The sequence below is a fragment of the Leucoraja erinacea genome, chromosome 16 (assembly GCF_028641065.1).
Source record: "Leucoraja erinacea ecotype New England chromosome 16, Leri_hhj_1, whole genome shotgun sequence".
NCBI classification, from domain to species: Eukaryota; Metazoa; Chordata; class Chondrichthyes; order Rajiformes; family Rajidae; genus Leucoraja; species Leucoraja erinaceus.
This window is the reverse complement of record NC_073392.1, coordinates 25330915-25466482: the sequence shown is the minus strand read 5'-3', so window position 1 is coordinate 25466482 and position 135568 is coordinate 25330915. Positions and strand designations below refer to the sequence as shown.

General features: G+C 44.7%; 2 protein-coding genes and 1 long non-coding RNA gene across 3 annotated transcripts; 2 read left to right on the top strand and 1 right to left on the bottom strand.

Moving 5' to 3' along the window:
• Nucleotides 1-21373: 21373 nt before the first annotated feature.
• On the top strand, nucleotides 21374-53891 carry rpn1 (ribophorin I). Its single transcript, XM_055647955.1, has 10 exons — nucleotides 21374-21734; nucleotides 41576-41640; nucleotides 42821-43127; nucleotides 43697-43906; nucleotides 44612-44804; nucleotides 45495-45594; nucleotides 49579-49717; nucleotides 50866-50985; nucleotides 51885-52130; nucleotides 53138-53891. Exons 1-10 carry the CDS (start codon nucleotides 21408-21410, stop codon nucleotides 53318-53320), a joined length of 1890 nt encoding a protein of 629 aa, XP_055503930.1. The 5' UTR covers nucleotides 21374-21407; the 3' UTR covers nucleotides 53321-53891.
• An 845-nt stretch (nucleotides 53892-54736) lies between these two features.
• LOC129704672 (uncharacterized) lies at nucleotides 54737-61529 on the bottom strand. The gene is made up of 3 exons (XR_008724756.1): nucleotides 60878-61529; nucleotides 55320-55416; nucleotides 54737-55174 (listed from the first exon to the last, which is right to left on the bottom strand). It is a non-coding gene; the product is annotated as an uncharacterized LOC129704672 (long non-coding RNA).
• A 14-nt stretch (nucleotides 61530-61543) lies between these two features.
• On the top strand, nucleotides 61544-129210 carry LOC129704671 (host cell factor 1-like). The gene is given in 28 exon segments (XM_055647956.1): nucleotides 61544-61703; nucleotides 69542-69690; nucleotides 71686-71846; nucleotides 75734-75942; nucleotides 78044-78128; nucleotides 78228-78334; nucleotides 79493-79672; nucleotides 82583-82945; nucleotides 83759-83823; nucleotides 83825-83911; nucleotides 85761-85958; nucleotides 87168-87395; nucleotides 89275-89376; nucleotides 92026-92245; nucleotides 93222-93352; nucleotides 94178-94264; nucleotides 94267-94327; nucleotides 96852-97048; nucleotides 98958-99216; nucleotides 101759-101919; nucleotides 105053-105446; nucleotides 110470-110772; nucleotides 113871-113989; nucleotides 116682-116822; nucleotides 118527-118715; nucleotides 119262-119559; nucleotides 122423-122480; nucleotides 123207-129210. Coding segments are annotated over 28 exon segments (4758 nt in total). The 3' UTR covers nucleotides 123253-129210.
• Nucleotides 129211-135568: the final 6358 nt, after the last annotated feature.

Below are 135568 nucleotides of genomic sequence, written 5' to 3'. Positions count from 1 at the left end.
TCTTACAAAGTCTAAAAAAAGATATTAGTCTGAAGGAGGATCCCGACTCGAGACGGATCTGCCCATTTCCCTCTGATGCTGCCTGACCTGCTGAGTTCCTCCAACACTTTATGTTTTGATCAAGGTTTTAGCATCTGCCGTTCCATGTGTCTCCTTCATATTTATCTATTATATCGCTACGTTTATTGTGTCTCTAAAGCTGCAGCAGATGAGAATTGCCGTCTTCCAGTGCCAGGGTATATGACAATTAAACACTCCTGACTCTGGTGATTTCTGGAGTTGGGGTCTGAACCCCATTTCAACTTGTGGGTCTCACAGCAACAATAGTGGAACAATTGTCTCCATGAGCCTAAACTGTAACCATGTTTTGCACGCTCCAAATGTGGACCATACTTTTCAGTCCTGCCTGTAGATGCAGCATTGGCCCCCTGCCACCAATTTGCGGCCCGTTTTGCCGCACTTTATTGATGTATTCTGTCTTCTAATAATATCGCGGCTGCGGTGCCTGATGAAGTTTGTAAAATTCCGTTTGCAGAAGGATTGAGACTGTGGCTGGGGACGGGCTTGTACGTTCCTCTTATCCTGATGTGGTAATGACACCTTGGTATGAGGCAGGCTTCCGCGGGTCGGGGAGAGCGAGATAATATCCAGAGCTGAGGCACAGTGGTCACCATGAGCTTCAGTCCGGAAGGCACCATGACATGAAGGGAACTGTGATAAAAATGAACCTGACTAGGATGTGAAAGCAGAGAGATTAATGATTAAACTGTCACAATACTTTAATAAGCTGTGGCTTCAATATGTGAAGAGGGGGTGCAAAAACAGTGTGTGAAACTTCCAGCAAGGCTCTGGTCGTGTTTAGTTTTCGAGGGTAAATGCCGTCTCGGTCTGAGGCAGGAGTTGAGGGTGATTGGTTTGTCAGAGGCAGTTACACCATTCATTCCACATACCACGCCTTTAATGGCTAACAGATATTCAGCATCCAAAGTACCAGGGTTTACCAGGGGTGAGCAGAGCAAGCAGTACATGCCAAGTGTGTGTGAAACAGGTCTGGCAGAATGACAGGACTAGCTGAAGGGGCTGAATGGCCTCTTACTGGTCACTGGTTCTTGTTAACAGATAATGGACAGGTATGAAGGCAGGTCCTTGTGATGCCCAACATTGTGCTGCCAGGGGGTTCAATTCTGCTCTCAGCCCTGTTGATCGGCACGAATTACCTGTGCGGATTAACCCTTTAATGGCCAAAGTGGCCCATTTGCAAACCCCTTACATAGATTCACCTTTCACACCAGATACATAGACAAACAATGTGCCAACATCGAGGGTGCTACACTGCCAAAGTGGCATAGCTGAGGACATTGAAACACGGACTGAGGGAACAGAGTGAGCTGTGTTGTTACACAGGGAGCGTCACACTGTGAGTGGGGGGGTACTGAGGGAGCACCGCACTGTGGGAGGGGCAGTACTGAGAGATCTCCAGTTAAATAAAGAGAACCTATATCCTTTGGCAGGGGAATGGAGGCAGAAAGAACTGCAGATGCTGAAATCCCGAGTAAAATACAAAGTGCTGGAGTAACTCAGCGGGTCAGGCATCATCTGTGGAGCATCAAGAGTTAAGGATGTCAAGAGTGTTTTATTGTCATATGTCTCAAAACAGAACAATGAAATTCTTGGTCCGAGGGAGGGTCCGGACCTTAAACGTCACTTATCCATGTTCTCCGGAGATGCTGCCTGACCCGCTGAGTTACTCCACTTTGTGTTTTATTCCCGTGTCGGGGGTTTGTAGAGGACTCAGATGCAAGAATGTCTTTATACACCGTGTTGTGATTTGGAACATTGGGAGGTTCAGGTCACCCAAAGGATTGAGGAACAGAGTGTGTTATTGATTGACAAAGGAATGGGAGAACGCCCTCACATAAAACACAAACGACACGGACGATGCGGCGAGGCATGTTTCGGCAACAACGGAAAATAGGCTGTTGCCACATGGTCGCGGCGTGACGCGGGGTGATGCCCTACATTGTCGTGAGTGATCTCAAGTTACTTATTTCTTGTCGCCGCTGGATTTTGAAATGTTCAAAACCTCTCGGTGATGGTGGGCTTGACGTTGCCTGTCTTCTCCTGTCGTAGGTGCTGTCATAGGTGACGCCAGGTGACGTTGGTTGTCGCCGGGTCATGACCACGGTGAATTCCATTGGTGACAACCTACATCATCCTACGTCAACCGGCAACAGTTCCGGCATCAAGATAAGTATTCAGTTGTCTTCATTTGTTGCCAACAGGGTCTTGAAACATAAGATTATTAAGGGTTTGGACACGCTAGAGGCAGGAAACATGTTCCCGATGTTGGGGGAGTCCAGAACCAGGGGCCACAGTTTAGGAATAAGGGGCAAGCCATTTAGAACGGAGACAAGGAAACACTTCTTCACACAGAGTTGTGAGTCTGTGGAATTCTCTGCCTCAGAGGGCGGTGGGGGCCGGTTCTCTGGATACGTTCAAGAGAGAGCTAGATAGGGCTCTTAAAGATAGCGGAGTCAGGGGATATGGGGAGAAGGCAAGAATGGGGTACTGAATTGGGATGATCAGCCATGATCACATTGAATGGCGGTGTTGGCTCAAAGGGCCGAATGGCCTACTCCTGCACCTATTGTCTATTGTACCGTCGTAGCTTGTCGCTGGTGGAGGTAGGTTGACTTCGGATGTCGTAGGTTGTCGTCTGTATGGTCGTAGGTTGTCGTAGCTGTGGTCGTAGGTGGACGTCCCAAGTCGTGAAGAATGATGTCGCCTGTTGGCGTAGCTTGTCGTAGCTTGACGTCGACTAGGTGGTAGCTTGTTGTGGACATTGTCGCGGGGTGGCATTTCCGGCGTCACTCTACAACAATGACTGTCGCCATAGCTGCCTAAAAAATGGCCTAAGTGGGACAGGCCCTTAAAGCAGACAAGATCTGAATATGAGCCACCCCAAAATACTCTCCCTCTCTCTCTCGCTCTCTATTTCATTCTCCCTCTTGCTCTGTTATCCTCTCTTTCCCTCTCCCATTTTCTCTCCTTCTCTTATTATCTCTCTCTTTTGCTCTCGTTCTTTTTCTCTCTCGCTCTTTCATTTTCTCTCATATTCTCTCTCCTACCTCTCTCACCCTCTCTCTCTTGATTACCCTGTCTCCATCTCTGTCCCTCTCTCCCCCTCACCCCCCACCCACCTCTTTCTCTTTACGTTACATCACAGTTTAAGACGTGGGGCGCTTGGGCTGGGCAGAGTAGAGAGTGTGATGGGGGGGTTTGGACACAGAGCACATTCTGACTGTACTGTGGCCTTCTACATCTTGGCTGTCCCTGGACTACTTGGCCAGCAGAGAGGAGCAGAGCGCTGGGGTGGGGATGTGGGTGTGGGTGGGGTGAGGTACAAATGGAGAACTGGGACGGTCCAGCCGAGCCAGACATCTGGAACCAAGACGGAGTTGTATAAGCGCCATGGAGATTGCAAAAGGTCACGTTTAGCCCCAGGGCTCTACTTTGAGTACTTGTTCTTGCAAAGGCAAAGATCACTATCAGAGATTTACATGAAGGATTTACAAATAGTTTGAGCTTAATGATGCCTCTCCCATTTTACTTCTTGTTGTGGTTTTTAATGATTTCCATTTCATTTAATTTAAAATATTTTTTTCGTAATCCCTCAGTGGGGAGGTTTATCAAATCCCCGATTGACACAGGTTTCAAAAACGAGGGCACAAGTATAAGGTGAGAGGGGAGAAATTTAAGGCAACTTTTTCACTCAGAGGGTAGTCTCTATCTGTCAGAGGAAGCTAGAGAAGCGGATACAATTAAGACTTTTAAAAGATACTAGACTTAGTGGGACCCGTTGGGTCCCTGTCACACGGGAGGCCTGGTCACCCCAACGCAACCCATTCCCCCAAAGCAATATTCCACAACTCACCCATAGCCCCAAACTGCGCAGACGAGGCTCATTTCCCCTCATCCCCCCCCTTCCTCTTCATATGTGGGAGGGGAAGAGGGGTGTGGGGGTGTGTGTGGGCAGGCGGGTGGAGGTGGGGGGGGAGATCGGTGGGGGGTGGGGAGGGGGAGGCGGGTGTGGGAGAGGGAGTGAGGGGGAGGAGGCTGTGGGGGACGTGTGGGGGAGGGGGGGGGGTGGGGGAGGGGGAGGCGGGTGTGGGGAGGGGAGTGAGGGGGAGGAGGCTGTGGGGGACGTGTGGGGGAGGGGGGTGTGGGGGAGTGGGGGAAGGGGATGTGTGGAAAAAGGGGGGTGGGGAAGGGGGGGTTGGGGAAGGTTGGGGTGTGGGGAAGGAGGGGTGTGGTGAAGGGTGTGTGGGGGAGGGGTGTGGGGAGTGGGGGGTGGGGGAAAGGGGTGGGGGAAGGGGGGGGGGGGAAGGAGGGGGGGAATGGGTGTGGGTGAAGGGGGTGTGGGGGAAGGGGAAAGGGGTGGGGAAGGGGGGGGGTGGGGAAATGGGGTGGGGTGGGGGGGGGGAAAGGGGGGGGGTGAGGAAGGGGGGGGGGTGGGGGAAGGGGGATGGGGAAGGGGGTGTGGGGGGGGGGAGCAGGAAGAAGGGTGTGGGAAGGGGTGGGTGGTCGCAGCAGACACACCCCGCACTCTGCCCACCCCGCACCTGCAGCTTTCGGTCCGATGCAGTAGCTCCCGGTCCCACTCCAACTTCCCTCAGAGGCTTCCGGTTCATCTTAAAAAGCTCCTCATGGACTCAGCCCCGCCTCCGGGTCTTTATTCTCTACGGGTGCCAGAAGTTTATTCTCCTGGCTATTCTTTATTCTCCACGGGTTAACTTCATGGTGACTGACAGGCGAGAAGACCAATCTGCTGATCTCACGATTTTTTAAATCTTCATAACATTTCTAATATTTCACCGATTGGAACATAAGTTGGTGTGCTTGGAGCTGAGGAGACGGTGAATACGGCGGCGAAAAAATCCTTGAGATATACGTTACAGTTTTTGCGCAAATTAAAGAACAAAGGAAACTGAAAGTGGTCAAGATGAGAATTTTAGTAATATAGATTTGAATAGATATATGGATAGGAGTTTAGAGGGATATGGGCCAAATACAGGCAAAGAGAACACAGAGCAAATACAACAAACGAACAGGCTCTTTGGCCCACAATATAAACCCAAGATAAACTTATTTCATCTGCCTGAACCTGATCCGTATCCTTCAATTCCCTGCATATCCATCTGCCTATCTAAAAGCCTCTTAAAAACCACTATCGTGTCTGCCTCCACCACCCCTCGCAGTGCGTTCCTGGCACCCGCCACCCTCTGCGTAAAAAACTTGACCTGCACGTTCCTTTTAAAGTTTCCTCCTTTCATCTTAAAACTTTGGGGGAAAAGGTTCTGACTGTCAACCCTCCTAAAATCTCATGATTTTATGAGGTCTCCCCTCAACCTCCGGCACTCCAGAGAAAACAATTTAAGATTGTCCATCCTCTCTCTACAGCTAAGATCCGCTAATCCGGCATCATTCTGGCAAAGCTCCTTTGCATCCTCAGAAAAGCCTCCACATTTTTCCTGTAATGGGGGTGACTAGAACTGCATGCAATACTCCAAATACAGCCTGAACAAAAATAGAACAAACCCCACATGCCAACTTAGTCGGCTTGGACAAGATGGAACAAAGGGCCTGTTTCCGTGCTATAACAGCTCTATAATTCTCTGACTCTAGGAAGCCATCTGGCCCAAGTCAACTTTGCTGGCTCTTACCAGCTCTACTCCCCCGCCCCATCCTTGCAGATCAGATCTGCAGGCAACGACCTTAACAACATGCAGACATGGGCTGAGAGGTGGCATAGTATTGTGCCGCAGGTGAGCCTGGTAATAGCCATCTCGAACCCCCCTTGTCATTAATCCCATTACCATTGGTGAAACTCACCATCAATATACACACTCAACTGTCCTTTCTTGCTAACCATTTTAACTCCCCTTCCCATTCCTATATCGACCTTGGGCCTCTCCTTGGCCTCCTCCATTACCAGAGTGAGGCCACACACAAAGTGAATGAATAGTACCTCCTATTCTGTTTGGGTGGTTTACAACCCAACAGTATGAACATTGAATTCTCCAATTTCAAGTAATATCCTCCCAATACCTCCTCTCTTTTCCCAGCTCCCACCACACCCATGTGCACACATTTCTCCCATCAGTCCAGACACCCTATTCCTTTCCCCTCCTCTGTATGCTCATCTCCCACTCCATTCCCTTTTATCCTCCTCTTTCCTACAGGCTACAGATGGATCTACAGGCTAGATGCAGGAAGGTTACTCCCGATGTTGGGGAAGTCCAGGACAAGGGGTCACAGCTTAAGGATAAGGGGGAAATCCTTTAAAACCGAGATGAAAAGAACTTTTTTCACACAGAGAGTGGTGAATCTCTGGAACTCTCTGCCGCAGAGGGTAGTCGAGGCCAGTTCATTGGCTATATTTAAGAGGGGGTTAGATGTGGCCCTTGTGGCTAAGGGGATCAGAGGGTATGGAGAGAAGGCAGGTACGGGATACTGAGTTGGATGATCAGCCATGATCATATTGAATGGCGGTGCAGGCTCGAAGGGCTGAATGGCCTACTCCTGCACCTAATTTCTATGTTTCTATGTTTCTATGCTTCCCTTCTCCACTATCCCGCTCATATTCCTCCCACCAGCTTTAATTTCACTCCTCTTCTCTCCTTACAAGACCCTATTGTCTCCTTTTCACCTCCAGCCTTTGACATTTACTCCACACATCTGCCAATCACAACCCCACCCACTCACCAGTATCCACCTATCACTTGCCAGACTTTGTCCCTCTCCCACCTATCGTTTCCAGCTTTCTCCACCCCCTTACTCCATATGTGAAGAAGGGTCCCGACCCAAAGCATGGTTTGTCCATTCCCCCCACAGATGCTGCCTGACCTGCTGAGTTCCTCCAACACTTTGTATTTTGTTCAAGATTCCAGCATCTGCAGTTCTTTGTGCCTCCATCTCTCCTTATTCTGCCCTTCCCTTTTGCCTTGTTCACCCTCAGTGGATTGTCTCTCTTTCCCTAAAGGACATAAAGTGCTGTAGTAACTCAGCATCTCTGGAGAACGTGGATAGATGACTTTTCCACAGAGACATAGGGTCTAAAGAAACATTGTCTGTCCATTCCCACAGATGCTGCCTGATCCTCTGAGTTTCTCCAGCATTTTGTGTTTTGCTCAAGAAACTCAAACTAACCGGCCGCATAGATACAGTGGTATAAGAGAGGTCAGACGCTGGGTACCCTGTTAACACACGGAGGCATTTCTAGCATCTGTAAGGCGTGCGATGGAACACTCTCCACTTATCTGAGTGAGTGCAGCCCCAACAAACTGTTAAACCACTTGATGCCATCCGGACAAATCAGTCCACTTGACTGGCACCCCAACGATAACATTACACCTTCATTCCTTCCACCACAGTGGGCCACTCTGAGAGTTCCTTTCAAACCCACCACCTCTTCCACCCAGGGCAGCTGTTATAGAGGACACCACCACCTGCAGGTCCCCCACCAGACCATACCCGACATAGTAGCTCAGCACTACTCTACCAACATCCAGAGAGTGATCCTGACCTACCATCTACCGGACTATCTTTAATGGGACTTTACTGGATTTTGTCTTGCACTAAACGTTATTCCTTTTATCATGTATCTATACACTATGGATGACTCAATTGTAATCATGTATTGTCGTTCCGCTGAAAAAGCTTTTCACTATGATAATAAACAGTACACATGACAATAAACTAAACTAAAGTACATTATCCCAACTTGGAAATATTATGCATTCATGCATGGTCACTGGGTCTAAATCCCAGAACTCCCTCCCCAACTCCCTCTGCTGTGAAGATAGACACAAACACTGGAGTAACTCAGCAGGACAGGCAGCATCTCTAGAGAGAAGCAATAGGTGACATTTCGGAAACATCACCCATTCCTTCTCTCCAGAGATGCTACCTGTCCCGCTGAGTTACTCCAGCTTTTTGTCTCTATCTTTGGCTTTAACCAGCATCTGCAGTTCCTTCCTACACATTCCCTCTAGTGGGAGCACCTGCACCAGAAGGACTGCAGCAGTTCACAAAGGCAGATCTCCACCACCTTCTCAAAGGGCAATTAGGGATGGGCAATAAATGTTGGCCTTGCTACCAACACCCCGATGCAAGAAATGAATGACACAGAAATTAGTCCGATGTAAAAACAAGCTGCTATTCAGTTGAGGGCCAAGGTTTTCCTGGGAAGTCCATTTTGTTTCACCTTGCCTTGTTACAATCTGAATTGTGGGGAATATCTAAAAAAAATCAATGAGCAATTTGGATTCTTCCCTCTCACCAGACTCAATTATAACAGCAGAGCACAGAGAAAATATTGATAGAGAAAGAAAGGTAGATTAAGAAAAAAGAGAGAGAGAGAAAGCAAGTGAGAGGGAGAGGGAGGGTGGTGGAAAGATAGTGAAAGAGAAAGAAACAAAAAGAGGGAAATAGAGGGAGAGATCTATCTAGAAGCCTTTAAAAGCCACTATCGTATCTGCCTCCACCACCACCTCTGACAGTGCATACCAGTCACTCATCATTCTCAGTGTAAAAAACCTGGCTTGCACATCTCCTTCTGCATTGGTAATCTGCATGTCACTGGCATTTATTGCTCATTCTTATTGCCCTTGAGAGGGTGGAGGTAAGCTGCCGTCTTGAACCGCTGCACTTCTTCTGGTGAAGATGTTCTTATGAATGTTGTCACAAAAAATGCTGGAGTAACTCAGTGGGTCAGGCAGCATCTTTGGAGAAAATGGATAGGTGACTTTTCAGGTTGGGACCCTTCATCTTTGGGTCTGATCTGCAGAGATGCTGCATGACCTGCTGAGTTGCTCCAGCACTTTATGTCTTTTTTTGTAAACCATCTGCAGTCCCTAGATTCTTCTTATGAACATTATTCTCTTCAGGGAGGTTGGCCAATACCGACCTCTGCTGGGCCTCCAGTGTACTACAGCCTCTGCTCTGCCTGCCTAAATAATGCTATCAATAAAACTCAAATAATCCAGTATCTTCAGGACAACCAGTAGATTTTCAGGACTATTGGATGTTACTCATATCAACACCCAAACACACTTTTATTTCACATTTGGCAGTAGTACAGTACATGTCCCAGTGAACCTGGAGAGTTCATATGGAGTGGGAGATAATCAAGCACCTTGATCCACCCTGGTCATAAAACTCAAAGCCAGTCAGAATTTAGGTGCCCAAAAGCCAAAGCAAGGAAGACTATTGGGCAGGCCATTCAGCTTCTTTATCCTGTTTCGCCATTCAAGTCACGTCAAGTCAAGTTTATTGTCACATGCAAGTGTGTGTGTTGTGTAAGCGTGTCAGGCAGCATCCCTGGAGAACATGGATAGGTGAGGTTTTGGGTCAGGATCCGTCTTCAGATTAGTGCTCTGGATTTCTGCTTTCTTTGATCTATCCACAAATGTGGTGAGGTACAGGTGCAATGAAAATCTTGATTGTAGCAGTATCACAGGCACATAGACTCAGTGTTCAAGAAGGAACTGCAGATGCTGGAAAATCGAAGGTACACAAAAATTCTGGAGAAACTCAGCGGGTGCAGCAGCATCTATGGAGTGAAGGAAATAGGTAACGTTTCGGGCCGAAACCCTTCTTCAGACTGAGACTCAGATAACACTCAGATAGACACAGATAACACTCAGACTGACTAGAAGATAGACACAAAATGCTGGAGTAACTCAGCAGGTCAAGAGAAAAGGAATAGGAGATGTTTGTGGTCGAAACCCCTCTTCAGACAACCCAAAACGTCGCCATTCCTGTTCTCTAAAGATGTTGCCTGACCCGCTGAGTTACTCCAGCATTTTGTGTCTATCTTCAGTGTAAACCAGCATCTGCAATTCCTTCCTGCACATTCAGACTGACAACCTATATATATTCTACAAGACTACTCAACCTCTTCCTGTAGCTTAGGACCTCTAGTCCTGGCAACATCCTTGTAAATCTTCTCTGCACACTTTCCAGCAATGCAATCTTTCCTATAACAAGGGTGACCAAAACTGAACACAATACTCCAAGTGCGGTCTCATTAATGTCTTATACAATTGTAACATAATGTCCCATCTTCTATATTCGGTTCCCTGACTGATGAAGGCAACGTGCCAGAAGTTTTCTTCACCACCCTATCTACCTGTGACACCACTTTCAGGGAACTATGTGCCTGTACTCCAATATCGCTCTGCTCTACAACATTCCCCAGGGTCCTACCATTCACTGTGAAGGTCCTGCCCTGGTATGACTTCCCAAAATGCAACATCTTAAATTTATATGAATTAAATTCTGCCATCTCCTCGGCCCACTAGACGTTCGACAGAGTTTTTCGTTGAAATAACAAATCTCCTCAATTTTCGCAGGAAGTGCAGGCATTGATGAGCTTCTTTTGTGATTGTACTGACCCAAACTGCGGAGACTGCGGAGACTGAGGAGAGGTGCTCAGCAGAAATCCTAATGCAGAATACAGAATGCAGAGATCAATTCTGGGAGCTGATGGAATCTCTGACACCGCTCCAGTTGAACTGGATATAGTGGACCACAGGCAGAGCGGGCTTCTGGATCAGGCATTTGTTAGTAAAAGATGCCATCTAGTGGATGTATTGTTAACAGTGGACTCCCAAAGGCTAATGGGCCTGTCCCACAGGCGGTTCTTCAGGCGACTGCCAGCGACTGTCAAGTTGCCGGCAGTCGCCTGAAAAACCGGCAACTGGAACGGCGACTGTCAACTGGAACACAAACACAAACACAAACACATCTCTTCCTTCACCAGCCCGTTATGCAGTCGGGGGACAGGGCAAGCGGGGGGAAGCGCTGTCTGAGTGAAATTCATACGGTACAAAGCCAAGGTGATACAGACACACACCGCGATTAACAAGAAGGTTGGCGCTGTAATTAAGATGGCTAGTGTACGGTAAGTTCTTTAAAAGAGGGGGAGAGGGGGGTGGGGAGGAGGGGGGAGGAAGGGAGAGGGGGAGGAGGGGGGAGAAGGAGTGGAGACAACTTTTAAGAAGCCAGCCAACTTTTAAGAAGCTGGAGATACACAGCTGTGAAGCTCGGCGGACATTTAACATTACCGGTCGGTTATCCTTGGTTCTGAAAACTACTGCTTACGTTTTTTTCCCACTGAGCCAATGAAATTCACCGGTCAGCACTGGCTACAACCTACAAGAACTGACGAGAACCTTCGACCTCCTGGCAACATCACTAGGACCTCCTGGCGACCCACCTACGGCACGAGAATTCTCGCTACTCTCCATGGCAGCTTAATTCTAGTCACCGCTAATTTTTCAACATGTTGAAAAATTTGCAGTGACCATAATGAGGCCGTGAGTAGTTCCCAGAATGCGGGAACTCCTCACGACCATGAAGACGACTCCCCGACAACCACCTGCGAACATGTGGTGACCATGTGGCGACTGCATAATCTCCTGCAGTCACCTAAAAAGTCGTCGAAGTGGAACAGGCCCATAACTGCCAGCATTTGCATTGAATACCAATAACTTTCATTTATATAGCACCTTTCATCATGAAACGTCCCAATACATTACAGCGCTGTAAGTGAGGGTTGATGAAGACACTGCCTGGTCTCTCATACATACTGACCTCCCCACTATCGAAGGAATCTATAGGAGGCGTTGCCTGAAAATGGCAGCCAATATCAACAAAGACCCACCCACACCACTCTGGCCACACTCTCATTTCAAGCAGCATCAGGAAAACATGGAGAGGCAACGTTACGGGTCAGGACTCTTGTTCAGACAAGCAGATGGTCTGCATTCCTGCTTTCTTTAATCTCCCCGCCCTTGGAGTCTTGCTGTTGCTGCAGTTTGTCTGGGTGCTGTTCCCTTACCCAAAGCTCAAATCTCAGGTTAAAGTCCATGTTGGAGTTAAAACACAAGACACAAATAAATTTAAAAAAAATCAAAATACACTCAATTAATAACCATGAAACTAGGTGACTGTCATAGTGCAATCACCAAAATCTGTAGTGTAACCAAAGTCACCGTGTAAAACATCACAGTTGCTGAGGTTAGTGTTGTGCAGTGTTCAAGAGCCTGCTAGTTGCTGGACTGAAACTGTTCTTAAACCTGAAGGTCAATAAGGGATGGACAATATTTTCTGGCCCCTCCAACAGCCCCCAGCATCTGTAAGTTACTATAAAACATCTGCCCCTGAGGTGTGGACATCCAAAGGCTAGTGTGATGCTCACTTCATTGATATGGAGATCTACCCTGATGTGAGGAGACAACCAATTGATAAAAAATTTAGCTAATTATCTATCCCCTGTGAGAGTGTGGGTATGGGTGTTTAAATGTGTATGTTTATATATGTGTGGCTATGTGAACATGTGTGGTGATGTATGTGTTTCTGTGAGTGTGTTTGCATGTTGTGTGCATATTATGTATATGCAATCAAATAGGTAGATAGTGTGTGCTTATGAATGTTGCATGTGTGCATGTCTACATGTACATATCAAATATATGTGTTGTGCTTGTGTGCGTATGTGTGTGTGCATCGTGGGTGTGTCTTGTGCCTGTGTGCCTTTCCTTCTCCTTTAACCGGTTATATATAAAATTGTCAATTTGTCATTCGATGAATAAACTAAATTAAGACAGTCAGTAACCACAAGCTAACCAGACATTGAGCTGGGAAAAACAACGGATATTCTTGGACACACAAGAGACTGCAGATGCTGGAGTTGAGAGCAAAAATCAAAGTGCAGGAGGAACTCAGCAGATCAAGCAGTATCATGGAGGTAATGGACAAAATACATTGCTTGTTTTCATTGGAGGGACATGGGCTAAGGGGAGACCTGATAGAAATATATAAAATTATGGTAGACAGTCAGATCCTTTAACCTGTGCTGTAAATGTCTTCGTATGTCGGTATGTCTTGAAGGCAGGAATAGATACTGATTGGGGATGATCAACCATGGTCACATTGAATGGCGGTGCTGGCTCGAAGGGCCAAATGGCCTACTCCTGCACCTATTCTCTATTGTCTATTGTCTAAATATCAAAGACTTGAGGGCATAGCTTATTTTAAGAGGAGTAAAGTTTAATGGAGATGTGCGGGGCATGTTTGGTTACACAGAAGGCGGTGGGTGCCTGGAACACACTGACCTCTCCCCAGGAGTCAGTGTGGGTGTGTGGTCAAGGACGGAAAAACACGACTCATTGAGGCGACTTCATCTCACACCTATTAGGGACGTTACACGTTGTCTAAAGGAGGAAAGTGGCAGAACAATGAGACTCATCGGCTCCGACCTCCGCACCATCTAAGGGGTCTATCGCAGTCGCTGCCTCAAAAAGGCTGCCAACATCATCAGAGACCCACACCATCCTGGCCACCCACTCATCTCTTTGTTGCCATCAAGTAGAAGGTGCAGAAGCCTGAAATCTGGTACATCCAGGTTCAGGAACAGTTTCTTCCCCACAGCCATCAGGCTATTAAATACAGCATCAAAGTGCAAACTCTGAACTATAACAGCGTATTGCACGTTATCTGTTTATTTATGTGTATTATGGTCTATGTGTATTGTGGTCTATAGGTCTATGGTATATAGACACACTTATCTGTTCTGTATTATGCCTACAATATTCTGTTGTGCTGCAGCAAGCAAGAATTTAATTGTCCTATCTGGGACCTCTCTTGACTTGACTTGATTTCTGTGCATTCACAGATTGTCATGGTACCTCTATGGACCACATTGGATTTAGTACAGAAACAGGCCATTCAGCCTATACACTCCATGCTGGCCTTTATGCTCCACTCTAGCCTCCTCTCGTCCTTGCTCATCTGAATCTACCAGCGTAGCTCCCATGTGAACCAGGTAACTGGGTAGTCCGAGCAAAGAGGAAACAAGACTGGTGCTGTCTCCCGCATTCTCTCAAAGCAACTACAGACAACGAGTTGTTCTGAGGTGCAGTCACGTAGTAATCCAGAAAAACCAGCAACCAATGAATAGACGCCACAACTCAAAGTTGGTGGCAAAGTTAAACCATGCCAAGCCAAGTCAAGAGGCAAGAAACTACAGAATATGAAGACGGGTCCAGACCATTCCATCCACACTTGCTGCCGAACCATTGAGTTACTCCAGCACTTCATGTTTTACTCAAGTCAGGTTGAGTTTATTGTCATATGGACAGGTACGGTGAGGTACAGGTTACAGATGCTGCAGCATTACAGATTATATAGCCTTAAATGGACAAAAACATAAACTATACATAAATTACATGAAAAGAAAAGAAGACTGCAAAACGAAAAGACATTAATGCAAAACACAATTAAAAAAAAAAACAAATCAAGCCAGAAATGGTCCGTAGTGTTCTGCTATCGAGATAGGATTAGGGTTGTGCGGGTCGGCTTAAGAACATGATGGTTGTAGGAAAGTAGCTGTTCCTGAACCTGGTGGTGCGCAGGTTTAGGACTGTGTACATCCTGCCCGATGGTATCATTTTTTAATCTGCATTTTCTCTATAACTGTAACGCTATAATGCTGTAATACTATATTCTGCACCTTTAGACCAAAAGCTTTTCACTGTACCTCGGTACACATTACAATAATAAACCAATACCAATACTCTACTTTGAGTTCAGATCCCCTTGCAATAAACTGTGCCACTGAACCAGAATTGCTGCAATTGTGCCTCAAAAGTGTATCTTCTTAACATTAACTCTCCACCTGACTCTGGTGGAGTTGCATGGCATGACGCAACATGGATGGGTAACGCACCACAGCCGTGGTGCATGGACCCCAGTCACATCCAGAGGTGCTCTCAGACTCCCTCCCAGTGAAGCAGTTACCATTTAATCAATTGAAATGGCCAATAGCCAATTGTTGAACAAAAGCTGTGAAAAAGATACAAGAAAAGGGGGCAGGAAGAGGAATTAGAGAGGCTGGTTCATAGTTGTCTTCTGTGCTATGGATTTGCTGTGAATTTGTTAACATACAGCGGTAAAGTCAACACCCTACTTTTCAGACCAGTCTGAAGAAGGTTTCCGATCCAAAATGTCACCCATCCTTTTTCTCCAGAGATGCGGCCTGACCCGCTGATTTATTCCAGCAATTTATGTCTACTCTACGCTCATAGTTTCCATCCCAATCCCATTCCTCTCAGCGAAGCATAAAGTGCTGGATCAACTCAATGGGTTAGGTAGCATCAGTGGAGAGAATGGACAGATAGTATTTCAGGCAGCGACCCTTCTTCAGACTTGACCCGGGATATCTTCTGTCCATTTCCCTCCACTGATGCTGCCTGGCCCACTGAGATCCTCCAGCACTTGGTGCTTTGCTGAAGGTTCCAGCATCCCAGTCTCTTGCGTCTCCATTTCTCCGAGCCTGCTCGAGCACGAGTCAGGCCGTCTATTCTGCAGTGTGCTGGCCTGTCAACTCCCTCACTGCTCACTCCATCCACACCCCCGCCCTCCCTCCCTCTCTGCTCCCCCTCCTCCCTCCCAGCTGCTTCTGCTTGTACAACTGAAGACAAGCCTTCCACACAAGGCTTCCTGTGAGAAGCCAGACAGAACCTATGTTGCCGGTCCAGGGTTTCCGGTTAATAGCTCTGCCGCTGCCAGTCTTGGGTTTATCAGGGGGGTGCCAGGCGCTGGTCAGGATACTGTGGTAAAACTGGATAACAGGAGCCATCAGTTAGGGTTTTCTTGAGTGTCAACTTTAAGATAGATTGAAGTTCCCGCATTCAATCGTGACAGTTAGGATTGCGTGAGCTGGCCTGTTTATGCTGCTCATTAATGTCTTCAGTCTACGTGTGGACATATTTCAACCACTCCATCAGCCACATACTCCACAGCGAGTGTATTTAGAGATTAAGGGGTCAGTGGAATTAACCTACCCAAGGGAAACCCAAACTCATAGCTCAACAGATTGCAAGACTTGGCCAAAGCAACTTTTGGTGCTCAATCAACTAAAGGAGGTATAATCTGAAATGCATTTCATTATTGTGGATCTACTATTTACCAATTCTCTCTCTTTAAAATGTACAAACTGTCACTCTGCTAGGTCAGGTGCTGGACAGCTCGCCCTATCAACAAAGGGCAAGTCAAGATCCTTATTCCAAAATTCCTAAAGATAAATCTTGTTGATTATTAAATGTTCTAATCCATTGAAGACACATCTACAGTGGTCAGGTCCTAAGATGAAAATGATTAGCAAATCCCAAATAACCTATTGGCAACTGGGTCATTCTGTGGTAGCCACTAAAGAGGTTATAAAGGCTACGGTAAATAGGTTATGAAAACCATTAAAATGTTCTCATAGTAAAGAAGCAAAGGGGAAGAACCATCAATGTAAACCTTCCTGGTCTCATCCATTATATTAATGAACATCTCCCTGCCAGGTGAGCTGATCCTGCCTGAGTATCCAGCTCCCTAACCAATCAATACTAAGACATCTATTCCCAGCAACAAAAATATCTCCCTGAGAAATTAGAGGACATACTAGCTGTCTTTCTCGCTGATGGATATTAACCTCTGAGGTCTGTAAATTTGAGCCTCATATAAGAGCTTTAGAGACGGTGGAGCCAATTACACAGTTAAAGAGAAAGAATATGATGATTATTACAGTGATTGGTGCCCTCTTAAAGTGCATCTATTAGGTGACACATGTGGTGGAGTAACTCAGCGTGTCAGGCAGCATGTCTGAAGAACAAGGACAGGTGATGTTTCAACTGTCCATATTATTCCTGACCTGAAATGTTACCTATCCATGTTCTCCAGAGTGACTCTGCCACGTTGTATCATGTTCTTTAAACCAGCATCTGCAGTTCATTGCATCCACTCTTTGCACAGGGATAGTCATAACGTGCTTGAGTAACTCAGTGAGATAGCCAGCATTTCTGGAGAAAACGGATGGGTGACGTTTTGGGTCGGAAGCCTTCTTCAAACAGTCCTTATGATGGCCAACACACCTTACAGTGGCTAGTACTTGTAGTGTAGTCAACTCCTTATAGAGATGAGCACTCCTTGTAATGTGGTCACTGCTTGTAGAGGTGAGCAATCCCTGTGTACGAAGGAACTGCAGATGCTGATTTATACCGAAGATAAACACAAAATGCTGGAGCAACTCAGTGAGTCAGGCAGCATCGCTGGATAAAAATAATAGGTGACATTTTGGGTCGGGAATGTCAACTATCCATTTTCTCCAGAAATGCTGTCTGCTCACTGACCCGCTGATTTATTCCAGCAATTTATGTCTATCTTATGTCTATCTTGTACTGTGTCCGCTTCTTGTGTAGTACCCATTGTAACAGATGTAAAGACTTTTAGAGTGGAGCACGCCTATTTGAGATGAGCACTCCTTTTAGCGTGTTTTCCTTTTAGAGGGGAACTCAGATTATGCAGGGGAGCATTCTGCATAGTGAGAAGCAATCTATGTAGAGGGAAGCACTCACTGTAAAGGCCATCGTTCCTTGTCGTGAAACAGCTATTGTAGTGGAGAACACTGTTATAATCGGGAGCACACATCGAGAACAATTTTTGTAAGGAAGAAAACTAATATTGGGAGGGTCTGAAGAAGGGTTCTGACCCTGAACGTCACTGATTCCTTTTCTCCAGAGATGCTGACTGACCCGCTGAGTTACTCCAGCATTTTGTGTCTACAGTAATATTGGGAACACTCATTATAACGGGGAGCACTGATTGGAGGGGGAGTATTCACTGTATAGATGTAGTGTATTGTAGGGAAGAGCACTGATTGTCGAGGGCACCACATGTTGTAAAGGAATGCAGACACCAAATGCTAGAGTACCTCAGCGGGACAGGCAGCATCTCAGGAGAGAAGGAATGTAGTGGGTCGAGACCCTTCGACAGACTGATGTATGCTCTATTCAGGGAGGCACTCGGTGTAGAGGGACGCACTCATTGTAATAGAGGATATTCCTTGCAGTAATTAAGTCTTTGTAAGTGGGGAGCAGTCATAGAATGGAGCACTGCTTCTAGAGTAGAGCACTCTTTATAATGCAGAGAAGTAGTGGGAACTCACATTGCGGAGAACTCCTTATACAGGGGTTGTATATGAGGAACTTCGAATGTGCTCACTGTATCTTGGTACACATCACAACAAATGGAATTTCTTGATTCCCATCACTAGTCCAATTATTTCCTTCCTGATTTGTGCATGTTTAAGGTCATAGGGATTCACAGCACAAAAGTAGGCCCTTCAGTAATTGCATCCACCTCTTCTTATATTTCCTTTGACTGTGAAAATATTTCCCGCGTCCCTATAAAATCTCTCCCTTCTCACCTTTAGCCTTTTTTGATCCACATTGAACTTTTCCCTCTAGAACTGTACAGAACTACAATGCTGTCAAAACATTTCTGCACTCTGATATTTTTCTCTTTATTTTACCCGTTGTACTTGGCTTGATGCCTTTCATGTACAGTATATCTGTTTTGATTGGATAACACGCAAACTATTCACTGTACCTTGGTATACGTGACAAGAATAAATCTTTCCACTATCTATTAACCAACATTTCACTTACAGGTGCTAAGACTTGCATTCATCACACTCTCTTAGTTACCCCTTGCTCCACAACTACTTCACAAACCTTTTCAACAGATTATGGTCTGAGAATGATCCGAAGGGAAAGTATGTTACGTTCCATCATCACTCAGAAAGACTTCAACTCAGACTTGATGTGATTCTCAGACATGGCCGATGTCTTTTTGCTTCACTGCAACAACTTTCAAAACAACAAAATCATACATTTGCTTTACCTTGGCTTCATGCTGGGCTAATGTAATCCCTTGACCAATTCCTCCTCAATGAAAAGATTCTTCACTTTGGTTTTCAACAGGTCATCGAGTGTGAAGAAGGCCCCTGATCCAAAACGTCACCTATCCATGTCTTCCAGAGATGCTGCCTGGCCCATTAAGTTACTCCAGCACTTTGTGTCTTTTTTTTGTGCACTGCAGCATCTGCAGTTTCTTGTGTCTAGGTCATCGTGGTTAATCACTCCTTACAAGATTGGATTCATTGTTTTTTGGAACATCTTGGGCGAAGATAGGACAACCTTCTGTACAAGCACTTTGTTGATTATGGTAAGCTGCTGTGGGATCGTTGTCAGCATTGCGTCAGCATGGGAGAGCCAATTTTATGAATGGGTTTGTACAAGAGGTGCATTGGGTAGCAAAATTTGTTCAGCATCAACAGAGGGGAGCGTTTCTTATTCAGCAGATTACTCCTTTTCGCCGGTAGAAGTCTTTATAGGGGGAACGCTGCTTGTACGGGGGAACTGCTTGTACAGGGGAACATTCCTTGTGGAGGGGAGCACTCCTTGTAGATGGTGGTACTCCGATGGACAGGACTCTCATTCTGTTGTACAGTGCATTCCATTTGCTACCACATCCAGACCATGTTTTCAGTTTAACAGTATTTTCTTTCAATAGTACATGGCTGAACTTGCTATAAGTTGTAAGAATTACTGAATGGCCCCTGACTATTTCAATTCTTGATTAAATGCACATGTAGCTAACCAACACTTTAAAGACTGTGGTTACTGGTTGTGTCTTGGGAATTGTACAGCTATTGTCATGGTATGATTTTCATTGAATGAAAATCCAATGAAAATCAATGCATCAAAAATCAATACCCCAACGTCGCCTGTTAGAAGAATCCTAAACCGAAATATCATCTGGCAGTCTGAATTAGGGATCTGACCCAAAATGCCACCTGTCCATTCCCTCCACTGACACTGCCTGACCTGCTGAGTTCTTCCAGCACTTTGTGTAGGTATGTTACAAAACCTACCTGAATCGTCATTAGGAATCTGCCCTCAGCCATGTCGGCGATTTTGGCGCTGTTTGGAGGGGGCGGGTTTAAAACGCGATTTTTACTAGGCTGTACTAATCGCACATGTTCAGCCTAGTAAATCATTAACGAAAAATCGCTGCAAGACCCGGTCGCAAAAGGTATTATTAGTTTTATAGGCCTCGATAATATAGTTCTAATAGTTTTAAAATTACTGTCTGATTCCGCAACCTCTCGCAGCCCCAGGGTTTTATAGAGCAAACAATTAAAGGTATGTACCTTATTTTTACATTAAATGGGGCATATATATAACCCTGAATATCACGTTATCTATAGCGAGTAGCTCATTTTGGGCTTTTTATATCCCGCAGTATTTTTCTCGGCATTTGAGGGCACTAATCCAGCGCTATGTCAACGTTCTAAACCAGCGCGTTCCACATGAACCCACTAGAAAGCCGATTTAAATGGGCATTTATTTACAGCAATTGAACACTAAATTCCTTCCATTTGGCCTATAAATTAATGTAAATTAGATATAAAAATCATGTTATATTGTGAATTATTTGTGAATAATCTTTGGACACTTAGGCTATTTAAAAATGTTAATCTTTCCTTAAGAAATGGGCGTTTGACTATCCAAGATCACAGCTTTTTTGTAATGTCCATTGAAAATCAATAGGGAACAAGATGCTAATTTCCGAGTATGAAAATGGTCATAACTTTTTTAATACTTGAGATATGAAAGTGAATTTGGTGTCAAATTAAACTTATTGTTATGCTTTATCTGATGGGATAAATTGCACACTTGATTTTTTAAATCTCAAAATTTTGTAACATTGCTACTTTGTGTTTTGCTCATGTTTCCAGCATCTGCAGTTCTTTCTGTTATCAAACTATGAAGTTGTTCTGTCTGGTGTTATTTAGAATCGGCACAACATTTACTTTTGTGTCTCTCCTAACTGTGGACCCGCTGGCTATTGTAACCTTTCTTATAGGCAATTTAAATAATTGGCCAACCAGCAAGCTTCACACTTGCTGGTACTCACTTTCCACTCAGTTTTTGTTTCTTGAATTTTGCTTGGCTTTTTGACCACGGCTGTTGATTACTTACATTTTACATATTATTATTTCTTTAGGATTAATTGGGCTTCAATCAATGGACGTCCTAACTCACTTGACAATTATAGATGTGAAGGTAAGAGGGAGGAGATCATAGACCTTTGGGGTGAAGGGTCACCCTCAGGATGGGGCGGGACAATGATTGGACACAAACCCTCCAATCGAATCAAGAAGGCGGGTTCTATGAAGAGTGACACCTGATACAACCAATGGGAGCAATGGATTGATAACTTGGCAACTGGTTTGATAACTGGTTTGAGATATTTGATTTGTACCTGTCCACTGAAGGTTCGCCCCGTTTGTTAAAATCTAGAATTAATATTTCAACAACTCGTGTGAAGGATATGAACGGAATCATTTTCCCGTTTAGAAGCGCAGTGTTGACAGGCAGCGTCCTCGCCGCCTGTCGTTGCTAAGGGCGGGGTCCTCGGCCGGCTGGCTGGCGCCATCTTGCCTCTTGCCAATGGGGGCGGAGATTGCGCTGCACAGCGGCGGCCTGTTGCGACCCTTTCGGAAGCATCCGTCTCCATCCGCCCCTCTCCACGCCATGAGGGCTTCTCTCTCCATCTCCGTCTTGCTGTGCGGCCTCTTGGCGTCGCTGCGGCCGGTCCATGGTGGCGAGTCGGCGCTGGTGAACGAGGATGTGCGGCGCTCCATCGACTTGGGCACCCACTTGGCCAAGATCACGGCCGAGTTGACGCTGGCCAACGGCGGGCCCTCGGCGACCTCCTCCTTCCTTCTGGCCCTGGAGCCCGCCCTGGAGAACCACCTGGCCTATATAGGAGTCACCGTAAGCCTTGTGCATTTGTCCGAATGTCGCTTAATTTAATTGTAAAAGTACAATTGCTCTCTGCAAAACATCTATGCTGCAGAATGTGCAAACTTTCTCTCATGCATTGTGTAAGGATTACTGAAATTAAACATTTGGCCAGTATATATCAAAGATCTTTGGTATATATTTTTAAATTGAGGCCAGGAAAGTTAAGCCCGGTTGAAGTGGTGCCCGGTCCGGGGTGGACAATGAATGACAGGAGTGGTGCAACTTCCGCGTTGGTGCAACTGGAGTATTTGACACGTATGCACAAAGCTCCAGTGCTTCACTGTGTTGGTTCAGGATGCATTTCCATTGCAAAGACATCTGATTCAACCCAGTTCCGTGCAACAACAAAAAAATGAATAAAAGATTAAAAAATATATATATATTCTGAGGAAGAAACACACAGTTGTAGTGCAGTTTGCTTTTAGAGTCTTCGAGTTCCAAGCCTAAAAATAGTCTGAAGAAGGGTCTCAACCCGAAATGTCTCCTTTTCTCCAGAGATGCTGTCTGACCCACTACAGCTTTTTGTCTACATATTTGGTTTAAACCAACATCTGTAGTTCCTACACAGCCTAAAATGTTTGTTCCTATCTCAGTTTGCCCCATATGTTGGCATATGGAATTATCCCTTTAAACCTTTCTCTATATGTGAGTGGCTTGATTATATTTGTGAATAGTATTATTTAATTGTGTAAAAGCTTAAGAGTGATATGGGCCAAACGTGGCAGGTGTAGAAAGGCATAGGGCTTATTTCTGTAGTCTATGACTATCTTTTAAACAATGTAATTGCATCTCTTACTTCTGGCAGCGCATTTTATATACCCACCGCCCACTTAGTGAAAAAATGAGCCACTCGTATACCCTTTAAATCGTCCCCCTCGTCTTAAACCTGTGCTCTCTAGTTTTAGCCTCCCCTACCCTGGCAAAGGACTATGGCTATCGACCTTGCCTCTATCGGGTGACCCCTCAGCTTCCTCACACCAGGGAGGACAAGCCCAGACTATTCAATCTCCCCGTGATGAAAGTTCCCAGTTCGGGTAACATCCCTGGGAATTTCCTTTGCACTCTCTCTAGTATAACCACGTGACTGTTTCTTCTTTGGCCATCCCTTGGTAATGGGTGGTTTGCCTCTACTCCTATTTTGTAGGCTCTGAGATGTCTAATGAGTCCAATGTGGGAAGGACAAGCTGGAATGGGTGTGTAGTTTGTCATGTACTGCTCTGCTGTTAAAGCAAGGCATGATATGTTCCCAAGCCTGGATTGGGGTTCGCATTACCATCCAGATTGTAGGAATGTTGCAAAATTTTGAGATTTTTAAAATCAAGCGTATAATTTATCCCATCAGATACAGTATAAAAAATAGCTTTACTTTGATACCTAATTCACTTTCATATCTTCAGTATTAAAAAAGTTATGGTCATTTTCATACTGGGAAATTAGCATCTTGTTCCCTATTGCTTTTCCATTGACTTAACACAAAAGCTGTGACCGAGGACAGTCAACTGACATAAAAACCCATAACTTTCTTAAAAATTAAGATAACTGAATGAAAATTTCAGTTATTATGGATTGAAGCGTTCAGAAACAAATATGAAACATCTTACTTGGATGACCTGAAATTAAAGCATATAATTAGTTAGTTACCTAATTGTAGCTAATTACAAAATTGACCATTGTGACGGAAATAGTGATAAACACCCAGATTGCCTTGCAAATTCAAAAATGTGATATTTTCAAGATCAGAACTTTAATATTATTGTATCATATGCTGTAAGTCCGTAACAGACAGCTAAAGAAATTACAATTTCTAGCAAAAGACCAAGTCTTTTTGGAGAAGATTAGTTGCTAGCTGGTACATTGGCATATCATAATCAGTAGCATCATCATACTCCTCAGGTTGTAACCAATAAGCAACTCTGTACACCTTATTTTTCCTCAACTTTTCAATTTTGGCATTGTAAACTACAAGTTTTTGCTCTTCATGCCCCGCGTGACATGCCTTTCTGCCCACTACTTTCCCATTCAGAATGTCCTATAGATCATCACATTTGGAGTAGTCCAAATTCGGATAATCTCTGCAAATGCTGTCTAAATCAGTCTCTTGCTAGGCATTTGGATTGACAATTTTGCATTTCTTCTTCGGAGACATCTGTTTAAAATGTAAAGATAAAAAAAACACTGAACAGCATTAACAGAAACAATTTATTATTTGCAGTTTTAGAAAAAAAGGTACAAACGATAAAGTTAAACGGTAAAACAAATAGTAAATACCCAACAAAAAATTCATACTCATCAGTTTCATCAAACCAATTCATCTAATCAATTCAACTAAATTCAATTACTAGATCTAAACATCTATCAATTTCTTAAGTACTAAACATTTTAAATATCCCAAGTATCCAAATAATAAACTGATCCCATTCACACAAGAATTCACAATATAACATAATTTTTAAATCTCATATCAAATCTCAAATTTGTCATCAATTTATATGCCATGTGGAAGGAATTTAATGTTTAATTCCCATAAATTAATCCAGAAACATCCACTCTCAAGATAATCAAAATCATTATTTTTTGCACAATACATCTGACTAAAACTGTACTATAGATGTTTAGTATGAAAATATTGATCATGGATAGACAATAACACAAAATATAGATGACTTAGATGTTCTTATGACATGATTGTGCAAAAAAAATAATGAATTTGATTATCTTGAGAGTGGATGTTTCTGGAATGTGATCGATTGGAATGTTGCAGTTGCCATAAATTTTAAGCCCATATCGGCAGGCAAGACATGGCGAATTCGTATGGGGGCCTAAATAACATTTTTCGCATCATAAGATTAAAATGAAGCCACACCAAAAAGCAAGATAACATGTTAAATAAACAACATACCTTTTGTTTTGTCCTGCACTTGCGGTCCATGAAGTTGAAGGCATTAGAAGTCATGTTTAACTTCAAACCAGCGATATTATCGTGGAGCAATTTTTTTTTTAAACGGAACGGAAGCGCAAACTATTTTTCATTAGCTAGCAGCCCGAGGAAATCCCCCTCCGACAAACAATCCAAACCTACATTTTAATCCCCCCCCCCCCATCGCCTCCGGAATCGCACGCACAGGCGGCAGCAGGCAGATCTGGAGCGCCACTGATGGTAGGTTTTGTAACAATGCTACAGATTGCTAAATGACCACTGAGTCATGGGCCAGCAGTTTTCAGATTTGGAACAGTTGCATTACGGGGGAGAGTTTTAGCCCATTCTTGATTTTATTTTCCTCTTCCAGCCTGGCAATCTCTTATACAGCTCAGAATAATGTCGGTTTTTTGAGTCTGGTGTCAGGCATGGAAGTGACATGCCATCCTCAACAACTCTCACTAACATCCACAGAAGCACCATAAAAATCATCCTTCATGATGCACCACTGCTTGGTTTGACAACAGCTCTGCCCAAGGCTGTAAGAAATTGCAGACAGTTGTGGATGTACCCCAATCCATCAAACACAGACTCCCCACCATTGATTCTGTTTACATTTAATGCTGCCTTGGAAGAGAAGCCAACACAATCAAGGACCCCTGTCATTTCATATGCTTACCTTTCTCATTTGGAAAAGGCTTGAAAGCACATACCACAGATTCAGGAACAGCATCTTCCCCACCATTATCAAACTTATGAAAGGTCCTCCCAAAAGCCCCGATCTTCCAACCTGCCCATTGTGGACATTGGATTTTATCCCTAGAACAGTTATGCTGCAATGCTAAAAAACTATTCTGCACTCTGGTATTTTTCTCTCAACACTATCTGTTGTACTTGTATTTAAGAGGGAACTGCAGATGCTGGAGAATCGAAGGTTACACAAAAAAAGCTGGAGAAACTATCAGCGGGTGCAGCAGCATCTATGGAGCGAAGGAAATAGGCAATGTTTCGGGCCGAAACCCTTCTTCAGACTGATCGGGGGCGGGGGTGGGTGGGGACAAGAAAGGGAAAAGGAGGAGTAGCCAGAAGGCTGGGGGATGGGAGGAGACAGCAGGGGGGCTGAGGAAGGGGAGGAGACAGCAAGGACTAACAAAATTGGGAGAATTCGATGTTCATGCCCCCGGGGTGCAGACTCCCCAAACGGAATATGAGGTGCTGTTCCCCAATGGCCACAGCGAGCAGCACCGGAAATTGGAGGAACAGCACCTCATATTCCGTTTGGGGAGTCTGCACCCCGGGGGCATGAACATCGAATTCTCCCAATTTTGTTAGTCCTTGCTGTCTCCTCCCCTTCCTCAGCCCCCCTGCTGTCTCCTCCCATCCCCCAGCCTTCTGGCTACTCCTCCTTTTCCCTTTCTTGTCCCCACCCACCCCCGCCCCCGATCAGTCTGAAGAAGGGTTCGGCCCGAAACGTTGCCTATTTCCTTCGCTCCATAGATGCTGCTGCACCCGCTGAGTTTCTCCAGCTTTTTTGTGTGTAACCTGTTGTACTTGTATATGGCTTGATTATATTCATGTATAGTAATATCTGATTTGATTGGATAACACGCAGACAAAAGTTTTTCATTGTATCCCAGTATACAACAATAAACCAGGTATTGATCTGGGAGAGGATACTGGCATTAGTACATTTAAGTGAAAGGATAGTCCTTCCACTAAATCATGTGGAAACACCATTGGTGGTATCCTTCTGCTGTCTGCAATTCAGAGGAGAGTGGGGATCAACTGAAGCCTTCATCTTGAAACATAGTCCTTAATTAACCATATGCCAATTCATTGAAGATGAAGAATTTCATCTTTGTCTCTCTTTGCTGCAAGGTGGCCACAGCAATCCACAATTTTTCGCCTTATATCTGTATTATCGGAGAGCAGAAGGAAATTTGGTAAAAACGTTTAACTTGCAGTAAGTCCCATTGTTGGCTTTAGTTTTAGATACAGCATGAAAACAGACCCTTCTGCCCACCTAGTCCATCTCGACTGTCGATCACTCATTCACACTAGTTCTCTTATCTCACTTTCTCATCCAGAGACCAATTAATCTACAAACCCAATCTGCAGTCTGATGAAGGGTCATCCGTCCATGTTCTCTAGTGATGCCGCCTGAGTTAATCCAGCACTTTGTCTTTTTTCAAACTTGCAAACCCAGATGTCTTTGGGATGTGGGACAAAACTAATGTAGTCACCGGGAGAATGTGGAAACTCACGCAGACAGTACCCGAGGTCAAAATTGAACCCAGTGTCAGGGTCACCAGTGCTGTGATGCAGCAGCTCTATCAGCTGTGCCACCCCACTTTTATGCTTCAGTGCATTAATCCACTTAAAATTTTGTTAATTGAGCGGCACAGTGGTGCAACGGTAGAGTTACTGCCTTACAGTGCCAGGTGCAGTCTGTATGGAGTTTGTATGTTCTTCCTGTGACCATGTGGGTTTTTGCTGGGTGCTCCGGCTTCCTCCCACGTTCCAAAAATCTGTAGGTTGCAGGTTTTAATTAACTTCGATAAAAATTATAAATCGTCCCACGAGTAGGATGGTGCCAGTGTACGAGGTGATCACTGGTCGGGGCGGACTTTGTGGGCCGAAGGGCCTATTTCCACATGTATCTCTAAATTCTAAATGGCGAAGACTTTGTGCATGACCTCCCAGTTGCAAGTGCCATCTGCAAATTGTATTGACTGATAAGGTTAGAGTGATCTTAGTTCTGGTCACAGCAACTGAACTGCTTTTAATTTGCTCGACTACAACAGGAAGTTTATTGGAGGTGAGATGCAAAGTTACAGCAAGAAAGAATGATATTTTTTTGTCATTGGGGCAGTGATGCAGCCTTGTTTGACACAGGTCTTCACTGAGGTTGTTTCTGTTGGTTGGAATCGTGCCATTGTGAACAAATTCTAAAAATGGAGATGGATTTCTGTGTGTAGCCAAATTTGAGGGAGGAAAGGAGGGGGCAGGAATCGGTTGTTCACAGCTCCACAATTAGAGTCCAACGCTGTAGTGAGATCTAATGTTACACCGAAGATAGACACACAAAGCTGGAGTAACTCGGCATCTCTGGAGAGAAGGAATGTGTGATGTTTAGGGTAGCGACCCTTCTTCAGACAAGGGAAACGAGAGATATAGACGGTGATGTGGAGAGATAAAGAACAATGAATGAAGGACATGCAAAAAAGTAATGATGATAAAGGAAAAAGGCCATTGTTGGGTGAAAATTAGAAAGTGCAACTTGGGTGGGATAGAGAGAGAGAGAGGGGGAATGCTGGGGCTGCCTGAAGTGTGAGAAATCAATATTCATATCACTGGGCTGTAAGCTGCCCAAGTGCAATATAAGATGCTGTTCCTCCAATTTGTGTTTAGCCTCACTCTGACAATGGAGGAGACCTAGGGCAGACAAGTCTGTGTTGGAATGGGAAGGAGAATTAAAGTGTCCAGCAACTGGGAGATCAGGTAGGTTCAGGCGGGCTGAGTGAAGTTGTTCCGCGAAGCGTTTGCGCAGTCTGCGTTTGGTCTCACCGATGTATAAGAGTCCCCATCTTGAACAATGGATACAGTATATGAGGTTGGAGGAGGTGCGAGTGAACGGACAGAAATGCCTAACCTGAAAGGACAGTCGAGGGAGGAGGTATCTGGACAGGTGTTGCATCTTCTGCAGTTGCAGGAGAAGATACCTGGGCAAGGCTCTCACTTAACTTTTTTTCTCTGTTGCTAGTCGGGCAACCTAGGTAGCTTTTTAGGTTGCCAAATGACAGTTTAGGTGGTCATCTAAGACTGCTTGCATGATGCGTGCAATAATGTGCTCAGACGAAGTGTGTAGTTACCAGTCGGAATTATGCTCAATGAAGCATTCACATATTATTTCTGCTTCAAATAAAGTCACAAACTAAACATATTCACCAATCGACATGATATATACCACAATGACGTGAAGCAAAATTATAATACAGTATCTCAACTTTTTTTACATGTTGCAATGAATGCAATTTCTATTATTTCTTTCAACTTCCAAACAAAAATATGGTTGGATTACTCAGCGTATGATCAACCTCGGTGAGACCAATCGCAGGCTTGGCGATTGCTTTACACAACACCACCACTTAGTTTGCAATAACCAACCTGATCTCCCAGTGGCTCAGCACTTCAACTCCCCCTCCCATTCCGAATCTGACTTTTCTGACCTGGGCCTCCTCCATGGCCAAAGTGAGCCCTATGCCAAATTGGAGGAGCAGCACCTCATATTTCGCTTGGGCAGTTTACACCCCAGCGGTGGTGAAGTCAATGTTCATAATTTCAGGTAGTCCCTGCTTTCTCCTCCCCTTCCCAGCTCTCCCTCAACCCGCAACTTCCTTTCTACTTTCCGCCACCCCCCCCCCTCACATCAGACTGCAGAAGGGTCTCGACCCAAAACGTTGCCTATTTCCTTTGCTCCATAGATGCTGCCTCACCCGCTGAGTTTCTCCAGCATTTTTGTCTACCCATTCACACAAATTCTGTTATCCCACTTTGCTCACCCACTCCCTACGCATTAGGGGCAATTTTACAGATACAAGTTAACCTATAGAGCCAATGCGTCTTTGGGATGTGGGAGGAAACCCACACGCTTGCAGGGAGAATGTGCAAATTCAACAGACAGTGCCTGAGGACAGGATCGAACACAGGTCTCTGGTGTGTGAGGCAGCAAGTCTACCAGCTGTGCCACTATAATTTGTTTTTCAACGCACCAAAAATTATGCGTTGATAACATTGGTTACTAAAAATAAGAATCTATCCATTTTCAGTCTTAAATCTCTAAGTGATGCTATGTCCCCCTTTACAGCTACTGTATGTTTTAATTCAGTTCAAGACTATGGGGCAGTACATTGGCCATAAAGTTGCTGCCTAAAAGTGCCAGAGACCCGGAATTGATCCTGAATATGGGTGCTGTCTGTATGGAGTTTGCTCCTTTTCCCTTTGATCGCATGGGTTTTCTCTGGGTGCTCTTCCACATTCCAAAGGTGTGCAGGAACCTTTTTCAGACCCAACCCAAAACATAATATGGTTCTTTTGTCTAGAGATTCTGTCTGACCTGTTGAGTTACTCCAGCTTTTTGTGTCTATCTTCAGTTTAAACCAGCATCTGCAGTTCCTTCCTACACACGATACTATATGATAGAACTTTATTAATCCCAGGAGGGAAATTGTGTGTGTGGGTATATATATTACACACACATTTTTATAGTTATATATTCATATATAAATATACACTTTTGTTTTCTCATTTATAACATTGTTTACATAGTACTAATTTTACATATTCTGGTGTTCTGTTGCAGGTAAGGATTTCATTGTTCTGACTGGTATGTGAGAGAATAAAGCACTCTTGACTTACATCGCTAATGTGTGGGATAGAACTAGTGTACGGGTGATCAGTGGTCGGTGTGGGCCGAAGGGCCTGTTTCCACGCTGTATCTTCAATTAAACTAAAAACACTAAAACCAGATGGAGTCTAAAGAAGGGTCTCTACCCGAAACGTCACCCAATTTCTTCTTTACAGAGATGCTGGCTGCTCTATGGAGTTCCCCCGCACAATTAAAGCATGGAATAGTCTTCACCCTACCATAGTTACCCAACCAGACGCAACTAAATTTAAGGTAGCTCTTTTTTCCCCAAGAACCCTTTTTTGCTTAAAGAGTCAAGAGAGTTTTATTGTCATGTGTCCCAGATAGGACAATGAAATTCTTGCTTGCTGCAGCACAACAGAATATCTAAACATAATCAGAACAGGACGTAAAAGTTCAGTGTGTTTATATACCATCGACCATATATATATATACACAATAAATAAACAGATAAAGTGCAATAGGCTGTTATTGTTCAGAGTTTGGAGTTTGGTGATGGACACTCCACTACCTCCAGTTTAAATTCCATTTGAAATATTTTTGGAGGACCAGGAAACCAAGAAGCAAGAGTAACTCCAGGGAGTTACTATATGATAGAACTTTATTAACTCCAGTAACTACAGGGAGTTACTCCAGCTCCACGGAGTGATTCTGCGTTGGTTTTCAGCGGTCACGGCGACCAGACAGCAATGGCGGTCAGATCTCCCACAATGCAAAGAGGGAGATAAAGTGCCCGGTGCTGACCAGTTGCCGTGGCAGTGCGCACATGCAGGGCGGCCGATGAGGTGCTGGCCGTGGTTGTGCGCATGTGCAGGGGGAGGATGTGCTGGCTGTGGCAGTGCGCATGTGCAAGGCGGCTGGCTGTGCCGGTGGATGAAGAGCGAGTGGAGACCCGGCGGCCTGGATACGGATGGCGGGCAGAGATGGAGAGTGACAGAGAGAGAGTTAGAGAGGGGGGGCCAGTTCAGAGTTGAACGATAGGTGTCCCGGGTGCTTGCCAAGTCGGGCAAAATGACACAACTTTTAGGTTGCCCGGCAGGAAGTTAAGTGGCCATTGCCACCCGGGTAACCATTAATTTCGAGCCCTGCTGTGAGATCAAGAAAGGGGAGGAGGGTGGCGGAGATGGTCCAAGTAAATTTGAGTGCAGGATGAAAATTGGTAGTGAAGTTGGAGTCCATGCGCTCTGCATGGGTGCAGGAAGTAGCACCAATGCAGTCATCAATGTAACGGAGATAGAGTTTGGGGATACAGCCAGGTACAGAGATTGTTCAAAGTACCCTACAAAGAATGTTACACACTCTGACAAAGGAATTGTGATGTATCTCAGGGTCAGGATAGTGACAAGAAGCCTACAAGTAACTTTTCATTTTATGCAGAGCTGTGTATTTTTTTCAGTAAACACAATCTTATCTTCTTATTGAAACGTTTTATAACTAGTCTGGAAGCCTGCCAATACATGAATTGAAATTAGTGTTGTTAGAAGCACATTGCCTGGCTGATTTAATATGAAATTATAATAACCTAAATATGCTATCTTCACCTTCCAGGCCCTTATTATCAAGTATATAAAATTATGAGAGGTATAGATAGGGTGGACTGTCAGAACCTTTTTCCCAGGGTGGAAATGGGGATCATAGCTATAAGATGAGAGGGGGAAAGTTTAATGAAGATGTGCAGGGCAAGTTTTTTTACAGAGCCCGGTGGGGGCCTGGAATGCATTGCCAGAGGAGGTGGTGGAGGCAGAAACGATAGTGGCATTTAAGAGGCATTTGGATAGGTATGCTGGGAATAGAAGAATATGAATTATGTGCAGCTAGATAAGAGATGGTCTTGGCATCATGTTTAGCACAGATTGTGGGCTGAAGAGCCTATTCCTGTGTTGTACTGTTCGTGTTCTATGTTTGACAGAGCTGCTGAAGAGATTTATCCAAATTTATCCAGACTAATGATCTCTTGGGAGCTTTCTAAACTCTGCTGCCATTATCCATGTCCTGTTGTCCCATCACACCTGCCTAGCTGGCCTAATTCAATGATACCCTGTTCTACCTTGTTCCAAAAGGTTATCTATGATTTCAAATCCTGAAATGGTCTTGCTCTTCCCTAAAACTGAGAATTCTGGCCTCTTGCATATTCCAGACTTTCATCACTGCAGAATAGGTAAATATCTCTACAAATGTCCAACAGACAATCACCACCCCCCAACTCCCCCTCTATTCCTTCCTCTAGCTTCACAATTTGCAACACTTCAACCCTTAATCTCAAACCTGTGGCTTTTGTCCAACCATCTGTCTATCAAACCCCAACCACCCACTCTTTTACCTGTATCAAACTTTTTCCTGCCGCTCCTCTTAACCCTGCCGCCCACAATCAGTCTGGGGAACGGCCCTGACCGGAAACGCCACCTATCCATGCTGCCTGACCCACTGAGGTACTCCAGCACTTTGTGTCTTTATTTATAAACCAGAATCTGCAGTTCATTGTTTCGAAGATATGGAGTTCCCTACTATAGACCCGTCTCACTTTTTGACCATTGGCATGGGAGGACAATTGTCAAGTCATAGATTCCCCTTATGAAATGACTTGCGATTTTATAATAAAGAGTATTATATGAATGAGGTTTTTAATACTGGCTTGACAAAGTATTTGTTTATTGGCTGAGGTCACAGACAAGTCTGAAGGCTTCTCCTTTAGAACATAGAACGGTACAGCACAGAAACGGGCCCTTCGGCCCACAATGCTTGTGCCGAACATGATGATCGTCTGAAGAAGGGTTTCGGCCCGAAACGTTGCCTATTTCCTTCGCTCCATAGATGCTGCTGCACCCGCTGAGTTTCTCCAGCTTTTCTGTGTAACCTTCGATTCTCCAGCATCTGCAGTTCCCTCTTTAACATGATGCTAAGTTTAACTGATCTCATTTGTCAGAACATGATTCATTCCCTGCACTTCCATATGTCTACCTAAAAGCCTCTTTAAAGCCTTTATCGTATCTGCCTCCACCACCACCCCTGGCAGCGTGTTTCAGGCCCCCACTAGTTTCTGTGTAAAAGAAAACATGCCCCGCGCATCTCCATTAAGCTTCCCCCCTCTTACCTTACAACTATGCCCTCTAATGTAAGCAAAAGTATGCGTTACAATGTGCATGGTCAAAGCTAGTGCTGCTTGTTCTCGGAGTTCAGTGCTGGATTTCGACTGAGAGTTTAAACCAGGGGTCGGCATAGGGACCGGGACGCATGTCTGTGAGCGGATGGCGGGCCACATCTATCAAATCACGTGTTCACAGAAGGTAGACAAAAATGCTGGAGAAACTCAGTGGGTGAGGCAGCCTCATGCAATCCTTGCATCTCACCCGCTGAGCTTCTCCAGCATTTTTGTCTATCATCGATTTTTCCGGCATCTGCAGTCTTAAATGGGTTCACAGAAGGTGCGCGGCCATGCCAGCAGCTTTGCGCAGGATGCGGTACAGCCAGAGCTCGTCCGCGGTCGGGGCGGGCGCTCGGGGCGGGCCGGATGATTACAGGGGAAAATCTGTCTGCGGGCCGGGTGATTTCGGGTTACAGGCCGCATTCGGGCCGTAGGTTGCTGACCCCTGGTTTAAACCAATGCCTCTTCTGCCCTTGCATATACAAAATCCAGTGGCATTATTTTAATAAGATTTCATTATCGGCATTTACCCATACAGTGATAGGGGTCAGATATTAATATTTATCTTGGATGCATTTGGTTACTGGGCGCAAGCAAAACCTGAACCGTTCTTTCAGTCTTCAGTGTCTCAAGTATTTGAGTTCTCCTTTTCTGCCTCCAGTCTGGGTGAGGGTGGTAGACATGGTGTGAGTATTCAGATATTTTCCTTCCTTACTATGGTGTTGGGCAATTCTTTTACTTATTCATGTAATGAGGATATGGTTGGCAAGACTATCATATAATTGATTAACATTTTATCGGGATGCATCACAATATAGTTCAGGGACAGCTCCATCTAAGACCGCAAGAAATTGCACAGAATTGTGGACACAGCCCAAACCATCACACAAACTAACTTCCCTTACATTGACTCCATCTACAGTTCACGCTGCTTCGCCAAGACTGGCAGCATAATCAAAGACCAGTCTCGACCCGGTCACTCCCTCTTCTCTCCTCTCCCCTCCCATCGGGCAAAAGGTATAGAAGTGTGATATTGCACACCTCCAGATTCAGGGAGTTTCTTCCCAGCTGTAATTGGGCAACAGAACCATCCTATCACAACAATTGGAGAGCAGTCCTGAGTTACCATCTACCTCATTGGCGACCCTCAAACTATCTATAACTGGACTTTATCTTGCACTATTTATTCCCTTTTTCATGTATCTGTACACTGTGAACGGATTGATTGTAGTCATATATAGTCTTTCCTCTAACTGGATAGCATGCAACAAAAAAGCTTTTCACTACCTCGGTACACATGACAACAATAGACTAAAATAAATAGGAGAATTTATAAAACCATTAAGAATTCCAGGATTGATACCAATCTATAAAACTGCATTTAAGTGCAGCAAAGGTGTAATTATTATCAGTAATCTTTAATGATGCACAACATAGGAATAAAACTGCTTCATTGCAAGTTGTGGAACTTCTTTGCAAACCTGATTGTGCACCTAGGTACAGTGACATTTCTTTTTGCATACCATTCAGTAAAAATTTTGCTATACATAGGCACAATCTTACTTAAGTATAAAAGTGTAAGAATAAAGTGGTGGAAAATCATTTGTCACTGCAAGTGCATTACACCGAGACAGTACACAGGATTTCCAGTGCCATTGTGTATGATATGGGTCCATTATTATTAAAATTATTTATCTTAACTTGGCTTTAAATCCTCGTTGTCCTTGCAGCAGCCTTGGGTCAGAGTTACACGGCTAGCCTGGCGATGTTGTCGCTCTGTGCTGCTGCAGACAATGTCCAATCCATTTCCTCGGTCTCTTGGAGCGATGTCTGATCCACTCGAGCCCCAGGATGCTGCAGGGTCTCTAGTGGCCATGATGTCTGTCAGTGTTATATTTCCCTCTGCGCCTTTCCTATGCAGATACTTGTTCAAATGTCTTTAGACATAGAGTTCCAAAGTTTGCATCGTGTAACAGTCCAGGCAAGTTTCCATAGTATATCTTGGAGTGAGTGGGATCCCAGTCATGCAGTTACTTGGTTCTGTATGAGGTGGAGCTGTTTACACGTTTTCCACTATTTTATTGTTTTTTTCTAATAATACCAGGCTTGAGAATTGTGGAATCGGTTGGTGGGGGGGGGGAATTAAGTTGTGGGGAATGTGGTGGTGAGTACGTTCCTCTTATCCTGATGTGTTAATGACACCTTGGTATGAGGCAGGCTTCCGCAGGTCGGGGAGAACGAGATAATATCCAGAGCTGAGGCACAGTGGTCACCATGAGCTTCACTCCGGAAGGCACCATGACATGAAGGGAACTGTGATAAAAATGAACCTGACTAGGATGTGAAAGCAGAGAGATTAATGATTAAACTGTCACAATACTTTAATAAGCTGTGGCTTCAATATGTGAAGAGGGGGTGCAAAAACAGTGTGTGAAACTTCCAGCAAGGCTCTGGTCGTGTTTAGTTTTCGAGGGTAAATGAGACGGGAGTTGAGGGTGATTGGTTTGTCAGAGGCAGTTACACCATTCATTCCACATACCACGCCTTTAATGGTTAACAAATATTCAGCATCCAAAATACCAGGGTTTGCCAGGGGTGAGCAGAGCGAGACGTACACACCAAGTGTGTGTGAAACAGGTCGGGCAGAATGACAGGACTAGCTGAAGGGGCTGAATGGCCTCTTCCTGCTCACTGGTTCTTGTTAATGGATGCAAAAACGGTGTGTGAATCTTCCAGCAAGGCCCAGGTCATGTTTAGTTTTCTGTCTGAGGTTGGTTCATTAATTACAATCATAACATCCATTGCACATGAGGCATTTTTTTTTATGTTTCAGTGTTTGATGTGATACAGTTGCCTTGTAGATGCAGACTGAGTGAGTGCTGCAGACTAGCTGTGATTTAACCATATTATCACATGGACTTGCTGGGCTTCTGATGGGAGCGTGGCCAGGAGCGGCAATGCGGTGATTACAGGCACTGCTGGTGGTTTCAGATGATAAGCTGAGACTACCTGAGCCAGGAAGCTTTACAATTGTAAAACACAAAGTGCTGGAGGAATTCAGCAGGTCAGGAATGAACTGAAACCACTAAAACTTTGCAGGGTTCAATACTGAATGCAAGTGGAAAATACTACTTGGGAGAACACAATAAACAACATTACATTCCACAGATAAATGGTTGCAATTCCAGATTACCTCACCTAGCTAAAAATGTGGAAATAGCAATAAATTCTCATACTTAAACAGAATCTATATTTGACATTCAATTTTCCAATGCAAATGAGTAGCAGTTTTGTACTGTCCAGTCAATGTTCACAAACATGGACTAGGACTTTTCTCATGCACAACACAAAGTGCTGGCGGAACTCGTGGGTTAGGCAGCATCTGTGGAGGGAATGGACGAGTGACATTTCACGTCGGGACTCTTCATTTGAACTCTGATTCTCTTTTTTCTCTGTGACTTCATAACCATGAATCCTCCACAATTTCTCACTCTCCCTTTCAAACTGTTGTGGGTCTGTCCCACTTAGGCGACTGCAGGAGACTATGCAGTCGCCACATGTTCGCGGGGAGTCGCCTTCATAGTTGCGAGGAGCTCCCGCATTCTGGGAACTAGTCGCGGCCTCATTATGGTCGCTGCAAATTTTTCAACATGTTGAAAAATTAGCGGCGACTAGAATGAAGCTGCCGTGGAGAGCAGCGAGAATTCTCGTGCCATAGGTGGGTCGCCAGGAGGTCCTAATGGGTTGCCAGGAGGTCGAAGGTTCTCGTTGTCTGGAGCCGGTGCTGACTGGTGAATTTCATTGGCTCGTTGGGGGGAAAAAAGGTAAGCAGTAGTTTTCAGAACCAAGGATAACCGACCAGTAATGTTAAATGTCCGCCGAGCTTCACAGCCGTGTATCTCTGGCTTCTTAAAGGTTGTGTCCACTCCTTCTCCCCCTTATCCCCCCCCTCTCCTTTCCATATACTGTGCTTTAGCCGTCTAAATTACAGCACCAACCTTCCTGTTCATCGCGGTGTGTGCCTGTAACACCTTGGCTTTGCACCGTGTGAATGTTTTAGACAGTGCTCCCCCCGCCTGCATAACAGGCTGGTGAAGGAAGCGATGTGTTCGTGTGTGTGTGTTCCAATCTGACAGTCGCTGTTCCACTTGTCAGTTTTTCAGGCGACTATCGGCAACTTGACAGTCGCCGGCAGTCCGTTGAAAAATCGCCTAAGTGGGACAGGCCCATTACGTAACTGAAAGCAAAGAGCGGTTGTCTATTATGACAGGTCCTTTTCTTGGATGTTAGAAGGTTGTGGTTTCAATGCCATTTCTGAGTCAATAGACAATAGTTGCAGGAGTAGGCCCTTCGAGCCAGCACCACCATTCAATGTGATCATGGCTGATCATCCACAATCAGTACCCAGTTCCTGCCTTCGCCGCTATCTTTAAGAGCCCTATCTAGCTCTCTCTTGAAAGTATCCAGAGAACCGGCCTCTGAGGCAGAGAATTCCACAGACTCACAACTCTCTGTGTGAAAAAGTGTTTCCTCATCTCTGCTCTAAATGGCTTATCCCTTATTCTTAAACTGTGGCCCTGGTTCTGGACTCTCCCAACTTCTGGAACATGGTTCCTGCCTCTAGTGGGTCCAAACCCTTAATAATCTTATATGTTTCAATAAGATCCCTCTCATCCTTCTAAATTCCAGAGTATATAAGCCCAGACGCTCCATTCTCTCAGCATATGACAGTCCCGCCATCCCGGGAATTAACCTTGTGAACCTATGCTGCACTCCCTCAATAGCAAGAATGTCCTTCCTCAAATTCGGAGACCAAAGCTGCACACAATACTCCAGGCGTGGTCTCACTAGGGCCCTGTACAACTACAGAAGGGCCTCTTTGCTCATATACTCAACTCCTCTTGTAATGAAGGCCAACATGCCATTCGTTTTCTTCACTGCCTGCTGTGCCTGCATGCTTACTTTCACTGACTGATGAATAAGGACCCCCCCAGATCCTGTTGTACTTCCCCTTTTCCCAATTGACACCATTTAGATAATAATCTGCCTTCCTGTTTTTGCCACCAAAGTGGGTAACCTCACATTTATCCACATTAAACTGCATCTGCCCACTCACCCAACCTGTCCAAGTCACCCTGCATTCTCATAGCATCCTCCTCACAGTTCACACTGCCACCCAACTTTGTGTCATCTGTAAATTTGCTAATGTTACTTTGAATCCCTTCATCTAAATCATTGATGTATATTGTAAATAGCTGCGGTCCCAGCACGGAGCCTTGTGGTTCCCCACTAGCCTGCCATTCTGAAAGGGACCCGTTAATCCCTACTCTTTGTTTCCTGTCTGCCAACCAATTTTCTATCCATGTCAGCACACTACCCCCAATACCATGTGCCCTAACTTTGCAACTAATCTCCTATGTGGGACCTTATCAAATGCTTTCTGAAAGTCCAGGTACACCACGTCCACTCGCTCTCCATTGTCCAATTTCCAAGTTACATCCTCAAAAAAATTCCAGAAGATTAGTCGAGCATGATTTCGCCTTCGTAAATCTGACTCGCACTGGTCCTGTTACTGCTATCCAAATGTGCTGCTCTTTCATATTTTATGATTGATTCCAGCATCTTCCCCACCACCGATGTCAGGATAACTGGTCTATAATTCCCTGTGATTCTCTCTCCCGCCTTTCTTAACAAGTGGGATAACGTTAGCTACCCTCCAATCCACAGGAACTGATCCCGAGTCTATAGAACATTGGAAAATGATCACCAATGCATCCACGATTTTTAGAGCCACTTCCTCAAGTACCCTGGGATGCAGACCATCAGGCCCTGGGGAATTATCAGCCTTCAGTCCCATCACCATTTCCTGCCTAATGTGGATTTCCTTAAGATCCTCTGGCCACTCTTACATCAGGAAGATTGTTTGTGTCCTCAGTGAAGACTGATCCAAAGTACCTGTTCAACTCATCTGCCATTTCCTTGTTCCTCATAATAAATTCACCATTTTCAGTCTTCAAGAGTCCAACTTTGGTCTTAACTAATTATTTCCTCTTCATATACCTAAATAAACTTTTACTATCCTCCTTTATATTCTTGGCTAGCTTACCTTCATACCTCATCTTTTCTCCCCATATTGCCATTTTAGTTATCTTCTGTTGCTCTTTAAACGTTACCCAATCCTCTGGCTTTCTGCTCATCTTTGCTATGTTGCACTTCTCTTTTATTTTTATACTGTCTTTGACTTCCCTTGTCAGCCACGGTCGCCCCTTACTCCCCTTGGAATCTTTCTTCCTCTTTGAAATGAACTGATCCTGCACCTTTTGTATTATTCCCAGAAATATCTGCCATTGTTGTTCCACTGTCATCCCTGCTAGGGTATCTTTCCAGTCAACTTTGGCCAGCTCCTCCCTCATGGCTCCATAGTCCCCTTTGTTCAACTGCAATACTGACACCTCCGATTTACCCTTCTCCCTCTCAAATTGTAGATTAGAACGTATCATATTATGGTCACTACCTCCTAATGGCTCCTTAACCTCAAGTTCCCTTATCAAATCCGGTTCATTGCACAACACTAAATCCAGAATTGCCTTCTCCCTGGTAGGCTCCAGTACAAGTTGCTCTAAGAATCCATCATGGAGGCACTCCACAAACTCCCTTTCTTGGGGTCCAGTACCAACCTGATTTCCCCAGTCTACCTGCATGTTGAAATCTCCCATAACAACCATAGCATTACCTTTACTACATGCCAATTTTAACTCCTGATTCAACTTGCACCTTACATCCAGGCTACTTTTTGGGGGCCTGTAGATAGGTCCCATTAAGGTATTTTTACCCGTACAATTCCTTAGTTCTATCCATACTGACTCCACATCTTAAGTTTCAATGTCACCCCTCGCAAGGGACTGAATTTCATTCCTCGCCAACAGAGCTACCCCACCTTCTCTGCCCACCTGTCTGTCTTTTCAATATGATGTATACCCTTGAATATTCAGTTCCCAGCCCTGGCCCTCTTGCAGCCATGTCTCTGTAATTCCCACAACATCATACTTGCCAATTTCTAACTGAGCCTCAAGCTCGTCCACTTTATTTCTTATACTTCGCGCATTCATATACAACACTTTGACTTCGGTATTCACCTCCCCTCTCGCTCCGGTCCCTATTGGCTCTGACCTTACTCTCTCATCCCTTCTTGAACTTTCCTTCCCATTAATTTGGGAGTCTTTTGTAACTTTTCCTGTACTCACTTCCCCTTTAACTCCATCTTTATACTCCCAATTTGTCAATCCCTCCCCCCCACTATTTAGTTTAAATCCACACGCGTAGCCCTAGAAAACCTGCCTGCCAGATCGTTGGTCCCCCTCCTATTAAGGTGTAACCTGTCCCTTTTGGACAGGTCACCCCTACCCCAGGAGACCCCAGTGGTCTATAAAGCTAAATCATTGCTCCCTGCACCAGCCCCCCAGCCACACATTCAGATCCCCTATCTCCCTGTTCCTGCCCTCACTAGCACGAGGTACTGAAAGCAATCCAGAGATAACCACCCTAGAAGTCCTGCTTTTCAGTCTTCTTCCTAACTCTAGATATTCGTGTTGCAGAACCTCCTTCCTCTTCTTCCTGATGTTGTTTGTGCCCACGTGCACAACTACTGCCGATTGTTCACCTTCCCTCTCGAGGATGTTCTGAAGTCAGTCTGCGATATCTTTAATCCTGGCACCAGGGAGGCAACAGACCATCCTCGAGTCTCGGCTGCCGCCACAGAATCTCCAGTCCATACCTCGGACAATGGAGTTAGCCACCACTATAGCTCTGCCCGACGTCGGTCCCGCCGGTCTTGTCATCTAGGCTGCCACTTGTGTTCTGCAGAACCTGAGGTGAAGTACATAAAATCTAGGTTTGCTGAGGTCAGCGATATCTCCAGGCATAATAGTTTAGTTCTCTTTGATGAACGGTGTTCCGCTGCTGGACTGAATACAGAAAACCAGTGATTGCCATCCAATGCCTTTCGGTATGACCTTTACGTGGACAGGTTGGGTTAGGACTGTTTGTTTATTGGGCTGACAAAACCAGCAACAACTGATGTGGTCAGTATTTTCAGGGCAATGTGTTATTTGTCATGTCCAGTGCAGTGAAACTGAGTGGGAGCATCCAATATCAGGGAGAGGGTTAGATCATTAACATAACGGAACTGCATTGCTGCTACATTTTTCTTTTTGCTTTTTTCATGTCAATTTGTTTTGAGCTCAGAGATCTGGGATGCATGTGTTTTGATTATATTGCCTCATTTGGCTTCAAATAATTGAACCGTATTTCCCTTTCTGATCTAGTTAAAAAATAACGATGAAGAAGAATCCTCATTGAATCTGGAAGAGACTGTGGTCAGAGGGCAGAGGTAACTGATTTATTCTTGCTTGGAAATTCCACTGTACAATAGTTCGTAGACTTGCTCTTTCTCCAACAGTAGGGATGGATTTGGTTATCAATTTCACTGCAACTAATGTTCCCGTCTTCCTACTGTTCTTCCACGCGCCATGAGTGAATTCATGCAATTGTTACTGTTTCTCCAAATACCATTTTATCATCTAAAATTCCAGATTCCCAGTGATCTGCTTCCTATACAAAATTGGAAAAGCTGTACACTAACTTTCTAAATTCTGGAAACAATGCAAGTGTGATAAAGGGCAGTTGGTTCTATTGCTGATGGGATTTGCAAGGCTCTGGCCAATGGGTTGTTATGCATGAAAACTGACCTTTCGGCCCAACTTACCCATGCTGACCAAAATGCCCAATCTACACTTGTCCCACCTGCCTGCATTTGGCCCATATCCAACATGTTGTTAGGGAAGGGTATCTAGGGATGTAAAGGTGGCTAAATGGATTGAATTGCACAACAACCAAAGGAGAGTAAACCTAGCACTGAATAGCATTGCTTAGTTCTGATTCTTGTTGTTTCCCATCAGCTGTGCTTTTCCTTGATTATTCCCCAGCGTGCAGTGCCTGAATGAAAGTGAGTGTGGCCAACTGTAAAATTCCCAACTGCACGTTACATGGAACATAGAACAGTACAGCACAGGAACAAGCCCTTCAGCCCACAATGTATGTGCCGAACATAATGCCAATTTAAACTAATCTCTACCTGCACATGATCCATATCCATATGCCCATCCAAAAGCTTCTTAAACACTATTATCACATCTGCCTCCACCACCACCCCTGGCAGCAAATTCCAGAAATTCACCACTCTGTGTAAGCAAAAATTTACACCACACATCTCCTTCCAACTTTGCGCCTTTCACCTTCTAGTCTGTGACATTCCTCCCTGACTAACCCATATCTGGCCCTCATAAGTTTATAGGTCCCTGCTCCAGACAATATAAAACAATATGCTTGCACGGTTAGGCAGCTTTGCCTGAAGACACACTGGTTCTGAGAATGTTCTGTCGTTTGGAAGTCATCCTTGGGCGGGTGGCATGTTAGGTTGTCCGGTCGGCATTGAGTATTTTGGGACGAATGCTTTCACATGTGAACATTGGTTTTCTGGAGCCCGATCATCATCATATTTCCATTTCCAGTGGCAGGTTCTTCAACGTGAGGTTGGCATCGAGCCTCGCAGCTGGTGCCAAGGTGAAGCTGGCCATCGAAACCACCTTCACTCACGTGCTGCGGCCCTTCCCAACACACATCGCCCAGGCCGAGAAGCAGTATGTGGTGTTTGAGGGCAGCCACTACTTCTACTCGCCTTACCCCACCAAGAGCCAGACCACCCGGGTCAAGCTTGCCTCCAAGAACATTGAAAGCTACACCAAGCTTGGCAACCCCAGCAAATCCGAGGACTCCATCGATTACGGGCCATTCAAGGACGTTGCTGCCTACAGCCAGGTGACAGTAGCCACGGGTTTTTATCTTGCGTTCCCCTCCATTCCCCGGCCACCTTCGGCAAACCTTCCGTGCCTCTCATTTCAATGGATGCCCTGTGTCCAGAAAGGGACGATGGAACTGCCTGTACGTCTCCAGCTTGGGTGGCATTCGTACTACCCCTCCCCACATTCAGAGAACTGCGCAGCACAGGAACAGGCACTTCAGCCCACAATATCTGTGCTCAAAATGATGTTGTTAAATTGCTCTTCTCTTCCTGTGCATGATTCCTTATCCCTCTATTCCCTGCACATCCACGTGCCTATCTAAAAGCCCTTTAAGCGCCACTATAGTATCTGCCCCATCCACCACCCCGGCAGTGTGTTCCAGGTACCCACCATCCTCTGTAAGTAAAACCTTGCTCTGCATTTCTCCTTGAAACTTTACCCCTCTCATTGTGAACCAATGCCCTCTAGTTTGACATTTCCACCCTGGGATAAAGTTCTGAGATACTCCAGCACTGTGTGTCCGAACCGTTCTATGTTCAGAATGTGGGCTGTTGCTTCCACTGAGTGGCTGTGCTGCCCTTTCAGGACACACTGAGACTGCACTACGAGAACAACAGCCCTTTCTTGGCCATCGTCAGCATGACACGCCTGATTGAGGTATCTCACTGGGGAAACATCGCCGTGGAGGAGACCATTGACCTGAAGCATTGCGGCGCCGTCCTGAAGGGGCCGTTCTCCCGCTACGACTACCAGAGGCAGCCTGACAGTGGAATATCCTCCGTCAAATCTTTCAAGGTACGTCTCCTTCCAAGAACCTTTGTTCCCAACCAGTTTGGAGCTGTAAAGGGTGTGGAGCAGCGGTTTGCCGTGTCGTTCAAGGCTCTGGTCAGGGGGCGAAATGGCTGCCTCCATCATTCATCGGTTCTCTAAGTGAAGGGGACAGAGGTTCAGCTTTCTGGCACCCCAGACATTTTCATCCTGCTTATATGTTCCGTTTTGGTCACACTGCTTTGGAAAGGATGTAGTTAAGCTGGAAAGAGTGCAGACAAGATTTACGAAGACTCAAGGGCCTGAGTTACAGGGAGAGGTTGGGCAGGCTAGAACTTATTTCTTTCTTGGAGCGCAGGGGTGATCTTATAATGTATAAAATCATGAGGGAAATAGATGGTGAACACAGGGCAGGGGAATCAAGAGCTAGAGGACATTGTTTTAAGGTGAAAAGGGAAATATTTAATAAGCATCTGAGGGGAAACCTTTTCACGGAGTGGTGGATATATGGAATGAGTTGCCAGAGGAGGTAGTTGAGAGAGGTACCATAACGCATTTAACAGCACTTACACATGCATTTAAAAGCACTTACATGGATAGGAAAGGTTATCTTGGTTGTGACTGTGGCTCTGACTGGAGTGTGCAGGGTGATGTTTATTAGTCTCTGCTCTGGGTTTCCTTAGGCTGGCTGGGTGCTGTGGTAAACCCCTCTCTGTTGACCTTCTGTTGCAGACCATCCTGCCTGCTGCGGCCCAAGATGTATACTATCGGGACGACATTGGGAACATCTCCACCAGCCACTTGGTTGTCCTGGATGATTCCGTGGAGATGGAAGTCCGCCCTCGCTTCCCGCTCTTTGGTGGGTGGAAGACTCACTACGTCATTGGATACAACCTGCCCAGTTACGAATACCTGTACAACTTCGGTAAGTACCTGAGCCAGGTTTTGATCTTAAACGGGTAAGAGTGATCTCCCCAGCATTCCTGCAGGTTGTTTGGTAACAGGTCTTTACTCCATCCATCTGCAACTCCTTCTGAAGGTCATGGTATCTGAATTACCAGCCACTAAGTAATTTGGAGTATAGCGTGCAGTTCTGGTCACCCCATTACAGGAAGGATGTTGAAACTTTAGAAACAGTACAGAGGAGGTTTACCAGACCGTCACACAAACCAACCTCCCGCCTATTGATTCCATCTACACCTCGCGCTGCTTCGGCAAGGCCACCGGCATAAATAATCGAGGATTCATTTCACCCCGGTCACTCCCTCTTCTCTGCTCTCCCATCAGACAGGAAGTGTGAAAACTCATAGCTCCAGATTCATTGACAGTTTCTTCCCAGCTGTTAAACTGAACCATCATATCATCAACTAGAGAGTGATCCTGACCTGACCTCCCATCTACCTCATTGGAGACCCTCGGACTAACTTTAATCAGAGTTCACTGGAATTACTCTTGCACTCAATGTAATTCCCTTTATCCTGTATCTGTACACTGTGGACGGCTTGATTGTAATCATGTATTGTCTTTACGCTGACTGGATAGCATGCAACAAAAGCATTATGCTGTTCCTCGGTACATGTGACAATAAACTAAACTAAACTCTTGTCCCCATCAGGTGACCAGTACGCGTTGAAGATGCGGTTTATGGACCACGTATTTGACGATCAGGTGATCGACGATCTCACCGTGAAGCTTATTCTGCCGGAGGGAGCCCGGTGAGTGAGCGAGTGGTGCAGAATCGGGCCAGTTAGAGGTGGTGCTGCATGTTGTTCTTCTGCTGTGGTTATAGATTGGGAACACTAACTGTACCTGTCAATTGGTTAAAATAAACAGCATGGAAACAAGCCCTTTGGCCCACCAAGTCCACGCCGACCATCGGCCACCCTGTTCATGCTAGTTCTATGTTATCCCACTTTCTCATGCATGCCCTACACACTATGGGCAATTTACAGAGGCCAATTAACCTACAAACCCATACGGGCATGTCTTTGGGATGTGGGAGGAAACCAGAGCACCTGGAGGAAACCCCGAGGTGAGGACTGAACCCGGGCATCTGGTGCTGTGAGGCAGCGGCTCTGTGAAGTACCAGCTGTGCCACTGTGCCGCCCTTAATGTTGTGAGAGTCTCTGCCATTGCCCTTGACTGGGGCAACGGCCCGGTGCCAATGTTCCTAGGTGGTGAGTGTTCACACATTCTTGCCTGGTTGTGATCTCCAGCCCACACTTGCATCTGTACATGTGTCCACATGTCTTCATATACCGTGGGATGGATCAATTGCTGCCCTGGGATTTGACTGGGCAGATTATCGGGAGTGGAAGGTTCGCCCTGGATGTAAATCATTCTATCCCTGCCCCAGGAATATGTGATGGGAAAGGGTGAAGGGAACTTTACCCTGTATCTAACCCATGCTATCCGTGATCTAGGAGTGTTTGACGGGACAGGGTGGAGGGAGCTGGATTCTGTATCTACAGTGCCCTCCATACTGTTTGGGACAAAGACCCGTCATTTCATTATTTGCCTCTGTACTCCACAATTTGAGATTTGTAAAAGGAAAAAAATCACATGTGGTTAAAGTGCACATTGTCAGATTTTAATAAAGGCCATTTTTATACATTTTGGTTTCACCATGTAGAAATTACAGCAGTGTTTATACGGAGTTCCCCCCCCACCCCCATTTCAGGGCATCATAATGTTTGGGACACAGCAATGTCATGTAAATGAAAGTAGTCATAGAAACATAGAACATAGAAACATAGAAATTAGGTGCAGGAGTAGGCCATTCGGCCCTTCGAGCCTGCACCGCCATTTAATATGATCATGGCTGATCATCCAACTCGGTATCCCGTACCTGCCTTCTCTCCATACCCTCTGATCCCCTTGGCCACAAGGGCCACATCTAACTCCCTCTTAAATATAGCCAATGAACTGGCCTCAACTACCCTCTGTGGCAGAGAGTTCCAGAGATTTCCAGAGACTCTCTGTGAAAAAAGTTCTTCTCATCTCGGTTTTAAAGGATTTCCCCCTTATCTTAAGCTGTGACCCCTTGTCCTGGACTTCCCTAACATCGGGAACAATCTTCCTGCATCTAGCCTGTCGACCCCCTTAAGAATTTTGTAAGTTTCTATAAGACCCCCTCTCAATCTCCTAAATTCTAGAGAGTATAAACCAAGTCTATCCAGTCTTTCTTCATAAGACAGTCCTGACATCCCAGGAATCAGTCTGGTGAACCTTCTCTGCACTCCCTCTATGGCAATAATGTCCTTCCTCAGATTTGGAGACCAAAAAACTGCACGCAATACTCCAGGTGTGGGCTCACCAAGACCCTGTACAACTGCAGTAGAACCTCCCTGCTCCTATACTCAAATCGTCTTGCTATGAAAGCCAACATACCATTTGCTTTCTTTACTGCCTGCTGCACCTGCATGCCTACCTTCAATGACTGGTGTACCATGACACCCAGGTCTCGCTGCATCTCCCCCTTTCCCAATCGGCCACCGTTTAGATAATAATCTGCTTTCCCGTTTTTGCCACCAAAATGGATAACCTCACATTTATCACATTAAACTGCATCTGCCAAACATTTGCCCACTCACCCAGCCTATCCAAGTCACCTTGCAGTCTCCTAGCATCCTCCTCACACCTAACCCTGCCCCCCAGCTTAGTGTCATCCGCAAACTTGGAGATATTGCCTTCAATTCCCTCATCCAGATCATTAATATATATTGTAAATAGCTGGGACCCAGTACTGAGCATTGCGGTACCCCACTAGTCACTGCCTGCCATTGTGAAAAGGACCCGTTTACTCCTACTCTTTGCTTCCTATTTGCCAGCCAGTTCTCTATCCACATCAATACTGAACCCCCAATGCCATGTGCTTTACGGAGAAGACATCACCAGTTGCTGGGTGTCTTCTCTGGTGATGCTCTGCCAGGCCTGTATTGTACCTTGCTTTGAGGGCTGGTCACCTTCATTTTTCTCATCAGCATATACAAGGCATGCTCAATTGGGTTCAGATCAGGTGATTGACTTGGCCACTCAAGAATTGACAATTTTTTTGCTTTGAAAAAACTCCTTTGTTGCTTTAGCAGTTTGGGATCTTTGTCTTGCTGCAGAATGAACCGCCGGCCAATGAGTTTTGAGGCATTTGTTTGAACTTGAGCAGATAGGATGTGTCTATACACTTCAGAATTCATTATGCTACTACCATCAGCGGTTGTATTATCAATGAAGATAAGTGAGCCAGTACCTTCAGCAGCCATACATGCCCAGGTCATAACACCCCCACCACTGGGTTTCACAGATGAGGTGGTATGCTTTGGATCTTGGGCAGTTCCTTCTCTCCTTCATACTTTGCTCTTGCCATCACTCTGATATAAGTTTATCTTCGTCTTATCTGTCCACAAGACCTTTTTTCCAGAACTGTGGTTGCTCTTTTAAGCACTTCTTGGCAAACTAACCTGGCCATCCTATTTTTGCGGCTAACCAGTGGTTTGCATCTTGCAGTGTAGCCTCTGTATTTCTGTTCATGAAATCTTCTGCGGACAGTGGTCATTGATAAATCCACACCTGACTCCTGAAGAGTGTTTTTGATTTGTCCGACAGGTGTTTGGGTTTTTTTCTTTATTATAGAGAGAATTCTTCTGTCATCAGCTGTGGAGGTCTTCCTTGGCCTGCCAGTCCCTTTGCGATTAGTAAGCTCACCAGTGCTCTTTCTTCTTAATGATGTTCCAAATAGTTGATTTTGGTAAGCCTAAGGTTTGGCTGATGTCTCTAATAGTTTTATTCTTGTTTCTCAGTCGCATATTGGCTTATCTGACTTTTATTGGCACATCTTTGGTCCTCATGTTGATAAACAGCAATAAAAGTTTCCAAAGGTGATCAAATGACTGGAGGAAAGACTAGGTGCTGAGAGCTCTCTTATACCTGCACTAAGGAGGCAATTAAACACACCTGACCAATTACAAACGCCTGTGAAGCCGTGTGTCCCAAACATTATGGTGATTTTTATTTTTACAACAAATCTCAAATTGTGGACTACAGAGGCAAAGAAATAAATGACGAGTCTTTGCCCCAAACATAATGGAGGGCACTGTAAATCCTGTTCCTGCATTGGGGGTGTGGGATGGAACAGCATGGGGGAAACTTGATTCTTTATCTAAATCATGCGCCTGTGCCCGGAGTTTGTGACGGGGCAAGGTGAAGGGAACTTGACCCTGTACCTCAATCCAGTCCCTGCTTTGGACTACTTTAGACTCCAGAGATACAGTGCAGAAACAGGCCCTTTAGTCCACCGAGTCCGTGCCTGCCAGCGATCACCCTGCACACTAACATAACGTACACACTAGGGACATTTTAACTGAAGCCAATTAACCTACAACCTGTACTTCTTTGGAATGTGGGAGAAAACCTGAGCTCCTGGAGGGAACCCATGCGATCACAGGGAGAACGTGCAAACTCCGTACAGACAGCACCTATATTCAGGATCAAACTGGTGTCTCTGGCACTATAAGGCAGCAACTCTACCGCTGCGCCACTGTACTGCCCTCCGGGGGAGTTTTGTCGAAACAGAGTGGAGGGAGCTTTACTCTATGTGAGTGCTGTCCCTGCCCTACAAGTGTGTGACTGGGCAATTGGCCCCTGAGCGGTGCTTTGGCACTAAAATACCTGGCCTGTTGTCAGACCATCTCTCCTTCCTGCAGGAATATTCACTTGGACACTCCGTACCGGATCGACCGGCAAGCAGATGAGCTCCACTACACCTACCTGGACACATTTGGCCGCCCAGTCATCACTGCTCACAAGTCGAACCTGGTGGAGCAGCACATCCAGGATATTGTGGTACCTGCCCCTTTGCTTCCCTTGTGTAGGCAGAGGTATCGCTTGTTGCGGCCATCAGTATTTGAGTAATAATGGAAACATAATGGCTCTCTTACTCAAAGTCCTCAAGAGCCTGATTTCCAGGTAGAGGTTTAGAAAATTATGAGAGGCATAGCTGGGGTAGAGAGTCAGTCTTTCCTGATTAGTAACGGTGTCAAAGGTTATGGGGAGAAGGCAGGAAAATGGGGTTAACGGAGGAAAATGGATCAACCAACATTTAATGGGCCGATTGACAAGATGGGCCGAATGGCCTAATTCTGATCCTTATGAATTTATGATCGACAATTTTTTATTTTCCCAGGGTGGAAATGTCACAGACTAGAGGGCATAGTTTTAAGGTGAGGGACAAAGTATAAAGGAGATGTGCAGGGGAAATTCTTTTGACACAGAGGCCAGTGGGGCCTGGAATGCACTCCAGGGGTGGTGGTAGAGGAGGATACGATAGTGGCATTTAAGAGACTTTTAGAAAGTCACATGGATATGCAAGGAATGGAGGGATGTGAATCACATGCAGACAGAAGAGATTAGTTTAACCTGCCATCAGGTTCAGCACAGTCTTAGTGGGCCGAAGGGCCTGATTTTGTGTTAGTTGTGACTTTAGAGACACTGTGTTGAAACATGCCCTTCGGCTCACCATGTCTGTGCCGGCCATTGATCACCCCATGCACTGGAACTATCCTACACACTGAGGACAATTTACAGTTTTACTGAACCCAATTAACCAACAAACCTGTGCGTCTTTGAAGTGTGGGAGAAATCTGGAGCACCCAGAGGAAATCCACAGTCACAAAGAAAGCGTATAAACTCTGTACAGACAGCACCCGTAGTTGGGATCGAACCCAGGTGTCAAGGCAGCAACTCTACCGCTGCGCCACCATGACGCCCTGTTCTGTGTATTTATTTGTCATACACACCAGGGTGGGAACGACCATGCTGTCCTTTGATCCTGGAGCTCAGTTGGTAGGGTTGGCCATTAGATCTCAGCTCAGGGTGAACTGGTCCTGTAGGGATGGAGCCTATGAGGTTTGAGCACCTCTGGGAGGTTGTGTTGCGGCTGAGCTGACGGGACCAGTGGTTGTGGTCACCCCCATCTGCCGCTCTCTCCACAGATCCACTACACCTTCAACAAGGTCCTGATGCTACAGGAGCCACTGCTGGTGGTGGGGGCGTTCTACATCCTCTTCTTCACCGTCATCATTTACGTCCGCCTGGATTTTTCCATCACTAAGGTGAACTGTTTCTAATAACTACGCCGCTTTGCCCTGTCCAAAGATGTTCTTCCATCTATCCCAGCTCTTCCAAACCCAACTCCCCAAAATTCAATTCACACAAAACCCTCTCCCTTCCCCATGTGATCACTGTAGCCTTATCCTTGTCTCTTCCCCCGCCCTCACCTTGCCAGGCTCTCTTGAGTCGTGGGCGCACAGTGCTAAATTGGGCCCTTCAGTCCATCACCCGTGCTGGCCCTCAACCACCCATTTACACCAATTAATCACATTTTATTGTCCCCGCATTCCCTTCAACTCCATCCAAGACACCTCACATACATTCTTCAATAACTTTCAATTTCTAAGCCCCCATTGCCCCTTCACCATGGTCACCCAGTCTCTACTTTTGTGCTTGTGTATCTTGTTGCTTTTCACTTAGTATGGCTGTATGGTAACTCAAATTTCATTGTACCTTAAACAGTTCATGTGACAATAAATTTACCTTGACCTCCATCCCCCATCCGGGAGGTCACCAGGGCCACATTTTCTTCCTCCGACAGAGACCCAATCGATTTCTCCCCAGAAACGCTCTTTTCCACTTGGAGGGACCTGTCACCTCCTCCAGAGATGCTGCCTGACCTGCCGAGTTACTCCAACACTTTCAATGATTCAATTCAATAACACTTTATTGTCACAAGTACCTAGGTACGAGTCGCCACGTTTCTGGCACTGACAAAATTACGAAAGTACTCATCAGAATCCCGATTGTCCCTCTTTGTTCTCGCCGGCCCGATTCCCTCTGCGTCAGGTCCTTGGGACTTTGTGTACTAACCAGCGTCTGCAGTTGCTTGTTTCCACTTAGCCTCCAGCTTGGTGCGGCTGGGGGTTGCTGACTGTTTCTCTCACGCTCCCTGCGGCAGGACCCGGCGGCCGAGGCCCGGATGAAGGTGGCCTCCATCACGGAGCAGGTACTGACACTGGTCAACAAGCGTCTGGGGCTGTACCGCCACTTTGAGGATGCGGTCAATAAGTACAAGCAGTCCCGCGACATCGGCACGCTCAATAGCGGCCGCAAGACGCTGGAGACGGAGCACCGCGGCCTCTCCAGCGAGATCGCCTCTTTGCAGTCCAAGCTCAAAGCCGAGGGCTCCGACCTTGCTGAGAAGGTAGGGAGTCAGCTGTTCAATGGTTTATTAGGGCTGTCCAATGGTTTGGTGGAGGGGGGGTTCAATGGTACAATGGTCACTTTTATTACCTCCCACACCAAGGTACAGTGAAACTTTTTTTTTGCATACAAATCAGTAAGAGTATTGGCATACATAAATACTGGACCCGATTAAGTACCGAATGCAGAGAAACAGTCCACTGAGTTCATGTGTAAGAGTCGTCAGATTTTGGCCACCAGGTAGCCATGGAGGCCCGTTGCAGCTGTCACCTCAGTTCGGATCGCCATCGGGGTCTCCGCTGTGTGCTGTCTCTCTGGGTACACCAATGAGGGGGAGACACAATCAGAGAGGCCACAGCCGCGTCTGATGCTGTCCTAGACCACAGCTGGTCTTTTGCCTCAACACCACATTGCTGTATTTCCTTTGTGGGTTAATTGGCCTCTGTAAATTTCCCTACATCTCTGAATAGATTCACATAGCACAGAACTTGCCATTCGGCCCAACTCGTCCATGCTGACCAAGATGCCCCAGCTACACCAGTCCCACCTGCCTGCGTTTGGCCCGTATCTCTCTAAACCTCTCTATCCATGTACCTGTCTTTTAATCTTGTAATTGTACCTGCCTTCATCACTTCCCTTACTTCCCACAATGTGCTAGGACAGTGCTTCTCTTAAAACTATTTCTGTGTCATTCACCCATAAGTCTTTATCACAACAAAGAGGGACTATCCGGACTTAATGGGTACTTTTGCAACTTTGTCAGCGCCAGAAACACAATGACTCTTTGCGCACTGTGTATTGCATGCAAAAACAAAGAATTTCACTGTACCTGGGTACCTGTGACAAAGTATCATTGAATCATTGCAAGCTACAGATAGACAGATAACAGCTCCCCGCTGTGCCACTGTGTTAGGTTTGTGTCCCCGGGGCTGGGCTGTGCCGTCCCTGACTAATGCATCTCTCTCTCTCTCTCTTTCTCCCCCCCCCCCCCCCCCCCCCACTCCGCAGGTGGCTGAGATCCAGAAGCTGGACGGCCAGGTGAAGGACTTGGCCCTGAAGGCCAGTCAGGAGGCTGAGCGCCTAGTGGCCGGCAAGGTGAAGAAGGACGCCTACATCGAGAGCGACAAGCACCTGAGCTCGAAGCGGCAGGACCTTGTGTCCAGGATCGACACCATCCTGGACACCTTGTAGCGCCCGGCTTGCCCCTCGCCCCCCCCCCCCCCCCCCCCCCCACGTAACTAAAAGATTGGATGGTATTAAAATTAGCTACTGAGTTTATCTCGTGTGTAACGAGGATTCAGTGTGTCTGGGCTGACAAGTGGTGGTTCCTTCTAACTCACTGCAGGGTGGGCAAGTGTTTTGGTTCATTATTTTTTATCCTCCCAGCTGAATCAACCCTCTGTGTCGGTCCAAGGATGGCAGATGGTTCCTGGCATCAGACGAATGATTGGTAAACCGAGGTGGGACGGCGCGGAGATGTGGCTGTGAAAATGTCCATGTTAACTCCCTCAGACGGACCATTCCCTCCTTCTTGTGATCTTCTGTGAATGTTTTTTTTTTAAAATGCTTGTAACCGTGGTTTTGCACTGCGAATCGACCCAAACTCTCCGGACACTAGATGGTGCTCTGCTGTGATGGAGGAGGGGGGGGGGGGGGGGGGGGTGTGGTGGGGGTGAGATTGTGTCCCTCTCTTCCACAAAGAGATGCCAATTGTAAATTCAATTATTTGATTGCTTAATAATTAAAAGGACATCTTGCCGTCTCCGACACTGTGGTCTTTGTGAGGATACTTTATGCACATGTACCCAATGGGAAGAGGTTGGATCTTAACAAAAACTCGTAACTTAGCAGCTCGTGGAGCAGCTACCACACAGCGCTGGAGATCCGGGTTGAAACCAGAGCTCGGGTGCTGTCTGTGTGGAGTTTGCACATTCTTGCTGTGACCGCGTGGGTTTACTCCAGGTGTCGGTTGGAGATGGAGAAGTCAATTTAATCCACTGACGGTTCACAGGAGATACCAAGGAATTTAACTGCCATATGAAGTGGTGTACAGAGATTGGAACACTATTCAGGAGGGGACCCAGTCTGAAGAAGAGTCCCGGCCTGAAACGTCACCTATCTATGTTCTCCGAAGACACTGCCTGACCCACTGAGTTATTCCAGCACTTTGTGCCCTTTTGTGCATTAACCAGCAGCTTTGTTTCTACATTCAGGAGGGGAACTGGGTTTAAGTTTAGGTTCAGGTACATTATTGTCACATGTAGCGAAGTACATGCTATCCAAACAGATCAAATAGTTCAATGGTACTTTATTGCCACATGTACCTGGGTACAGTGAAACTCGTGCTTTTGCATATAGCTTAAAAAAAACAGATTGTTGTGCTTTTGGTACACAAATCAAAAATGGACTGTGTTTACATGGACTGGACTCTGAAAATGGCACCAAAACAAGGTGTCTCTTGCATGTGAGATCGGTATGCTTTTTCTGTACAATATGCTAAATGGGAATGCTTGGGTGTAGCACTGGACTGGTTGTAAGAAAGAATTTCACTGGTTGTTTGCACTTCTCACATGTGACAATAAAAGCACCATTAATAGTCACGGTGGCGCAGCGGTAGAGTTGCTGCCTCGCAGCCAAATGCACCGCCGGAGACCCAGGTTCCATCCTGACTACGGGCGCTGTCTGTACGGAGTTTGTACGTTCTTCCCGTGACTTAGGTGGGTTTTCTCCGAGATCTTCGGTTTCCTCCCACATTCCAAAGGCGTACAGGTTTGTAGATTAATTGGCTTGATCAATGTAAAAATTGTCCAACTTTCAGTATAGTGGACTCTTTGGAAGGTACAAGGTAATAGACCTAAACGAACCTAAACCAAGTTCCCCTCCTGAATAATACTATACACAAATATAATCACAATCAAGTTATGCTCAAGTACAATAGATAGAGCAAAGGGGAAGTGCAGAATATAATTTGCAGGATTGTAGCACATCAGTTCCATAGACAAAGTCCAATGTTCGCATTGGGGTAGAGGTGAATCGAACAGTCCCCTGGTGTATGGAAGAGGAAGAAACATGACATGAGTGTTTAATTGTCGTACGTACCTGGAAGGATAAAATTAAATTTGTACTTGTTGCGGCTTTACAGACGTTAATACAATAAAATGGATAATTTATTGTATTCAGGAATACAGACCATAATCATGCAAGAAAAGCCAGTATCAACCATCAAGTGTTTGTAATTTTTCTGATAATGGAACAATGAAATCCTTACATGCTGCAGCTTAACAAGCCTGTAAATGCAATAACACACAAATAATTAATAATATAAGATAAAACAATAAATGAATAACCATAATAACAGTTAGCCATAATAATGCAAAATACAAAACCCATAGTACAACCAAAGACCCAGTCTGTAGATCACAGTTGCTGAGGTTAGTGTTGTGCAGTGTTCAGGAGACTGATGGCTTCTGGGAAGAAGCTATTCTTGAACCTGGAGGTCACGTTTTTCAGGCTCCTGTACCTTCGTCCCGATGGTAGTAGTGAGAGGAGAGTGTGGCCAGGTTGATGTGGGTCTGTGATGATGCTGGCTGTTTTTTTGTGCTAGTGCCTCCTGTAGATCCCTTCGACAGTGGGGAGGTCAGTACGTGATGGACTGGTCAGGCAGTGTCCACCACTCTTTGTAGTCTTCGTTCCTGGGTGTTTGAGGTGCCAAATCCGATCGTAAAATGACCAGTGTGCTTTCTGGACATGGCATCCTAGGCCCAAACTTCTTCCTCAAAGTCTTGTGATTTCCAAGTAACTTCCCACCTCCTGAGTTTTAGGTAAGTGAATTCTGAATTATTTTACACCAAGCTTTAGGTTTTAAGCAGCCTGGCTGTTGGCCAGGCTGCTTTTTTTTACGCAGAGGGTGGTGGGTGCCTGGAATGTGCTGCCAGATGCAGATACTATAGTGGTTTACAAAAATCTTAGATGGGCACATGGATATGCAGGGAATGGAGTGATGTGGACCATGTGCAGGAAGATAGGGCATAATGGGCTGAAGGGACAGTTCCTGTGCTGTACTGTAAATTAGCCCTGGTGTGTAGCCGAGAGTGTAGCACGCTATCCAGGCAGATCAAACAATAGGTGCAGGAGTATGCCATTCGGCCCCTCGAGCCAGCACCGCCATTCAATGTGGTCATAGCTGATCATCCGCAATTAATAACCACATACGAGTACAACAAAGTGAAAAAGAGAAAATAAGCAGAGTGCAGAACGTAGTACGGCTAGAGAAAGTGCAGATTTACAAAGTGCAAAGGTTGCAATAAGGTAGATTGGAATTCACCCATAGCTTATGAGGGGTTTGTTTAAGAGTTTGATAAGATATAACTGTTCCTGAATCTGGTGATATGTGCTTACAAGGTTTTGTATCTTCTGCCATACAGGAGAATGACTGGGACGCGACAGGTCTTTAATTATGTTGGTAGTTTTGCTGAGGTAGAGGTGGCTTAAATTGTGGCTTAAATGAAGTTGAGGGTGGGAAGACTGGGTTGTGTGGATTGGGCTGCATCTTCAATTCTGATTTGTTAGAAGAACAAATGGATATAACGTTAAAATAGAAAATCAGCTGTGGGTGATATTGGTGGCAGGGATGGAGGGACTGAAAGTCCTCTTGTCTCTCGTCGTTGCCATCTGCATTATATCAAATGAACCAGCAGAGGGAGGGCTGGGCTCATTTTGCTGATTCCGCAACCGAGGTAAATTCCGCGCCTAAATCAGCAGCAAATGACTATTTAAAAAAACGTGAATGCCGCAAATCTAAAAATTAAAATGGGGAAATGCTGGAAAAACTCAGCAGGTCAGGCCTTACCCAAGGGATGAGAAACAGAGTTAAAGTTTCAGGCCCAAAGAGCCTTCCTCAGAACTGATAGTTAACTCAGTTTCTCCATGAAAAGCAAGTGGCCCAGATGGAGTTCCTGGCCGTGTCCTTAGTATCTGTGCGGACCAGCTAGCGGGAATATTCGCGGAAATCTTTAATCTCTCCCTACTCCGTTCTGAGGTATTATCCAGCTTCAAGAAGACCGCCATCCCAGTGCTGAAGAAAAGCAAGACCTCTTGCCTAAACAACTACCATCCAGTGGCCTTGACATCCACCACCATGAAATGTTTTGAGAGGCTAGTTATGAAACACATCACTGCAGTTCGCGTACTGCCACAACAGGTCCACGGACTATAATAATAATAATACATTTTATTTGTGGGCGCCTTTCAAAAGTCTCAAGGACACCTTACAGAAAATTAACAAGAGTAAAAAAACATATAATCGGAATAAAATAAATAATAAAGATATCACCAATACACAAATTAAAGACAGAATTCGATCCAAAGACAAAAATCAAAAACACAATGTGAAGAGAGAGCAGCGGCAGCCAAACCACGCCAGCGTACACTCCCTTCCGACAGCCATCCTGGACACAAACTAAAATATTCACTTACACACAAAAATCATCCCCCCACAATGGTTACCACTGCCATCGCCCTAGCCCTGCACTCATCCCTGGAACACCTGGATAAGAGAGACACCTACGTCAGACTTCGACATAGATTACAGCTCTGCCTTTAATATCATGATACCATCCAAGCTTATCACCAAACTAATGAGACTTAATGTCAGCACTCATCTCTGCAACTGGATCCTCGACTTCCTGACTAACAGACCCCAATCAGTGAGGATAGTTGATAAATCATCTTCCTCGATAATCCTCAACACGGGGACTCCACAAGGATGCGTTCTCAGCCTCCTTCTTTACTCCTTGTACACCCACCACTGTGAAGCCATGTACAAATCTAATTCAATTTTCAATTTCGCAGACAACACCATTGTGGTCAGGATATCAAATAATGAGATGGAGGAGAGGAAGGAGATTGAGAACCTTGTCTTGGTGTCAAGACAACAATCTTTCTCGTAATGTTAGACAAAGGAGATAGTGATCGACTTCGGGAAGCAAAGTGGTACACATACCCCAGTTAGCATTGACAGTGCCGAAGTAGAGATGTTGAAAACGCCCAAATCCTAGGAGTTAATATCACCAACAACTTCTCCTGGACCATCCATATTGAAGCAACGACCAGGAAAAGCACACCAACGCCTCTTCTTCCATGTCCCCTACAAATCTCACCAAATTGCACAGATGTACCATAGGAAGGAAGCATTTTATCAGGATGCGACACGGCTTGGTTTGGGAACAGCTCCATCCAAGACTGCAAGAAAATGCAGCAACTTATGGACAGCCCAGACAATCATAAAAAACCAACCTCCCTTTTATTGCCTCCATTTATATCACACACACACTGCCTCGTCAAGGCCAGCAGCATAATCAAGGACGAGTTCCACTCTGGCCTTTCCCTCTTCTCCTTTTTCTCATCAGTCAAAAGGTATATGTGTAAAAACCGCAAGATATTGTGTCCTGGGGAGCCATGTGCACGGCGGGAGTGTCCCGGGGAACACGCCCCGATAGGCACAACTCGCCCCACAGGCCTCCCAGAGGACTGCGGAGAAGCCGGGTGGCGAGGCCAGTCTGGGCCGAAGGAGCCTCAGTTGCGGCGGCAATGAGAGCCTCGACGACAACGGGTTCCTCGGCAGTGATGGGGCCTCGGCGGCAGCGGGAGCCTCAGTGGCGGTGGAACGTGAGGGGGGCAGGGAAGACAATGGAGGACCCGGCGTGGGGGGAATTGCTGTGAGGGACGGTGGGAGAACAAATGGGGACCCGGTGTGGGGGAGAAGGGGGCACTCTAGTTTTAGAATTCTCTGTCCAGGGGATAAACCTGCGTTCTTTTGTTTGTTTGTTGCTCTTTCTGGTTTAGGCGCTGTGCACACGACAGCCAGCCAACAGTCGTTTGTCCTTTTTCGCACTTTTAATTTCAAGTTTTTGTGTACCGTGTGCAATGTGAATGTTGGCAGACCAATTAAACTAAAGTTTTATCGTATCGTAAACGCACACCACAAGATTCAGGGACAGTTTCTTCCCAGTGGATATCAGGCAACTGAATCATCCTTCCACTACCAGAGAACAGTGTTGAACTGCTATCTACCTCTTTGGTAACCTAAGTTACCTCCTTGATCTGACTTTCCTAACTGTATCTTGCAGCAAACATTATTCCCTTATAACAGGGGTCAGCAACCTTGTTCTGCATAGTGGCCAGGACCCATGTCTGAGCGGATGACGGGCCACATCTATCGCCATAGTCAATAAATTGAGGTAATAATAATACATACTAATTAAACTTTGACTTGTATTTATATATTTAAGCAATATTATTTCTATTGAGCACAACAGTTAGTTTGAGACACTGGTATTGAAACCACCCTCACCTCTCTCTGTCCTAAACTTCATGCAGCCCAAAGATCCTATGTAGGATATTTGATGCAGACCACTTGTTACCCTCTCCCCCCCCCCCCCCCCCCATTCACTCTTCCTCTCCCCCCCTCTCTTCCTCCTCTCCCCCCTCTTCCTCCTCCTCCTCTCCCCTCTTCCCCTCCCTCCCTCTCCCTCCTCCCCCCTCTCCACCCCCCTCCTCCCCCTCTCTCCACTTCCCCCCCCCCCCCCCCCCCCATTCCCTCTCCACCTCTCCCTCACCTCCCTTCTCCTCATCCTCTCCAAGGACCAGTCCCGTCCATTTACCCCTGGAATCCTGCCCGCCGCGTCCACACGAACTAACTGCCAGCAGCGCCTTCGGCGACCCTGACCCCTGGATGCAGCGCGGTGACGGGTGGTTCCAGGGGCGCGTTGATCACCAGGCACCGCAGCAACTGCACTTTTACATCAGTGGAACCGTGTGCCCAGTTCGTTGGATTATATCAGTTCCGATTTTTTGTATCAGCAAACAGGATTGCTAGGGGCATTAAAGCAAGTCTTTATATCGCTGGCCAAAGAAGTCTAGATGGCGGGAAAGAAACGCCTGCGGGTCGGATGATTTCGGGTTACGGGCCGGATCTGGCCCGTGGGCCATAGGTTGCCCTGCCTTATAATGTATCTATACACTGTAAATGACTTGATTGTAATCATGTATTGTCTTTCTACTAACTGGTTAGTACGCATCAAAAGCTTTTCATTGTACTTCGGTACCCGTGACAATAAAATAAACTGAAACTGAACTAACTCCAGGACGTTCCCTCAATGTATAACTGAGTTTTGGAATTTTGGAAACCTCTTTGATTAGAACATTTATTCCAGATGAATATAAAGATAAATTGCCTTTCTGATGTTATTAAATTCACTGCCCCTGGATTCCCTCAAACATCCACCTTGAAGATATTTTATCCAATATAATTTCAAAGTTCTCTCCCAAATCTATCTTAAAAAGTTAAAATCGTCAATTTCTTATGATAGAAAGTTTCATTTCTTTCAGTCTGACTTCTGTATTTTCAGTATTTTGGTTTTATTTAAGGTCTCGTTTTGCTTTTGTTGATGTTTAAGTTATCAATTACGAATTGGTAATTTATTCCCGAATATCAATGAGTGCGTAATGGCGTCACCACGTCGTTCTCCGCCCCATGCCGGCGCCGAGCTGTAACAACACTTGGCCGCAGGACCACATCCCGGCCTGTCTAACTCATCCGCCTGCCTGAATATCACCAACATGTCATTTTAAAGATGTGCCAATAATCGCTTAATTTGCAATTTATAGTTTCTGTCGCACAAATTCAGCGACAGAAACAATAAATTGCAAATGACTCCAATTAAATAGACAGGCAACGGGGGTCCTTACAGTTCGCTGCATGGATGGTTCTTGATTCTTCTTGAAGTTATGACAGTCTCCAGTTTCGTCCACCAGTGTTTTATCTCGTGTGTTTTGGAGCAATGATAAAACCTGTCGGGCGATCTATTCATAATTACATTGAAACATACATACATTTTTGGTTTTATTTCCAACTCCATCCGGGGATTCACGCTCCTTATAGGTGTCTACAGACGTTGCCTGAAATAAAAATATTTTCTCAATCCGTACTATTTTTCAGCTATGATTTTATGCAAAAACATTGAATTTCAAATACATTTGAATCAGTCCTTTTTGTTTTAGAAAAAGTCAAACAATAATTTTATTCCGCGATATAAATGGGCATCCGGGAAATCTGTGGGTGGAGCTCCGCCTTCGAATACACGTCCGGGTAACTGCCTTCATCAATATAGACGGTAAACAGACAAATTAAAATAACACGAAGAACTAATTCGCGTGTAGAATTTTGAATCAATCAAAATAAAGTGTGTTTATTATCTACAAAAATAAGTGTAGCGAGAGAGGCGACGTTGTGGTGCGGGGGTGCTGCAGGCAGTGCAGGGGCAGCGCGCAAGGGGTCCTGGCCGGGGTCCTGCATGGCCAACATCCGGGCCCTGTTCTTCTCGCCGCCGCTGTCCGGGGAGAGGCGGCGCCAAGATGGCGGCTCCCATACTGCGCTGGAAACGCGTTACCAACAGCAGCGGGCCGGTACCGCGGCCGCGCCACGGCCACCGCGCCGTCTCCATCAAAGAGCTGATGGTAGTTTTCGGCGGTGGCAACGAGGGGATCGTGGACGAGCTGCACGTTTACAACTCAGGTGTGGCGGCGGCGCCCATGGCGCAGTGGCGGCGCTGAGACGTCGGTGTGGGAGGGAGGGAGGAGCCGGGCCGCCGCTGCACGCTCACGCTCACGCGCGCCGGGGAAACAAGATGGCGGCGCGGGCACGCGCGGAGTTTTGGCGCGAACAGTCGGAGCGCGCGGCCGCCGCCCCGTTTTGTTTTACTTTATTGCTCTCCCGCATTGATGGACGGGATCGAACAGGAAGGGCCGCCCCTCCCCCCTCTCTTCCTACTTCCCCCTCCCTTCCTACCTCCCCCTCCTTTCCATAATAACATAATGTAATCGTCTTGAGGTAGTGATCATAATATTATTTATAATTTATAATATGATATTTTTTAATATTCTTAAGGTAATGGTTATAACGTTAATAATGAAACATGCCAAACATAATGTCCGTAATATAACATTTTGAAGAAGGGTCCGGACATGAAACGCCGCCTGTCCTTTCCCTCCCAACATGATTCCCAATGTATACAAATAGCAGCGCTGACAAAAGTTACAAAGCACATCAGCTCCTCCTCTAGTCCCCCCCCAAGTTTCCCCACGCTGGGTCCCCAGTGTCCTTTGTTCCCCCCCTCCTATTGTCCATTGTTCTCCTCCCACCTCCCTCATGGATGTCCCCTCACGCCGGGTCCTCCATTGTTCTTCCCACCCCCCCACACGGCGGTCCTCCACGATCTCGTCGACTGCGTGTCGGCGATGTGTGGCTGACATGGATGTAAATAGAAACTAAGGTTGATGATAGGGGAGAATGAGGTGGGGTTGACATGTTTTGGGATATTGTCGGCTGGGTGCAATGGCATCCTTTAACGTGATTGATTCTCTTAGGTGTGTATTTAATGAGGTGAAAATCTGGAAAGAATGTATACAATTCCATATAAATAATTTGTGATCTATCGGGAAATCTGATCAGACAGATTAAAGATTGCTTTGAAGAATAAATACTACACTTTAAAGATTGACTAGACCAAGTGGGACCGGTTGGGTCCCATCCCCTAAACGCGCGGTTGCAGGGGTGTGGGGGCGGGGGCGGCCTCCGGCATTGCACACACACTAACCACCCCCACACACACACACACTAACCACCCCCCCCCCCCCCACACACACACACACACTAACCACCCCCCTTGATATTATATTAATATTACTCATTCGCTCCATTTACCCCATCCCAGCCATATTTACTCACGTATAGCCCTCAACTCGCAGGTGCATCTAAAGAGGGGGGGTAGAGAGGGGGCAGAGACAGAGAGGCAGAGAAGGGAGAGGGGGGAGAGGAGGTGGGACGATCCAAGGTCAGACTTTTAATAGTTACTAGACCAAGTGGGACCTATTGGGTCCCGTCCCCTCAACGCGGGGGGTGGGGGGGCAGCCTGCAGCGTCACATACACTCTAACCACACCCCCCCCCCACACACACACACACACTAGCCACCCCGCACACACAACCACCCCCTTTGATATTATATTAATATTATTTATTTCCTCCTTTTACCCCATCCCCACCTTATCCACTCATGCATAGCCCCTATGACGTCATCAGCAAGACCATCTCATTTAGATTCAAAGTTTTTTCAAATTTTTGAACATTTTACTAACTTGAGAAATAAAGCATGAATTTTTCAGATAAGGCGATTTTGGCTTCCATGGAAAAAATCTCTACTGGAATATGTAAACATTTTACTGTTGGCATGTCTTTTCGAGAAGATGTGATTACGCACACACACACATCCAAGATCAGAGTCTTAATAGTTAATTAGACCAAGTGGTACCCGTTAGGTCCTGTCCCCAAGTTGTACTCGTTGTGTCCCGGTTGCAGGGGGGAGGGCCTGCGGCGTCACACACACTAACCACGTCCCACACACTAACCACCCCCCTTGATAATATTATGAATATGCTCCTTTTACCCCATCCCCACCCTATCCACTCACGCATAGCCCCCAACTTGCAGGCGCATCTAGAGGGGGGGGGGGTAGAGAGAAAGGGGGCAGAGACAGAGAGAGGGGGCAGAGACAGAGAGAGAGGGGGGGCAGGGACAGAGAGAGAGGGGACAGAGACAGAGAGGGGGCAGAGACAGAGAGAGGGGGCAGAGATAGAGAGGGGAGGGGCAGAGACAGGGAGAGAGGGGCAGAGATGGAGAGAGAGGGGGGAGAGAGATGAGAGAGGCTGTGGGAGGGGATAGGAGGCGAGGGCAGGGGGGAGAGAGAGGCCGAGGAGGAGGGGGGGAGAGCAGAAGGAAGAGATGGGGGAAAGGAGGGGGGGGGGGGAAGGAGGAAGGGAGTGCAGGGCGGGCATTAACCAAAGGACTCCGAGTTCAGCGGCTTCAATCCAGAGCCCCGGGGGGGGAGGGGTCGTCACAGGGGAGGGCTGGTTTCCAAACGCAATACTCCCTCACTCGGCGGCAGGCTCCAGGCTTCATGGCCCCACTATGGGGGGGAGGGATTGGTTGGGGGGGGGGGGATTACATCACTCATAGCGCATGGAACACAGCGCAGGCTGCGCGAAGCATATCCATTGTGACGTCATCCGCGAAAGAACCGGTTTATTTTGAAAGTTATTTCAGATTTGTGAGAATTTTCATAAATAACTCTAGAAATAAAGCTCGAAATTTTCAGGTAAACGATTTCAGACCCCAGGGGATAAATCTCTATCGGAATATGTGAACATTTTACCTTTAGCGCGTCGTTTGTTCGAGAAGTCAAGTACTTTTTAGTCTACCTCCACTTCATTTTATCTGCACCGCAATTTATCAAATTAAATGAAGCCACAAATAAAATGCTCTATGCTCTGCAGATAAAGCAGTCAGTCCCTGTGAAGGGAAACAATTAATGTTTCAGAGATTCATTCTGATGAAAGTTAATTGAGCTGAATGTTCCAGCATTTTCTATCATTATTTCAGACTTCCAGCAGCTCCAGTGATTTACAAACTATAATCCCTCATTTTAAGAAACTTTTAGACCCCTTCACTTTTTCCACATTGTGTTAAGTAACAGCCTTATTTTAAAATTGATTAGATTCACTTTTTATTATCATCAATCTACACACAATACCCCAGAATGAAGAAGCTAAATAACTGAAATATCACATTTACATAAGTATTCAGACCCTTTGCTATGACACTCAAAATTAAGCTTAGGTTCATCCTGTTTCCGTTGATTATCCTTGAGATGTTTCTACAACTTGATTGGAGTCCACCAATTAAATTGATTGGACATGATTTGGAAAGGCACACACCTGTCAATATAAGGCCCCGCAGTTGACAGTGCATGTCAGAGCAAAAACCAAGCCAGGAAGACGAAGGAATTGTCCTTAGACCTCCGAGACAGGATTGTGTCGAGACACTGATCTGGGGAAGGGTATAAAACAATTTCTGCAGCATTGCAGGTCCCGAAGAACACGGTGGCCTCTATCATTCTTAAATGGAAGAACTTTGGAACCACCAGGACTCTTCATAGAGCTGGCCGCCTGGCCAAACTGAGCAATCGGGAGAGAAGGGGCTTGGTCAGGGAGGTGATCAAGAACGCAATGATCACTCTGACAGAGCTCCAGAGTTCTTCTGTGGAGATGGGATAACCTTCCAGAAGGACAACTATATCTGCAGCACTCCACCAATCAAGCCTTTATGGTAGAGTGGCCAGACGGAAGCCGCTCCTCAGTAAAAGGCACATGACAACCCGCTTGGGGTTTGCCAAAAGGCACCTAAAGGACTCTCAGTCCATGAGAAACAAGATTGAACTCTTTGGCCTGAATGCCAAGTGTCACATCTGGAGGAAACCAGGCCGCTCATCACCTGGCCAATACCATACCTATGGTGAAGCATGGTGGTGGCAGCATCATGCTGTGGGGATGTTTTTCAGCGGCAGGGACTGGGAGACTAGTCAGGATCAAGGGAAAAATGAATGGAGCAAATTACAGCGAGATCTTTGAAGAAAACCTGCTCCAGAGCGTTCTGGACCTCAGACGGGCGGAGATTCACCTTCTAACAGGACACAGCCAAGACAACACAGCAGTGGCTTTGTGACAGTATGTGAATGTCCTTGAGTGGCCCAGTCAGAGCCCGGACTTGAACCCAATCGAACATCTCTGTAGGGACCTTAAAATAGCTGTGCATCAATGCTCGCCATCCAACCTGACAGAGCTTGAGAGGTTTTGCAGTGAACAATGGGAGAAATTACCCAAATACAGGTGAGCCAAGGTTGTAGCGTCATACCCAAGAAGACTTGAGGTTGTAATCGCTGCCAAAGGTGCCTCAACAAAGTGCTGAGTAAAGGGTCTGAATATTTATGGAAATGTGATATTTCAGTTATTTATTTTTAATTACTTTGCAAACGTTTTTTTTAATTTATATTTTTATTAGAAGCAGTGTACAAAAGCATAAACCGCAGCATAACATAATACATTTATTGTACAGCTTCCATTTAAATTTTAACAAAGAAAAAAATAGAAAAAGAAAGAAAGAGCAAGAAAGATAGTGAAAGAGAGAGTGAATGTGTAAAAATAGAACCCCTAAACTACCAAATGAGTGAAGTCACAGAGTGAGTAAATAAAAACTTTAAAAAATAAAAATAAAAAGACAAAAACAAAAAATAATTTAAAAAAACGTGTTGATATAACTGTTTCATTTCTCACCGCACCCATCACACTGTAAATCGGTTTACTTTGCAAACATTTCTAAACACCTGTTTATGCTTTTTTATTATGGGGTATTGTATGAAGATTGATGATTAAAAAAATGAACTTAATCAATTTTAGAATAAGTCTGTAACGTAACAAAATGTGGAAAAAGTGAAGGGGTCTGAATACTTTCTGAATGCACTGTATGGATCAAGTGCAGGTAGAGGAGATTAGTTTAGCTTGGTATCATGTTCGGCACAAACACTGGACTGAAGGGCTTGTTCTGCTATTTGTTCTCTTTTCAGTTCCTCCACCTCCTTGCACTCTGTTAAGACCTGGATAGAATGAATGTTTCCACTAGTGGGAGAGTCTCGGACAAGAGCGCGTAGCCTCAGAATAAAAGGATGAACCTTTAGAAAGGAGATGAGGAGGAATTTTTTTAACCAGAGGGTGGTGAATCTGTGGAATTCACTGCCCAGACTGTCATTGGGTATTTTTAAAGCGGAGATTCACAGGTTCATAATTAGAAATGGCATCAAAGTTTACAAGGAGAAGGCAGGAGAAAAGGACTGAGAGGGAATAATAGATCAGCCATGATCAAATGGAGGAGCAGTCTCGATGGGCCGAATGGCCTAATTCTGTTCCTACGTCGTATGATCTTGATGATAAATGTTTGCATTTCCCTGATGCAAGTTTGTCTTCCTCATCTCTTTTTTAAAATGCTGCGTAAAACGTATTCCTTTGACCGCACCCGCTATCTCTCGTTAGCTATGTTAAAGATACTATATAAACGGAAAACACCACATATTGGAGTGACACAACGGGTCAGGCAGCATCTCCGGAGGACATGAATATGTGACCTTTCGGGTCGGGACCCTTCATACTGATAATGTATAAATGATTTTACATAGGTAATTGGGAAAGGGAATTCTGAAAGGTAAAATTATGATTTGAAAATGCTTTGTCGAAAGATATGAGAATATATTTGTGAAAAACTTTAATCTCTGCACACTAACGCAATTGAAAGAAAGCATTGTCCCATTTATATTTGCTATCTATAATTGATTTTAAATGTCTGACAATCTGTGTTTCCCGAGTGCTTGAGATAACAATTTTAGTAGAGAGGGCAATTCATTTGTCTTCAAATTTACATTTATGGTTCAGCTCGTCACTAACGATGCCTATTAACCGTGAAGCAGCACAAGCTAATGGATACGGAGTCATCTTGCGTGCTAATCACCAAAATGATTCTGCATCTTTGCATCACTAATTCATTTGAAGAGAAGGTTTTGAAATTGATATCTAACTCCCACGGCAGCAGTCATTAGTTCATAGGCTGACTCCAGCTGTTGTAAGAGCAAAGGACAAAAGAAAATGACACAATTTCAAACTCACTAGTTCGAGTGCTAAACATTAAATTCACTTTGTATATCAAATGGGTTGTCTGGTGGTTTTATGTGTGGCACTAATTGAACCTTGTTGTCCACATTTATCACATGTGAGTTTACTATATAGAATATGAACCTTGTCTGTTTATATCTGACTGTGTAATCTAATCTCATCACCTCTATTTCACGAAACCAAAGCCACAATTGAAAGCACAATGGGTGCACAAACTGCTGAAATATTTATCCCCAAAAAAGCACAAAGTGCCGGAGTAACGCAGCATCTCTGAATGACATGGATAGGTGACATTTTGGGTCAGGGCCCTTTTTCAGACTTCATGCGCCATCTATCCATGTCCTCCAGAGATGTTGCCTGACCTGCTGAATGACACTGTGTTTTTAATGTATATCAGCAGCTGTAGTTTCTTGTGCCCTGAAATATTTATCGATTCTCCTGTCTAATCTTCTTTCAATATCCCATAAATCCCAACAGGTCCAATATTCTGGAGGCGCAAAAGGCTGTGATCTTCAGCAAAACATAAAAAGTGCTGGACAAATTCAGCCAGGCAGGTGGCATCTTTGGAGGGAATGGACAGGTGGCGTTTCAGATTGGGACCCTTCTTCACTTCTCAACTGCCAACAGAAGCTGAGTTTGAACAAGGGTCCCAATCCAAAATGTCAGATGCTGTCTGACAGTTACTCCACTACATGTTTTAACATCCATACCTCTGTTGATCTGTACTCTAACTGTACTAGGCCGGAATGTCATCCTCTTGCATGCTCCAAGACCCATTCCATTTGTGTCCCAAATGCTTTGATTTAAAAATCTATCCTTTTCTACCCCTATAGTTTCTTACAGCCACATACTACATTCTCTGTCCTAATATAACCCCTCTCCCCAGCAACTGATCTTTTGGTTCCTATTCTCTGAAACTTTCTCTTCTGCCTCTAAAATTCATCTTGTCAACTAAAGCACTAAATATCTGTCACCCTTTTCCCACTTCCACTTCCTTTCATAAAACCTTCACATACCCCACTAAAGAACCGTGAGATTCTACTTAAAACGCTGGTGCTAGATTCATTCTTTATGTCGGAACAAATATCTGCAGATGCTGCTTAACACACAAAAGGATACAAAGTGCCGGAGTAACTCAGCAGGTCAGGCAACATCCCTGGAGAACATGGATAGGTAATTTTTCAAGTTGGGACCCTTCGTCAAGACTGATTGTAAGAGAGGAGAAGAAAGCTGGAAAGGGGGAGAGGTAAAATAAATAAAGCGTGGCAAGTAATGGGTCAACCTGGCTCCCTCTGGCTTTACAGACTGCAATTCTTCAGACCTCTGACACCTTCTTTCTTATCTTTGGCCGTTCCAACCGTTTGTCAATTAACCCCTCCCCCCTCGCCTATGTTGACCTATTGCCGGTCACGCTTTGTCCTGCCTCCCCCTTTTCCAGCTTTCTTCTCCCCTCTTATAATCAATCAGAAGAAGGGTGTCGACCCGAAAGATCATCTACCCATGTTCTCTAGGGATACTGCCTGACACACTAAGTTACTCCAGCACTTTGTCTTCTTTCTAGATTCATTCTTGGTTTGTGGAAAGTTATAACATTTCTCTCTGTGTGGGGGCAAACAAGTTGGAGTGAGTGTCAGTCTGAACTATCTATAAAATGTTATACTCCACAAATGATTCATTTCGTGAAGCAGTGTGGGTGGGGAGGGGCTTAAATGTTTGAACAAAGGTTTATATAAATAAAAGCATTTGTGCATATTGGTAGTGGAGCAGTGCAAGATAATAATTTAATTCTCTTTGCTCTCAGCGACCAACCAGTGGTTCATCCCGGCAGTGCGGGGGGATATTCCCGCAGGATGTGCAGCTTATGGATTTGTGTGCGATGGGACTCGCCTGCTGGTCTTTGGTGGCATGGTGGAGTATGGAAAGTACAGTAACGAGTTGTATGAACTGCAGGTAAGTTGGGTGAAACATGACCCCTGTGGCCATGGCACAGGCGGGTCCAGTAGCCGTCGTGGTTGCTCCGCGGAGATTGTGCGTTTTTTAACTATTATGTTTATTTTTACTATCTTTCTCACTACTAACACATCAGCACTAACACTCTACGATTGTAAAACACTTTTAAACTTAAACTTTAGCGTAACCCAAGGTTTTTTAGACACTATATTCACTGATCCAGCGTAGCCGGCAGAGATCATATGAGCGAGCCCAGCAACAACAGTGGAAGCACAGCTGGGGGGGGGGTGGGGGGGGATTCGGAACAGGCTAAGCGCTCAAGCCTGCCGTCCACCTTTGCCCAGCATTCTTCTTGCTAATGTCCAGTCCTTGGATAACAAGATAGATGATCTCAGGGCGAGGATTAGATTGCAGCGGGACACAAGAGATTGTGACATATTTTGTCTGATGGAGACTTGGCTGACCCCGCTGGTGCCGGATCAAGTAATATGCCCAACCAAGTCCTTCTATGTTTTTCATGTGAATAGAATGGAAGAATCTGGAAAATCAAAGGGTGGAGTTTGCTTCATGACCAACAACAACTAGTGCAACCCTAAGAATATTAAGACACTTTCTCGTACCTGCTCGCCGGACCTGGAGCATCTGACGATCTCATGCCGTCCATTCCACCTTCTCCGGGAGTTCAGCTCAGTCATGATAACAGCCATCTACATACCACCGCATGCGGACACCGACACGGCACAACGGCCCTACACGATGTGTTATGTCACTCCACGACGGCACTAAATGTCATGGGGTCCTACAGCACAGTAACAGGCCCTGCGGTCCAACTCGTCCATACCGATCAAGATGCCCCATCTGGGCTGGTCCCATTTGGCTTTTGGCCCATATCCCTCTAAACCTTTCCTATCCACGTACCTCTCTTAAATGCACAACTATGGATAACACACATGTTGACAAAAGTCTGGAGGTTGTGGCCTCGTGAAAAAGCTGATAGAACAAAGCATGTACAAAAGGAGGTCAAACAAAGAAAATGTGTTTATAAGTGTATGAATAAAAATGAAGTTAATGCAGCAGATTAGTTGAGGGTAGCCTGCCTGCTGCTACCATAATTATTGGCCAAATCGCCTGTCGATTTCAGAGGTAAACTAAAATTACACTGGTGGCTGTAATTAAAATGAAAAGAAGGCATGGAGAAGAGGAGAATGTTTGTCATGAATTTGGCTCAATGGTGCAAGCAGGGACTATTGTGGATGGAGCCATGATAAACTAATGTGCAAAAGGGCTCCTTGCAACGACACCTCTTGCCATTCGCATGCGGCTTAAGTGAGTATTTGGCAGAGGGTTCTGAAAGTGATTTCCAACACATTGAAAACACAGTGAGTGTTTTGAACAGTCATTAACCTTGATGAAAGACCAAAGATAAGCTTGAATGCCATGTAAATTATAGACAATGAGAGCATTAGTGTGAGTGTTATTTTAATATTTGCTGGAAATTGGCCGTATGCATTTCTCCCTCTCGCATCATTACATGGAAAGAGTCTCAGCATACTGAAAAAATAAAAATGTGTTTCTCTTGATCAAAGGTCTCTTAAGTTCTGAAGTTAACAGATCATTCCTGAACACCAATGGAAAAAAAAGTAAAAGTAAAATCAAACTCCTAAAAATGGCTGTACCATTTTACCTTTCACCTTCCCTTGCTTATCTCCTGAAGCTATTCACATTTAACCTGAGCTTCAGATGTATGGATGGCATGTAGTGTAGATATTTCTAATTGGACCAATAGTGTTGGCACGATTTCAGTATCCAGCGAGTTAATATCAATGATACATTTATCAATTCAAAGATGCTGTCTTCTCATGTTTATTTTACCTGAGGATTTTTATGCTTGCTTCATGTAGTCAACAACCTGCTATCATGTAATCAGCAGTAAATGTTTGATGATACCAGAGAAGAAATGGCCAATAATTTCTGCTGCTCTGCTCCTATTTCCAGGCAAGCCGGTGGGAATGGAAGAAATTGAAAGCCAGAGCCCCCAAAAATGGCCCCCCACCATGTGCCCGACTCGGACATTGCTTTTCAGTAATCGACAACAAATGTTATTTATTTGGGGGATTAGCCAATGACAGTGAAGATCCAAAAAACAATATCCCACGGTAAGATTGTTGTCTGTTTATTTTTTGTTTTACAGCCACTCCAAGCAATGGGTCGGTCCAGAATTATAGATGTGGCTTTATTTGGCAAAGGTAGAAGGCGTGTGTAGAGGTTAGGAAATCAAAAATAAATGCTAGAAATACTGATGCGATTTCTAGTGAGACTGAGATCAAGACGCACACCTGCCTCCTGGAGTTGAAAGGTTGATTAATTAATCTTTCTGATGATTGCAGGAGATGAATGCTGTGGGAGTACGTGCTAGGAAGAATAATAGGATGATGGAGAAAAATAGGAAAGGACTATACAAATGCATTTCTTAAATAAGCATCTCAGATGGGTAATTTCACTGTTGGGATTCAATGGGAATTATAATAAGTAGTTCCTTGCTAAGTTGAGCATGGCGTTGTTAACTACATATTGTATACTCTCAGCATTAGTGGTGGAGAAATTGGTAAAAACCTATTGGAAAGGGCACAAAGTGCTGAATTAACTCATTGGGTCAAGCAGCATCTCTGGAGAACACGGACAGATGATGTTTTGTGTCGGGAACCTTATTCAGACTCAAACCACTGCTTCTCCCAACAGTTCCCCTACTGCACCCTGCATCCTACACTCTCTGCCATGCATAGGCACCAACTGGCCTTCTCTCTGACTCTCTCGCAGCTCCGGGTCTCACTCACCCAATAGACCTCATCTTTACTTAATTCTTCGCCAGATCTTTTTAAACAATCCAAAAACCTATTGGATACGGCTTTCACCAGCCAGACTTACATTTAGTCCTGCAGGTGTATCTCAAAGTCTCTTCAGCTGTGGTGCTGTGCAATACTGCTTTGCAATTGTGGAATACAAGTATACTGAAAATTAACAGATGATAAAAGTATTATGGTATTTTCTGCTGATTTAAACCGCTCTCCAATATCTAGGCAACTTTGCGACATTCAAATTTTGCATATTAACTCAGCGGGTCAGGCAGCATCTCTGGAGAAAAGGAGTAGTTGATGTTTCGGGTCGAGACCCTTCTTCAGACTGAGAGTCAAGGGAGAGAGGCAGACAAAAGGCAGGGCCATCCTTAGGAGGTGCCTGGGAACAATTTTGGGAACAATTTTGGTGAGCCCCAGGTTCCCAGCCAAGGTCTGTAGAATCATAGAAATAGAAATATATAATTATAAATGAGTCATATTTAGGCACATGCTGTTAATAAAAATAAAAATAAAGAAAGTAACAATTCAATATACCCAAGGCTCCTTCTTTCTGAATTATTGAATGGGTGGGGGGTGGAGGGTGACAGCAACTGGAGAGATGGTGGGAAAAACGGGAGCACATTGGGACAAGTTGAAAGTTGTGATCTCATTGAATGACAATACTAGTTCAAGGGACCAATTGGGGGGGGGGGGGGTTCCTTTCACAGGGTGTGGGGAGTCTGGCCAGGGGCAAAGTTGCGGGGAGGGCAGGAGCGTTGAGAAGGAGGGGGTCGGGGATCATGCCAGTAACCTACTTTCGGCGATGGAATACAGGACAGCGGGCACGGAGCCACCGCATTGTGGCCGGGGAGGGAAGTAGCTCGCGCGGCTGCGAGCGGCCGCCGGGAGCGGACCGCCATCTCAGCGCCTTCTGCCGGCCCGCTCACCTCTGGCAGTGCTCTCTGTCTGAACAGTGAGGGGAGCAGCTCAAGAGCAAAGATCAAGAGCGGAGCGGGTCAGTGGGCGATGGATAATAGGACAGCGGGCGGTGGAGCTTACTCCTGTGTCAGCGCGAACAAGGGACCAATTGAGGTTACACGCACTGACTCATGGAGTAAGCTTCACCGCCCGCTGTTCTGTTATCCATCGCCAGCTGACCTGCTCTTGAGCTGGTTGCTGGCATGATCCCCGACCCCTCCTTCTCAACACTCCTGCCCACCCCGCAACTTTACCCCTGGCCAGACTCCCCACACGCTGTGAAAGGAACTCTTTCCCGCCCCCCTCCCCCCCAGCTGTCCTTTTACAGCCGCCACCCGCTTTACACTCGCTGAGCCACCACAGCCCCCTGTGTCCACCTTCAAATCCAGAGCCAAACAAAAAACACAGTGCTGGAGGAAATCAGAGCGCCAGACGGCACCCGCGGAGGGAACGGACCAGGAGCCGCCACGGGCCAGGACCCCCCGGAACAGAAAGTAACTGCAGATGCAGCCGTCACCGCAAAATGTCAAATGATTCCGGGAATGCCGAGCCGACAGGGTGAGAGAGAGGGAGTGAGAGAGCGATAGAGAGACGAGATGGGGAGTGGGAGAGAGAGCGCGCAAGAGAGAGAGAGGGAGGGAGCGAAAGACGGAGAAACACAATGTGAGTCGGTAGGTGAATGACTTTACCTGCAGGAAGAAGTCCGTGCTCGTGGTCCGGAGCCCTCAATGACAATGAGTTATAAGAAATTCTCACAATGTGTCATCAATACATCGATCCACATTCCTCAGTAAATGTAATTGTGTTTTTGACCAAGTATTAATGATGGAGTCCAAATGAAATGAAATGAAATGAAATGATTCAATTTATTGTCATTGTCAGTGTACAGTACAGAGACAACGAAATGCATTTTTAGCATCGATCCACATTCCTCAGCGCCTGCCGCCGTAAATGTAATTGTGTTTTGCCCAAGGACACAAGTATTAATGATGGAGTCCAAAGCCGAACTCTTAGAACGTCGCGGTGTCCTTAATTGCAAATGAACGGTCAAAACTTGGTCAAAACACAATTACATTTACTGAGGAATGTGAATCGATGTATTGATGACACATTGTATAACTATGTCTTAACTACTGGCTGTTAACAAATGCTAACAGTGGTAGTTAAATCGTTTTTGTCTCATGGCCGGTGCAACGGTGACTCATAACGATTATCCATGTTCCTTTTGTTTTAAATCCGTACTTAACAACGCAAATGTTTTTTTTTTTTAAATCCGTATTTAACAAAGCAAATTCGTATTTCCGTATTCGTCTTGCATTTCCGTACGAAATACGGAAAATTAGCGTGGGACCCCCTTAGGCGCCGCTTAAGGCCAGCCCTGACAAAAGGTATGAAAAGCTGCAAAGAACAAATGAATGAAAAGTATGAAAAGAACAAATCAGAGCCAGCAGGTATAAAAAAGATAAGTGATGCAGTGTTCTCCACTTGCCTTAAATAAGAGCAGCTCCCAAGAATATCAACACCATGAAGGTTCAATTGTACTTTATTGTCACATGAGCTAGGTACAGTGAAATTTCTTTTTTTGCATACAGTTCAATCAAAATGTAGTCTTGAGTTGTTCTTGAGGTGGCACGGGGTCGGAGTTGTAGGAGTCAACTTGACCAGACGACATGTCGGTGTCCTTCACCATTGCTCGGCCGCTCCGTGCCGCTACATGCTGTGTCTGATCCGTACACGGCCTCTTGGAGCGGCGACCAATCCAATCAATACCCTGCAAGAAATACCTCCAGCCCCACTCGACACATCGACAGCCTGTATACATGGCGGCCCACACGTCACCGCTTAGCGTCCGTGCTCCGGTGCGTCTCCCGCAGCAGACCTTTGAACACACAGAGCTTCTCCAAGGCTGCGTGAGGTGAGCCCCCAGCCCGCTCACCGGCACCCATCATTTCCTCTCTCCTCCGTCCTCATCCAACATCTTGAATACAATTAGGGATAGCTAACAAATGATGCCCAGTTCCAGAAAAGATTAAAGTACAATGTTAACACCAGAATGGCAGATTTTAAATTGAACTGTGGGGCCAGTCTGAAAAATATCTGATTTATTGAACACCATTTATTAACTTTGAGGGTTTGAGCTTGTCACAACTTGTTTGTTGATCTGATACTGGAACTGCCATGCTTGTTTTGTGCATTGCAGTTTTCATGATTTTATTTTTCTTTCCTGCAAGGTATTTAAATGACCTGTACATATTGGAGCTTAAGCCAGGGTCAGGAGTTGTAGGATGGGACATACCGGTCACATATGGAACTCCTCCCCCACCCAGAGAATCTCACACTGCAGTCGTGTATCGCAGCAAGGACACCAGTAAACAAAAACTGGTCATCTATGGTGGGATGAGCGGCTGCAGGCTTGGAGACCTGTGGATTCTGGATGTTGGTAAATGTTTTTTATTTCTCTGTTGACAGTAACAAATATTTTTCAATTACATTTACGCTTGTAAATTCAGGACCCATTGATGAAATGTGGTTTCTGCATTTTCCAGACAATTTCACTTCTTGATGACCCTCTTAAGAAAAATATTTGGACAGGTACATGGATAGGGAGCGTTTAGAGGGATATGTGCCAAATGCGGGCAGGTGGGACTAGTATAGATGGGGCATCTTGGTCAGTGTGGCAAGTAGGGATGAAGGCTCTGTTTCCGTGATGTATGACTGACTAAATCTGTGATCTGTTATTCCCATTATTATAAGCAATGGAAATCAATCTTGGGCTTTTGGCTTAAGCTAGAGACCTGTTGATGGATTCCTGAAACTCATTGGGACAAAGGAGATCAGTTACTTGGAATCCAGATGTGGGGTCTCGACCCAAAGTAGTCGACAATTCTTCCATCTCCCAACCGCAGATGATGCTTGACACCCCCCACCCCCCCCTCCCGTGTCTCTCCAGCACACTGGAAGTGGAAGATTTTTTTTTCTTGCTTCAGATGCTTGGAGGACCATAGCCTAGTCCAGTAGCAGATATTTGCTGAGTATGTTCTTCAGAGGTGAAGCTGCGTCAGAAATTTGGGAGGCAATAATGTGATATTTAAACATTGTGTGAACATGTAGAAATATGTAGAAGATTTAACATATTCAAAAAGCATCATTGTGTTGCTCATCAGATTAGCATCCCTCTCTGTTAGTTTCCACCCCTTGCTGCAATCCTGCTACTTGATGAGTTGAGAGGCTATGTGAATGCCCAAGCAGTGAGATAATAACTTTCGATGGGGATGCTGGGTGGCGACCAAAACCCAGAACCAATCTTGCCATTCCCATGTAAAACGGCAGCATACCAAGTAGAGCACCGTTTGCTGTCGATTTTGATAAGAATGGATAATTAGAAAAAGGCTGAAGGTCAAACATGAGGCCTCTTGGGTCAGTCATGCATCAAGCTCTCTCTCCTCCCTCCCTTCATTATTTTCTTCTTTCTTAAAATCCTTTTTATACGTCTACCCAGTTGGGGTACATTTAATACCAGATGTTGCTTTTTGTTTCTTGTCTGAATTCCATCTGAGCCTCCATGGTGAATGTAGGCAAGGGAACATGGAAGAAACCATGTCACAGAGTTTGAAACTGATTATCTCAGACATTCAAGAACTTTCCAGCTTCCGTTAAGGATTACCAGAAGTTCACCCCTTCTGCCCTTCCTTCCAGCTGAAGTTTGTTCTTCTATCCCAGATAACAACAGGCTGACCCTGGGTTCCTTTCTGGTCCATTTATTGAATGAAGTTTAAATTGTGGAGTTTACTATTGAGGAAATGTTTGTCGTCAAAACCTGAAATATGCTTTAGCCTTCAGATCATAACTGCACTGGAGGGAGCCAATTGGCCCACTCTTCTCTCTGCCAGCTCTTTGAAATTTACTTTTGCTACCCATAGCCCAACACGTATCTGCTTTCAATGTGTTTCCTGTTTGGAAACTTCCAATACCCAAGCAGGTATCCCAAACTACAACAGCTGACCATGTTTCTAACAAAATAAATATTCTCGTCATCACCCTTTTGGATTTTTGACCTGTTACTGAATATCTTCTTATCACATATGGGTGGCACAGTGGTGGAGTGGTAGAGCTGCTGCCTTACAGCGCCAGAGACCCAGGTGCGATCCTGACTACGGATGCTGTCTGTACGGAGTTTGTACATTCTCCCTGCGACCATGTGGGTTTTCTCCGGGTGTTCCAGTTTCCTCCCACACTCCAAAGACGTACAGGTTTGTAGGTTAATTGACTTCGGTAAAAGTGTAAATTGTCCCTAGTGTGTAGGGTAGTGTTAGTATACGGGTAATTCCTGTTCAGCGCGGAATTGGTGTGCCGAAGCATTTCAGCACTATATATAAACTCTAAAATAAATATTCTCATCATCGCCCTTTTAGTTCTGTGATCTCTTACTGAATTTCTCTCTCTTCCCACACCCCATCACCCCAGCTACAAATAACAATTTATGTTGAATTTACTTGACAATTCTTCAAGATTTCTCAATGTATTTTGTTTGCATACTGCAGAAAGTTTAACGTGGAATAAGCCAGAGGTTGCCGGAGTTCCTCCGTTGCCCAGAAGCTTGCACTCTGCGACAATGATCGGGAGCAAGTGAGAAACTCTTATTATGCTTAAGAACAATGTGCTTGGAATCATTACTGGTTGTGTTCCCATCCAGTGACGCATTGAACTTTATTGCTCTTTTTCCAGAATGTACGTTTTTGGTGGCTGGGTCCCCCTTGTTCTGGAAGATGTCAAAGTTCCCACTCATGAGAAAGAATGGAAGTGCACAAATACGTTGGCATGCCTGGATCTTGGTACGATGTATTGCTTTTTCACTCTCTGACCCTTTGCTATTTTATTGATAGAAAATCCTCAGTGGGTGAGAATAAATGGCAAAATCAGTCTTAATTGAGTTTCCTATGTATAAAAATTCAGAACATTGCGAGTTTGAGCAGTTCTTGCAAGTTGAGAGAGATGGGGAATCCAATGACATTCAAAATATTCTTGTTTTTTGTCTGTTATCTGAACCGAAAAATTAGATTACCGATTTACCATGCACATCTGTAATTTTCCATGAAGGCACTACACCGCAGATACTGCAATCTGGAGCAGAAAATTAGAGCTACTGGAGGAACTCAGCGGGTCAGGCAACATGTGTGGAGGGAATGAACAGACACTGTTTCACGTCCACAGTTTTCAAGAGAGAGTTAGATCTGGCTCTTAGGGCTAAGGGAATCAAGGGGTATGGGGAAAAAGCCGGAGCTGGGTACTGATTTAGGATGATCAGCCATGGTCATATTGAATAGAGGTGCTGGCTCGAAGAGCCAGATGGCCTACTCCTGCACATATTTTCTCTGTCTAGATTTCTATGTCCAGAATGTCGACTTATCCGTTTCTCTTCATGGATGCCGCCTGACCTGCTGTATTTCTCTGCAGCACTTTTGTTTTGCTCTAATTTTTCATGACTATAAAATGGTCAGATGTTTTTGAAGGTGGGGAAAGCAGTATTGAAGTTATCACCCTCCTGTATTGTGGATGGTTCCCAATTCCCTTTGGTGATAAATATCCGGCCAACGTAGCATTTGTGAACACGAATGACTATTTCTTGTTGTCAAGTTATGTTTTATGCACCAGGATTGTCACAGTGGCCCAGTTGGTCGAGCTGCTACCTCACAGCGCCAGAGACCCAGGTTCGATCCTGACCTTGGGTACTGTCTCTGTGGAGTTTGCACGTTCTCTCTGACCATGTGGGTTTCCTCCAGGTGCTCTGGTTTCCTCCCACATCCCAAAGACGTGCAGGTTAATTGGCCCTTTGTAAATTGCCCTCCGTGTGTAGGGAGTGGAGGCAAAAGTGGGATAACATAGAACTAGTGTGAACGGGTGATTAATTGTCGGCATGAACTTGGTGGGCCTGTGTCTCTGTTGTGTCTTTCTATCAAACATATTAATTTCTTCATTCTTTTTCATACTAGAAACAATGATTTGGACTCAGATCTCGACTGAATCGTTTGAGGACAGCATCCCTCGTGCAAGAGCTGGTCACTGCTCAGTCTCCATAAGCACACGTCTCTATGTGTGGAGTGGTCGAGATGGTTACCGCAAAGCTTGGAACAATCAAGTCTGTTGTAAAGACTTGTGGTATCTTGAAACAGGTAACAGCCTATGAGGGAGACACAAGAGGCTGCAGATATATGGGCACCCGTGGGATGGAAATTGGCTGAAGACTGGCTTCTAGGATGCTAGGAATCCTAGGGCAAAAGTATTTGTTATGGCAAAAAGGAGACCATTCAACCCATCAAGTACATTCTCTCCCAATAAAGCAGTTCCATCAGTTCAGTCTCCCATCGTTCTCCTAGAAGATAATAATCTCTCTCACATGCCCACCAACTTTCACTTTTCATAAGACATAGGCGCAGAATTAGGCCATACGGCCGATTGAATCTGTTCCGCCATTCGATCATGGCTTATCTATTTTCCCTTCGCAAACCCCATTCTCCTGCCTTTTCCCTGTAATCTTGATACCCTTGCTAATCAAAAACCTATCATTCTCCGCTTTAAAAATACTCAATGATTTGGCCTCCACCGCCTTCTGTGGCAATTAATTCCACAGATTCACCACCCTCTGGCTAAAGAAATTCCTCCTCATCTACATTCTAAAGGTACGCCTTTTATTTTGAAGTTGTGCTCTATGTTCCTTGACTCACCCAATACTGGAGTGGTTTGCCTCAGTTTTTAGGTATGCCTGATGCTGCATTCATTCCCCTGTGCACTAATTGAACCCATGGTTAATCCCCTGTCTTCACAGTACCAGTGGGGTAAGGAATACTCTGGACAATGAGGTTATAATTTGAGGTAGTACATTTCTCCACTAATGATGATTCACTGTGCGCATGGATATGGAGGGATACGGACAACATGCAGGCAGAGGAGATTAGTTTGACTTGCCTTCATGTTAGGCACGCACATTGTGGGCTGAAGGGCCTATTCCTGTGCTGTACGATGTGGACGCCTAATTTTGAGTTGCCAGATTGTTATGTCCTGTTTAATTGATTGCAGTGCCACATAAAATAATGGAGCAATCTCATTAAATCTCATTTAAATTGGATAGTTATATGGACGGGAAGGGAATGGAGGGTCACGGACTAGAAGGGTCGAGATGGCCTGTTTCTGCTGTAATTGTTATATGGTTATATTATATGGTTATATGGTTAAAGACGTGGTCTCCACAAGAACTATACGGTGGTCTCTTCCACCTGTTCATTAATCTTGTTTTGAAAAAAGGAAAGTATTTTGAAGGAACCAGCTTTTACAATTAGAGGACGTACTGAAACTGTTATTATTGTCTTATTGATTGTGGAATTCTACAATGCACACTGTCCTGACTGCTTATCCTTCATTACAATTGACTGTACTTCAAAATAAATTGCAGGATGCCCTAAATTTTGAAAACCACTGAAAAATTCAAAGTACTTTTGTTTACAAGATTAATAGTACTAAGTAGTACCATATAAATCACTCCCTAGGCTTTTAATGGTTACTCTGTTGGTAATTGAGGTAAGGCTTATGGTTACGATTGAGAATTCATAGAAACATTCAACATTACAATAATTCTGAGAACGTGGGTAAAATAAAGTTATTATTGGTCAGGGATATTGTTGGGCCCCCTTCCCCTGTAGCTGCATAATTATCGATTCAGATTCAGATTCAACTTTAATTGCCGTTGTCAGTGTACAGTACAGAGACAACGGAATGGTACTAATATTACAATATATGGTACTACTATTACTATTATCCAGATAATAGCAAGATTCATTCTGATTTGTTGGTCTCGAGAACTCTCTAATGCGTGCTGTTTAGCCTGTATGTAGCCTTGTACTGAAGCTTTGGGATCATCATCAAAGGCACAGAAGTTCATAGATCATAGGAGCTGAACTAGGCCATTTGGCCCATTGAGTCTACTCCGCCGTTCAATCATGGCTGATCAATCTTTCCCTCTCAATCCCATTCTCCTGCCTTCTCCCCGTAACCTTTGACACCGTTACTAATCTGGAAACTGTCAATCATCACTTTAAAAACACCCAATGACTTGGCCTCCACTGTTGTCTGCAGCAATTAATTCCACAGATTCACTGCCCTCTTGCTAAAGAAATTCCTCCTCATCTCTTTTCTAAAGTTACGTCCTTTTATTCTGAGGCTGTGCCCTCCGATCCTAGGCTTTCCCACTAGTGGAAACATCCTCTCCACATTTGCTTTATCAAGAATATTGTTGAAGCCACTTCCCCCTGTAACTGAATGATTATCTACCACAATTATCCAGATTCATTCTGGTCGTGAGAACTCTGTAATGCGTGCTGTTTAGCCTGCATGTAGCCCTATACTGAAGCTTTGGGATCATCATTAAAGGGCACAGTCGTGGGGAGGGGAGGGGAGATGGAAGAAAATGAGAGAAAATGGCAATCTAACCAGAAAGATTGGTCGAAATGATCGCCCTACACACTCTGGGCAATTTACAAAGGCCAATTAATCTACAAAACTCGTACATCTTTGAGATGTGGTAGGAAACCCACTCTGTAACGGGAAAAGCGTGCAAACTCTACACAGGCAGCACAGTGGAATTCTCCCTGTGACCTTGTGGGTTTTCTCCGTGTTCTCCGGTTTCTTTGCACACTCTATAAAGATGTACAGGTTTGTAAGTTGATTGGCTTCGGTAAAATTGTAAATTGTTTCCTGTGTGTAGGATAGTGTTAGTATATGGGGTGATCGCTGGTCACCGTGGACTCGGTGGGCCGAAGGGCTTGTTTCTGTGTTGTATCTCTAAAAGTAAAAGCACCTGAGGCCAACATGGGTCCCTGGCAGTGTGAGGCATTTTTTTTCTACGATTGCTCAAGTTGGGGAAGTGGTGTGTTGCCAAGTAGAATACTCGTCACAATATAATTCTTCCCACCCCCCCCCCCCCCCCCCCCCCCCCCCCCCCCCCCCCCCCCCCCCCCCCCCCCTCCACTTGCACTTTCCATTCCAACCTTTCGTAATGAAAATTGTTTTCTTCCTTTGCTTTCAAATAGAAAAGCCTCCGGCTCCTGGCAAGGTCCAACTGATTCGAGCAAGCACCAACTCCCTGGAGGTCAGCTGGGGATCCGTGTCGACTGCCGACAGCTACTTGCTTCAGCTTCAGAAGTACGATGTACCAGTAGCCACCGCCGCCATGACCCCTCTGACCAACTCTGCCGTGTCAGGCATTCGGGCGCCCAGCAGTCCCGCTCCCGCCACCGCAGCACCAGCCTCGCCTTCGCCTGCGCAATTGGGAATCCGCTTTGTGACGCGGACTGCTGCCACGCCAGGGACGCAGGCTGCACCCCTCACCCCTGCCGCCACATCTCCAGCTGTGCTCAGAATCCCAGCCACCATGGTCTCTCCACGCACTCCAGGTAACGCACCACCCCTCTGCCCCGCCTCTGTGTGTATAGTAACACGATTAACAGGTGCTTTCTTCTCTACCTTAACACATATTTATTAGCACAGAATTGCTCTATCTAACTCCCTCTTGAAAGCATCCAGAGAATCGGCCTCCATTGCCTTCTGAGGCAAAGAATTCCATAGATTAAAAACTCTCTGGGTGAAAAACCTTTTCCTCATCTCCGTTCTAAATGGCTTACCCCTTATTCTTAAACTGTGGCCCTTGGTTCTGGACTCCCCCAACATTGAGAACAAGCTTCCTGCCTCTAGCATGTCCAATCCCTTAAAAATCTTATATGTTTCAATAAGATTTCCTCTCATCCTTCTAAATTCCAGTGTATACAGGAATTGAAGGAAAAAGGAGGAAACATCACTTGGTGATTTGTATGTTGATATTTTTCAAAGGAACGTGGGTGTCTTTGCACAACAGTTACTGAAAGTGAATATGCAGCTGCAGCAAGCAATTAATCAGGCAAACCTTATGTAACGCAAAACACAAAGTGATGGAGTAACTCAGGTCAAGCAGCATCTCTGGAGAACATGGATAGGTGACGTTTAGGGTGGAGACCCTTCTTCAGTCTGAAAAATGATTGAACACTGTCAGTCTGATGAAGTATCCCAACATGAAGTGTCACTTATCCATGTTCTCCAGAAATGCTGCCTGACACACTGAGTTACTCCAGCATCCTGCGTCTTTTTTTCTATCCTTTAGTTCATTGGCTTCTTTAGAGTAAAGTTTAATTAAGCTCTTCCTAATACAGGCACGGCAACGATCAGGGCAGCAGCCGGCCAGACGGTGGTGGGACCAGCAGCTTCTACCGCACCCCTCGTCACTGTACAACGGGCAGGTTGCACCTCAGGGTAAAGCCCCCATCACTGTGGCGACCCTTCCACCGGGCATCCGTATGGTGAGGCCAGCACAGACCACAGCGGGGACGGTAAGTTTGTTCTTTTGTGGTCTCCACAGAACACTCTGCATCCTGTGGCTTAAAATTAATTGTCTCAACTTTTGTCAGACTTCTCGCGCTGGGTAACTACGGATGCAACATAATGAAATGTTTTAGGAAATGCAGTACAGCTGCCATAGCATAAGCAGAGCTAGTGAGTTGAGACAAATGTTTTAACTGTCACGTTTACTGTTAAAAAAAACGAGCTGCATCAACGGTAATATGTGCAGCACACCAGAAAAATGTTTTCTAACGGGCACTACAATGGCTTTTGTGGTTGGTGTGTTCCCTCATTTCATCCACTCTGTCCACCCGGTTAGCTGTTACCCTGCAGTGCGTCTGTGTTCAGGATAAGGAAAGCATTGAGCAGCATTCCCTCCTTGCAATTACTATCCTGTGAATGTTACTGGGGAAGAGAAGTGAATGCTGAAATGCTCACCAGCTTTGGCAAGACCTGTTGTTTCAGATCGATGACCTTTCATTGGAACTCGATCTATTTTTAAAAGTAAGTCTAGAGCTGTAGAAAAAAAAGAGGTGACGCAAGAATTTTAAAGATAATTTGTTGGGACTATGCACACTCTAGTAATTTATCTAGGCAGCAACTCTGCATGTGAACAAGGGAAGCAATTGTTGCAAGACTATTGTTCTCTGGTGGAGGGTTCATGATTGAGCCCAAATACCCGTGTCACTCATCTAGGTAATTGTTGCAACTCTAAGTTCAGAAGTAAGTTCATGTCATAGGAGCAGAATTAGGTCATTCGGCCCATCAAGGCTACCCCGCAGTTCATGGCTGATCTATGTTTCCCTCTCAACCCCATTCTACTGTCTCCTCTCCATAACCACTGACACCCTTACCAATCAAATGTCTGTCAGTCTCCGCCATAAAAATACCCCATGACGGCCTCCCACCGCCATCTGTGGCAATGAATTCCACAGATTCATCACCCTCTGGCCAAATAAATTCCTCCATTCTAAAGGTATGTCCTTTTATTCTGAGGCTGTGCCCCCTAGTTCTGGGCTGTCCAATTAGTGAAAATATCCTCTCCACATCCACTCTATCCAGGTTTTTAACTAAGTGCATGCCGCATACAGGCATTGTCTTTGGAAGTTATGCGCTATAATTCTGAGAACTATATTCTGCACTCTGTATCTTTCCCTTCACTCAACATGGTGTACTAGAGTTTGACTTTATGTATAGTATTATCTGATTTGATTGGAAAGCATGCAAAACAAAGTTTTTCACTGTACCTTGGTACATGTAACAATAAATCTAACCTAGGTCACCTGCAAAATAGGGCATAAATCTATGATACACTTAACTTTTACAACCTACATCCACACTTCACAGAGGTTAAATGATCTCTTTCTCTCCACACAGCTCTGACTGTGTTCTTGTTTGCAGAGCTGCATTGTTTAAGAGACTAGGAATTAATGGGAAGCTAGAATTGCTACTAATGCATTCATGTTTAATAGTGGTGTACTTTGTGTTGTCTTCTCAGTTGCGTCTAACTAGAACCATGAGTTTCCTTTCTCCATTTATGAGTAGGCGCTTGAAATTAGTTGTGAATGAAGGAAAAGATTAGTAATGCATTGGAGTACAACCTCCAAATAGGTTCCAAACTATATAGACTTGGGGACATTATTTTTGACTGCAGTACTAGTGTCTATTTATTTGTCTGTTATTTTAATATACACTGAACAGAGTAATATATTTACATATCTGTTGTGCAGCTGCAAGTAAGGATTTTATTGTTCTGTTTTGGGATATATGCCAAATCTTGACGCTTGACTCTTGACGACTCTTCTTGCTCTCTGGTGACCTTTCTTTCCATTCTTCCAGCCGCTTACCTCCAGCCCACAGATGAGTGGGATGGCAGCTCTGGCTGCTGCAGCCGCTGCCACTCAGAAGATTCCTTCAAGCACAGCGGTCACCTCCATTGGAATTCACCCTGGCACAACCATGGTCAAAACTGTGGCAGTCACCCCTGGAGCCAATACTTTGTCAAATGCTGTAAGAGTAGCAACACCATCAGTCATGGTAAGTTGTTGCTACAAAGAAATGGTACAAATGTTATAGTTTTAAATGAGAAGTCTTAGGAACTATTGTGATATAGCAAAACCACCAGTAAGTATCTTCAAGAGCAGCACAGCTGTAGAGTTCCTGGGTAGATACTATGGATTTGAGCATCCACTAATTGGAAATCCACTAAGACGCAAGAAACTGCAGATACAGGTTTACAAAAAAGTGAAATAATGATTGATTTAAAGGTCCAACATGGAAACAGGCCCAAATTGCTGTCTGCTTATTCCCTCCACAGATGTTGCCTGACCCACTGAGTTCTTCCAGCACTTTGTGTTTTGCTGAAGATTCCATCATCTGTTTTAGTTTAGAGATATGGCATGGAAACAAGCCCTCATGAACCCACGCCGACCATCGATCAACCATTCACAGTAGTTCTATGTTACCCCACTTTTGCATCCACTCCCTTTTTGGTATGGGAAGAAACCAAACCCATGCGGTCACAGGGAGAACATGCAAACTCCACAATGACAGCACCCAAGAACAGGATGGAACCTGGGTGTTTGGCACTGAGGCAGTAACTCTACCACTGCGCCTTTGTGCTGCCTTAAGTGCTGGAGCAACTCAGCAGGTCAGGCAGCCTCTCTGGAGGAAATGGATAGGTGATTTTTCGGGTCGGGGCTTCAGTCTAATTGTCGTAAGAAATCTGGAAAAATAATTTATAAGACTGTTTGTTAGTATGAGATTTTATACCTCCAGTTTTTGGGTGAAGATTAGGGACTGTATTTAGAGCATGGCTGAGCACTGTATCAATGATCTTTAAAGTATGGAGTCTTCCATACCGCTTCATTCCAAACATTATAGTGCAAACATAAAGCTATATGATTATCTTTACATTGCCGAAACTAAACATAGACTAGGTGTAGAAACAGGAAACTGCAGGTGCTACTTTATATGAAAGATAGGCACAGTGCTGGAGTAACTCAGCATGTCGGTCAGCATCTCTGGCAAAAAAGGATGGGTGATGTTTCAGACTCACAGGTCTAATTAGATAGACAAGGCAACCATTGTGACAAGCCATCAGTTTATTTTTAATACTGCAACCTAAAAATATTAAAGGCTCTACATTCCTTTGAGCATCGTTGCACAAATGTCCAAAGAAGCGATTTATCTTTGTTTCCTGGAAGGCCTTTCGCTTGTGCTGATATGAATCTATTTGCTTTGCAGGTCAACGCACCGGCAACCTCAATGTTGAAGACTGCAGCTGCTCAGTTAGTGACTCCAACGCACGTTGCCACCACCATGGCTCCGGCTAGACCCATTATTACAGTGCACAAGTCAGGAACAGTCACTGTGACCCAGCAAGCACAGGTGGTGACCACTATGGTGGGAGGTGTCACTAAAACCATCACGCTGGTGAAGAGCCCCATCTCCATGGCAGGAGGAAGCACACTGGTAAGGATAGCAGCTCTTGTGAGCGGCACTATGGTGCAGCAGTAGAGCCGCTGCTTCACGGCACCAGAGGCCCTGGTTTAATCCCGATTACGGGTGCTGTCTGTGCGGAGTTTGCACGTTCTCCCTGTGATGGCTTGGGTTTTTCTCAGGGTGTTCCAGTTTCCTCCCACATTCCAAAGACATACAGGTTTGCAGATTAATTGGCTTCTGTAAGTTAACCCTAGTGTATTGGATGCGAAACTGGAATTACATAGAACTAATGTGCGGACTCGGTGGGCTGAATAGCCTGTTTCTAGGCTATAACTGAACTAAACTGGATGAGCTTACAATTACTGACCGATTATCAGAATAAAGATCAAGTAAGCTTGCATTTTTAGTTTCAGATTGTGACTCCTTGTTGTGGCTGATTAAAGTTTTCAAAAACCGTTTAAAATATATATATATATCTCCCCTACCCTGCTCTCCTCTCTTACACTTTTTTTGTCTCCTTTTCATCTCTAGTCTTTGTCCGCCCTTTTGGACAGGTAGCTGGATAGGAGAGGTTTAGTGTGATATGGGCCAAACGTGGGCAGGTGGGATTGGAGTTGGTGGGATATCTTGGTCAGCATGGACAAGTTGTGCCGAAGGTGCTGTTTGACTCTTTCTGCTAATCAACCCCCCCCTAACCTTCACCCAACTATCACTTGCTAGGCTTTGTCCTGCCTCTCTTCTAGCTCCCCCCACACTACAATCAGTTTGAAAAAGAATCCCAACCCAAAATGTCACCTAGCCATGATGCTACCTGACCCGCTGAGTTACTCCGGCATTTTGGGCCTTTTTAAAAAATCAATGTCATGCTTGTATCAATGTTGTTGCGGATCATTGAGACTCCCCTTAACACTGTCTTATATCCTAAATTTAAATCACCCTTGCAAACACATAATCTTGCATTTTCTGATTGGTGTAGTTTTTGCTTCCTGTCACTTTCCTCTGATTTCCTGCTGTTGATTTCCTGCCCAGGCTCTATTTGCCAGTAAAGCTCTGGCATCTTGCCCAGGCATTCAATATTGTTGAATGAAAGAAAGTTGCTAGTGTTGAACCACATCTTTATTTAGCCAGTAAACTTTGAAGTCTATGTAAAATACTAAACGTAGCTACATTGGATGGTTGGGAAGGCATGTAGCAGTTTGGAGCATTAAGAAAATCTTGCCACATTTGCAGCTTTAATGAATCAGCATTCATCTTACTGTTTGAATTCTGAATAATAACTAAACTAACATAATTTTTAAGGCAGGTACATGGATCGGAAAGGTTTACAGGGATATGGGCCAAACACGGGAAAATAAGATTGGCTTAGATGAGGCATCTTGATCGGCATGGACGAGTTGGGCTGAAGGGCCTGTTTCCGTGTTATATGACTATGACTCTAATATGCTATAGGGATAACATTGATGTTGCATTTTAGTTCTTTGCTGCTCCCTCTATGGGTCATTTGATGATAAAGCTGCCTAACGTGGAAACGAACAATCAGCAAATTGGCTGCTTTGTTTTCCACTAACGGTAGTGACTACAATGAAAAATTATTTGATTTTGTGTAAATATCAGTACGCACGTTGTGGGCCGAAGGGCCTATACCTGTGTGGTACGCTTCTATGAAGCACTTTGGGGCAATGTGAAGTGAATGCAAAAGGTTAATGTTAAATACAAGTCTTAACAATTTACCCAGCCCATCAAAGGAAGGTTAAGGGTAGAAGAACTGTTTGCATTCTTAATTAAGAACAGATATAACAAAGTTTGATGATTCAGAGAGGTAAGTAACTGTGTTTGTTTTCTCTTGATTAGTGAAAGTATTGTAATGCTTCTCCCAAGGCTTTAATAGTACACTTCTGTTCTCTCATAGATTTCCAACCTGGGCAAAATGCTCACGCTGCAAGCTAAACCAGGACAACAGGCTACCATCTCAGGCACAGGCTCCTCCGGGCCACTTACACAGATCTTCCAGGTTGGCAAATTTCTCTGCCTCAATCCACAATCGGTCTGTTTCTCCATGCTCTTCCCTGAAATGTCTTCACTAGAAAAGAGGACATGTAATTAATGGTAGAAAGTGAGGTGACCTGTGTGTATCATGGGATAATTTATGGATCGGTGGTGTTTTCCTGTTGGCTAACTTTACATGTTTATAACATGATGAAAGTTATCTTTTTTTAATGTCCCTTAAAATCCTAATTTGAATAATTCCAACCCCATGGCTCCAAAGATGTTCTTTCTGTTAACTTCATTTGGCCGTCAATATTAAACAAAACACAAAGTGCTGGTGGAACTCAGCAGGTCTGGCAGCATCTGTGGCAGGAATGGACGTGGTGTTTTGGGCCGGGATCCTTCAGTCCTGAAACGTTACCTGTCCATTGCCTCTATGATGTCTCTGTGTTATGTTTCCACGTTCTCCTTGTGACCATGTGGGTTTCCTCTGGATGCTCTGAATTCCTCCCCATCGCAAAGACAAGTGAGTTTGCAGGTTAACTGGCCTCTGTAAATCATTCTTGTGTGTAGGGAGTGGATGAGAAAGTGGAATAACATGGAACTAGTATGAACAGGTGATCGATGGTGGGCGTGGACTCTGTGGGCCAAAAGGCCTGATTCCATGTATCTTTCAATCAATCAATCCATCAAAACAAATGTGCAGTGTCCAGCACAGCACTGTCCTTGAAACATAATAACTTTTAAGACTACTTGACCATCTTAAATTTTGGTCAGTACATTTACAATTCCTACTAGACCAAGTGCAGACCCGTTGGGTCTGTTCCCCCAACGTGCGGTTGTTGGGGGGAGGTGGCATGCAGCGTCACACAGACTAACTAACCCCCCCCCCCGCACTCACGCTAATTACCCCCCTTGATATTATATTAAAAAAAAAAAAATAATAATAAGTGTCCAGGGGGGGTTCATTTGCTCCTTTTACCACATAACACCGCCGGAAAGAAGCTATTCTACTGACGCATAGCCCCCCGGATGGTAGCAGTCACACCTAGAGGGGGGGGGGGATGCTGAGCGCCCTCCGCAGGGCGCTTGAGAGTGAGGGGAGAGAGAAGGGGCAGAGACAGAGACACAGCAGGGGAAAAGAGCAGGAGAGGGGGGTGGAGAGGAGGGAGGGTGGGTGAGGGGGGAAATGGTGGGAAGGACGGAGAGGATCAGAGTAGAGGTATTGTGGGTCCAGAGTGAGGGTTGATGCTGAAGAGGGGGTTAATGTGGAGGGGGGGTGCAGCCGGGAGAAGGGGCAGACGTAGGGGTGAGATGGAACTTGCAGTCAGGGTAGGGGGGGGTGCAGGGGTGAGAGTGAGGGCAGAGAGAGAAGGGGCAGGTGAGGGGGGCAAGGGGAGAGGGGGGGGGGGGGGTGGGTGAGGGGGAAAGGTGGAGAGGAGGGGAGGAGACAGTGAGAGTGAGGGGGGAGTGAGAGTGAGGGGATGCTGAGAGGGGGGGAGGTGGGGAGAGCGGGAGGGGGAGGTAGGGGTGAGGGAGGGGTAGGGGTGTGGAGGGGAGGGTGGGGGAGGGGAGAGGGGGGGAGGAGGAGAGAGAGGGTGGTGGGGGAGGGGGGGAGGGGGAGGGAGGGTGGAGGGTAGGGGTGGGGGGGGGGGGTTAAGGGGAGGAATGGGGGGGGGGGGGAGGAGAGGAGGAGGGGAGGAGAGGAGGGGGGGGGAGAAAAGGAAAGGGGGGGGGGAAACCTAAAAAACATTTTAGAACCAAAAAATACACATTCTGCAAGCATTGTAGAACCAAAAGGGACACTTTATGCAAACATTTTAGAACCAATAAACACTTTTTGCAAACATTTTAGAACCACTAAGGACACTTACATTTGAATAGACATGCGTTCAGTGTTATTCACAGCTCAGAGAAATGTGACCCTCTGCCTTCCTCCAGCTTGCAGACACTGATTGAGGCACACCACTTCCTGGTTTTATAGTCCCTCCCTCCTGCCGCCAGCAGGGGCAGCAGAGAGAATGGGGAATTTTGTAAAATTATTAATATCTCTGTCATTTTTCATCGACGGGAAAAATCCTCAGCACACATACGGCGGAGGGGGGCTCTGAGCGAGGTGGCCAAAAATGACGGCCGTAGGTGGTGGCGTTCTCTCGGAAATAGCAGCACAGATGGCCAAAACCGGTCAAGAACAGACTTTTAGTAATATAGATGGGAGTCCCTCAAAAACCAGCGTGGAGGCCTTAGGTGTAGTGTATTTAATATCCCTTCTTTCTGCTTTGATTAAAACCCCTATATCTAAGAAGATACACAAGAAATGTCCCAACCTGAAATGTCATCCATCCGTTTTCTCCAGCGATACTGCCTGACCCACTGAGTTACTCCAACACTTTGTGTCTTTTAAAAAAATATTTATGTTTGCTGCTTTATATTAAAATCTATATGTCAAAATTAAAATTGTAATTTGCATAATTTTCCGGCCAGTTACAAGATCTTCACTAATTCAGTTTGTTATAGAATGACCATCTGTTGTTACTGTTCTGGCAATTCTGTCATATGGATTTGTGATGCCAACTTTACGGGACCAGCCTACAAATTGCTTTATCATGATGAATTAATTCTCGTGTAGCTGACTAGCAGATGGTCTGTTTGTAACTTTTTTTCAATTCAACAGACCAAAGGTCAACTGCCTCCAGGGGCAACCATTTTAAAGCTCGTTACCTCTGCGGATGGGAAGCCTGCCACCATCATCACCACCTCCCAAGCGGGAAATGTGGGCCTAAAGCAGACGCTCATGAGCCTTGGTAACATGTCGCCTGCCTCTTCAAAACCAGCCACCACCATTCTCAAAACTATCCCAATGTCTGCCCTTATATCACAGCCCAGCACTACAGGTATGGAAAAGTGATGACTGCTGCTCTATTTTAATGTAGATGTATCTGTATCAGACTGTCTGAAAAGAGTCTGGATCCCAAACTGAAACGTAACCTGTCCATGTTCTCCAGAAGTGCTGCCCGACCCTCTGAGTTACTCCAGCACTGTGTCTTGTTTCCTGGACCTGATAGCTTATCTCCTAGCATCTGAGGGAATGATGCATGGTTTTTACTGTCATCTGCCCAAATTTCCTGTATTCTGCAGAAGTTCCAGAGGATTATAAATATATAAATGTCACACCACCAGTCAAGGAAAGCAGGAGACAGAAAGCAGGAAAGTATACACTGGCTAATATTTCATTGGAAAATGCCAGAAATCATATTGTTGTAGAACTATACAGCTTGAAGGCTGGCCCTTCGGCCCAACTCACCCATGCTGTCTGAGCTAGTCCCTTTTCTATGTTTAGTCCTGCATCTGGCCCATATCCCTCTAAACTTTTCCTATCCATGGATCTGTCCAAGCATCTACCTCATTGGAGACCCTTGGAATTTACTGGACTTTATCTTGCACTATACATTATTCCCTTTATCCTGTATCTGTACACTGTGGATGGCTTGATTGTAATCATGTATAGTCTTTTCACTGACTGGATAGCACACAACAAAAAGCTTTTCATTGTACCTCTGTACACGTGACAATAAACTAAATTTAACTCCTCCATCCCTCCCCCAGATCTAGTTCCACATCACCTACCATATTCTGTCTTATCTCTCCCTTTCACTCATATGATGACTATATTCCCTCTGCACTCTCAGTCCTAGTGCAGGTTTTAGCGTGAAATGTCATCTATCCCTTGCCTTCACAGATGTTTAACCCCAAATCTGAGTTCTTCCAGCACTAAAATGAAATGAATTTGTTTATCAAGTAACAGAGAAGTTCAAGTCTTAGGGTGCAATTAGTAATTTTAATGTTACTGCTCTTCTTCCTAATTTTAAGGTGTCACAGGGACTGCTGGCATAAAATCACCAATTACAATCATCACCACGAAAGTAATGACGTCTGGAACAGGGACACCAACAAAATTCATCACTGCTGTGCCTAAACTGCAAGGACAAGGACTGACCCAGGTTAGCATTGCTTACTTGCTGCTGTGAATAATTATTTACTTTAGATTTCAAGTTCAAGTTCACATTTATTGCCACATGCACCATACAGCAGAATTTGACTTACCATGCAGCCATATAAACAAAAAAAGCACAATACACAATGAACATCCACCACAGTGGAATCAACATTCTTCAATGTGGTGGAAGGCAATAACTTTGTCAGTCCTCCTCCTTTGTTCATCCGTGGTCGGGGCCATGAACCCTCCACAGTCTCCGCTACGGATAGCCAGATGTACAGGCCCTCTCGTCGGGATGCTTGAAACTCTGACATCGGGACGTACGGACACTCAAGATGGACGGATGTGAGATTTTAGGGATAAAGAATGGAAACAGGCCCTTCTGCTCATCGAGTTCATGCCGACCATTCACACACTAGTTCTATGTTACCCTACTTTTGCATCCACATGCTAAACACTTGAAGCAATTTACAGAGGCCAATTAACCTACAAACATGCACGTCTTTGGGATGTGAGAGGAAACCGGAGCACCCCAAAGACTTATAATTGGCCTTTGTAAATTGCCCTCAGTGTGCAGGGAGTGGATGTGAAAGTGGAATAACATAGAACTAATGTGGATGGGTGATCGATGGTCGGCGCCGACTCGGTGGGCCACCGTGTTGTATCTCTATTGTTTATAATTTAACCTAAGTGGGGGCAATTTCAAATCATAATCATCCTTTTGGTAAGAAATGAAATTTGTGTTTAAGTAATTACACTTTAACATCTTGTTTCTGATCTTCCCTTCCTCTCCCCATTCTCATGTGAACCCACCCTCCACGCTGGGCAGGTGTTGCTGAAGGGTGCGGCAGGACAGCCTGGCACTATACTACGCACAATCTCTGGGACACCGATGAGTGGAGTCAGGTTGATCACCCCCCAGTAACCGTGTCTACCACCAAACCGGCACTCACCACTTTGGTAGTGAAAGGCACCACTGGTATGTACTTCTGGAATGCATGCTTTGTTTGGACAAGAGTTATACGGTACAGAAACAGGTTCTTCGGCCCAACTCATCCATGCCGACAAAGATGCCCCGTCTACGCTTAAGGACACAAAGTGCTACAGTTACTCAGGAGGACACATGGCATCTCTGGAAAACATGGAGAGGTGACATTTCAGGTCGGGACCTTCCTTCTGACGGAATCGGTCTGAAGAAGAGTCCTGACTCGAAACGGCATCTATCCATGTTCTCTAAAGTTACTGTGTGACTCCAGCAATTTGTGTCCTTTTGTGTAAACCAGCATCTGCTGTTCCTTTCCCCATATATGTAGGTATGTTACAAAGCCTACCTGAATCGTGTCTGAGCATCTGCCCTACCCCGTGTGCGCGATTTTGGCGCTGTTTAGAGGGGGCGGGTTTAAAACGCGATTTTTACTAGGCTGTTCCAATCGAAAATGTTCAGCCTAGTAAATCATTAACGGAAAATCGCTGGAAGACCCCGTCGCAAAAGGTATTATTAGTTTTTATGGCCTTGTATAATATTTATAGTAGTTTAAAAATCACTCTCTCAATCCGCAACCTCTCGCAGCCCCAGGGTTTTATAAAGCAAACAATTAAAGGTATGTACCTTATTTTTACATTAAATGGGGCTTGTATATAACCCTGTATATAAAGTTTTCTATAGCGAGTAGTTCATTTTGGGCTTTTTATATCCCGCAGTATTTTTCTGGGCACTTGAGGGCACAAATCCAGCGCAATGTGAACGTTCTAAACCAGCGCGTTCACAGGAACCCACTAGAAAGCCGATTTAAATGGACTTTAATTTGCAGCAATTGAACACTAAATTCCTTCCATTTGGCCTATAAATTGATGTAAATGAGATTTAAAAATCATGTTTTATTGTGAATTATTTGTGAATATTATTTGGACACTTGGGCTATTTAAAAATGTTAATCATTTTTTAAGAAATGGATAGATGTTTAGATCTGGTAATTGAAGTTTGAAATTAGCTACAATTGGGTAACTAACTAATTAATTATATGCTTTAATTTCAGGTCATCCAAGTAAGATTATTTTATATTTGTTTCAGTATGCTTCAATCTATGATAACTGAAAATTTCATTCAGTTCTCTTAATTTTTAAGAAGGTTATGGGCTTTTGACTGTCCACGATCACAGCTTTTTTGTTATGTCCATAGAAAATCAATAGGGAACAAGATGCTAATTTCCGAGTATGAAAATGGCCATAACTTTTTTATTACTTGAGATATGAAAGTGAATTAGGTGTCAAATTAAATTTATTGTTATGCTTTATCTGATGGGATAAATTGCAGACTTGATTTTTTAAATCTCAAAATTTTGTAACATTGCTAATATATGCAAGTTTCATTTGCCCTTATTTGGCCTGTAACCCTCTAAATATTTCCTCTACATATACCTATCCAAGTGTTTTTTAAATGTTGTTATTGCACCTACCACTACTACTTTCTCCAGCAGCTCGTTCCATATATCTACCACCCTCTGTGGAAAAAGTTGTCTCTTTGGTTCCTATTAAATATTTCCAATCTCACCTTCCTCACTATATGCCCTCTGGTTCATGATTTCCCTATCCTAGGAAAAAAATCACCCTATCTATTCCTTCCATGATTTTATACACGTCTCCCCCCTCAGCCTCCTTCACTCCAAAGTATAAAATCCTAACCTACCCAAATTTTGTTGAGCTATCTATTGACACCGTTTAAAACCATTGAGACCCCAGACATGTAATTGAGAATGCTCATGGAGAGAAGGCAATTTGAGAATTAATTTGATTGAATGTGAAGTATGGGATCCCCCAAGATGGTTGCAAAGGTGACCCACTTCACCCGTATCACCCATATATTTGTTCTGGTGTTTACAGAGCACTATGTTTACATACCTGTTGTGCTGCTGCAAGTAAGAATTTAATTGTTCCGTTTTGGGTCATATAATAATAAAATACTTTTGATTCTTGACTTGTATCAGATTTGCCCTCATGAGATTAAGATCTCATGTTTGACTTGCTTGCTGGATTCAGGGTGGTATTGAAGTTGTCTCTGCAAACATGGGCCAGTGGATGGTAGCAAGAGCTTTGCAAGATTATTAGACAACCTACTCAAGCATATCTGACATTGGGGAAAAAAATGACAAGGGGCAAGGTTGAGTTATCATGCACTGAGAAATAACTTTGTGCAGATATATGATGTCTACCAGGGAGAAATAGTAGATAGCCAGGAGATCTGGGACCAGTCTGATCCCACCAAAAGGCTTGGTACAGGGTCCACATTGTCACAGAACATGAGTTTGTTCCTATTGTTTCAGGTGTCCAGCCAGATGAACAAAATGGAGGTTGACCAAAATTTACGGGGGGGGAAAAATCGACAAATATTTTTAAAGGGTCTTGGGGCACTTTGATTTGAATGCAATATTTTTGTTTAGGATTAGAATTGATTGTAACTTGTCCTTATGTTATTTCTATTGACTGATTTTTAACTTGTTTCTTAGATGTCAATACATTGGGGACAATGGGCACCACACTAGCAGGAGTGTCTACTGTATTGCCCACACTCAACACTTCCATGGCAACCCTTGGCACCATCACCAACCTTGCCGGGCAGGTAATCGGTGTATCCTCCAATACCTCTCAGAAACTCACTGCCGTAACTGGAGCCACCTCCACAGCTCCCATCATTGCTCTTCAGGTAGGAATGTAACCAGAGCTGTTTCACTGCATTCTACACTCTCATCCCATCACATCCCATTTTGTTCTGAGCTACAGCATTAATTCATTTTCTAAATGAATCCATAATCCAGTTGGAGATTCGTGCAAGGCTGGATGTTCTGATGCGGAGAACACCTGCAGAAACTACAAAGTGTGGAATATATCAACCTCCCCAAACCTCACAGGAGATTAGACAATACCATTTTTTTATTGAAAAAACCTTGTTTTAATTTGGACTGTGAATCGAAAGTTGGATTTTACCAGCAACATATTCCTGGAGTCATAAAACTTCATAAGAATAGTACAGCACAGGAACAGGCCCTTCGGCCCACAATGTCTGCCGAACACGATGCCAAGTTACACTAATCTCCGCTGCTTGCATGTGATCCATATACCTCATTGCCTGCATATCCATTTGCCTATCTAAAAGCCTCCGAAACCCACTTAAATGTAAAGTAATTGAAATAAACTCTGCATCCGAGATGTTGGTCTGGCTGTTTTAAGTGTTCAAATCCCCCAGTTCAATGAGTTGTATTGATTAAATACCAGAAATATCAACTACCTTATTGGTACGACAAGTAACATAGAAATAGAATCAACAAAGCGTGAAATAAATGTTAAGCAAAGTGGTGGCAAGAACGAGCATTGGACCACTTATTTCTGCACTCACTCATCCTGACAAACTGTTACAGTGCAACCAACGAAGCTTGGTTATAATAATATACTAACTTGAATGTGGAGCCAGAAGATGCAGGCTTGATCTGCCATCATCCCTGCCAGCAGACATTTTTCCCCATCTCAGTATGTAATGAGGCCCAGAATCGCAGGTACACCAGCTATGGTCATTCCAGAGAAGGATTAATCTGCTTGTCCACAAGCTATTGACATTATAAACTGAACATTGGTTTCCAATTCCTTTTGCATTTCATTCTTTTCCCCTCTTTCATCTTCCCCCCCCCTCCCCCAAATAAAGCAACAAAAAAAACAACATCATAACCCCTTTTTGTGACATTCTCAAAAAATTGTTGGTCACATTTCAGCATTATATACTGTGCATGTTATTGCGTGTTTGCGCACTTACATGTGGCCCTGCATGGTTCAAGGATAATTTAATGATCGGCTTTTTGATTGTGTTTCAGTTGAGCCCAGTTCTGTTCCTGCATTTATCCATATCTGCAGGTTTATCAGGTGCACTTGCTTGTTTTCATTCCGAGTGAATAGCCAGCCATAACAGAGTGGATAGCTGAGCCCACAGTCTGATATTTGCATTTCATATCATTGCATGCAATGCATTTTCTTTTAGTCCAAAAGCACCTACATCTCTAAAACGGGTGCGCGGCAGTGCTGAGAACTATATTCTGCACTCTGTATCTTCCCCTTTACTCTACCTATTGACTTGATTATATTATGTATAGTATGATGTATACATCGGTACGTGTAAAAAAAAAACCTAGCCATTTATCAAGCCTATTAAGTAAAGTCACCTCAGTTTCTCCTATTGGGTTAAAATAGTTGAAGTGCAGTGACTAAGCAGTTAGAGATGCTGCGTCACAGCTCCAGAGACCCGGGTTCAATTCTGACCTCGGGTGCTCTGTGGAATTTGCACGTTCTCCCTGTGGGTGTCCTCCAGTTGCTTCAGTTTCTTCCCCACTTCCCGAAGACATACGGATATGTAGGTTAATAGGCCTCTGTAACTTGCCACTAGTGTGCAGGGAGTGGATGAGAAAGTGGAATAACATAGAACTAGTGTGAACGGTGATAGATGGTCGGCGTGGACTCAATGGGCAGAAGGGTCTTTTTCCATGCTGTATTTCTAAAATTAAAAAATAGTCTTTGTGAGATATTGTCTTTATTTGCCCATCTCTCACCTTTGTCTGAAATTCTTCCAGCCTGCTTCTGAGCCGAACAGGGTGACAATCGTGGCTGCTCCCAGTGGCGTGGTGACACAGCAGGCCCAGCAGCTCGTGAACTCGGGATCCACTTTGATCACAGCCTCTCGGCCTTCCACCGTAACGTCAGAGACTCAGACCCAGCAGCTCAAGCTGATAGAAGCACCAGTTAGGTGTTCGAATCCTCCACACGAGACCATGGACACTAATACCACCAATACGTCTACAACCACCACAGCAAACATTGCGGCAAATCAGGGTGAGTGCACTCAAGGAATCAGGGTGTTGGGACTAATACCAGACACAAGGAACCAGATGCTAGCTCTATCACGTTCGTTGGATCACAGAGCACAGGGTCAAGCTATTTGGCCGACCATGGTCTCTCAGGTAGATTATTTAACCCTTTAACAAGGCAACAGCAAATTTCAAGAGTCAAAGTCAAGTCGGGTCACGAGGAGACACAGAATTGCAGATGCTGGTTTTCAAAATAAGACACAAAGTACTTGAGTAACTCAGCGGATCAGGTATCTCTGGGGGATTTGGATAAACGCTGTTTCGTATCTGAAGAAGATGCCCCAACCCGAAACGTCACCTATCCATGTTCTCCAGAGACTCAGCCTGACTCATTGAGTTACTCCAGCACTTTGTGTTCTTTTTTTACGGGGAAAATACTATTGTTCATCACGTTACGATGAACAATAGTAGTAATTAGCTCGGTCTCCATTTAACTGAATGGTGCAACAGGCTGATTGTTAAATGGTTTCCTTATGACTTTAGGTTTATTACTTACCTCGTGTTTATTCGTTGCATGTAGGTTTTTAATGACGTGTATTTAGGGCGATGAATTATCCAATAAGAGGCCAAATGATGAAGTTTGATTCCTTTTACTTTTAATTATGAGAAAGCTTTGCAGAAATTAGGGTTGAATAGGTAATTTGACCCTGGCCCACCAATCAGTAAATGATTGTCTATTTCAATTCACTGAGATAGACACAAAATGCTGGAGTAACTCAGCGGGACAGGCAGCATCTCTGGAGAGAACGAATCTCCAGAGATGCTGCCTGTCCCGCAGAATTACCCCAGCATTTTGTGTCTAACTTCAGTTTAAACTGGCATGTGCAGTTCCTTCCTACATACTTCAATTCCCTGTACGGCGTTCTCAAATCCCTTGACCACATTAGCACTAAGAAACATATCTACCTCCTTCTAGAATATTATTAATCGTGGCCTCCACTGCCTTCTCTGTTGTAGAATTCCAAAGGCTAACACCATCTGGGTGAAGACATTTCTCCTGAGCTCTGTCCCAAATGCCTTATCCTGTATCTTGAGATTGTTTCCTCCACTTCTCCAGCCATAAGGAATATTTGGTCTGTTTCATTATGTTAGAATTTTATGAGATCCCCACACTACCGTGCACATAAGCCTAATCAATAACTCCCACCTTATCTGTTGACCCTGCCCTCTCAGAATTTTAATCTGCTAAACCACCATTACACCCCCTCCATTGCAAGAATGTTCTCTCCTTAGATCAAGAGCCCAAAGATATACTGTACACATAATTCCAAATGGAATCTTATCAACGCCCTGTACAGCTACACAAGGCATCTCGCTACTGTAGTTCAATATATCACTTGCCTTCCTGTCTGCTAACTCCACATGACCTGCTTCTTTACAACGACTGGTGCACTTGTTCACTCAAGTCTGGTTGCACCTTCCATTCTACCAATCAATCACCATTCATATAATGTGACTTTTCTTCCTATTAAAGTACATCTGCTCATATTTATCCACATTATGCCGCATTTGCACACTTGCCAAACTTGTGTAAATCACATTGGGCCTCTTTACATCTCCCTCGTGCCTCATGTCCCCCACCCAATCTTACTTCCCCATTCTCCACACTTTGTGTCTGCTGTAAATTGTAAACAGAAATATCATATTCGGCGCACAACATGCCAATTTATTCTGCTGACACAAGAAACTAGATGCTGGAATGATGAGCATAGAAAATGCTGGAATAACTCAACGGGTCAGGCCGCATCTGTAGAAGGAATGGACAGGTGACATTTTGGGTTGGGGCGCTTCTTCAGACTGAGACTTTATTCCTGCTCTTGGTGTGGATGCTGCTGTTTATGCTTCATTCCTAATTGTATCATATCGTATGTGAACTGAGAAGGGGGGTGGTTGAGAGCCAACTGCATTTGCCTGAACTGTAAAGGAAAAAAAATTCCATTCCCTAAGCTACACTACCGAACCAAATAGGGCTTTCATAACAATTAAGTGATGCTATGGTTATCGTTAAAATCAAACTTGGATTGTTTTCCCTGGAATGCCGGAAGTTGAGTTGAGACCTGATATAAGTATATAAAATTATGACAGGCATTGATAGAGTAGATAGTCGGAAACCTTTTCTCAGGTTAGAAATGACAAAGATTAGAGGACATAGCTATAAACCAAATGGGGAAGGTTTAAAGGAGATGTGCGGGACAAGTTTTTTTAACATAGCAATGGGTGCCTGGAACGTGCTGCCGGGGATAGAGGCGGAGGCAATTACAATAGTGACATTTTAGAGGCTTTCAGACAGGGACATGGATAAGCAGGGAATGGAGGGATATAGATCCAGTGCAGGCAGAGGAGATTAGTTAAGCATGGACGTGGTGGGCAGAAGGACCTGTTCATGTACTGTACTGTTCCATGTTCTGTTACAGGTCTGCAGTGTGCTAAATTAAATCTTAACATTGAAGCAATGTCTAACCTAATTTTCTATATCAATGACATTTTCCCTTCTCTGTATTTTGCAGTCCAGCCTACCGCCTTGAATGCGCAAGGCCTCCCTGAAAGTGTGCATGGTGAAACTGCGACAACAGGAACAAATAACACCGCAACCACTGCTTCCACAGCTCAGAGTGGCGCAGTCACCACGGTAACGCAATCCACACCCGTGCCTGGCCCCTCCACACAGGTAGGAAAGCTGTGATCCTGCACAAGAAAAGTGCTTAAACTCGTTAATTAAATAATTTAATTTAGGCGTGGCGCAACAGTAGAGTTGCTGTCTTAAGAGTGCCAGAGATCCGGGTTCGCTCCCAACTACGGGTGCTGTCTGTACGGAATTTGCATGATTTATCTGTGACTGCGTGGGTTTTCGCCTGATGCTCTGGTTTCCTCCCACATTCCAAAGACATCTAGATTAATTGGCTTCTGTGAATTGTCCCTAGTGTACAGGATAGAACTAGTGAATGGGTGATACACACAAAATGCTGGAGTAACTCAGCGGGACAGGCAGCATCTCTGGAGAGAAGGAATGGCATCTGCAGTTCTTTCCTACACATAGTGTATGGATGAACATTATTTGGCGTGGACTCAGTGGGCCAAATGTCCTATTTCCACGCTGTATCTCTTGAGACTGAAATTGATTCTAGCCTGGCACTTCATTATTTGAGAATGTTGTACTGTCAGCACCAGCCTTCAAATAAGATATATGACCGTGTTCCCCAAGTAAAGGAGATGTGCAGAGCAAGTTTTTTTACATAGAGGCTTTTACACAGCGGGTGCCTGGAAAGCGCTGCCAATGGTGGTATTGGAAGCAGATACAATCGTGCTGTTTAAGATGCTTTTAGATAGGCACATAGATATGCAGGGAATGGAGGGATATGGACCATGTGCAGGTGAGGAGATTAGCTTAACTTGGTGTCATGTTTGGCACAGACTTTCTGGATCAAAGGTAGACACAAAGTAACTCAGTGGATCAGGCAACATCTCTGGAAAAAATGGATGGGTGACGTTTCGGGTCGGTTCTGAAGAAGTTACTGAATTAATCCAGCACTTTGTGTCAATCTTTGGTATAAACAACATCTGCAGTTCTTTGTTTCCACATTGTGCACTCAACGGCCTGTTCCTGTGCTCTACTGTTCTATGAAAGTGAGAATTGCTCAGGATTGGGTCAGCAAACACCCTTGTGGGTTACATTAGGATGTAGACAATGGAGTATTGAAGTAAAGTCCACGTTGGAAGCCTCTGAGTTATGCTCTAGAATGGCATTCTGGTGATCAATGAGGTACAAATAAGAATTTTCAGCAAGTGGATTGAAGGAAGAGTGGCATAGTTGTGCAGCAGTAGAGTTGCTGCCTTACATCGCCAGAGGCCCGGGTTCAATACTGATTATGAGTGGTCTTTACGGAGTTTGCTTGTTCTCCCTGTGACCGCATGGGTTTTTTCCAGGTGCTTCGGAATCCTGCCACACTCCAAAGACGTACAGATTTGTAGGTTAATTGGCTTGGTAAAATTGTCCCTAGTGTGTAGGATTGTGCTAATGTACGGAGATCGCTGGGCTGAAGGGCCCGTTTCCACGCTGTATCTCTAAAGTCTAAAGAAGGATTTAACATTGGAGGTACGATTATGTGATAATTTAGAGACAATCCCTCAACCAGAACTAAACTGAAGTAAGTAAGGTGGAATTAGTGACAAGACTTTTGGCATCCCTTAGACTTGCTGTCCTTGCCTTTCACCCTTATGTTAAAATGTTGTCCCTAAACTTTCACTGTTTCACTGATGCCATATTCAATGATATTAAAATCAGTCTTCTCCCAATTTGAGACTTTAATTCCCAGACCATCCTCTCTTTCCAAAATTGCATTGAGCCCTATCTACAAAATATTCTACCCGTGACACTTCAGCCATTAGCCTGGCTAAATTCCCTAGTCCACTACTGCCCCATAACCATCTCGGACTATCTACATACTGGCTTAAAAAATGTTTGAAATGTTAGAATTCCACCTCTCCCTCCATTTAGCCTTTCACAGGAGCACGATCACCATGGTAGATCAACAGAAGCGCATATCAGTCAGTGTTAGTTGTCTGTATATATGTTCCCACCATGATTATATTACTAAATGTGCTGATTTTGATCACAAGCATGAATTGTACGGAAGGCCACAAAATGCTGGAGTAACTCAGCAGGTCAGGCAGCATCTCTGGATGATAGGTGACGTTATGTGTCGGGACACTTTGGGTCTGAAAAAGGCTCTCAATCCGAAACATCACCTATGCATGATCTTGAGAGAAGCTGCCTCACCCGCTGAGTTAGTCCAGCATTTTGTGTCCTGTAGATGCATTATCAGCATCTACAGTTTCTTGTTTCTAAATGTTTTTTATTGTCTTTTCTTTGAAATGAATGATTTTCATTCTCATCTTCCTTCCACAATTGGTTCCATGAACCAGTGCTCCAAAACGTAGGTACCACTAATATTCCCAGCCCCCTCAATTCCTGTACAGTTTTGAGGAGCTGACAAATAGGCACTTGAGATTCCAGCTCTATTTCCTCGGGGATATTTCCTGATGCTTTTAACAAGTGTGTTGTGACTAATTTACAATTAAAATAAAATCCATGAGATGATTAAGAGCAAAAAGTTGAAATCTTTATCTAGAGAGTCAAAAATGTTTGATTGTTATGTTCCAATAATGGAACAATTACATTTTTGCTGCAATTTAACAGGCCCATACACATGGATAAACATATAACAGTCGATAGTACTATAAATTAATAGCCATAATACTAGGTAATCATAATAGTGCAAAATTGGTCTACAGTGCAACCAAAGACACAGTCCTTAGAAGATCATAGTTGCTGAGGTTAGTGTTGTGCAGTGTTGAAGAGCCTGATGGTAGCAGGGAAGATGCTGTTCTTGAACCTGGAGGTCACTTTTCAGCCTCCTGTACCTTCTTCCCGATGGTAGCAGCGAGATGAGAGCACGGTGTGTGGGTCTCTGATGATGCTGGCTGTAATTTTGAGTCAGCGCTTCCTGTAGATCCCTTCGATGGTGAGGAGGTCAGTACCTGTGATGGACCGGGCAGTGTCCACCACTCTCTGTAGTCTCCTTCATTCCTAGGCGTTTGAGTTACCGAACCAGGCCATGATGCAACCGATCATTGTGCTCTCTATCGTACACGCTTGGAAGTTTGAGAGAGTATTAATTGAAATGCCAAATATCCTAGTTTGTGTTGGGATTCATTTACAATTGAAATGAAATCTGGTTCTTCAGTGTCACAATGAGATGGTTAAGAGAAACCACTGATCGTTTATTTTTGTCTCCCCACAGTCGGTCCCGTTGCCTGAAGCTCAGTCTAACAGTGGTGTGCAGGGTTCTGTGGCGACGGTGGGCCACACCACTCTACAGATACTGCCTCCGAACTCATCAGCTGCAGCGGAAAACATGGAAGTAACCCCTCAGACAGAAGCAGAGGGTGTCCCAATGCCCAGTGCCCCAGCTGTGCAGGCACAGCCCACAGTCAGCCTGCAGCAGGAACAGCTCCTTCCCCCTCGTGAGCTGCTGGCAGACAGTCGGCCCGAGACCCTGGGCGAGCTGGGGCTGTCCCCTGAGGAGCTGGCAGTGGCGGCTGCCGCTGAGAAAGCAGCCCGCCTGGCCTTGCTAGAGGAGGAATCCAGGGCAGCAACAGCGGCAGCAGCAGCCCTGGCATCTGAAGAGGCCGCAGGTAGGCGTGTGCTGCGTGACTGGGCGGCAGGTACTACGCACAACACTGCACCGTTAAACATGACTGCACTAGAGTAGGCGCACAACTGTCCTAACATTAATTTAGACAATAGGTGCAGGAGTAGGCCATTCGGCCCTTCAAGCCAGCAGAGCCATTCACTGTGATCATGGCTGATCATCCATATTCAGTGCCCCGTTCCTGCCTTCTCACCATATCTCCTGATTCCGCTATCTTTAACTCTATCTAACTCTCTCTTGAAAGCATCCAGAGAATTGGCCTCCACAGCCTTCTGCGACAGAGAATTCCACAGATTCACAATTCTCTGGGTGAAAATGTTTTTCCTCATCTCCGTTCTAAATGGCCTACCCCTTATTCTTAAACTGTGGCCCCTGGTTCTGGACTCCCCTAACATCGGGAACATGTTTCCTTCCTCTAGCGTGTCCAATCCCTTAATAATCTTATATGTTTCAATAACATACCCTCTCATCCTTCTAAATTCCAGAGTATAGAAGCCCAGCCGCTCCATTGTATCAACATATGACAGTCCCGCCATCCCGGGAATTAACCTCGTGAACCTACACTGCACTCCCTCAATAGCAAGAATGGCATTCCTCAAATTTGGAGACCAAAACTGCACACAATACTCCAGTTGTGGTCTCATTATAGAACTGCAGAAGGACCTCTTTGCTCCTATACTCAACTCCTCTTGTTATGAAGGCCAACATGCCATTATCTTTCTTCACTGCCTGCTCTACCTGCATGCTTATTTTCAGTGACTGATGAACAAGGACCCCAGATCTCTTTGTACTTCCCCTTTTCCCAACTTGACACCATTCAGATAATCTGCCTATGTTTTTGCCACCAAAGTGGATAACCTCACATTTACCCACATTAAACAGCATCTGCCAACTCACCCAACTTGTCCAAATCACCCTGCATCCTCATAGCATCCTCCTCACAGTTCACACTGCCACCCAGCTTTGTGTCATCTGCAAATTTGCTAATGTTACTTTGAATCCCTTCATCTAAATCATTGATATATATTGTAAATAGCTGCAGTCCCAGCACCGAGTCTTGCGGTACCCCACTAGTCACTGCCTGCCAGTCTGAAAGGGACCCGTTAATCCCTATTCTTTGTTTCCTGTCTGCGAACCAATTTTCTATTCATGTCTGTACCCTATCCCCAATACCATGTGCCCTAATTTTGCCCACTAATATCCTATGTGGGACCTTATCAAATGCTTTCTGAAAGTCCAGGTACACCACATCCACTGGCTCTCCATTGTCCATTTTTCTAGTTGTTACATCCTCAAAAAATTACAGAAGATTAGTCAAGCATGATTTCCCTTTCGTAAATCCATGCTGACTTGGACCGATCCTGTTACTGCTATCCAAATGTGCTGCTATTTCATCTTTTATAATTGACTCTAGCATCCTCCCCACCACCGATGTCAGGCTAACTGGTCCATAATTCCCTGTTTTATATCTCCCATCTTTCTTAAAAAGTTCCCACGATTTCTAGAGCCACTCTTCCTTAAGTACCCTGGGATGCAGACCATCAGGCCCTGGGGATTTATCAGCCTTCAGTCCCATCAGTCTACACAACACCATTTCCTGCCTAATGTGAGTTTCCTTCAGTTCTTCCGTCACCTTAGTTCCTCTGGCATCAGGGAGATTGTTCGTGTCTACCTTAGTGAAGACGGATCAAAGTGCCTGTTCAACTCGTCTGCCATTTCCTTGTTCCCCATAATAAATTAATGTGTTTCAGTCTTCAAGGGTCCAACTTTGGTCTTAACTAATTTTTTCCTCTTCACATACCTAAAGAAGCCTTTACTATCCTCCTTTATATTCTTGGCTTGCTTACCTTCGTATCTCATCTTTTCTCCCCCTATTGCCTTTTTAGTTATCTTCTGTTGCTCTTTAAAAGTTTCCCAATCCTCTAGCTTCCCGCTCATCTTTGCTATGTTGTACTTCTCTTTTATTTTTATACTGTCCCTGACTTCCCTTGTCAGCCACAGCAACCCCGTATTCCTCGTGGAATCTTTCTTCCTCGTTGGAATGAACTGATCCTGCACCTTCTATATTATTCCGAGAAATACCTGCCATTGTTGTTCCACTGTCATCCCTGCTAGAGTATCTTTCCAGTCAACTTTGGCCAGTTCCTCCCTCATGGTTCCATAGCCCCTTTGTTCAACTGTAATACCGACACTTCAAATTTTCCATTCTCCCTCTCAAACTGTCGCTTAAAATTTATCATATTATGGTCACTACCTTCTAATGGCTCCTTTACCTCGAGTTCCCTTATCAAATCCGGTTCATTACCCAACACAAAATCTAGAATTGCTTTCTCCCTGGTTGACTCTAGTACAAGCTGTTCTAAGAATCCATCACAGAGGCACTCCACAAACCCACAGTCCAGCACCAACCTGATTTTCCCAGTCTACCTGCATGTTGAAATCTCCCATAACAACCGTAGCATTACCGACATGCCAATTTCAACTCTATATTCAACTTGCGCCCTATCTCCAGGCTAATGTTTGGGGGTTGTAGATAACTCCCATTAGGGTCTTTTTACCCTTACAATTCCTCAGTTCTATCCATACTGACTCTACATCTCCTGATTCTATGTCACCCCTAGCAAGGGACTGAATTTCATTCCTCACCAACAGAGCTACCCCACCCCCTCTGCCCACCTGTCTGTCTTTTCGATAGGATGTATACCCTTGAATATTCAGTTCCCAGCCCTGGTCCTCTTGCAGCCATGTCTCTGTAATTCTCACAACATCATACTTGCCAATTTCTAACTGAGTCTCAAGCTCATCCACTTTATTTCTTATACTTCGCGCATTCATATATAATACATTTAATCCATTACTCCCCTCACCCTTCACATCGATTCCTATTTCACTTGGCTAGTCTCCTATCCTTTCCTGAGCTTTCTGCCCTGTTAATTCTCGTGTCTTTCGTAACTTTTCTTTTACTTTCTTTCCCTTTAACTCCATCCTTATATCTCCAGTTTATCTCGTCCCCACCCCCCACCCCCACTATTTAGTTTAAACATATTTTCACATAGCTTTCATGGAGCATTGGGTGTGATTGTAATTCCCTCCTAAATCAGTTATTTAGACCCCTGCCATCGTTCCACTAAAGCACCTGTTCCATATATACTTGCCTAACACCAATCTTGCATTAATTATCTATTGCCCTTTTGAAGAGACATAGCTTTTCCCACATTTTGTGGATATAATTCCAGCGTGTCTGCTGTGCATTCCCCTTGACACCTATGTATCTTTAGATAGACACAAAATGCTGGGATAACTCAGCAGGTCAGGCAGCATCTCTGGAGAAAAAGAATAGGTGTTGTTTCGGGTCGAGACCTTTCTTCAGTCTGAAACCAGCATCTGCAGTTCCTTCCTACACTAGTGTACCTTTCCTGGGGTATGTTACTAAAGCCAGGCATGGAACAGACAGAGTCCGATGCAATGCAAAGCGCTGAAACGTGTGAATTTTGAGCATGGTTACAGGGTACACACTTTCTGGGGAATTGGATACCATTGGAGAGAATTTTCACTACATCTAGGTACACGTGACAATAAACAATGCAATACAGTACAAAAAGGATGAGTGCAGAATTGGTGATTGCTGGTTTCAAATTAGTTCCCATGCCAGACACAAGCAGTGATGCGTTGCAAACCTCTAATACTGGAATGAGGCCATACAGAGGGGCTTTTCCCTGCTTTAAGCAAGCGGGTTGAAGTTAACAGTTACTGACGCAGTGTTGGAGTAACTCAGCAGGTCAGGCAGCATCTCAGGAGAACATGGAAAGGCGATGTTTCGGGTCAAGACCCTTCTGCAGACTATGTAAAATTACCCGAATCAGTCTGAAGAAGGGTCTCAACCCGAAATGTCACCAATCCATATTCTCCTGAGATGTTGTAGGAAGGAACTGCAGATGCTGGTGGATACCAAAGATAGACACAAAATGCTGGAGTAACTGCAGGTCAGGCAGAATCCTTGGAGAAAAAGAATAGGTAACTTTTTAGAGTCAGAACCCTTCAGACTTGCTTTTTGGGTCAGAATCCTTCTCCTAAAGAAGGTCTCCGACCCGAAACGTCACCTATTCCTTTCCTCCGGAGATTCTTCCTGACCCGATGAGTTACTCCAGCATTTTGTGTCTATCTTTTCCTAAGATGCTGCCACACCTGCTGAGTTACTCCAGTACTGTGTGTCTTATTTTGTAAATCAGCATCTGCAATTCCTTGCTTGTAGATTTAACTGTTACTGAGCTATGGTTGGGCATCCTTCACTCTGGAAAGTTGAGATGATGTGCAAACACATGGTTCTGAAAATGTTTCCAGCATGCACAAGCTGCATTCTCTCTTCACCCAGCTGTGTGTTTGCCCTGTACACCGGCAGGAGTGAGTGAGTGAGTGAGTGAGGGATAAGTGAAAGAGAAACTATTGGATTAGGAACCAGCAAATGGCATTGCGTGTCTCTTCAATCATTGTAGCCTTGTATTCTTCAGTGTAGAATGGTCAAGAGCATCACTACATCCATTGCTAATTCTTCTGGAAGATTGTGTACTCAAAATATTAACCCGTCTACTGCTCCTTATCTCTTTCATATGTTTTTTTTAAAAGACACAAAGTGCTGCAGTAACTCAGCAGGTCAAGCAGCATCTCTAGAGAATTTGGATAGGTGACGTTTCAGGTTGGGACCCTTCTTCAGACTCCCTCAGACACCTGAGTCTGAACAAGAGTCCCAAGCTGAAACATCACCTAGATGTGTTCTCCAGAGATGCAGCCTGACCCACTGAGTTACTGCAGCACTCTTGTCTTTTTTTTTGCAAACCAGCATCTGTAGTTCCTTGTTTCTCCTCTTTAATATGTTGACAGACATTTCCACCATCCTTGGATTTTCTTTTGTGACTTTGTGCCTGGTGAATGACTAGCCAATTTGAGTGCGCATTGATCTTATAACTAACTCAAAACTGCAGCAATTTTCTCCCTTCTTTAAAATACAGCGAGGGAAGAGCCCATGGAAACCTCATCAGCAGAGTTGGCAGCAATACAGCCCTCAAAGCTTTCCCACCAGGCTCTGCAGACACTGGTGTCCCTGCAGTCTATTGTACCGTTAGCTGAACTTGCACAGCAGGACATAGAAAGAGCAGGCCAGCAACAGGCTTCAGAGAGCAACCAACCCTCCGGGATAGCAGAGGCCCTAGCACCAGCAGATAGTCTCAATGATTCTACCTCGGAGACCAATGGGCCTCAGGAACTGGCCAGCACTGTCTCGAGTGTTCAGCTGCCCATTCTGAGAACCACGGGTAAGTACAGCAAAAATAAACTCCCCATCCCCCGCTTCTGTTTCCCTACAAAACCCTGTCCCCTGTATCCTAACTCATTTGTGCATAAACCTCTGCACGCTGATCTTACACTGGCGACTGCTCCAATTTAAAAATTCTCATTCTGTTTTTCAAATCCTTCCAATACCTTTTCCCACCAACATCCTCCCGTGCACTTTTATTCCCCTCTCTGCCTCTTTAACATCCTACAGCTTTATAGATATCAGTAAACCTTCTTTGGCTTCTTCAGTACTTCTTATTTTTGACAGCTCCACCTTCAATTGATAGTTCTCCCCCTGTAAACTTCTCTGCCTCACTAACCCTCTTCCTCAGTTCTTAAAGCCTATCTATCATCTATCCTTTTTTAATAAGCTTTATATGTTTTGAGTGAAGAATCTTTTGTTGTCATGGTAAGTTAAAATTTGATCGGTAGTTCTCGATGCACTTTCCATGGGGCTGTTTTTGCATCTCATAGTGTTCTTTGTGGGATGCAGTCACCCAACTTACTTCTATTGCATCCTTTGTAAATGATTTGAAATGTTTATGCAATGTAAATCAATATTAAAGTAATGTAACCCATTATTGCTGTCAAATGTCTACTAAATACCAGGACTTGAGGGCTTGAGCTACAGGGAGAGGTTGTGCAGGCTGCAACTTTATTCCTTGAAATGCAGGAGGCTGAGAGGTGATCTTATAGACTTAAAAGAATCATGAGGAGAATAGATAGTGTGAATGCACAGTCTTTTATCCAGGCAGGGGAATCAAGAACCAAGGGCATAGGTTTAAGGTGAAAGGGGAATGATTTTACATGAATCTGATGTGCATCTTTCTCACACAGAGGGTGTATGGAACGAGCTGTCAGACGAAGTAGTTGAGGTACAATGACAACATTTAAAAGACACTAAAAGTACACAATAGAAAAGGTTAGAGGGATATAGGCCACCAACATGGGCAAATTGGATGAGCTTACATGGGGAATTTTGGTTGGGATGGGCTGAAGGGCTTGTTTTCATGCTGCACTCTGTGACTCTAAATGAACAAATCAAATACAACAATTGTTAAAGCAAATCTAGGATGGCATCACATGGGTCACCACAGTCTGCAGATTGAGCTATGGGCTAAGAACCATTGGACTGGATAAACCAAGGTTGTTTGGGGATGTGGCCAAAGATGTTTCAGCTGTTCAGACACACCCTGGCTCCTTGCTGCCGATGTTTCATAAAGTGATTTGCTAGAGCTTAGTCACACAGCACATAAACTGGCCCTAGGACCCATGTCGATCATGTTATCACAAATAAACTTGTCCCATTTGCCTACATTTGGCCCATATCCCTCTCAACCTTTCCTATCCATGTTCTTGTCCAAGTGACTTTGAATGTTTAGTTTAGTTTGGAGATACAGCAAAGAAACAGACCTTTCGGCCCGCTGAGTCCATGCCGACCAGCAATCCCTGCATACTAACACTATCCTACACAAACTAGAGACAATTTACAATTTTACCGAACCCAATTAACTTACAAACCTGCACTTCATTGGAGTATGGGAGAAAGCCGGAGCACCTGATGAAAACTGATGCAGGTCACGGTAAAACGTACAAACTCCGTACAGACAGCACCCGTGATCAGGATCAAACACGGGTTGTTGGCGCTGTAAGGCAGCAACTCTACCGCTGGATAAAAGAATCCATGCATTCACTCAATCTATTTCCCTCATCAAAACAACACAATACGCCAAGTGTGGCTTCACCAGCATCTTGTAACATAACATCCCAACTTCCACACTTAATTCCCTCACTGATGATCTGGGAAGATAATGTGAATGCACAATCAATTTTGCAGCAAGCTTCTGGAAGTGTGCCTCGTGAATTAAGTGGGGCTTTTGCAACAGTCCAGCAGTTTTTGTGGTCGTTTGTCCTGACGTAAACTGGTAACCACTTCACAGCTTTACCATGAACTTTTGACTGTTCATTCAATTTTGTGACCACAGTACTAATGTTTTCTGACATCAGTGAGTAGGAAACTCCCATGAATGCTCTCGTGATTCAAAATTCTGTATAACTTGCAAATAGGTATCCATCTTGTTTTTAAACTGGAAAAAGCAGCTCTAAATTCCTAGTTTTAACCTGGAGGAAGCTCATATTTAGGGTGCAGTCTACTGTAGGATTGACCCGTCATGACAGCAGTACAATCATTCCAAGTCTTGAGGCTGCATTTTCATTTACACTATTCCCAAACTGGACTAACAAAGGTTCTTAAATTTGAGTAAAACACAAATTGCTGGAGTAACTCAGCAGGTCATGCAGCATCTGTGGAGGGAAGAATAAGTGACATTTCAGGTTGGGACCCTTCTTCAGACTAATTTGGGTCTTAACCCTTCCGCGGTCTGAAGAATGGTCCTAACCCGACATGTCGTTCGTCTGTTTCCTCCACAGACTGCTAGGTTGCTCCAGCACTTTGTGTTTTGCTGAAGATTGCAGCATTGGCAGGTTTGTGTCTCTCTCTTATGTTTGAATATTACCCCACTGACATATCGCCACCACCCCTGGCAGCATGTTCCAGGCACCCACTACTCTCTGTGTGAAAAAAAAAACTTGCCATACAATCCTCTTTAAAATTTTCCCCTCTCACCTTAAGGTATGCTCTCTTGTCTGACATTTCCGCCCTGGGGAAAAGATTCTCTTTACCGTATCTATGCCTGTCATTATTTTATATAGTTCTATCTAGGTCTATAATTCTTCTAATATATCTTTTTTTAATCAAGCTAACCTCCTAATCTAACATCGCCTTGTGTGGCTTGCTCTCATTTTTTTATTCAGGACCACGTGATGTAGTTTGGGATGTTCTTTTTGTTAACTGAAAAAGGTGGTGTATGAAATAAAATTGTTGACAACATGTATGAAAGTGCACAAAGTATGATGAACATGAGTTTACACGTTAGAAACATATATTACTTTGCACTGAATGGCCATTTTATTATCGGAGAGCAATATTAAGAAACCACAGCATGGGAACTGAGCCCCGAGTCTTTTGAAATGCAGTTTGAGAGGGATATTGACTGGTGCTTCTTTCTTTGTGAAACAGGTCTGGCCCCATACACTTCTCTACTGACACCAACAACCAACTCCGTTTCCAGCCCTGTGAAACTGCTGGCGGCCACTGCTTTAGCTCAGGTAGCCAACGGAATCGGACTTGCTGCATCGGTAAGTACTCCTACGAATTCCTGATATAATTATGTTCCTTGTTGACTGGATGCGGAGCAGAGGAAGCATTCTTCGCGGATCAGCTATCCTCCCCCTTCCATGATCTAAACCCATGCCTTTGAGTCCCTGTAATTGAAGTTTTCATATTCCCAACAAATCCCTCTTGATACAATGTGCATACAGCACGGAAACAAACTCATTCATGCTGACCAAAATACTCAATTCAAGCTAGTCAAAAGCTAGAACATGTGCAATTTCTGAAGCAAAGTTACTTTTGTTTAAACCAAAGGTAGACACAATGCACTGAAGTAACTCAGTGGGCATGGAGAAAAAGGATGGGCAACATTTCGGGTTGCGATCCTTCTTCAGGCACCTATGGAGTCTGAAAAACTAACATGAACGGGTGACCAATTTATGTATGGAGAATGGACTCCATGGGCCAAATGGCCTCTTTCCATGCTATATCGATGCTTATGCTCGATAGCTGTAAGCAGTATTTGTAATCTTAAATTTCTGGCCCAGATGTTATCTTGACATTCCAGAGAGGCACTGTAAGACCAAAATGTAATGTGTTTCTAAGAGCAAGCTGAGGGCTAAGTCAGCAACTGATGCAGTATAGATTCTCAGAACCATCCTTGCAATATTAACAGAATTGTGGTAAATTATTTACGTTACCTGCAGAAGGTGTCAGTAATGGACTATGCAATGCAGGAATGTGAGCAGTAATTTGAACCAAGCAATAATCCTGTGCGAATAAAAAAAAAAAGGGACATAAAATGCTGGAGTGTAACTCAGCGGATCAGGCAACATCTCTGGAGAACATGGATAGGTGACATTTCAGGTCAGGGCACTTCTTCAGACTAGGTTTCCTGTATGCGTCAAACATTTGTCAGATTTGAGAACAGATAAAGTGGCACAGCAGTAGAGATGCCCCTTACAGCGTCAGACACCCCAGTTCCATCCTGACAATGGGTGCTATCTATGCAGAGTTTGTACGTTCTCCCTGCGACCACTGGGTTTTCTACGGGTGCTCTGGTTTCCTCCCACATTCCAAAGATGTACAGGTTTGTGGTTTGATTGGCTTCAGTAAAATTGCACATTGTCATAGAAAACTTCATAGAAAAATAGGTGCAGAAGTATGCCATCTGGCCCTTCGAGCCAGCACCATCATTAAATATGATCATGGCTGATCATCTAAAGTCAGTACCCTGTAACTGCATTTTCCCCATAATCCCTTGATTCCTTTAGCAGTGAATTGTCCTCCACTGCCTTCTGTGACAGAGAATTCCACAGATTCACAACTCTCTGGGTGAAAAGGTTTTTCCTCATCTCAGTCCTAAATAGCCTTATTCTTAAACTGTGACCCCTGGTTCTGGACTTCTCCAACATTGGAAACATTTTTCCTGCATCTAGCCTGTCCAATCCTTTAAGAATGTTATATGTTTCTATAAGATATCCTCTCATCCTAAATTCAAGTCAACACAAGCCCAGTCGACCCGTGTGTGTAGGATGGTGCTAGTGTACTGGTCGGTGTGGACTCTGTGAATCGAAGGGCCTGTTTCCGTGCTGTATCTCTAAACTAAAATAAAACTAAATACAATGCCAAATACCTTTAATGCTGGAGTAACTCAGCGGGACAGGCAACATCTCTGGAGAGAAGGAATGGGTGACATTTTGGGTCGAGACCCTTCTTCAGACATGTCAGGGGAGTGGGTGGTACAGAGATTAAATGTTGTTGGAGACAGTAAGACTGGTTGAAGAACTGGGAAGAGGGAGGGAAATCAAGGGCTACTTGAAGTTAGAGAACTCAATGTTCATACTGCTGGGGTGTAAGCTACCCAAGCGAAATATGAGGTGCTGTTCTTCCAATTTGTGCTGGGCCTCACTCTGACAATGGAGGCCCAGGACAGAAAGATCAGTGTGGGAATGGGAGGGGGAGTTAAAGTGTTGAGCAACTGGGAGATCGGGTAGGTTTAGGCGGTCTGAGCGGCAGTGTTCAGCAAAACGGCCGCAGAGCCTGAGCTAGGTCTCGCCGATATACAGGAGTCCTCACCTGGAACAGTGGATACATTAGATGAGATTGGAGGAGGTGCGTGAACCTCTGTCTCACCTGAAAAGACTGTCTGGGTCCTTGGACAGAGTCGAGGGGGGAAGTATAGGAACAGGTGTTGCATCTCCTGCGGTTGCAAGGGAAAGTACCTGGGGAGGGGGTGGCTAAAGAATCCCTAAAGAATGAGGATATCTCCGATGACCTGGTATGGAACACCTCATCTTGGGCGAAGATGTGGCGTAGACGGAGGAATTGGAAGCAGGGTGGGAAGAGGTGTAGTCTAGATAGCTATGGGAGTCAGTGGGTTTGTAATTGATGTCAGGCGATAGTCTGTCTCCTGTGATGGAGATGGTGAGATCAAGAAACGGTAGGGAAATGTCGGAGATGGTCCAAGTGAATTTGAGTGCAGGATGGAAATTAGTAGTAAAGTTAATGAAGCCAAATACCTCGAGATGCTTCACTGTATTAAATAACCTTGTAAAAGAGTGAAAACGTCCAATGTGTGTTTGTGTACTTACACCTTTTAAACAGAAATGGCTCAAAAGCAGATCTAACAATTAACCATAGCTGGCTTGCTCAGTTTTATTGTCTTTTGTGAAATCCAAAGCTGAATACTTGGACTGACCAACATTTTAAATTTAGAAACAGGATGCCTCTCCTGCCCAGCCGAAGCCAACAGCCAGGAAAGAAGCCAATCAGTGGTACGATGTTGGCTTGTATAAAACTACAAACACATTGGTGGTCTCATATTTCTTGCCTACAGAGGGCTCTCAAGTAGAAGAGGTAAGATAAATCTTTCCCCAAGAGAAACATTTGCGCCTCTTCAGCCCTCCAGCATCACTTCATATCTAAGTAAGGTTGGGATATAAAGACCAGTGCTGCCACAGTTTATGCCTACAGCTACACCGACTTGTAATGCATCCTGTCCAGAATTGTGATTTGCAATCTGATTTGTCAACCTGCTTTTCAGGGAGCATCCCTTTTTCAAATCTTATCCTCCAGCTACACAACTCTCCACCTTTTAGTTAAGAGTGGTTTTTTTTGTCATTTGTCCCGAAACAGAACAATGAAATTCTTACTTTCAGCACCAGCGCAACCGATTTTCAAACACAGTACTCAATAGATAATATAATAAACAAACAAAAAAAACAAGGTCAATAAATGAAAAACCGAATATAGTGCAAAATCAAAAAAAAAAGGCCCAAAGTCCCTAGTGCAACCCAGGCAATTTGTAGTTCAGTTTAGTTGGAGTTCGTAGTGTTCAATAGCTTGATGGTTGTGGGGAAGAAGCTTCCTAGACTTTATCGTTTTCAGGCCCCTGTACCTTCTTCACGCTGACAAGAGTGAAATGAAAGCGTGCCTGATGATGCTGGCTGCTGTTTTGAGACAGCACCCGATAGAGTCCTTCAATTGTGGGAAGATCAGTTCCCGTGATAGACTGGGCAATGTTCACTGTTCCCGTTTCTCCAACAAGTATACTGCTACTGCTCCTCTGCCCCTTGGATTGGTATTTCTTTTGGACCCAGATCAGTCCCACCTTTCCGCTTATTAACTGTTGTTTTGTTATTTATTGCCCTTTTAAGTCTGCTGCAAATCTATTCGTAGACTTTCTCTGTGAACTTATTCCCACTTTTACTTCTGCTCTGAACTTCCCACATTGATCCTAGTTTTGCACCTTTCTCTGTTCAGTCTTGCTCTCTTTTGTTTCTGTTGTCTGGAATTCCTGTGAGAATTTATCAACATTGTACAAATTCATCCTTTTATAGACCCACTAATAGTGAATGTTTATTCTGACAGACTCATTAATAGTGAAAGTTTATTCTCATAGACCCACTAATAGTGAAGCAACGTCAGGAGTGCAGGTTTTCAAATGTATTACTAATTGGAAAGTAAATTCTTCTCTTCAACGGGTCATTTCAAAGGAGAGCTTATATTTACTTACACAACCCCTCAAAGAAACATAGCTTGATTCAGTTGGACATGCTCTTGACTGCTGTAAGCTAATGAGTTTGATCTCCACTGTAGGATTGTGCGCATTACCAGCCTGACTACTCAGTCATGTATATAGGAAATGCTGTTAGTCGCAGCTGCCATACAATTTTACATTTTTTATTGAAGGAAATTAACCTACAATCCTGCACTTCTTTGGAATGTGGAAGTAAACCGGAATACCCGGAGAAAACCTATGCGGTCACAGCATCAGAACGTACAAACTGTGTGCAGACAGCATCCGTAGTCACGATCGGACACGGGTCTCTGATGCTGTAAGGCAACAACTCTACGGCTGCGTTACTATGCCGCCTATTAACTATGAGCAGCAAGTAAGAATGTCATTGTCCTGTTGTCAGTACATATGACAATTAAACACTCTTGACACTTGTGAAAATTCAAGAACTTTTACCACCTGAGATATTCGGGGTCAGTAAACACTCAGTTGTGAACATGAGTGAAATCGTTAAAAAAATCTTGTATTTTTGCCTCACTCAGGATGGAAGTGGAGACAATATCCCAGACCACTCCAACCGGAAGACCATGAAACTGCAGTCGGGCACTGCGTATAAATTCCGGGTGACAGGAATAAATTCCTGTGGACGGGGTGCATTCAGCGAAATTTCGGCCTTTAAGACTTGCATGCCTGGATTCCCAGGAGCACCATCGGCCATCAAGATCAGCAAGGTTTGTATCAATCAGTGCAAACCAATTTGTTAACATGAATCCAAACCTCTAAAGAGAATTGCTATGTAAATGGATCCCTGTTCTCGTGGTCTTGCACAGCTCCAGTTTTGCTTTGGGTTTTGAACCAATAATCCCATTCCCAGAGGGATCCCATTTAGACTGAGCTAGATTAGTCCCAATAATCAGATTCCATTTAGCTTTTGACTAGATTTTAGAGATACAGCGCGGAAACAGGCCTTTCAGCCCACCATGTTCACGCTGACTAGCGATCACCCAATACACCTGTACACCTACAAACCTGTATGACGTTGGAGTGTGGGAGGAAACCGGAGCACCCAGAGAAAACCCACGCCATCATAGGGAGAATGTACATGCTCCGTACAGACAGTACCCATAGTCAGGATCGAACCTGTGTCTCCGGCATGGTAAGACAGGAACTCTACCACACATCACTATGCCACCCTTGGTCGTATTTGAGGGACAAGAAAAGTTGTATTTGAGGGCCAAATTCAATTGATGTTAATTCAGGCATCTTTTGTTTTGTAGGTAGCTGAAGGTGCACAGCTCTCGTGGGAGCCTCCTGCCGTCACCTCCGGAGTCATTATCGAATATTCTGTGTATCTGGCACTTCCAGGCTCACAGGTAGCAGATCCCAAACCCGTGGGGACTTCGCATCTCCTCTTTGTCCGTGTTTACTGTGGGCCAATTCCCAGTTGTCTTGTGTCTTCAACCAACCTGGCAAACGCGCACATCGACAGAACCACTAAGCCTGCAATCATCTTCAGGATAGCAGCAAAGAACGAGAAGGGATACGGACCAGCCACCCAGGTCCGGTGGCTGCAAGGTGAGATAGATTCGAGCATGGCTGACTTGACCAGGGCGGGAGAGGTCTTTGATTATGTAGGCTGCATGAAGTGTAGATGGAGTTGGTTATTACAGATGACTCATTGTCACTCAGAGCTTAATGTTCCATCACACGTTGAATAATGGAACAGTGATGTCCTTCAAAGTTTACACTTTAGACATTTATACTTTAGAAATGCAGCACAGAATAGGCCCTTCGACCTCTCGAGTCCAGGCTGACCAGCAATCACCCCGCACTATCTTACACACTAGGGACAATTTGCAATTTGACCAAAGCTAATTAACCTACGAACCCGCACATCTTTGGAGTGTGGGAGGAAACCGGAGCACCCAGAGAAAACTCAGGCAGGTCACAGGGAGAACATACAAACTCTGCACAAACACCACCCATAGTTAGGATCAAACCCAGATCTCTTGGCCTGTAAGGCAGCAACTCTACTTCTGCACCACAAATAGCAATAAACGTTGCGGGTTTGGGAGATGCCGTGGGAGTAGCTGGGGACTGGAGTTTATAGATGGTATGCACAGACCAACCATAGTTCTGGTGGTACAGAAGGGGGATTGGGTGCCAAGTCAAGTCAAGTTTATTCGTCACATACACATACGAGATGTGCAATGAAATGAAAAGTGGCAATGCTCGCGGACTTTGTGCAATAAGACAAACAAACTACAAACAGAATGGAACAGAATCACATATTCTTTTACATATTAAATATTGTGGGCGGAAGGACAACGGGAAAAAAACTGCAATTTTTTAAAAAGCAGTAGAGTGGTACAGTAAAGTTAGTCCCTGGTGAGATAGGAGTTTACAGTCCTAATGGCCTCTGGGAAGAAACTCCTTCTCAACCTTTCCATTCTCACAGCATGGCATGCCTGACCTCTATTAAGCAGACCTCTGTGCTTTGAATGATGTTGGGCTGCTGTTGGAATTAAAAATAGTCATTTGATGATCAACCAGGTAATCGATTGGTCAAAAGGAATAGGAGTAAAATTAGGCCATTCGGCCCATCAGGCCGACTGCCATTCAATCATGGCTGATCTATTTCCCTCTTAATCCCAAGCTCCTGACTTCTTCTTTGACACCTGTACTAATCAAGATTGTTATTGTTAGTCATCTGGTTGTGGGTTCAAATCAATTAATTTCCCAGACGCTAGTGTAAAATCCAGCTCCACATTAAAAACTGGAAACAGGCCCTTTGGCTCACTGAGTCCGCGTCAACCAACACTGTCCACTAGCACCATCCTAAGCACACTAGGGACAACTTACAATTTTACCAAAGCCAATTAACCTACTAACCTGTACGTCTTTGGAGTGTGGGAGGAAACCAGAGCACCCGGAGAAAACCCACGTAGTCACAGGGAGAACGTACAAACTCCGTAAAACAATACCCATAGTTAGGATTGGAACTGGGTGTCTGGCGTTGTGAGGCAGCAACTCTACCGCTGCGCCACCGTGCGTCCCAAGTGAATAAAAGATAAATAAAATATAATTCAGCAGCAGTCCATATCTGGAATGATCTGCCAGAGGAAGTTATTGAAGTTAATATGATTACCACTTTTGGACACATATAAGGGTAAGAGGGGGTTTAGAGGGCTATGGGCCAAATGAAGGCAAATGGGATTAGCCCAATATGCAAACTTGGCCACCATGGACAAAGTGGGACGAAGAGCCTGTTTCCATGCCGTACAACTCCATGAATCTGGGTGGCTAATTAGACTATTCCTCCTGCAAAATTACTGATTTACGTCAAATAGTTTTTCTGTGTGATCCCACTTCTATTGCTCCTATTACCTGAATTAACAAAGTCAATTAAAGCTCAAACCACAGCCCCATGGTATTGAGGTCAGGAAGGCTTGGGTGTCCATTTAAGACCATCTGTGACCCTTTAAGACCATCAGGGGAATCTTGTGAAGTGACAGCCTTTTATCTGTGATTTAAGGAGGCAACTCTACCACTGTGCCACCCCACAGTTGTGATGAGCCTTTAACCTGAAATGTAAATTGGCACAGGCCCAGTTTACTTTCTACAGATCATGCAGGGGGATGTTCTGCTCCCATCATCATGGAGAAAGGCCTCTGTTAACATCTTATCCAATAGATGTCAACACCGCAGCCCAGCTCCTGCCACTTCAACAGTGCAGCTATCTCTCAGTGCCAGTACTAGGAATACATGCTTTATTACTGTGCATCTCAGTGAATGAAAATCAAAAACTGCAGATGTTGGAAATCTGAAATAAAACCAGTAAGTTCTGGAAAAACTCAGCAGATCAGGCAGAGTCTGTGGAAAGAGAGATGTAGATACATGGAACTGCAAATGCTGGTTTACAAAAAAAAACAAAGTGCTGGAGGAACTCAGCGGGTCAGGCAGCATTTGTGGAGGGAATAGACAGGTGAAGTTTCGGGTCAGGACCTTTCTTCAAACCGATGAAGGGTCCCAACCCAAAACATCACCTATCCATATTCTGAACTGCTGAGTTACTCCAGCACTTTGTGTCTTTTCCTGTAAATGATAAACAGTTCACATTACAGTTTAAAGATACTTCATCAGAACTGAGGGAATAAGGAACTGCAGATACTGATTTATACCAGAGATAGACACAAAATACCGGAGTAACTCAGCGGGTTGGGCAGCATCCTTTTTCTCCAGAGATCCTGCCTGACCCGCTGACTTACTCCAGCATTTTGTATCTTATCGGTTTTGACGTGGAGCTGGATTTTACACAAAGATCTCGGAAATGAATTGAGTTGTGCCCACAACCTTTGCCTCTGATACCTACCCCACAACCGTGCCTAATGTTGAGCTGGGTCAGCGTCAGTTCTAACGAGCTTTTATCCCTCTCCAGATGCCAGTAAAGATGGAGCAAGGCCTGCGATCAAGCGTTCTGTCACATCTCCCGATGAGTAAGTACTGGGCAACCGCTAATGTTCGGGGTTTAATTAAGGCTCGTTCCACCCATCATCTCAAAGCTAGGAGAAAGCAAGGCCTGCAACCCCATTGGTCATTGAGTTACAGTATAGAGATGTTAGGTGATACAAAGACCGGATATAAGGGGTGCTGTTCTAAGAATAGAATTGATAAGTCCTGATATATTAGAACATAGAACAATACAGGCTCTTCGGCCCACAATATCTGTGCCAAACATAAAACCAAAACCAACTCTTAAACATATCTCTCCATTCCATGCATATCTTTCCATACTTTGACAGCTAGGCACCTGTCAAAGCTAAGCCACTGTTAGGTCTGAATGTCTGTTTTTATTTCAATTTTTAGGCCTATTTTAGATATTTTAATTTTAAAGTTATATGTATTTATTCTGTTTTTATTAACTGCACTGACAGGAACTGATGGAGAAACATTTTTTTCGTTTCTTCTGTGTTTGTAAGTACTCAGTTAAAATGACATTAAAGTAAATATTGAATTTACTTTAGACTTTAGAGTTACAAGGCTGAAACCGGCCCTTCGGCCCACTCAGTCCACACCGGCCAGCAATTACCAAGGATCTTGCCCTGACCCCAGATACAAGGGTAGCACTTTTGATATTTATAAAGGGTGGGGCGGGGGAGATGTTTGTAACGCTTCTTTCCTTCGATTAACGCCTTTCTTTTTCTCTCTCCCATGATGAACAGCAAGCTATTAAACTTGAACAAGAAACCCAAGCCTGATGGTTCCTAACTCCGTTCATTGTGAACGCCCGCCTTTTTTATTTTGTGTACCTAAGGACTTCGCCATGGCTACTCTTCGGGGGTTTTTATTACAGAAGAACTCACTTTTATTGCTGTTCATTTACAACAAGAGCAGCATCTCGGTGGAAACGTGCAGTGAACTGACAGTATTACTTGAAGGGAGGGCACCCTGTTGTGTGGAAGTGCGTTCACTTGACAAATTGACGATTTATACAGACTTTCTCATCAGAGTAAAGACTTTTTTTGTTTTTCTAATTCTCTCTGCTCGTTCCTGTCCTCGTGACCTCGCCCTGTGCTCAGTTTACTGCACATCCTGAGAGCCAGATACACACCCAATGTTATCAACATGCGGCATTCTCTAAAACAAAACTTTTACTTGGGATTACAGATGTCTTCCAAGTCTTGCCAAGCTTGTACCTTTCTCACAGTAACTTGGATAATTTTTTTTCCCCACCCTGCCCTTTGGGCTAATTCTATGCCGATTCCCCAGTTGAATACTTCTGTAAAAAGCACTTCTTCCACATCACCACATCTCCAGGCTATATCACCGGAACAGCAAATAACTACAACAACTCTTGTAAATTTTTACAGTGCTTGTGTCCCCGTGTGCTGTATCATGTCAGAGGCTATTCTGAACATATAGTATGTTTTGTTGCCACAACATATGATTTTGTGTGCACTACCGTTGTACCATATGATTAAAGATCCCTGTGTGGCCATTTCCGCCAGTCAGGAAATGCGTTCACTTGTGCAACTGGCTTAAAACATACTGAGATTGTGCCAGGAAGAAAAGGGCTGGAAGTTAATCCCTTCATTGGAATTGTGCAGCAGATTGATTGCAGAACTGAACGTTTCATAGACAAAAGAGGCAAGATTGTTACCGTGGCTTTGTAATCTGTAACGGTTTGTCTGAAGGGGCTGATGAGCTGTTTACAGGTTATGGACACTTGTTAAGGCCGGCAGTTATTGTGCTGAGTTGTTGCCTTGTACCATCCCAGCCCTGCTGGTTAAGGTGCTGCCACTGATCTGTGGGGGGTGGGGGGGTCCCAGGGCTACGACCAAGGGGGAAGGACCAGCTGAACATTTCCAGGCCTGGGCGTTGTGTGACTTGAGGTGGAGTGAATTGACCGGCTGTGGTGAGATGCTTGCAGTTGTTCTGGATAACACAGGGGGCAGTAAGTGGCTAATCAGGAAATGGATATGGATCGCACACAGTCCCCAAATTTAGGAAGTAAGCAGGGGATAGGAGAAAACAAGGCACAAAGTGCTGGGGGAACTCAGCAGGTCAGGCAGCATTTGTGGAGGCAATGGACAGGCAACGTCATGGGTTAGGACCATGCTTAAGAGAGACTGCACACAAGGCTCTGCTCAGGCACCTGGTATTGTGGCGATAGCAAGAGCGAGTGCAAGATCTCGACTGAAAACGTCACCCATTCCTTCTCTCCAGAGATGCTGCCGGTCCCGCTGACATACTCCAGCATTTTGTGTCTATCTACGAGAGCAAGACAAGATGAAACTGGGCATCATTTCACCATTTTGATGTGTTGTGAAGTGCATGGGCGTAATCACTGCGCACACAGTCGCCCCCTCAGCCCAATGACTTTACAGATTTTTCTGAGCCCTGCCTCCTTCCCCCCCCCCCCACCTCTGATCACAGGACAGGAGGACGGGCAGCGTGGAGATCCCTTCGGTGCGTCAGCAGCCATGTGAGCCAGAGCGGGGCTGGACATGTGTGAACAACTGTCGCTGAGTCACTTGGAAGCAGCCCCACCCATATGCGTGGGCATTCCCTGCTGATTGACATATTCATTACAGAAGGGTGTGGTTTGCACACAGGTCAAAGTCCTGTTTTGGAAACATTGTGCTGGTGTGCTCGCTTTGAAAAAAATATGGAAGGATGTTTCACTGAGTAAAAGGCAGCCTGCAAGTGGTTACTGTGCCCATCTCCTGCTGAGGTGAAAACCATCGCATGGGAAATGATGAGGACATCCCTTCCTCTCGAAAGATTTTGATTCTTCCTACAAAATAGGCAGAACGTTTTTGAAAGACTTTACACTGTTGAGTAGGTTGTATCGTCAGAGGAAAGCCTCAGCTGATCCAACTTATAACAGGTGGAGACAGGTGTAGGGAGAAGGATTCAATCTGAACAATGCTTTCATCCTTGTGACTTTGATGAGGTCTGACGATCTACTTGTAGTCCCGGAATGAGCCCAATTTAAGCTTGGTCACTTCGTCAACAGGCAACTGAAACCACCTTGGTATGTACAGGTGAGAGAATATTTGCCAGACAGATTTTGATTTAAGCTAGATCCCTGCCCAAGTTTTCGGCCTTGTATATTCCCTGTTCTACACTGCCTGTCATGGACATTGTAGTAACCTGTGTTCTACACTGCCTGTCATGGACATTGTAGTAACCTGTGTTCCTTTTCCTCGTGGTGTCACTTAGGTATTAGAACCTGCAGGATTTTGATCAGTGTCTTGCTATGATCTAGTTTTCCTTCGACATGTTGGGATTACAATACATTGATGTGCCAATGTGATTCAGATTTTGCTTCCAAAATTATTCCCCCTCCCTCCCCCCTCCCAACAACCTTAATTTACCATAATTACACCCGTTAACGACTGGACCCCATGTAGACTGGGCCCCGGATATTCAATTAGTTGATGCCACCAATAAAAAGAACACAAGTGCGAGGGTAACTCAGCTGGTCAGGCAGCATCCCTGGAGAACATGGACAGGTGACATTCGGATTGGGACCCTTCAGACTTCCTCCATGCTCTCCAGGGAAGCTGCCTGACCCACCAAGTTACCCCAGCACTTGGTGTTCCTTGTTTCGAATTTATGCCACTGCTGTATTGTTACAGGCCAGTATTAAACCAATAGTCTGCAGGTGTTACACAGTGACAGAATGGTTTATCAGTGTTGTACAACGTCAGACATGTACCGGTCGTTAAGCAGCCTTAGTGTTACAGCTATACACTCAAGTCTGCAAGAGCAATATTGATAATGAAACTGAGTTATCTTTAGGTTTGTGACAGCACGATTTGAAAATGCTATTGTTGCTCTGAAGCAAAATTGTGGGTACAAGTAGTTTAGAATTTACCCTCCAGCAAGAATCTCCTTTTGTTCATAAGTTTTATTTCGTATGTTCCCTGTGAAAACATAAGCAAGCCTTTTCTCTGCTGTGAGAGAGAACAGTCAGCAGACAGAGTTCTGCAAAGTAGTGCTATCGTCTGGTCAAATTCAACTTGCATCTGCTGGTTGTGGGGTGCAAGCCAGATGTGGGGTGGGAGTACAGAATTCGGTGATTGTGGACTTTGTTCAGCAGCTGGGATGGGCTTCAGCCTGGAACTGTAGTGCAGATTCAGTCACGTCAAATGATTGCCCAACAGGATCAATTCAACAGCGTCTCCAGTGCAGACTATAACGCTTGCCCCGGTCTTGTGTGCCAGGCTGTGGCAAAACTAAGCTTTTATTTTTAAATGTTCAATAACTGAGCGTGCTTTTCATTTAAATTTATATATACAGTGCCCTCCATAATGTTTGGGTCAAAGACCCATCATTTATTTATTTGCCTCTGTACTCCACAATTTGAGATTTGTAATAGAAAAAAGCACACATGCTTAAAGTGCACATTGTCAGGTTTCATTAAAGGCCATTTTTATACATTATGGTGTCACCATGTAAAAAAAACAGTAGTGTTTATACATAGTCACCCCATTTCAGGGCACCATAATGTTTGGGACACAGCAATGTCATGTAAATGAAAGTAGTCATGTTTAGTATGTTGTTGCATATCCTTTGCATGCAATGACTGCTTGAAGTCTGCGATTCATGGACATCACCAATTGCTGGGTGTCATCACCAGAGATGATGCTCTGCCAGGCCTGTATTGCAGCCATCTTTAGCATATGCTTGTTTAGGGGGCTAGTCCCCTTCAGTTTTCTCTTCAGCATATAAAAGACATGCTCAATCACCTCAGATCGGGTGATTGACTTGACCACTCAAGAATTGACCATTTCTTAGCTTTGAAAATCTCCTTTATTGCTTTAGCAGTATATTTGGGATCATTGTCTTGCTGTAGAATGAACCGCCGGCCATTGGGTTTTGAGGCATTTGTTTGAACTTGATCAGATAGGATGTGTCTATTCACTTCAGAATTCATTATGCTACTACCATCAGCAGTTGTATCATCAATGAAGATAAATGAGCCAGTAACTTCAGCAGCCATACATGCCCAGGCCATAAAACCCCCACAGATGAGGTGATATGCTTTGGATCTTGGGCAGTTCCTTCTCTCCTCCATACTTTGCTCTTGCCATCATTCTGATGTAAGTTAATCTTCATCTCATCTGTCCACAAGACCTTTTTCCAGAACTGTGGTTGCTCTTTTAAGTATTTCTTGGCAAACTGTAACCTGGCCATACTATTTTTGCGGCTAACCAGTGGTTTGCATCTTGCAGTGTAGCCTCTGTATTTCTGTTCATGAAGTCTTCTGCGGACAGTGGTCATTGATAAATCCACACCTGACTCCTGAAGAGTGTTTCTGATCTGTCGGACAGGTGTTTGGGGGTTTTTCTTTATTATAGAGAGAATTATTTTGTCATCAGCTGTGGAGGTCTTCCTTGGCCTGCCAGTCCCTTTGCTATTAGTAAGCTCACCAGTGCTCACTTACTTCTTAATGATGTTCCAAACAGTTGGTTTTGGTAAGCCTAAGGTTTGGCTGATGTCTCTAACAATTTTATTCTTGTTTCTCAGTCTCATAATGACTTCTTTGACTTTCATTGGCACGACTTTTTCCTCATATTGATAAACAGCAATAAAAGTTTCCAAAGGTAATGCAAAGGTTGGAGGAAAGACTAGGTGCTGAGAGATCTCTTATACCTGCATTGAAGATAATTAAACACACCTGAGCAATTACAAACACCCGTGAAGCCATGTGTCCCAAACATTATGGTGTCCGGAAATGGGGGGGACTATGTATAAACACAGCTGTAATTTCTACATGGTGAAACCAAAATGTGTAAAAATGGCCTTTATTAAAATCTGACAATGTGCACTTTAACCACATGTGATTTTTTTTCTATCACATATCTCATATTGTGGAGTACAGAGGCAAATAAATAAATGATGGGTCTTTGTCCCAAACATTATGGAGCGCACAGTATATATTTTTACAGAAAGACCTGAAGGGAGGTAAAATGCAGATGTTCCCCATATTTTAATCCCTTGCAAAAATGAATAGGATGTGTCAATCTGGATTTCATAACTTTGGAACTGTATATACAATTAATTTTTCCTACCCCTTTTTATCCTGGATTTATTCTACCTGCTATTGTAAGAGATCCCGGGTCATATAGTCAGAAACCTTCCTCCTTTAAGCTCTTGGGATAATAGCCCATGGTTTGTGATTTTGTTCGATGGGCAGGTTGGTGGGAGGGTTTTGGTTAACGACGGAAGAACTGTTGTCTCTGTACAGGGGTATGTGCTTAAATGACGAAAGGCAAAAAAAGCAAGAGTTTGCCTCCGGTGGTTTTGTAATATTATGTACAGCTTAGATAGGATGTGTGCTAATGTGTTCTTTTTTTATTTTTTAAAAGGTTTTGTATAGTTTTTACATGTTTAAAATGAGCAGAGTGGGTGGGTGGGTGGATGGGTAGGAGGGGAAGGCAAGGGTAAACACTGTAGTGTAGGATCTATTCTCTGGAAGTTCTATTTTGCCCCAGAAGCTGTATGTATCAGTTGCCCCCATGCTGTGAAGTTGGTACCATTTATATGTACATCTCTGCTGCTTTCATCAGTTGTAATGAATTTATATTTTTTTTGATTAAAGGAAAAACACAAAAAACATTGTCCATTGTAGAAAAGTCAAATTATAAATCATTTTGCTATCTTTTGTGCTTTTTGAATAAAATCTTTTTTGAATAAATAGTTTGATTTTATTTGTTACCCTGAAAGGCTAAATATAACTTTTATTTTCTTCTGTATTTCTTTAATCTTAATTTTACTATTTTTCCTCTTTCTCCGGAAATTTAATTAATGTTCATCAGGTAAGTCAGCAGAGACCAAGGTTTAAAATGCAGACAAGTAGCCTAGGAAATTGGGTCACCCTACTACCCCGGTCCTTCAACCCTGTCGTCTTTTCATCCCCCATCCTACCCTAGTGTGCACATAATTTGCCCACCCCCTGCTTCTTTCCCTCCTTCCATACACCCATCCCTGTCCATCCTTTCCCCTTTTATCCCGCTCTTTCCCCTCCCACCCATATCCCTCTTCCCAGCTTCATATTTCACTCCTCATCTTCTCTCCATAACTGAAGCCCTTTTGTCACCTTTTCACTGCCAGCCATTGTCACTTATTCCACTCATCTGCCAATGACCCCCCTCACCTGTATCCACCTATCACTTGCCAGGATTTATCCTGCCCCCATCTCACTTTTCCAGCTTTCTACCCCCTGCTCCATTAGCCTGAAGAAGGGTCCCGACCCAAAACGTCGTCTGTCCATTCCCTCCACGGATGCTGCCTGACCCGCTGAGTTCCTCCAGCACTTTGTTTTGCTGAATGAAGCAGGCAGGTTGCCTCAACAATCCACTGATCATGTGATCATGATGATGAATGAATGAACAAAACAACAAACAGCTGGAGGAGCTCGGTGAGTCAGACAGTTTGTGGTGGCAGCGGGATGATCAATATTGTATCGAAACTGCATCACAACAGACTAATTACTACGGACTACATTTTTATATTCAAAACAAAATTACATTTTATTACCCAAATTCAAATTTCACCAAGACGCTTGTGAGGTTTAATTTCTAATTCCTGCCTTGTTCGCCCAGATTTCTCGGATTAGGCCATTCATTCATGGCTGATCTGTCTTTCCCTCTCCAACCCCATTCTCCTGCCTTTTCCCTATAAACCTTGACATTTTTACTAATGAAGAATTAAGTACCATAACCATTTACAACCCAGCGGTATGAACATAGAGATGACCTAAAATTGCTAAATTCAACCAACCCCTGACCCCACAGTCTTTCTCTCCTCCCCTCCTACATTCCTTCCACTGGCTTCACAATTCGCAACTCTTCAGTTTGTTGCACACCTTCCATTCTAATCCTTGGTCTTCGAACCCACCATCTGCCTATCCAAACCCCTCCTCACCTGTGTCCACCTGCTATGCTTTGTCCCCCGTCCCCCCCCCTCCCACAATGTCTGAAGAAGATTCTTGAAGTCACCTTTCCATCCTCCCTGCTTCGCTGAGTTACTCCAGCGCTTTGTGTCCTTTTGTAAACCAGCATCTGCATTTATACATTCCATTACCTCTCTGTGTAGAGTATCATATTGTAAATCATCCCAAGGCATTCTGTGGTAGGATAAGTTAAAAAAAAATGTAGTGCCACAGTTCAAGATAAGAAAGTGACCAAAAGCTTGATAAAAGGCAAGTGTTGAGTTTCATTTTGGACAAACCACAGCGGAGGGACATGCCCGACGGCCCTGATGTCTGTGCTAACAATGTAAATTTAAATGCACATGGTCCATATCCCTCCTGTTTGGAGCTGCAGTCAGTATGGGAGGTTGGAATGATATTTGGAGATAGACACAAAGTGCTGGAATACCAGTGGGTCAGGCAGCTTCTCCGGAGAAAAAGAATAGGTGACATTTTGGGTTGGAACCCTTCTTCAGATAGAAAGTAGAAGGGATCCAGAGATGCTGCCTGACCCACTGAGTTATTCCAACCTGACCTTGGGTGCAGTTTTCACATTCTCCCTGTGACCATCTGGGCTTCCACCGGGTGCTCTGTTCCTACTATCAGGTTAAAAACAGAACAGTACAGCACAGGAACAGGCCCTTCGCCCACAATGTCCATGCCAATCATGATGATTCCAGCATCCAATCAGTCTGAAGGAGAGTCTCGACCCGAAACCTATCCATGTTCTCTGGAGATGCTGCCTGACCCACTGAGTAACTTCAGCACATTTTGTCCTTTATTGTAAATTCTGCAAGTCAAGTCAAGTCGAGTCAAGTTTATTCGTCACATACACATACGAGATGTGCAGTGAAATGAAAAGTGGCAATGCTCGCGGACTTTGTGCAAAAAGACAAACAAACAAACAACCAAACAAACTACAAACAGAATGGAACAGAATCACATATTATTTTACATATTAAATATTGTGGGCAGAAGGAAAAAGGGAAAAAAACAGCAATTTTTAAAACAGCAGTAGAGTGGTACAGTAAGTCCCTGGTGAGATAGGAGTTTACAGTCCTAATTGCCTCTGGGAAGAAACTCCTTCTCAACCTCTCCGTTCTCAACGCATGGCAACGCAGGCGTTTGCCTGACCGTAGCAGCTGGAACAGTCCGTTGCAGGGGTGGAAGGGGTCTCCCATGATCTTATTGGCTCTGGAGTTGCACCTCCTGATGTATAATTTCTGCAGAGGGGCGAGTGAAGTTCCCATAGTGCATTCGGCCAAACGCACTACACTGCAGAGCCTTGTCCTGAGCAGAGCAATTCCCAAACCAGACGGTAATATTTCCGGACAAGATGCTTTCCACAGCCACTGAGTAGAAGCACTGGAGGATCCTCGGAGACACTCTGAATTTCCTCAATTGCCTGAGGTGGTAAAGGCGCTGCCTTGCCTTACTCAAGAGTGCTGCGGCGTGTGATGTCCATGTCATATCATCAGAGATGTGGACGCCCAGGTATTTAAAACAGCTCACCCTATCCACAGTATCCCCATTTACCCTCAATGGTGTGTACGTCCTCGGATGATGTGCCCTCCTAAAGTCCACGATCAGCTCCTTAGTTTTTTTGATGTTCAAGAGGAGGCTGTTATCCTCCAGAGTGCCAGATCAGCCACCTCCTCCCGGTAGGCCTTCTCATCGTTGTCCGAGATCAGGCCCACCACCACAGTGCCATCAGCAAACTTGATTATTGAGTTGGAGCTGAACCTAGCCACACAGTCATGTGTGTACAGGGAGTACAATAGGGGGCTGAGGACGCAACCCTGGGGGGATCCTGTGCTCAGGGTGAGGGACTTCGATGTATTCCCTCCCATCTTGACTACCTGGGGCCTGGCGTGAGAAAGTCCAAGGCCCAGGCACACAGGGGGGTGTTGAGCCCTAATTCCAGTAGCTTCTCGGCCAGTCTGGTGGGGACTATCGTGTTGAAGGCTGAACTGAGGTCACTGAACAGCATCCTCGTGTCCTTGTGAATTCCTGTGTCTACATGATTCCAGCATCTGCAGTTCCTTGTGTACATCATTTGAAGTTCTAAGCAGAATCGATCAGGGGGACTTAGTGGAGACGGGTTGCTGTGAGGCAACACGGACTCAAAGGGCTGAATGGCCTCTTCTATATCATAAGAAAACATGGAAAGCCTTCAGGAGAAGAGCGGGGAGAGAGCAGGAACAGGTCCTTTGGCCTGCTATGTCTGTGCCGAACAAGATGCCAAGTTAAACTAATCTCTGCTTTTACATAATCCATATCCCTCCATTCACTGCATATCCACGTGCCTATCTAAAATCCATTTAAACACCACTATTGTATCTGCCTCTACCACCGCCCGTGGCAGCGTGTTCCAGTCACCAACCAGCATTTGTGTAAAAAAAAACTTGCACCACACATCTCCAATAAACGTTGCCCCTCTCATCTTGAAGCTATGGCCTCTAGTCTTTGATATTTCCACCCTAGGGAATAGGTTCTCGGTCTATCTTTGTCTCTCATATTTTTATATCAAATAATAGATCTACCCTCAGCCTCCAAAACTCCAGGGAAAATAATCTAAATTTGTCCATCTTCTCCTTATAGCTAATACCTCCTATTCCAGACAGTATTCTTGGACACCTCCTCTGCACCTTCTCCAAAGCCTTCACATCCTTCCTGTATTGTGGCGTCCAGAAGTACACACAAGCAGCAAGGATTGTTGACCCTCCAGTTTGAAGAATGGACCCAACCGGAAATATAGCTTGTTAATTTCCTTCCACTGACGCTGACTGACTCACTGAGTTCCTACAGCCCATGAGCTGATAGAAGTTTAAATGGAATGGTGAGCAAGAGGGCAAAGTTCTGTCCATGTTTAAGAGGCATTTAGACAGGCACTTAAATAGACCAGGCATAGAATGACACGGTCTTAATATGAGCAAATTGATGCAATGAAATACATCAGATTGTATACCATAAGCAAACTACTCATTTTTTATAAGAAACAAAGAACCACAGATGTTGGTTTTTACACAAAAGGACAAAGTGCTGGAGTAATTCAGTAGGTCTGGCAGCATCTCTGAAGAGTCGAAGAAATGTCTCAACCCGAAACGTCACCTATCTATGTTCTCCAGAGATACTGCCTGACCTGCTGAGTTACAACAGCACTTTGTTTAGAGTTCAGACAGTTGCAGCATAGAAACAGGCCCTACGGCTTGCCGAGTCTGTGCTGACCATCGATCACCCATACACTAGTTCTACGTTTGTCCTATCTGGGACACATGGCAATAGACTTTCTTGACAATAAACTCTCTTGAATGTTTCGCAGTTTTGCATCATACACACTAGGGGCAATTTGCAGAAGCCAATTAACCTACAAACCTGTACGTCTTTGGAGTGTGGGAGGAAATTGGAGCACCTGAAGAAAACCCACATGGTCACAAGGAGAACGGACAAACTCCACACAGACAACGTCTGAGGTCGGGATCAAACCTGGGTCTCAGGTGCTGCGAGGCAGCAGCTCTACCACTGCCACATTGTTTTGAGGTTCTTGGTAACCCTCGATTGAAGCTATTCATGCAGCTACTATGACCATGTAGCTGTTTGAATATGTAGGAAGGAACTGCAGATGCTGGTTTATCCCAAAGATAGATACAAAATGCTGGAATATCTCAGCAAGTCAGGCAGCATCTCTGAAGAAAATTAATAGGTGATGAACCCTTCTTCAGACTGAAAGTAAATAAACTGGAAGTGAGAAAAAGCCAGAATAAATCTGGGCCGGCAACAGATGACCTTAGGAAGGATGGAACCCATCATGGCGCATTGTTGGCTAAGGAAGGTATGATAAAAAGGGACACAAGGCTGCGACCAGTGGAACTGATAGGATGACGAGGGTGGGGGTGTGGGGGGAGGGGAGGGAATGCAGGAGTTAAACAGTTTAACTGAAGGATATCAAGAACGTTAAAACAATGTCTTAGGTGCTTTCTGGTGTACAAGGCAGGACCTCTCTATCAAAGATCCTATAGGATCTTTGCTCTCTATTAAAGGTCACACCTCCAACTATAAGCTTTGTATTCCAGTCACGTTGGGAAGGATTAGAACCCACTAGCTGCTGACTCACGCAAGTGATTTAACCACAGCTGACTCTGAGTAAGCAACATTGTTTGGGTGTGGGTTTGAATTAAAGGCAATTCCTGTTCTCCAAGTGGTGCCACACAACGTTTGTGTTCTGCCTGAACACTACAGAGTTAAGTATCCTCCCAATGTCCTCCCCCCCACACCACCGACTGTGTGGACTGCATGCTGTCACCTGGCATGTGGTTCAAACCCGTGACTTCTGATTCAGGCAACGACCAGCCACAGCAACTGAGATATGATGATAAAAAGGGAGTCATCCCATTGTATCTGCATGCACTCGTATCAGAGCAAACTGATAAACTACAGGGCAGAACAATGGAAGGTGAGGCATAGGTTCCCACAGTAAACCATCTCTTCCAAATAGTGCTGTTGTAAACTGCTCAAGGAAACTCCCTGTGTACGGAACATTACTCGTGAAAGGTTCCACATTCTGGGGCAGTTTCTTCTCAGAGGTTATCAGGCAACTGAACCGTCCTCTCACCAACTAGAGAGCAGTCCTGAACTACCATCTACCGCATTGGAGACCCTCAAACTATCTTTAATCAGAATTTACTGGACTTTATCTTGCACTAAACGTTATACCCTTTATCCTGTATCTGTACACTGTGGATGGCTTAATCACATATAGTCTTTCCACTGACTGGATAGTATGGCAACAACAAAGCTTTTCACTGAACCTCAGTACACATAACAATAATAAACGAAAATTAAAACTAAACTAAACCAGGAACCTCAGATACTGCTTTACAAGAAGTCTTGAGTCTCAAGAAGGGTCTTGACCCAATACGTCACCTATCTCTGTTCTCCAGTGATGCTGCCTGATCGGCTAAGTTACTCCAGCACCTTGTGCCTTTTTTCCCATGAGTAAGGAGATGTGAGTTGGAAGAATAGGTGCAGATGCTGCAATCCTGAACAAACCACAGTGCTGGACGAACTCAATGGGTCAGGCAGCATCTGAACAGGGAACGG

Bases quoted from the DNA above. Each gene is read 5' to 3' on its own strand.
- rpn1 (XM_055647955.1), top strand. From the start codon at position 21,408: ATGGGGGCGGAGATTGCGCTGCACAGCGGCGGCCTGTTGCGACCCTTT. The intron at 41,641-42,820 runs GTAACTGATTTA...TTCCATTTCCAG, and splicing joins ACTGTGGTCAGAGGGCAGAG to TGGCAGGTTCTTCAACGTGA. The intron at 45,595-49,578 runs GTGAGTGAGCGA...TCCTTCCTGCAG, and splicing joins ATTCTGCCGGAGGGAGCCCG to GAATATTCACTTGGACACTC.